Source organism: Hippoglossus stenolepis, chromosome 10, assembly GCF_022539355.2.
Source record: "Hippoglossus stenolepis isolate QCI-W04-F060 chromosome 10, HSTE1.2, whole genome shotgun sequence".
NCBI lineage: Eukaryota > Metazoa > Chordata > Actinopteri > Pleuronectiformes > Pleuronectidae > Hippoglossus > Hippoglossus stenolepis.
Genome location: NC_061492.1, coordinates 16841051 through 16985229, shown reverse-complemented (window position 1 = coordinate 16985229; position 144179 = coordinate 16841051). Strand labels below are relative to the sequence as shown.

Genomic DNA, 144179 nt, shown 5'->3' with positions numbered 1-144179 from the left:
CAGCCTTGAATGCAGGTCACCGCAGGTTACTGACAAAGCTCGGTGAAAGGGGGGTTTTGTTGTGTGCGTCTGAAAGAAGTGCACGCGATTAAAAATAGCCTGCCCTCCTGTCAATGCGTCGTCATTAAAAACAGCTGGGCCGGGCTCCTGTCTGCATTCAGCCACGTGAAAGTTGATTCTCCCTTTGTGCCGCTATCTTGTCACAACTCCCCTTTTACTGCCGCCCTTTGTTGGCGGCTTTGTGCGAGCGGCATCACGGAGGCAAAGTCAGCCTCATAAAAAGAGTTCATTTTGGATTCACGGGCCTCCGATGAACACTGGGAACTTTCCTTTTTGTGCCTCCATCCATAAATTGGTGCTCACTCACTGGTCGCTGTCAGTCCGGTGTCAAAAGATTCTTTATGGAGCATTTCCTACTTCTTCCCCTGGACACGTTTTGTCAATTCACCCATGTAGGTAATCAGCCTAATCGCACGCTGCTGATTTTGAGGCTGCCAGGAAACCAACCATCCAGCCACAATGGAATATGGATGATCTGCTAATTTAATTTATGCAAATAAGTAGGGTAAAAGTCGGTCAGTGTTTTTTTTTTAAATATTTTTTTTGCACTGACAGCAATAGATTTAGATTAATCAGCTTCAATCTCACCAGGTTGTCAGATGAGCTTGTGGGTCCATGAGAGTGTTTTCATTTCGCTGTCAGTTATGACACATTAGAGCTTTCATTGGCTTTAGGATGAGTCCTCTGAGTCTACAGGTAAAAGTAAACACGCAGGATCCCACCCATGGAGCAGCTGTCGGCCTCAATGAACCAGCTCTACCTGCGCAACCAGGCTTCAGGGGTTAATGGAGGAGGAGGAGGAGGCGGATGGTCACAGAGACGTGAGGCTTTCAGGAAGCCCTCCTTTACCCGGCCTGTCATTTTCAACCACCCCCTTTATTGTTCTAACCTCTCTCTCTCTCTCTCTCTCTCTCTCTCTCTCTCTCTCTCTCTCTCTCTCTCTCTCCCTTCTCCCTCTCCCCTGGGCCCTCTCTTCACTCCGTCCAACGCCTTTTCTGATGCCAAGAGAACACACATAAGCAAGCAGCAACATGCACCGTCACATCAACACACACACACACACACATAAAGACAGACACAGAACAATCACACACAATCAGAAAGTCTCTAAAGAGCTTTTCTTATCTTATCAGTATTGTCATCGCTCTATCATCCACAGCCAATCCTCTTGTCTGATTGAACACTGACTCCAAAAAAAGGAAGTAGAATTTATACTCAGGATGAGATTGGGAATAAGTTTATGCTTAAATAAATTAGAATAATAAGACGTTCCTGTCCTATACATTTTAGAATTTATGTATTTGTATGTCCCCATCTTGTTTGATAAAACTAACTAATGTCTTGTGAGTTGAAACAGGCCTAAACCACACAGTAAATACATGTATTCCTACTGTATTATTCATTTTATATACATATTTTTTCACTGTTGTTTTTTTTCCACTTTATTTTACTTAATTTTATTTAATCTTTTTTATTTATTGATTTCTTTTGTCTTTATGTGAAAAAATGCATAAAGGATTTTCTGTAAAACCTTCTGAGGCCGCCATGTACAGTCAGTTTACTGACATTACTAAATAATGTATGATTCAAAAAAAGTATTGTGGAAATTGCTATACTCAATTATAATGGGTAATAATATTTATATGTTCCTTACCAACTTCACTCCTAAGGAATATACATGCAACATAGATATAAAACCTAATAATTAACATAATAATTTCCCATAGTTCTGTTTTGCATGACTTTCTCTGTTGTCATACGAACACTGTTGTGCCTAATTTCATCATGATGGAATCAGATTGTGGCATGATGCTGTCATGACAATTAAGTGTATTGTATGTATGATATGATGCAAACATACTAAGGATCAGGATGGGACTCGAGCATCAAACGTGTGTCTGTGCTGATACCACACCCCGTATTTTTAATCCCTTGAAATTCTCTTTGAGACGTGATAATACATCACGGGGGCTTACAGCAGCTCTTGTAAGGCTGTTAACATTACTGTCTTATTGGTATGGGGCGTCCTAGAGAGTGTTACCAACTCATCATCTCATCCTGCTCGTTTTCTCCCTCACGTCTCTGCGGCTGCCGGCTCTTTTGTTCTGTCTTCTCTGTCTGCTCAGGCCTCCGCTGCTGCTGCTGCCGCCGCCGCTGTGCTGCTGATGGAAGGGATTGTCTGGTTTTATTAATATGACAGGTGAGCCTACCCAGCTGCTACCTGTGTGTGTGTGTGTGTGTGTGTGTGTGTGTGTGTGTGTGTGTGTGTGTGTGTGTGTGTGTGTGTGTGTGTGTGTGTGTGTGCGCGTGCGTGCCAAAAAGCAGCAGCTGTCTCATACACGCAATGCACACAGGGTCTCGCATGAACCCTCTCACACAAGCATTATTGTGGCGCATAGACTTGTATTTTATCGTCTCATTTGTTTTACAGGAGATTCTATGATGCAACGGGCATCCACGCACATGGTGGAAAGCAACAGCTGGCCAGATGTTCCCCACACTGCAGCCATATTTGTGCGTTATTACCCTCATATCTTACCGCTTTGTTTACTTCCTGGACTGCAAATCACCGATGCAATTTTCACTGCCCCCTCTGAGACGGCCATAACATCCCTGCTCTTGTATATACACTTTATGATTTGACTCATATGTTGGGGTTCAATACATTCATATTGACTCAGGTAATTGAACACGAGGGACTGAAGGCTGTAATCATAAAGGAGGCAGGAAGACAGGTGAGTGAAGAGACGTGTATTGGAACAGAAGCTCCTGGCAGTTTGGTTGATGTGTTTTTTTTTTGTGTTTTTTTGCTTTGAGTGGGTTTGTCTGTCATTGGGCTGCACTTCAGGCGTGACGCTGGCAGCACAGAGGTCTTCCACCTGAGCAGAGTGTGAGTGCTCCATTACCTGAGTGGACCAGCACCTCATCCCACAGGACTGTTTCTTTGTATGTATGCTTTTTTGTTTGTCGAGAACACACCGGCATATTTTCATATATCCACATTTACATCCAGTTACTCAAGCAACACCTGCTCTTTGTGTCGTGGTTTCAGGAGAGAACTGCCTTTAGCTGCTGCCTGATGAATGTTCTTTTTTAAAAGTCACTAAACTTGGAGATTTTTTTTTAAGCTTTTGGTGCATCAATCCCCATAACCTACATCAGTTCACAGAAACCATGAACTTGCATCTGAAAGTAGAAGACAGGTATATTTCATCTGCGTTCTCCGGGGAGTTATTCGACTACAGCTGTCTGATGGGCACAGACCCTGAGCAAATTCTGGCCCCAACAAATTTCAGAACTGGGTTGAATAACTGCCAGATCAGATGTTGTTTGACGTGCAGTTTGTTGAACCTGATTTATCACCAATTAATGATCTGGTTTCCGGACGCTGAAAGGATTTCTGGCATGCCATGTCCTTTTGATTCGCTCTATTTCAGTGTGAGGAGTTCAACCGTCGGATTTCACAATTCGCCTCACAGGGCTTAACAAAGTGCAGCATCCTCTGCTCGTTACCCTCAAGTGAAAAACCCTTTTTATTTTGGGAAAAAAAACACAGAAACTTCAGAGAGTGTCGCAAGTGAGTCACTTTATCGTCTCTTACTTTTTAATCTTAACAGAATTGCACAGATAAATGCCTGTCTGTCTTTTTTTAATCAATATTGAGGATACAGCCATCTTGTGTCAATAACCTTTTATTGTTACTGTCTCCGGACAAATCTGTGCTCATGTTCAGTGTGTGGTGCACACTGATGCTGGTTGATTAACCCGTTGCGGTGTCAGTGGAGAAGTCGGCAGCAGAAAAAGGTGACTTGTGAGTTTAAACAACAAATATGATCAATGCAACCGTGCAGTATCTGCCCAGACAAGAGACAGATGCTCACTCCTCACATTTAGTCCAGTATAAAGTCAATAGGTGAGTTTGCCATTTTGCATTGCTGCCTTAATGTTTATTTAGAATACTTATATATTATATATTGGCCCATATATACGAATTCTAAGATGTTGTTATCAAACCCTTATGATAAAGAAATGTAACTGAGGTTTGATATTTAACAGTTATTATAAATAAAAAGAAAACTCAAATGCACGTCTTTTCCTTTGTTTCTTCTGTAAAAAGTCAAATCAGCACATATGGACAAACATAAATGCTGATAATGATATGTCTGTGAAAGGCTCATAATGGCCAATGTATTGGTCAGGCTCTAAGTAGGACACTATGAGATAGATAGTTGTTCACACTGAGAATTCAGTAATGTATGTATATATCTATTTTAAACATAAATGTACAAGCCGAGGATCAACTTCAGTTTTTCACTTACAATTTGACATCTTGCTGGTCTGACCAGGGCAACACATAAAAAGCCTCAGATGTGACTCAGTAGAAGCAGCGGCAAACAGAACGGCCTTGATTGAAAAGAAGTGAGAGTGACACTGAATATGTTTCTGTTTATTCATGTGGGAAAATATGCTCAGTATGATATGAACCTACCAACATTGATGTGGCACGTTTTGACACCGACATACTGACCAACTTATAAAATGAACCCGTGTTGGAAAGTTTTCATAACATCCTTTTACGTGTAACCCCACAGTGAGTAGGGCGTAATGAATGAGTGAGTAATTTCAAACAACCAGACTGTTTCCTACACTGAATCATGCTGCCATTAAATCTCTCATAAAAGAAGACAGGCAACTTTGAAATACCTCTAAGTTGATTCTGTGATCTTGAATCACACGATGAGACAGATTTCATCTTTAGACTTTATTCACGGACATGCGACTTTGTAAACACTCCAGTTAATTAAACCTGTACTAATACAGTTCTAGTAAGAGCAGAGAGAATGTTGCTATGACAAATGTTTGAATTGCGGCCGTCTCCGCCGACCTCTAAAGGCAGCAGGTAGAATCAGCACAAAGGTCTCCTCCCACTCAAGGAGGCCGTTCCTCATGAACTGCATTTTCCATAGAGCGGAATATTTCGTCTTTGTAGGTGTGGGCCTGTCAAAAGACAAGGGGTTAATGCAGTGCATCGCTGCTTAAAGCACACTTTGCTCTTTTCAATTTTTTACCATTGTGCCTGGCGAGATCAAAAGGGCCCTTTCAACATGTCGCTGCGCTCAATGAGCTTTCATGTCTTACCTCATTACTGGAAAACTTTTTCTTTGATTGAGCTGAGGTCTGAGCGGAGTTTGGCCAGACAATGGGCGCTGGACGACTTTCACTGCGGCACAATGAGGAGGCAACAAAGATGTTGTCTCAAATCCCTCTCGAGAGTCTGGGCCCCCACGCTTCACTGTGGCCAACAGGCCTGTGAATTACAGTAAGACCCCTAAAAGTGAGGATTTGTAACTCCTCTGATCAGACTCAGCTCACGACCAGCGGAGGGTAAATCCCTACAGGGAACCGGCGGCAGAGCAGGGGATGAGATGAGCTCCTCCGAGTATGTCTCTGCCCATTTTAAACCCTCTCTGATAGACTCTGGGAGAACAGCTTAAATTCAACTTTAAAATCCTGTACATTTAAAAGGCTGTTACATTGTAATTTCTTTTGTGAGAACACCATACTTTTTCAATAACACATAACACTTTCCATTACAATGACAATTTTTTTATTTATACATTTTCTACAAAGTTCCAAAGTTTTTTTTTATACTTCTGACAAAGTCCTAACATTTCTTTGCAGGGCACTAATATTTCTTCCAGTCATTTTTCGGGAATAGAGCAAACAGAGCCCTGAGTGAATCCTTGAGCATACACACCCTTCTCTGACTCGGAGAATTAGCCTGCGAACGTCAGAGAGCCCAGACACAAGCTGTGTTTTACTGATCAGACACATGGTCTCTGTGGAAGCTACTTCTGACCTTCCTCCTTCTCCACGTTTCCACCTCTTCCTCTTACACACACACAGCATTTTTCTATCCTTTTCAATATATACAACAAAAAAAAAGACGGTGTATTTTTACTCTCTTTCTGTCTTTGTCTTCTGTCTCTCACTTTTACAACTTCATTTCCTCTCCCATGGATTTAAATAGTTTGTTTTGAAACATTTTTATCATCGTTCTAGACATAACTGCTTTACAGGCTCGGGTAATTGCAGACTGTGAAACCAAAAGGCCAACAAGAGACAATATACATATTTGAGCGATGGAGGAAAAAAAAGCTCTTCTCGTGACCAGGGGTAAGTAGAAAATTGAAAATGAAATAAACTGCACCTATTGTGAATTTTCCACCCTGATAATTTTCCTTTTCTTCACAGGAGCCGGCCAACGAGAGGCGAGCTTTTTGTTCTTGTTATCGCACGCTGTTCATTTGTCTCCCAGCCGGAAAGCCGTGTTAAGATAACGCCATCCTATCATCTGATTGTCTTATCAAAGTTGAGCGACACGGCGCCCCCACAGTCACTGTGAACAATCAGTCAGCCTGGATGAAAAGGTTAAGTGCCCCACGTACCCCCTGCTAAAGTTTGTGGTCAAAATACATCGAGGGCAGAAATAAGCAGTGTTTAGTACACACACAATTTATCCGACATTCATTTGTCAGGTGTCACCACACCGGGCTCACGTAGGCCAGGACTCGAGTTCCGTTTAATTTTCTTATGGCCTCCTCTCTGCATTTCAAGTGCAAGAGTGTGCAACCCTTATACAGCGTTTGACACCAGGGTCAGTGGAATTGCCCCACTTGAACTAAAAGACATTTAGTTTGGTTTGAAAGTGAAAACTCGAACACCATTAATTTGTTTGCTCTCCCACTAGTCATGACCACAGCAAATGCCATCACCTCAAAGAAGTGGTCGGCCGTCCTCACTTTTATTTGTTTGTTTCTTTGGAGGGTGTGAGAAGTTGTGGAGCGCGGCTGGAGCGGACGTTGGACTTGTGGGGGTGGTGGTGGTGGGGGCTCTCCTTTACGGGGAGAACGCTATAGGAGCTAGCAAACAAGTTAGCTAGTGAGAGAGAGAAGGGGTGGGGGCGGAGGTGGTGATGGCGTCGGGAGGGGTGGGGATTCATTTAGCCAGGCATAGCTGCTCTTGTTTGTGGTTGTCCCTGACAGCGTCGGCAACGCTGCTCCAAAGCACCTGTGTTTGCTCACTAGCTTTCCCCCAATCTGCTCGAAAAATGCTGCGAGCATGTCACATGGCGGCCAGATAGCCTGGGCACCATGGGAATACAAAAGCCGGGGCTTTTAGAACAGTTAATCATTAATGGAGGTCTCTCTTTTGTTCCCATTCAGCTCCGTGCTGACAGAGGCTTTGATATTACATATGGCAGACAGGTCAGACGCAGATATGGCCAAGTGCATCGACAGGAAAGTGCTCTCAGGTCGCTGGATGCAGGGTGATGGAGGTAGACGGGAAGCAGCAGTGGAAAAGTGTCCTTAAAGTGAAAGCCACGTGCATCTGTGGAGGACAGGGAGAACACACAGGTCAATTTTACACAATATCCAAAGTTTTTTTCAAGATAATAATTGTATCGCTGCTATAAAGTGTTTTTAAGTATCAATAAATGCTTGATTCTTAATAAATATGCTACATCACACAAGAAATCCTTTGATCCCAACCCCAAAAAGTGGACGACAAATTCGTGATTGCACCACAGTCCCTGATTGGCAGGATGGCAATGAGCGGAACAAGTCTTCCATGGAAAGAGAGGCCAATTCTCCAGCTCCACAATTAATTAACATGCCCTAATCTCAGTTTGCTCTCCATCTTCAACTGTCAATGAAAAGTCCAGGACTCATTTCACGCCTGTCAAAGTGGGCTTTAGAAGAGGAGGGGAAAAAGGCAATGCATGAACTTGCTTTCACAAAGCAGGGCTGAATCTATCTAAAAGGGGGGAGATTAGGTTTACACAGCCACATTCTTATTAAGCACTAAAAGGGTGAGAGACAAAACTCTTATCTCCCTTTTACCTCAGCATGCCAATGGTTCTTTATTGAAAGTTAGTCTCGACCCCACCCTAACCTCCCCCAGTGCTAATAATATTGTATGGGACTTGGAGAGGATAGTGGGACCACAAACATTTACGGCTGGAAATGCAGCACAAGAGCGGGCAAAGTGGCCACTCAACGCAGGATGCTCGGTGCACTGGGAGTCAATCATTAACGAGGCACTTTTAGCGATATCTGCTCCCTCTCTCGCACAGAGTAGAAGTCGAAAGATAAATGAAGGTTGTGTTTTCAGGGGAATGAGAACGGCTCCAACTTAGGTGCTTTAGCAAACATGCCAGCCCTCACGTAGGCTTCTTTTCAGACATTTGCTGCCAGTTCTCATGTGAGAGTTTCACTCCACACAATGTGTTCTCAAGCTGGCCAACAATGGGGAAGTGACTCAGGTTTGTGTTTGCGTCAATGTCAGAATGACACTTGCTGAATTCTATGGAAACCTCTTCACATCTCAACCTTTCCACCATCAAATAGGCTAGATTCTTATATTTGTTTTACGCTTCCTTGTTCTAAGTGGTTTATGCATAATTAAATGGTTTTCTCTATGAGAAAACATGCCCAGAAAAATAACTTAAACTCAAACTTAAAACCGCAATTTTAGGCATCATGGAGATATAAACAATTTTCTTTTCTTTTCAATGAACAGACTCTCACATTTCATATCCTCTTTGTCATGTGCGAGCGTCATGCAGCCACAAATCTTTCTTTTCCTTACATGCGGCTCAACTTCACTGCAGCGTGTTTATTTGCTAACCCTGGCCACCGATGATAAGGGCCATCGGCGTCCCCAAACTGTAGCTCGCAATCTCTCTTAGTGACAGCACGCCCATGTTTCCACCAACACATGTGCACTGTGCTGCCCACAATACGAGGAAAATAAAGAACAAAACATAGGTGGCAATAAATCCCCGTCTAGGCCATGAGGAAATAAATTAGGTTGAACAGAGTCAAAGGATGGGTTTAACAAGTGTATGCTTCAAACAAAAGTTCCTGTTTCAGGAGGGAAGGTGGATAGGTGATGGATGGCTTGGCAAACATAGCTGACATACCTGGCCAATGCCATGGGCCGGTCACAACCCAGGACTGAGAGGGACATTGTGTGAGTGTTTCAGTGTGTGTGTGTGTGTGTGTGTGTGTGTGTGTGTGTGCAGCTCTTCCGCAGTCATCCCTCTTCCCTCTGAGGCTTCAGCTCCCTCCTCTCCTCCACTCGGACCGTGGGGATCACTTCAGTGAGCAGAGCCCTGTTTGACAGAGACACAACCTCCATATAAATCCCGTCGTCCTATTTATTTGATGTGCAGTTCTACTAGGACGCCTTCGATCCGTCCTCAGGGAGCCCGCATCTCAAAACACTCAAATAGTCTGGGTGCGGCGATAAGCACGAGGCTGGAATTATACTCCCAAATTCCCAAATCCTTACAGAGCATTTGGTCCATTGCGTTTTAAGACACATGCACAGCACAAAACAAAACCAGATCATATACACAGGTAAATTACTGCCATCTCTGTTATATCACTTTTAATGTGTTATATTTAATATGTATCATATCTTAAAAAATATATAAATGTGGAAAAATGTAAATATATGAATAGAGAAATGCTCTTTTTTTCCTCCATGAGTTCAGTTTGTAGTGTCTGAGACGGGTCATTGCAGCGAGGTGGATGAGTGGGAGACCTTTACGGGGAACACCCAGGAATGTTTAGTTAACTCGCCCGTCGCATTCAAGCATGTGTGTCAAAGGTGTTTACAGGGTGTTGACATTCACACTCTAGCAGAGAGGTAATGTGAACGGTGCAGCCGTGTGCCTGTCTCCGCTGCAGGGGCCTGAAAACGTGCAACACAATTCATATGAAATAACAATGTTCCAGTATGAACACAATTTAAAACACGTATTTATTTTGTATGTAATGTATTACTTGTGCAACAATATAAAACTGTTATTGCAGGAAAGATTTCTTTAGCTAAGAAGCACAAAATAAATATGTCCTTTTAAAATCCATGTAATTATAAATCATTAAATACACAATATAAGGAGCATATTTATTTGTTTAAAAAATAATTCAGTTTCTATTTTTGTTGTATTTTTTTTCTTTGCTTTGTTTTTTTTTGATAAAGAATTCACTTGTTACCTTATAACTATTATAATAAATATATGTTTTTAAATATTTAAATGTAATTCTTTATTTCAATCCATTATATATTTCACATGTTTTGATCATTCATCAAAGCTTCAATTCATTTAATTCAATTCATCCAGGCTAAGATAATTAATTGTCTTCAAAATGTATAAATTTCCATAGTGACAAAGTGTTGGATCAATAATATTAACCAGCTAAAATTCCTTTAAAAAGTAGTTTGATGTTGTTGGTAATTAATTTATTTTCTTCCACAATTAAATAAAATCATACATTTAAAGATAATTATTGACCTTTTATACAAGCATTATACAAACACTTATTTATTGTCTTTATGACTTTCCCATATTAAACCTGTTGTTTTTGTGGTCATAAAACAAACAAAATAAAAGGGCTCTGATTGTAAATAAAATGACAGTAATATGTGGAATCACTGATTAGCTTGATAATGTGTGGTTTCATTTCCCTTTATGTGACGGCTTAGCCATAAAAACACAATTATCCAGCCATATATCGGCTCATTGTAACAAAGAACAAACACAAGATATGTAAATATAAACCTTTAATGGTTTCTCCCGACAAAGCACCACACGATCTTTCAACAAATTGTGGTTGTAAAGTCAGATTTTCAAAATGATATTGTTTGTTTTCTAACACACATAAAGGTTACAGTAATTTCATTTTATGAAGAACAGTGAAAAATAAAATTAGATGTGTTATATTTAAATACTGAAAAAAAGAAAAATACTAATCACACAATTTTATACTTAATCAAATTGAATAATGTAATAAATAAAGTAAAAGATTTATTGCTTGCAGCACATTTTTGCTGATTTATGTCAACTTAACAAAATACATATATGCCACTATTAATATTTAGTAATGCTATGTTGCAAACACCAGGAATCTTATCACAGTCACCCTGAGGTTATCCTTGTCTTCTGCAGTGGGTTGCTAAAGAGGCTACCAGTGCCTGCAAGTACAAGTCTGTCTGCCTGTCTCTCTGTCTGTCTGTCCGTCCATGTGACCACCCACCGAGAACCATGCAACAACGTGAACCGAGCAGCTCCAACTTCCTCCTGTCAGCTTCACATACTGACCTGCAGGTGACAGAAGACCTAACCTGTCACAGTGCCTGTACACATCCAGTCACTTTAAGTCCCATCACATGAAGATTTAGCAACTGAACCACACACAGCAGAGAGAGCCCACTGCAGGTATCACTCAGACCACCAATGTCTGCAGGTAATTGGAGTGTTGTAAGTTTCCTATGACTCACACATCTCCTTCCCTCCACCCATGAATGCTGGGAGGATTGCTGGTCGTATAGTGAACTTAGAGTTAGAGTCCTCTCGACTCATAAATTACACGGCCGCGGACAACCTTAAGCGGTGTTGAAATGCCTGGAACAGAGCTTTATTTCAGCGTTAGTGGAGCGTGACGCTGAGAGCACCACCCCACAAGCAGCCTGGCTCTCACAGGCACAAGTAGGACAGCTATTTATCTCGCCGTATACCTGAAGTCTGACGGTGGAGAAAAAAACCGCTGATGGTGCTCGAAAGGTGGATGTGAAAACAAGCACTTACTGTTTCTTTAATGACGTTTCCCTTTGAGGCATTGCTTCCGCAACAGGTTCATATAGCCTACCTTTCTGTGTGTGTGATTAGGGCCCTTGTGAATAAAGTCTCGTCTTAAATTTTAAAAATTCTGCCCCAAACAAAAGGGTTGTCCTTCCTGGGGCCTGTCTTGGCACAGCTACTGGCACTTTGAAATCTGATCTGACAGATTAAGAGCTTAGCTGATACAATAAACCACTGTGGAATCATCGTGGGTCGTGTTTTCACTGTGGTGGAAAAAGAACAGTTTTTCCTGTAGTTTCTTTGAGAGCAAAAGCCGCTTGTAACAGATTCGCCGCTCTCTTCAAACACATTGTGACTCTTAGGAAAATAAAGGCAACACATACACATATAGATATATGTTAGTGGTTATACAAATGTGACAGAGCGAAAACACACAATGATTCTTTTTCTTCACGACATCATATTGTGTAGAAATCATCCTCGGTCTGACCACCCAGGGGGTCCCTGACACCACAACCTTTACAGAGGGGGATGGGTGAGTGTGTGTGTTTGTGTTTAGGCAAGTGTCTGCTCCCATGCATGAATATGCTCCTTCATCTTATGTGTATTGATCCTCCCGTGACATCCCACCGTCCATGTTTGTTTGTTTGTTTGTTTGTTTGTTTATTTATTTCTTGCAGACACATTTACTATTGTTATTTTTATTCCCGGCAGACTTCAGCAGGGGAGCACGCTACTTCCATTTCCTGCCCCGCAGACAACATCACATCTATTGAGTGCGAATACGCATTCAGCAGAGAACTGGTCAATGTAAATGCAAACACAAACCAACAAACCAAAACAAAAGAGCACAATATGGATCCTTCTCTCGGGCCGGAGCCACTACACTCGCTCTGTTTGCCCTCTCCTCTGGCTGGAGCTGCCATTAGGTCATATAATGGCTGCATCTCATTTCTCTCTCAAGAGCCCTCAGAAGCTTTCTGACTTTGGCTGGAAAAGTACATCTTTGTCGGGATCTCCTCGCCATTTGTTTTTGTTGCAAACACACTTTTAAATTTCAATTTCTCACTTTCCAAGTCCAGCTCACTCTCATTTTCATTCTGTATGATGGAAACTGCTCTAAAATGGAAATTCTGTGTCAGCCCGGGCACAAGGAGGAGAAAAAAAAAACGCTTGGGTATCGTTATCGCACTGCGTGCTTGACTTGTGCTGCCTCCTCTACGGAGAGAAGAGGGGTCAGCCGTTATCCCCCCTCCCCGGCTGCCACCCTGCCTTTTATGGCAAAGTGGTGGCGATTCAACCCCTTAAACGAGTACACACGCTAAGGTGAACCGAGATACACGCGCGATAACCCGTGCAATTAGACAACACCGCCATGACAGGCACAATGTGCACAGATAAATGACCATACAGTATGGCCTACAATGGGAATTAAAAGTATAGGGCAGCTGGGCTCTTATCTGGCCGGGGAAGAAGAAACCAGGCAACAAAGGGAGGCCTAAGACTAAGAGGCTTGATGCATGGGAAAGCCATGGGCCGGCCATTGTGGCTGCCCTTCTGCTGAGCAAATAGTCCAAACTGTTCATTCCCCATCTCCCATTCTCTCGCCGGTACATTGTTTGTGTCCTTGCATTTCATTCTGACTGGGGAAGATTGCTCTCAGGGCCAGTGAGCAAACAGTCCAGAAAAGAGCCAGCTATCTCCTGCCGTTCCCAGGAGAACTAGCATTTTTATTTCAGCTCCAAGCTGTCAAAGGATTGGAGAGTTTATGTCAGGATCCTGAATTAATTGCTTTAAGCCTCGGGGCCGACGCCGGCATTTTTATCACCAAATGTTCGGTAAAATGTTTCCTAGCAAATTATGCACCCCCTCCCCGTCGCCACCCTCCACCCCGCCCCACGCACCATTGCCTTGTCTCAAGTCGCCAAACATTTGGTATTGGATACATACAGGATGAGTTTCTGCAACACGAATGATGTGTTTAGTTGTTGTGACAGCACAATGGTGTGAATAGTGATGGGCTATAGCGCGGCTGTCAAGGATTTGGTGAAATGAAGGCAAACAGCAAACTTTTGTGTGTTTGTGTGTTTATGTTTGCGGTTTTTTTCCCCCCCGTCCCTCTCCATGACGGTAGGTACACGAGCCAAGCTTGGCAGTGGAATGAGTAAGCTTACAGATGCCTCAATAAACCATAGCTGTTCAGACATTTGGTGGACCGAGCTTTAAATGCTCCAAACTGTCCCCTGAACTGCCAAAGTGACTTTAGAACCGTCTGTCATCCACATTACGCTCCTACGCCGCCGCTTTATTTGATAACTATACACATTATATTATACATTTTGGATTTACAAATCTATGCACTGTATGTCTGTGAGTCATATATTCAACCTAGCTCCATTTTAGAGGCAACTTTGGGATCTTGAACGACCAGTTTTAGCACAAACTTTGCACTAAATTTCCAAAAAAAGCGCTAAAGAAAGTCACACATTTGATACTGTTGATAACTTTTGGCTGCTCAGACACTTTTCGATCCAGTATCAATCCCAAATATCCCACTTTTGCTGTGCAGCGATTGCTTTTCTCTTTTTTTTTTTTAAGTAAGAAAATTGCTCTAGTCTTTTTAAATATCGCCCTGCTGGCATGTCTCTTAGATAAACAGGCCAAAAACAATACAGGCGCAGGCGGCCCAACAGTTCCAGTCCTCAGAGCCACACGTCAATAACCTGGAGCTGCCATCTGGACTTTGCTTTTTTTTGCATCTGACATTATAGTGGACCATTGTATTTGCATCTAAAAAGAATTAGTAATATTTCACCATAAGGCAGGGTACTGCGCTATTTGTATGAATAAGCCCTTTGACAAACTACCTGTCATTCACCCCTTGCTGACTCCAAGAATAAAATATGGTGGTGCTCTGATCTAAAAACTGATAGGGAGCTGTTCTCAAGAAAACACACGTTTCTCAACGTATGAAAAGTTTGCATATGAATGGAAGTCAATGGGAAATTTGCATCAAAGCATAAGCACAACTGTCTCTGACGCCGTGGCCACAGCTGATTTAACTGTAACCAAGGCCCTCACAACACGTGCACCTTTCCCACCACATTATCCTTCCGCTGGGCCACTTCAAGATAAGGGTATCCCAGCTCTCACCAATAAAGATGCCAGTTGACTCCTTAATCTGAAAGGATATTAAGTGACGAACGCCGTGATGCTTCTGTCAGCGTCAAGCAGGCGAGGGTTAAATAGTGTGTATCAAGGGACTACTCTGCAGTGGAGGGGGGGTAGGAAACATGGAGGCCTCATCCTTCACCGTAATCTGCTCGACAGCCCTATAGACACTCCCAGCTTTCCTCAATCCTTCAACTGAGCATCAGCCTCCCCATTATAAATAACACAGCCATTTATATGGGATTAAATTGGGGATTAATTTGATTCAAGTCAGGGTATGGGAATTCATTAGCGGGCTGAAAGTGGCGCTATACATGGGGAGAATTTAATTTGAATCCCCCAAGGGAAGAACTGTGGGGCGCTGAAATGGAGGTCTAACAGACAAGGGGGGATATTGTTCCACTCTTTAGATTTGGACACTGAGGTGGCACTTTATTGCTGTTGATGGGTTGTTATCAAATTGAGAGCGGCAATGCTATTAGGTGCGAGGGTCCTGAAATGCACCGACGGCTGCCGAACACAGAGAGAGAGGTGGGCTTATGCGAAAGGCTTACCCTCACATCTGGCCTCGTCTATCTGCACGGATCAAGGCGGGTTCCTGATGCTCGCATGGAAGTAAATACACGTCTTTTCACACAGATTTGGCTCGTACTCATACGGTATTAAAATGAGCACATTATTTGAATGTCAGTGATTCTCATGAATGTTGAAATGGCATATCTATCGCCGCCATTCCCGACAAGCTGCGCGGTGTAAAGTAAAGGCATTAAATTCAACTCGGCCGCAGATTACAGAATTCACCCCTGCAGAACACCGTCCTGGCATTCACTAAATTGGACAAGTCCCATTGTAAGATAGCCTATCACAGTGCACATTTCTGTATAGCGGAACATATGCAGGACAAAATATTCCGTAGTTTGTTATTCCGAGGACAGCGCCGGGGGCACCGGGCTTGTTTGCCTTTGCTGGGAGAGGAGATTGGATTGGGGGTTTAAATGAATCGCTGGCGCACCACGTTTATAGGTTTCATTAACTTTTAATGAGTTGGGTGTCCTTCGCCGTGATTGGCTGGCAACGCTTTGCCTTCACTTCCTGGAACTGCAGCCGAGGGGGAAGTGAGGAGATATTGCAGCATGTTGGCTTCTGCGTTATGTGCCATGTGCTGCTGAATGTGCCACAGCGGGTGGAAATGGGTGAGAAAAAGAGGAAAATATAATGTGGTACTGGTCCAAAGAGCAGAAGCCCCACAAAGATATCCATCAGCACTGGCAACTGCTGAATCTAAAAAACCTGAGGGTGTCGGGCCTCGAGGGGAATAAAGAAACCTTGGAAGATCAATCACAGCCAAGCAGGCGTCCCTTTAGCACAGCTGACTGACATATCGCTTTATGGTGGCTTTCCCAACAAGGTTTGATCTCAAGACGGCCATGAGACCCACTGGGAAATGCCTGAGGAATTACCAGAGAGGGGCTCAACACATGAGCGCGTATGCGTGCATGCACACAAATGTTTCCAAGCAATAACCTCATATTTCGAGCATCTTTAATCTCCATCCAATATAGTTTCTTTCTACCTGGTTGATCACACATATATTGTCTCTGGCGTGGAGTTTTTTTTCTTTCTTTCTTCTTCACGCTTTGAGAAGCTAATCTCCTCCTCCTCTTGAGTCTCACTTCAGCTGTCGCGACAAAACGAAAGCTTTGAATGTCATCTCCATTTTATCTCCGACGCTCTGACATGAGGAAAGTTCTTCACCAGACATTCACATCATCTCCATTATACCCTTGATTTTTGCCCCCTCAAATGAATCCCCATGCAAGTTAGTGCGGTAGGTTGAGGGGCCTCTTCCCCTACATTTGTATGATGACCGACCAGTGTTGCAATGCATTACAAGGATAAACACTGGACCATCCATCCACTTCCAGCCATATAAAAGCTGCAGGGTAGTGAGAGGCACCCCGTGCTGGCCTGAATAGATCGCCTTTAGGTCAGTGCACGTCCCACCAGCTGCTGCCTCACAGTGCTCAATGGGCATTGTTGATGGACCTCTCTCTCTCTCTCTCTCTCTCTCTCTCTCTCTCTCTCTCTCTCTCTCTCTCCCTCTCTCTCTCAGGACATGAAGGAGTCCTGCACTGGAATGTCACATAGTCGTGTCAGAAGAGTGCAGACACATCACAGTCATCGGCCGCATTCTCACCCTGTCCATCCTGCCATCCTTCTCTCACTTTCTGTCTCTCATGATCCCTCTCTCTCTATCACACACAGACACACACACACACACACACACACACACACACACACTTTTCCATCACAACATGTTCTAACTTGGCCCTCATATAGATTTTCAAAATAACAGCCACATCACTCAGTCAAGTAATGGCAGGAAGTTTATTTTTATGCTGAAAAGATTTGCCTCCTGTAAATTGTCTCTGAAATCCAAATGGCCCAAACAGAAAAGGGGAAAGTGCCAAATTTTTGTATGAACAGAAAGGAGAGGGAGGAAAAAGGAGCAGAGTATATGTATGTCTTTGGTACACATCTGTAAATCCCTGATTATACTTTGAAAGGATGTTTCAGGATCAGAGCAGAAGAACAGACCTCTCAACAAGTTAGTTTATGCTCTCTACTTTATATTCTTCAAAATACCGTTCCTTCATAACAAACAATAACCGTATATTTAAGGTATTAACTGTATTTTTTGGTCATATAAAATCATACAGGCATAATTTACACATGTGGGCCGCTTGCACAAGTCTTTATGAAAAGGCCGTTCCAATCTGAGAGTTCCTTGATAATTTCAAAGTCTGACAGGGTTGCAGTGTAATCACAGGTTTATTTAGAAAAATGTTTTGATTTCCTTTTGTAAAACAAAATTACAGATTTTGGCGGCAGGCTATAACCACAGTGTAAATGCATTTGATGCCTTTTAAAGATAAGAACAAGAGCTGAAATACAAGGTGACAGAACAGTTTGAATTGTATTCCTAAATTATGCAATAATTTCCCCAAATGTGCCAATTACATTTCTTTTTATATTTGTGTAATAGCTGGAAACACTGACAAAATGTGCAATAAGCAGAATGAAGTAATTGAAGTCTATTTATCATTTAACTTTAATATAAATGTTTAGCCATTACAACAGACACAATACTATAGATTTAATTACAAAGTAGCAATTCAGCTTAATTTAATCTTAATTGAAATTGAATAATAATTAACATTTTTGGATCATGTTTAGACAAACTTTAAAATTCTGTTTGGCTGTGCGTTCCTCCAAAATTCACAAGAGGCCTATTAGTATTGGAAAATAAAAGGGAATTATTCAAGCAGGCTGAAAACAGAGGTCTACTGAGGACAAAACAATTATTGATTTATTAACCAAGATAAACAGACATATTTTTATTTTGAATATGTTTTCTACTAAGTTGATTTCTTGAGTGAAAATAATAATATACCCTATTCTGCTTTTCCCCCCACACACACACTACCTTTCATATATTGTAATGTCAGCTAACAGCCAAGCAGGTTTATTCAGTGAGGAGAAAAGTGGAGACACGTACGGTGAGGACGGATGGATGGACGGGACGGGACGGGACGACGCAGCGTCACGCACCGGGACGAGGCCGCCTGCTGAGAAACCATGGGTGGCTTTTGAGTTTTGACTTTGTGCTCCCTTTAATATACTGAGGGTCGGCAGTTTGCCTTGCTAAGATATGGGATTAGGAGTATTTCCAGTGAAAGGGGAGTTAAGTCGGGCCAGTGTGGACGGTCCCTCCCCTGCAAAAGGCTGAGACAGAATTACAGCTTGTTGGACCGGTGTCCCGCTGTCGCCCTGGAGACACGGCTACTTGGGTGTTCCAGTGCGCGGGCTGCAGCGCATGCACGGAGCCTATAGGTGCTGCAGACACCCTGTTGTGTGTATACAACACCATGTGACACCGTGTAGAACAACATTACACCTGATTTAATAATATACAGCCATACATTCTGACGAGGAGAGCCATTATACTGTACCATCTTTAATACCAGGACCACTGCAGGAGGAGCCCACACTATTCTGCACTGACATCTAATAAACTGCTTCTAACACACATATACACACATATTTCTCTTATAATTTGTATTATTTGTATTATTGTGAATGGCCGTCATGCGTAAATCTGCAGCTAAATGTTGGCACTCGTATATTCAGCTGACGCCCATGGGTGGATGCGCAACGTGGCTTATAATGTACTGAGTCATTCATTGCAAATTGAGGCCCAAACTCGCCGAGGCATTACAATATATTGCTGTAGGGAAAATGTCTCACTTAGGAGGTCTGGTACAATTAGATGGGATTTAAAAGTCATGGGCAGAAGATGGGCCAAATCGCTTATTGGTAGGCTATGTCACAATACTGATGATTGATGAATGACTGTATTATTTTATATTGTGTCTGTTATATTAAGTTGTAAGCATGGATTGTTTTATCAGAATGATATTTCTTTAAGTGCAGATTTTCTGGTCACCCCACCTGCAGCCAAATCCACACGGGCTGCCGGCGGCGCGTCAGAGAGCTCATGCGTCTTTGTGCGCTCTGACTCCCAGGCCTTAATCAAGAAACATGCAAATGCGTCCACAAGAAATGCAGCGAAATCAGGTTAAAAAAAGAAAGGGATCAACAGGCCGCACCGTCCTTTATTCTGTTGCTATAACAACAGATGTGCCCGTCTATAGCCTATATGATGGCGCGGCGCATGGACAAACTACTACATCCTCCCCCTGATGGAAAATCCCGCTGCACCAAGTTGGGAGATGTGTGTGGAAGGTGCGGAGATGTGGCCCCGGCGAACTCGTGTCCGCCGGTACAGATTGAGGTTGGCTACCTTTGAACCGGCAAAGCTGCGAAAGGCCATTCCCATCTCAGTGCGCTGCGGAGAGGGCTCAGCTGGGGGGGTTACACCGCGTTCAGGGGATCGCAGGGAGAGCCGCATCTGGACACAGCGCTTTTATGTTGGACAATTGACTGAGCTCTCAATATGTTTAGGATTTAATATTATTTCATTATTCATTATTATTATTATTATTATTATTATTATTATTATTATTATTATTATTTGTATCATTTGTATTATTTGTATTATTTGTATTATTTGTATTATTATTATATTGTTGTTGTGTTAATAAGTTAAAGATATTTTTTATATATATTTGATAAATTAGGATTAAAAGATTAGCTATGAGCATATATCAGAGCTACCTCTAAATACATTTAAAATACACCTTATTGATTTCCTATTTCTAAACAAGAAACAGAAATAAAATGAATTGGCTATTATCCTAATTTATTAATATCCCCATGTGCTGTTTTTTGTTTCATGCAGCCTATATATATTTAATATATAAAATCCCCATGACGAAAAAAAATCTGAATCGATTAGTTTGCTGGTGTCATATAAGAGCAGCTGCAGCAAAGCTGGTTTTCATTGCAGCGTGTGCAGCAACGATGATATCGATCAGCCGCACACTGCAAAAAATATCCATCTAAACAAGCCATCGCAGAGTCTCATATTTCACTGAACAGGTGAAAGGGTCCGCGATAGTTTCCTCGCCTGCGATCAATGTGCATTCTCCAGATGTTACTACCGTGTCGTGGTGTGTTTTTGTGTTAAGTCATAAAACCAGCCACTGAGCACATCTGGAATTATCTCACCCCCAAAAAGAAAATGATTTAGGATCCTTTTAAAGTTATTTTGAAAATTATTTTTTTGCAGTGCAGCCGGATCCCACTTCCATCGCGCAGCAGCCTCGCAACCACACACAACCCGCAGGTCGGCTCCGATCGCCACCCTGTCGTGAAACCCAATCCGTTTCTCATGAATCCAGGATATCAGCCTCTGCCCGTCTTCTTCTCCCCTGCACCCCCACCCCCACCCCCTCACCCCCTCCTCCTCTCTCACATGCATGTCCCAGAACCAAAACCATCACACCCTCCAAAATATGAATTCAGTTTCCTTTAAAAAAGAAAAGAGAGAGGAAATACAGAAAATAAAAAAAGCTTCATACCTGTGCAAAATAGCCGGGTGCTTGTTGCTGGCACGCCACACAGGAGCCCATTGTAGAAGCTCGCCTTCTGCCTTCTGCAAAGGGCTCCAGACATCACGGCATTTATTTGAGCTCAAACTCTGTCACTGTTGACTTTAGCACAAAGCAAAGATTTCACTGCCCCGCTAGTTAAAAAAAAAATGATTATTTTACAGAGATATCGATCAGTGCGCTATAAAAAAAAAATCAGCTTAGCATTATATGTCTAAAATGAATAGAGCGAAATTTAATGTCTGTGTAAATTTACAGAGCCGCAGCGTCCTATTCAAAGTTTACACTTGTGCAATTTGGTTTGTGCGTGCGTGCTTGTGTGTGCGTGCATGCGTGCGTGTGTGTGTGTGTGTGTGTGTGTGTACTCTTCCTATATGTGGGCATAGCCTCCACTCTATTGTTTACTGGCTTTGTTTATTCGCAGATCATGCTGTTTAAAGTGCGATCTGTAAAGAGGGTCTGGAGAATAAACGCACACTTTTAGGCCCTACGTGTTCAGAAGGCGAAGGGTGTCATCATGGTGAGCAGCAGTAATGTACCCCCACACCCACCCCCACACACACACACACACACACACACACACACACACACACACACACACACACACACAAGACTCCCCTGCATGGCCTTGGATTTGAGCTCAGCAGGGATGAAGAGGCAGGAGGAGGAGGAGAAGAAGAAGAAGAAGAAGAGGAGGAGAGGGGGGGTCCTGCATTCTTTTGGAGGACAGCATCGCCTATCTTATCTAACAAGAGGGGAGGGTCCAGCTCCTTTAAAAATAGGGGGTGAGACAATGGAGCCCCCAGATTGTGGGGATGGAAGTTAGAGCAGCACATTGAGGCGCCTGTTCCCAAATCAGTCTCCTTTTCCAGCGCCCATTCTCCCGCGCCACGGGGAGGCTGTTTTATGTGACAATGACACTTAATCTTTAGTCACTGATCCAAAACTTCTGCAGCGTGTGCGTGTGTGCGTGTGTGTGTGTGTGACAGTTTCAATCATCCACTGTATGTGCGTGTGGGGGAATTTAAATGGCTGATTGAACACCCTCACACACTCCATGTAAGCTGCATATCAGCAACATTAAATTGTAGCCTGAGTGTGCGTGTATGTGCGCGAGTGTGTTAATTGCATGATGTCATCCTCTGCAGAAAACACTAATTTTTGTCTGCGAGCGTTTGCGTTTGCTCTCTTTTCTCCAAACTCATTTTTCTGCAGAAGTATATTCTCCATATTCGTCATGGCTGCAGTCTGAACAAAATATTACAAATCAGCGGATGCGCTGGATAAACTTTATAAAAATCCCAATTTATGTTTGGGATTAATGAGAGTGTGTTGCTTTTGTTTACATTTTCCCGGAAGACAAACCGAGAGCATTGTGCTCAGTGTTGTCCAACAAAGCTATTAATCCCTGCTCAAAATATGCGCCCCGCTATAACAACATACTGATGCCCAGAATTTAAAAAGAAAACAATCGTTATTATGCCACTAATTTCATCCACTAATTATTCAGCATGTTATAAACAGCTGGATACATAAACATGTCATAAACAGCTGGATCCTATTGCTGGATAACTATTTAAAACAATAAATAAATGACTGTCCTTGGTTGTATCTTCCTCTTCAGAAATATTAGTTTTTAATTGAGTAGAATGTTTCCATTTCATGTGTATCGGTTGTAAACGAATTAAAATGTATGTATATATCTAATGTGAAATATTTCTGCTGACGATTATGTTGTATTTTGTTATATTCATTTAACCTTGTTAAGTAACGCTCATCTTTAGTTCACCCTCAGCTGCTCTTAACAAAATGTATTCTTAGAGAAGTTAACCACTAGCTCAGTATAATAATAATAATAATAATAATAATAATAATAATAATAATAATAATAATAATAATAATAATAATAATAAAAGTCAAACAACATCATATTCAGGAAACAAAACCAATAACACTTTAATATAGATTCTGTTCTTGTCACTACAAGAATACACATATACAAGCCATAAATAGGAATTACACAAATGATTGAAGAAATCCTGCGAGGCATTTAAATTCATGTAGAACAATGCGCATGGAGGCAATTTTATTTTACAGCAAGTTTTATGTTTTGTCTTTGGGTCCATTCCTGAAGCCGACCGCTGAACAGATCTCGTCACATTATCATTATCATTTTAATCATTATCATCATTATTATAATCATTGTCAACTCCCTTATTCTGAAAGTAATTAGGCTACTGACAAACTCGACAACTAAAACGGTGGCAAACATCAAAAAATATCTGAAATACATATTGTACACAAACTCTATATTTTTTCTTTACAAATGTACAAATCGAAGGGAGAGAGAGAGTCCACGTGGAGGCTGTGGGGAGTTTATGAGGAGTTCATGATCGGCCTGGAGTAGACGCCCTGGTAGTACGTTGTGTCAGGTATGGATGAAGAATCCAGGCCGGCTTTCCCCGCCATGGAGCCCATGGAAAGAGCCCCGGCCATCGGGGAGCCGTAGCCGGAGTAATGCATCACCTGCTCGTAAGTCTTTAGGTCCATTTTGTGGTGCTGCTGCTCCGACGACATGAGGTTATTGATGGAGAAGGGGTGGTTGAAGGAGTAGTGGTGCTCCGGCTTCAGGTGCGCCTCGTGCGCCAGGACCGAGTGATGCTGGGACATGAGGTGCTGGCCCTGCGACACCGGGGAGGCGGTGGCGTGCTCCGGGCTCAGCGCCTGGCTCGTCTTCATGTCGGACAGGGACCGCTTGTGCTCGCCGGAGGAGGAGTTGGAGTGCGGGGACTCGTTGCCGTTGCAGCTCTCGGAGCTGGAGGAGCCGCCGTCCCCTCCCTTGCGACCCGAGTCCTTCGTGGTTATCTTCTTGTCGCACTTGAAGCGCTTCTGCCTCCTCAGGTAGCAGCCGTTCTCAAACATGTTCCCGGAGTCCGGGTGCAGAGTCCAAAAGGAGCCCTTCCCCGGTTTATCCGGCGACCTGGGCACTTTGAGGAAACAGTCATTGAAGGACAAAGAGTGGCGGATGGAGTTCTGCCAGCGCTGCTGGTTCTGTCGGTAAAAAGGGAACAGGTCCATTATCCACTGGTAGATCTCGGCCAGTGTCAGCATCTTACTGGGAGACTGCTGGATGGCCATGGTGATCAGTGAGATGTAGGAGTACGGCGGTTTGGCGTGCGTGTAGCTCCTGCGGTAGGTCTTAGGGTCTCTGGACCTGTTGATGTTCGACTGTCCGTAAATGGGGCTCATGGCGTTCATGGTGTTGTAGGATGTCAGGGCGTTCATGGACGAAGGCTGCGCCGTCATGGGGCTCATGCTGGGGCTCAGGGCTGCGCTCATGGCCGTCATGCCCGCTGGGCCCATGCCGTTCATGGCCCCGGTGCCCGGCGACATGCCGGTCATGGAGGGGCTCATGCCCGTGTTGACGTACGACATGTTCATGGAGTTGGCCGTCATGTTGGCACTGGTGCTCATGCCCGACATGCTCATGTAGGTGTTCATGGAGTTCATCCCCAGGCCGGTGTTCATGTTGCCAACCGAGGTGTAACACTGCCAGCGAGGGGAAAGAAGCAATCATCAGTTTCATCTGGCACAGGCAAATAAACACAACTTTACACCAGAGTCATATTTCCTTCAAGCCCCATAAAACCAGATTATTATCATTATTTATAGTGCAACAATAATTGAATGATTGATTTTGAATGCGCACTGGCAGATCAAGGCTGAAATGACCGTAAAGCCTTTTGAATGAATTGGTTTGAGAATCAAAACAAAGTTACACATGTGGAATAATCAGCTAATATTAGGTTAAATAATCCGCTAAATAATGTTGATGAAAATGTTGACACCTAACACGACTGTTCACACAGCAAATAGCGAGCACAAATATTTGAATCAATCTCCGTAAAAAAAAAACACACACACACACACACACGCTCAAATCGGATGTTTGTCGAGTGGAAACGCGACAAATGGAATAATCTGATTTAGTTAAAAAAAAATGGATTTATGAAATTATAATCCCGGCGAAAAGAGTATTTCCCCCCCTTGCCCTCCCTCCACCCCCCCCTCTACATGTCAAGCAACTTTGTTAGGATAGTGCGCCGCGTCGGAGATGGGGGAGGATTTGGAGGCGCCTCAAGTCAATATTTGATCACAAAGTTAATATTATCTCAGGGCTAATATTGAGTTGTATAAAATGGGATCGGCTTTAGACGGCGGGAGAGAGAGGGAAAAAATATATATTTAAGGTACCCACCTCGGGCTCTCCGTAGTAGCTGCTCCAGTCGGTGTGTTCGTGTCCTTCCATTTTAACCGCTCCAAGCATCATGGAGGAACGTTTTTTTCCCCACGAAGCGTCTCCCAGCTGAGGAAAAGCCCAAAAGTCTCCCTAATAGCAGGTGACTGGGGACCACTGGGCGTGTTTGGATCGTCGGCCGGCGTGTCCCGTCGTGGAGGACTGGCGCATGTGGTGTCTGCACGGAGCCAGCCGCTGAGATGCGTCTGTGCGGTGACTGGAGTTCAACTGACGCTCCGAGCTGCCTGCTAACGCTGTGATATAGCTCTGTGCGCACAGGCAAGCCTCCAATCCCTACTTCTACGCCTTGGGCCCTATTTGAATAATCTCCTCGCACCTAGATGCGAGACTCCTCAAGCTTCACCCCCCCTCTCCTCCGCCTCCTCCTCCTCCTCCTCCTCCTCCACCCACCCCACCTCCTCGCACAGCCACCCACCCACCGACAACCAACCCCAATTGTACACCTGCGCTGCCTGAAAGGAACAGTTTCATATGAAAAGCGTCATTATAAACTAATCTTGTTGTATTTTGGCTCGGGTTAAAAAAAAAAAAGAAAAAAGAGAAAAGGATAAAGAAAAAGAAGAGAGCCATAAAAGGAATGTGTGGCGCTCTTCCTTTGGAGCGCCTTTCATTACGCACATCCTCAATAAGCACAGCCTGCTCATTCCACTTCGTCTGAACTCAAATCATGATCCACTTTTATTGCGTTCAAGGAAATTATCGCCCTAAACCATATATATCTATTTTTACACCAGTAACATAAAAACATTAAATATTGTTACAGCGTTTCTGAAGTGAAATGCGCACATACACCTTTAATCAGAAATAGGCTATATTTGGGCAAATACAAACATCGATTAGGCAAATAATGTATTACTGTTTATTATTACACTGTCATGACTGTGCTGCTATAAATCCAGGCACGTTCGACTGTCTTTGGAGTCATACTAGGCCCAGATTTGCAAACGCTTGAGGAAATTGATCGCGGATGTGGGGCCTGCGTAAATGCATAGATGCAGTCCACCAGTGCTGCTCTGATCCATCCACATGCTTTTAATACTCATAGTTACATTATTAATAATATAGGGATACCCAGAGGTGAGTTATGATCTTCACTTTGCTCCAGATGTTTGAGATCTTCTGTCCTTCTCCTCTTGCTGCGCTCTACACGTGTTCCCACTGTTAAATCGTGCGTAATTTCCCCAAATATTGTCACTGATATTTGCGACCAGGTGGGACTTTGTTCTACTTTACCAAACCTGGATGACCGCATTAGTGTTTCTAAATGTTTTAATTAGTGTTGAATGTGCCAGACATAGCTTCAGAGCGCCCTCTCTCGGTTGTCGTCTCCAACTGGCTCTGCTGTCTGTGGCACAAAACGCAGCCCAAATTCTCGGAAATTAAACGCCTGTGAGATATTTTTTAAATTGATGGAATAAGCGGAGATTGCCTCTGAATATTTTTGACAAGAATGCAAATAATTCAAACCACAATAAAGCACGTTATTATGTGCTGAGCAGAATATAGAGGTTACACCTTAATGGTGTGAATTTAGAGTGTGCGTCAAAGAGCGGAGAGATGGAGTTCTGTCCATATTAGTTTTGTGACGCTCTTTAAATAATACATCTTTATTTATTTTGATCCAGTCACGCGGAATCCCACTGTTGAGTCTGCTCCACACACTGTCTGTACAGTAGTATTTGTATGACACAAACATCTAGGTGAGGCTGCAGTCCGGTGCCAGCCACGTGTCAGTGGTTGTACATCTATTTGACTGCATATTTACGCAAGAGCATAACTATCAGTATAGAGCCCCATTAGTAAAGGCGAGTAAACCTGTCGTGTTGACGAGGGACTAACAGACTCTGCTTAACTTGGAAATGAGATCATGAGAAAAAAAGCTGTGCGAGAGTGCGTGTGTGTTTGAGGATTGGGGATTGCACCGGTGGAGGCGGTCAAATCTGCGCTTTCTCCGCTGGACTCAGTCAACACCAATTTTATTCGAATCATTCAGAATTTAATAATGAATAAAAAAGACATTAGAAAATAAACATAACTAATTATATATTTTACGTGTAATCATAGATTCATATTTGTAGAGCTGTGTACGTATCAGGGATGCTGGGCATGTAGGCTTTTAAATATAAAAGGACAGCCATGAATAATGTATGAGAACTTCACATTTAGAAATAAGGAATATTTGAATAAAATCAATTGCATGCATTGCAAGCAAGGTGCGTATCAAGTGTGTGAACATGACCAAGAATCTCCCAAGTGGATGTTAAATGAAATCTTTACTGTTCCTAATTTATGACCAAATAGATATATGGGCTACAGTGTGTGTGTGTGTTTTCAAATACGTTCATGATATGTTTTATTCCAACAAACAGGCACAAACCCTCCGCTCTCTGAAATGGTCCTTGACCTGCTCGACATTATGTTCCTGAATGAGACATGTTGCTAATTCCACAGTTAATCATCAACCTGCCTCAGTCCTCTCACATGGGTGAAGGTCACATTTTGGATTTAGTCAAAAACAAAAAAAAACTCAAGCGTGGCTCCATTTGCTCTATCACCCTATTTTGTGTGTATTTCATGTACATGCTCTGTAGTAGTGTGCGTGTACTAATACACTCTGTGCTCCAGTTGCCATAGGTGAGGTGGGGAGTCTTGCAAAACCAATGACTGCCCTGATTATTACCTCTTCACATGGGGTGCTAGAAAGTTGGGCAACATCTCTTCTGGGCCACAGAGGGACATCAGTCAGTGTCAGTTTCACAATATCTCGCCTGGGTCACATTTTCTAAAGAGCTGAAACATGGCTCCTTTGTCGTTTCTGTTTGGCTTGTCATTAATGACAAATCATCGTCAAGTATGAGTAACAAAGAACGGTTATTTTCCACTTTTAAAATGTGCCCGTGATTCAATTGCTATTTACTTCTTTTCACATGAGATAACAGACACCAACACATTAAGTGTGTGAGCAGAGAAGAGGTTTAAGATGTCGGGAGCGTGGCCATCATGAGATGATATCTAAATTAGATAATTCATTTGCAGTTAAAACAGGCCACTTGTACAAATCATACACTATTTACATTTGCCTTATTGCAACAGACTTTCTTAAATGTGCAACAGCAGCAGCCACTGATTCTCCAAGGTCTAAACGTCAAACATCCAACTTCATTGAATTACACCCAGATTCAACTGTGCAGGCCGGTTACTGAAGGACCAAATAGTAAGGGTGCATTGCTGCAACTGTAATGAAATGCAAATAGACGCCAAATGAACAGCAGCAGCCTTTTAGGAAACAATGTTTTTAATAAAATAATGGGAAAAATGATTTATTTCATTATCTATTTAATGTGACTGAGGACCATGATCACATGTTACAGAGAACAAATAACATATAAATAAATTAAAACAAAACAATGGCACACAGCATGGCTGAATAAATGTTACTTAAACAACACTCCAACCAGAGTACAATTGACTTTTAGCTTGCCTGATGCGGGGATGTTTTGATAATTCTTTGGCAGATACCTTTCTCTGTAATTTTACAATACTTACAATCATACAATATATATATATATATATATATTTATCTCCCAGGTTAGCACTTGTTTCTATTCAGCCCTTTATAGCTTCCAATGACCTTCTAGATTCTGATGTTTTCACCTTTGGTTTTCACACAATAAGATCTTGTTTTTCCGAAAAGTGTTTCTCCATATAAAATTCTAGATCTCAATGCAAATTAAAATGATCTTGTGTTTTGATTAGAGTCGTATTATGGTGAAACATAAATATCTGGTCAAATTCAGGCTTTTATTGGTTTTTATATCTGTTTTTTTTAGTCTGAAGTGTGTGAGCTGAGAAATCTGTCTTTTTTCAAGACCTCATCACATTAACTGCAGCGTTGTGCTTGTAAATGTTTCTCGAGCACCAACGCAACATGTGCAACACAAACTGCCGCTGCATTCACTGTTGATCATTGTGTTCCCAGCTCATGCTTTCACAGCCCTGTGTGAACACGGGAAATGAGAACAGAACTGCATTTGCTTGTATTTAAAAGAATGAGTCACACGCTGGCACAATGTCTTCTTGTGAAGTTGACATATTAGCAGTGTGTGTGTCCTATACATCTCTGCTGACCATTTAGCCTCCATGATGATCAGTGTTACATTTCACACTTTCAGGCGTCACCCCTCACTGGTTATGATAGGGACAAAACGCCAAGTGTTGAAAGTTTAATGAGTCATTTAAAGAAGGGATAGCACAACGCCTGCATGAGCGAGGCCCCCTATAATGACACCAATACGACTATAGTTTTGTGCTGCAGATGCTGCCGAGGGTCTGGGTGCAAGGGGGATGGAGGCAGGTTTGTTCCCCTGCTCTGTGAGGAAGGCGGAACTCTTCGGACATTCCTTCAAACACCCAGGAGTTGTTGGCAAGAATGTGTTAACTTTAAGTTTCAACTTTCAAAGTAAGACCCCCTTTCTCCCTCTGAATTTGAAGATTCCCCTTTTTGTGCTTTTGTATCCATCTCAATGCTCCAAGTCACACACGCACACAAAGCACAGGGCAAAGGGTTAAGCATGTTATTCATCAAAATAAAATTAATAACTAGAGTAGTATTCCTCTTAGAAAGTGCTGGAAAAAAAACTGTTTGCTGCCAACTTGCCTGTGGTGACAGTAAACATTCCAGAGCCGGGCTGGAGTTTGGACTTGCCATTATCTGCCACAGCTGTGACAACGCCTGTTGGCCGCAGGTTTGTGGCTGGCCACGCTGTGTTTACCTGGAAATGAATCTGAAAAGCGGCTGGACTGGGAAGGCACACAACCCAGCTAAATAAAAGTGAGAGTGGCCATTGCAGCGAGAGGCAGTGGGAGGGAGTCCAAAGTTATTGCACTGGCCCCAGTGGGTCAGGGCGCAAACACAGGCGTAAACGCACTAAGGATATCCTCAAATATGCACCTTTTGATATTGAGAGGAATGTGGTGAGGGAATGCCATTCGATATGTTTTATGTTGACTGTATCCAGGCCGCTGCAGATCCAATATTCGTCCCTTGTCATGTTAAAGGAGCCTATGTTGACCGCTGCCCTTCATTTATCAAACAGGGTGACAGTTTATCTATTGGACCACAGGAGTGGAGGGAGGACGGTGGGATCCACAGCGATCAGATCAACAGATCAGATGACACCAAAGAATGTATGTGCCTTAAAGTAGAGGCTTTATTAAGTTTTAAATTCTGAAATAAAATGTATATCTCCTTTTCTTTTTCCATAAGGGGCTTTTAAATAACAAAGAACTTTATTACTTATCAATAAATCATTGGAAAAAAGCTTAATAGAACAATAATAACCACTGAGACCTTATGGCTTATTTGAAATTAAGACACAATTGAGGATTTATTAATGGATAACCAATATTTATAACAGCATTGATAACAAACTAAACTGAAAAACACTACATTACAATACATTTCATTTAGCTGACGCTTTTATCCAAAGCGACTTAGAATAAGTGCATTCAACCATTAGGGTACAAACCCAGAACAACAAGAATCAAGTAAGTAAATTTGCTTAAAAAAAGCACAACTAGAAAGTGTAGGTGCAATATAAGTGCAACACATTTTAATTATTTTTTTAATTTAATTATTTATTTATAAAAAAAAATGTTTTAACCAAGGTGTAGTCGGAGGAGATGTGTCTTTAGCTGATTAGAAGATGTCTAGACTTTCTGCTCTCCTGATGTAAATTGGGAGCTCGTTCCACCATTTAGGAGCCAGGGCAGCTGTGATTTTGTGAGGCAGCAGCAAGCCGATTGGCAACGTGAGGTTTCACAACCTGGCAACCCAAAATGTGTTCAATTTAATGACATAGGATGATCTGAAATAATTTTTTTTAATCATTCATAAAGCAGTAATGGCTTCAGCCTTTTAAAATGGCACTTTATATGAAAGTGTTGCTCAATTGTAAGCTGAATGAGAAGAAAAGAAATAACTATTTTAGATACCCCGACTCTGTCATGGTTCATCTCTTGTGCCACGGCCCCTTGTCACCGCTGTCTGAACTTTACAGCCAGCATGGACGGGTTGTGTATTAGAGCCTGAAGATTTAATATCACCAAATCAGCACATTGTTATTCATTAGTGGACCAACTGCAGAGTCAATACACATTTAATCACAGACTGGAGGCAATTAAAACAGGAGGGGGGCCAGTGGTGCTATGTTAATTAAAGTGCCAGGCTCCCATGGGAAGCTCCGTGTTGAAAATATCACTACAATCGAGCCCATGCCATAATCCACGATGAGCCATCGCCGTTTACTCTCGACCGCCATGCTGTCAGGTCCCTGTCAGCGCGGACAGGAGAACAAAGCAGGACTGATGATTAAAAATGTGTGTATCAGTGATGGTCGTCCTAATCCTAATTGGCTCAAACACGAGAGTGAAATACCAACATCCTTTCCACGTCAGTTAAGATAATTAATCAACTAGTTTGATCTCGTTTTGAATAGACACAAGGGTATGAAATATAGGTTTAATCAATCCAAATCTTCTTCTGATCATCACAATGGTCAATTTCCTCAAATGTGCTGGGAGAGCACGCACACACACACACACACACACACACACAACACACACACACACACACACACACACACACACACACACACACACACACACACACACACACATCTCAGTTCTACATCTGAGCGAGGCTTTCGGTCCATTTCCTTTTTCCATCAGTCTCTCAGTGAGCGAGCGAGTGAGGTTCATATCTGCTGCTGTCTTATCTGTATTCCGGGCTGATGGGGAAATTCAAGTTTGGGATTACCGCTGACTGCCGACCCAGACCCATCTCAGACAACCGGCCCTGCACGTCTATCATCATCACGCTTCAGAGCCCCGTGCAACTAAATCCCACACTCTCCTGAGCAGACTGCGGTCATGCGCCGTTTAAATCCCCCGCGTCTGATTCTATATCTAAGTATCTTTGTTTTTTGTATGCACGAGGATAGAAATTAAAAGCTGATAGAGGACTTTGCGTTTACAGGTCGAGAATATAGTGCGTCCTCTACCGTCACTCTCCTTCCTGTAAAGGCTGAGGGCCCATCCATATGCAGATGGCTAATTTGTAGTGTTTACACGGGAGCATGGAGGGGGCCGACAACTCATGAAGAGGGCTGAAAAGGAGCTACCTACACGTCACCCCAGGGGCCTGCTGGTAAAGCCTGCCCTACCAGAGCAACAACATAAGTGTCCAATCTGTGTTTGCTTACCCGTGGACGCCGGTGGCTGAGTCCTGGCCGGGGGCCCGTAAATTGTGCCCTTTTTTTACAGGCCCTGACAGCTAGCAGACTATTGGGAACAGGGGCCCAATGACACAGCCACTCAACAGATTAGCACCTCATCAGCCTCCTGCGGCTCCGAACAAATACGGCCCCTGCCTCTTTAAAGGGACAATGGGGCCACCGCAGCTAAACAGCACCCCGCCAAGACAGCCCCCCACCCTCCTCCAGCCACAAAACTTCCTGGTCTGCTCTTTCTCCGGGGGCCACAGCTGCATCAAGGGGTCCTTTCCCCAGTCTCCCCCCCGGGCCCACCCCGACCAGATGTGTGTATATCAGGTGAGCAAATATTGCCACTTGCCTGAGAGTTCAATGGCCAGTGCTTTCAGGAGGGTGCGTATTGCGCCTGCCTGCTTTGCAACAGGGGTGCATGTGGCTTCACACAGCAACGGGTGCACAGAGCGGGTCAGGGGAATTCTCCAGGCACAGCTGGAGTCAGCAAATCAAACACACCTATATGGCTCATCTGCATTTTCCCAGACTGGGAAACCGTTCCCAGCTTTCATTTCCTCCCTCCGCTTTTACAACAAAAGAGCGACTCGGTGTCACCGAGCAGCCACCACACACGCAGATTTGACCTTTTATTCCCCTGCAATTCAAAGTTTAGAACTCTGACTTAAAAACACATATAATATAAAGCATTATTAACAACAACAACTACACTGACACAACTAGAATGGTAGAGCAGATACCTAAATTTCACACACTCATAGATAAAATTAAATTAAATTTGGTTTTTTAATCAAGATCCATGAATTATTCTCTTGGAAATTGTTGAAAATGTCGAAAAAAGTCCGATCTCGCAACGTTAAACAAAGTCTGGGATCCGTCCCCTGATGCAGATCCACACCAAAGTTGTATGGTTTCTTTCCTGACCCATACCACATCCTTCCACCAAGTTTCGTGGGAATCAGTTGTGTTGTTTTTGTGTTATCTTGCTTACAAACCAACTATCAAACGGACAGGGGTGGAAACTCCCTACAAATGGACCCATAACTCCGATCACCATTAGGTTATATAAGCAGACATGCAGGGGCATTGAAAGCTGAGCTTGCCATCCACTCATGTGTCGTGTTTTGGACTCTTTGTCTCCAGTGCACACATTAGAGGTGTAAACGCCCTCTGAAGTTGGACTCATGTGTCATCCAGGTCATAATGTGGAAAACCCAGACAGGGAAAATACACGGTGTGCTGTGAGATTGTATTAGAGATTGGCGATAGCGTGTTTCTCGGTACTCGTGTCCTTTGTCAAGGACACAGGAAGAAAAAGTTAAACAGTGTGGGTTACAGTTGGTTACAGGCAGACGGCAGTGAACTGATAAAACATGGTCATGGTTTTTTGTTGTTTTAGTTTGGAACACATATCTTAAGAAATTGTTCGGCAGCACCATTGATTCCAGGCAAACATTCACTGTGAGCGTAGAATAATAGTCAATCAAATGAATCCCTGTTTACTGGTCAAGCCTGAGAGGCAGCATTGTGGAGGATGAAAGGCCACCAGCTGAATGCCACACCAACAAGCCACTCACAGAAAGGCCAGGCCCACGGCTACAGAGAACAGGATCAGCTTAGGTAAAGGCTACGGGCCTGCGGACGCCGCCAGCTGTGTATTGGGTCAGGAGAGGATGTTTCAGCGCGGACTGAGGACCACCTTGATCCCTGCTGGAAGTCAAACACAAGTGTGGGTAGCCGTGTCCTGGGAGGCCTCCTCCGCCGTCACAGTGAAATGACACTGGCCCAGAAAACAAACAAGATCTCTCTCCATCTCTCTCCCCCAAGCCCAGGCCAGCCTTGTCCGGCTGATGGGTTTTTTCTGTTGTTCTGTTTGTTTGCTTGTTTGGTCTGTAGCCCATGGATACCCAGCATGGAGCAGAGAGAGGAGAAGCGGAGGAATGGAGGACGCGGAGGAGAGAGGAGAGGTAAGGAGGTGGTGGTGGTGGTGGTGGTGGTGGACAAGCGTGCACGACACACAACAGACCTCCCCTTGAGGTGACGAGAGACCTGCCGAGAAGCCACCAGGCAAAGCTCCTCGACAAATATACACATGAGCTCAGGATCAGGGCAACAAAGACAGATCGCTGTCTCCGCTTCAAACAGATGTTATTTCTGACACACGTCCGATAGCTCAGTGTTAATACATGTAAATAACCTATCTGCCTCGACAACTGGTTCTAGAGCTCACCCTCTTATAGAAGAGAAAACCTTTGGTATTCAGGTATTTACACAGGTAATTTCCAAATGTGGTGAAGCACAACACATACTACATTATGATATTTCTTTTCATAAAGAGGGCAACAAATTATCTTTGTAACCAACCTTAAGATAATCAAATGTTGTGCCAAACACACTGAGCTCTCTTAGTCTTACAATTGCAGTGGGTGAACCTACAGTGAGTGACATCTTCTGGCAGCATGGAGAATTGCTTCCTTCATGGAACCAGCACGATGAGGAGTCCGGGCCCATGTGAGTATACATGTACATATATATACAATTCAGATTGTGTCTTTGGCTCAACCAACCAGCACAGGGCATCATTCAGTCCAGAGACCGTCCACTTGAGGTTGGCACATGAGAAAAAACACTTACTCATAAATACTTATCTGCCATTTCAAGCATATTTCAAGTAGTGTATTTAGTTATTATTATAACCTTTTTTAAATTTTTTATGACATTTAGTATTTTTGCACTTTTAGCTCAATGCAGCTGAACCAGTGGTGTTTTATTGTGTTATTGTTTCAGTGGATGTTTATCAGTGCATGTCTGTATCTTTTTATTTTAGTCGTCTTTTAATTGTCTGAAACTAAATTGGGTGCAGGATTAATAACCTTGTATTGTATTGCATTGTAAGAAATGTTTTTAAAAAGTTTAAAGGTCCCCTCTTGATATGTTTTATGTACTAAGGATTAAACACATCCCTATTTCTGTCTGACATAGATTTATCCTCCAATAAAAGGGTTTTACCTCCAACTACAGATGTTTGATGTTTCCAACTACATTGAAAAGTAAATTTTCAGTGTACGTGTAATGGAGGCTTGAAGTTTCCACATCACACAGAGTCGTATACTGGACCATGATCGAATCTAAACTAGCTGTGATGTCACTGAATCATCTTAAATAAGACAATCATAAACCTTTCTCTGTATATTTAGTTACAGGCCACATCGTTTACACTTCTGTCCATCCTCAGAGAGGGACCCCTCACTTGTTACTCTCGCTGAAGGTTCTGTGTTTTTTCTCTTTTAAAATGTTGGTGTGTCTTTTTGTCCCCCTAGTCCAGGCTTAAGGACAGAGGATGTCACACCTTTGTTTGTTAAGCTCTATGAGGCAGACTGTGATTTGTGAATAATGGCTGTACGAATAAAATCGGATTTGATTTGATTTGAAAGTGTCAAACTTATCATCTTTCTGCAAAAATGAAGATCAAACATGCAAATAAACTACAAATAAAAAATAAAACATTTCAGAGAGAGGAGGACTTTGAACAGTTCTCTCCACTAAAATGAAATATTGTCTTGCGTGAAATTACACAGCATTAAACATATATGATATACATAAATATGTTAAGTAAGGTTTAAACTACTTTTGGTATTAAACCTCCATCCCACCAGAGGAGGGAGACATTGCACCTCATTTCCTCAGCTCGGGACTTCCTGAATAAAAACCTCTTTTCCTATGGTGTCCTTAAACCTGACTAACACCAGTTACACTAAAATATTTTATGGAGGAAAGATTAGATCGGATTTAGCTGAATGTGTGAGGATTGACCCGATCAATTCTCCTTTAGTGCTGTTGTGTCTGTGCCCGTCCAGTCATAACTGTCTCTGGGGTTAATGGGGACATGTGGCGTGAGGACGGTCCACATCTTGAAATCATTCAGACTAACAGACACAGGAGAGCAGTATTAAATATCTTTAAAGGGGAACTTCAACTTCTCATCAGTGGCCGGTGGCAAGTACAATATGGCCATAGCTTGTTAACAGTGGTTTCTCTGTATCTGCAGTAAATACAGTGAAGGACTCAAGGAGGGCACACTTCAAAGATTTCACTAAATCAATGACAGCCATCTTTAAACTGTCCCTTCAGACAATAGGCCCATTCAGAAGTACAGTCCAGGAACGAGACCTTGTATTCATACGGCTGGAGCCCAACGCACGTTTGATACACAAAGGGATTCCATGATGGCATTTGTCACGGGCGATTTCAAAGTCGTTCCACAAAGCCCCAAATCACCGCCACCCTCTTTAACTATGTCATTACTCCCTTGTGGCGAGCGGCTGGCTCTGCAGACCGCTCGGTGTGGTGCAACAATCACATCCAGCTGCTGAGAATGGGATCTGACACGTGAAACCACTACACACACACACACACACACACACATCATTATGCAACATACAAGCCCGGGCTGCTTATGCATGCATGCTGGGGCAATGAAATTCACATTCTGGAGGAGCGTGAACAGGAAGACGGGAAGAAAACTTTCATTGTCAAGTAAAGACGTTTGGTTTTTTATTCCATTGGTATGAACTGAAATATACAAAACACTGACACCTGCCAATCCAGCGGCAACGAAGACAGGGAAAAAGGACAACAGGAAAGAGGAATGTACTCCCAAAACACGCCAATAAAGCAAACTATAAAACTGTAGCACTATAAACTCCCATGTGAACCGAACTGTACTCATACTGAACTTTCTAACATGTCTACTGTCTAGACAGGGGGCTGTCAAAATGGTCCAGACATCATAATAAACAAGACAATGGACACCAATATCCTGTTCCATGTGAAAACTTAGACTGGCTTGTGTGTGGCGATGCAACGTTTCAGACAAACACATACAGTACGTTCAGAAAGTATTCAGATCACTTCACTTATTTCCTTATTGATCACCTCAACCATGGAGGTTATGTTTTTGTCTGCATTTGTTTATTAGTTAACAGGATTATGCAAAATCTATGGAACCAATTTCCACAAAATCTAGTGGAGGGGTGGGACACGGCTCAAAGAGGAACCTATTCCATTTTGGTGCAGCTCTGGATCAACATGTGTTTGTTAACTTTCTTTAACATTGTGAGATTTTCCACATTTCCCTTGATTTCTCAGGAAGAATTCGTGGATCTTGATTAAATTGGTTTTATGCATTATGTAGTGTGTGAAATATGGTTCAGATCTAAACAAGGGGACTGTTATGCTGTATGCACTCTACTGAGTTATGTATTAAATGTACAGAGCTCTGCTTTGCTTTGGTATTGTGGGTGTTGAGAGTAGAATGATATGATGATGACATTTGAAATTTAAATAATGTTAGCATTCAAAATATTTATTTTGTTGCCTATTTTATTCTGTTGTCCACCTCATTCTGACTTAAAGCTGCTATAACAAGTGCATTTCTCAAGTATAATAAAGTTGATCTTATTTTATCATACCATATCTTATCTTATAGCTGCAACAAAAGAAAATGGGGGTTGATGGGATCTGCAAACTTTCTGGACACACTGTAGTTCAGAATTTAGGGTCACATTCAGAAATACTGCATGAGTACAGAGAGCGGTGGCACAGAAACATGATGCTCCAACATACTGTTGATTTGAACCTCATGTAGAACAGAGGCGTTGGCTCCATTTTACTTCAGGGTTATTAGTCCTGTAAAACTTAAAATCAACAATATTGATCAAGATAAATAGTTTGAAAACGAATAGCTTCTGTGAACATGATTGGTCAGGGTCAGGAAAGTTGATCAAACTTACACACTAAAAACAGATCTGGATGTAACGGTGAAAACACCTGATGGGATGTACACAGGGGCCAATGCTGTGTGAGCTGCATCAACTTTCTTTGACTCTTTGCACCTCGACTGGAAAGTCGTTTGCTCTCCCCGTAGCAGCGAATAGTGTTTCCTATTCATTTGCTATGCTCCGTGGTACGATAGTGCAAAAACCTACCACATTTACTAAATACATTAAAAAAACAGACAACATACAAATACATGTGATAGTTCCAGTTTCATGCCAAAGGACAGTCTCACCAACAGTTCGTACGGGAGAGCCAACTCGAGCGCGTTTGATTCTCAGGCTGTAAATCCCTTGTGAAAAGTGCCCTTTTCTCCTGGGGTAAGATCTCTCTCTGAACTCGTCTGTCACATACAGAACACAAGAGCCATGCCCTTACTCAAAATTCATCTAAATCGTATGTACACTCATTAAACGTTCACCTTGCATATTTTGGCTTGTGGAGAAAAAAATCCATGGAATGTTTTGATGTTGTGCAAAAAGGAGGAGAGAACATCTTTCTCTCCTTTTGTTTAATGCGTTTCTGTGGCCTGCGTCTCCACCTGCCTGCTTCGTGTAGCAGAGCATCGAGCTACGATTTGGGGGTTTTCCCAACTTTTAAAGCCTGCGGAGCGGAACTCTCCACCTGATTGGCTTCTCTCTGTTTCCACAACAAACAGTCCAGGAGGGGAAATCCGGCGCTCCCAAAAGCTTCATGCAAATAAAGTCCCTGTGACAATACTTCTCCTTTGCCACATGCTGTGTAGTAAGTCCCCCGAGCCCCTAGGGGTCTTCTTCCATGTCGTCCAGGTTGGGAGCCATGATGAAGTGTTTGGGGTAAAGGAGACTGTGCTCGTCTGAGTACTCCTCCCAGCGCGCGTCGTCGCTCTCGTGGGTGATGTAGCGTTCGCCTCGTCGCGTCTCAAACTCCCTGAGGTCCAGCCACGTCTGATAGTCCTGAGGAAACGAGACATGGACTTTTAAATGAAGTCAATATGTTGTTCGTGTTAGTGGGGTGGTGTTCCCGATATAAAGTGATTACAAATAAATAGTTAAGCAACTGAACCCCAGCTTTTAAGTTCCACTTTTAGCCAGACACACCTTATATTATATGTTGTTTTCAGAATTAATTTGTCTTTGGAGTTGCTCTGAGACCTTTTTTATTGGGAAAAAAATCTGTTGCAGACAACTTCAAATCGTTTCTTGTTATTAAAAATAAAGAGTGTGTCATTGTTCCTGTGAAACAAGACCCATGTTGGATATTCTGAGCCTTCACAGTGTCAGGGCGTTTATAAAGAGAACTGAGCAAATTGCTTAAATCTGACATTAATGGATTTTCTCACTCCTGTTGGTTTTATATATTTTTCTTCGAATTAAACTGGGGTAATTTGTTCGAAATTATTGAACAACATTTCCCATAATGCTGTGGGGAATGTGAGCAGGAAGTATAATGTTACAAAAGAGTCAGTGAGAAGATAAATAGATAGATAGATAGATAGATAGATAGATAGATAGATAGATAGATAGATAGATAGATAGATAGATAGATAGATAGATAGATGAATAGATAGATAGATAGATGATAGATAGATAGATTGATAGATTGATAGATAGATCTCAGCTGTCAGTAATACATTTAAAAATATGTCACCTGTAACCAGGGATGGCTGAGACACTTGTCCACGCTGTACCTCTTCCTCATCTTGACCTGGAGAAGATTGTTGATCAGATCTGTGGCTGTGAAGGGAAACAAGTAATGTTACTAAACTGATCTCACATGGTCTCATACTTGCAGCATTACAGCATTCAACAGACTCCCAAAGACGAAAAACTGTTCACAACAAGAGATAAATATCAGCAGTGAATGACAAGAACAAGAAGGGGGGTTACAGTAGCTGGGCTCACCACACATCAACAGTTATTTCCTCCTCTGTGTGGGAGGAGCTGCAGTTTGGGCAGTTGGGGAGAGTTTGGAAGTGAATCATTTCGACCGCAGACGAGAGGAGACAAGAGAAGACCGAGAAAACCAGACGTGTAGGTGGGGAGGACATTACCGAGGCTGCTGAGTGTCAGTCTGACACGAACATACAGGTGCAGCCAGGCCACCATGTTCTGACAAGAGTGAAGGACATGCTAACTGCTAGATTAGATCACGCACAGTCTAATATGGAGAAAACAGACAGATTACCCTCGGGGGAGATATCCTTCCAGGGCGTAGGCGGGTACATGAAGGCAGCGTTCTGGATCTGATCGTTAATGTCCTCGTCCTCGTTGAAAGGGAACGTCCCGCTCAAGCTGACGTACACGATGACCCCCACCGACCACATGTCTAAGGAGCGGTTGTAGCCTTTGCTGCGCAGCACCTCTGGGGCCAGGTAAGCCGGCGTGCCCACGACAGAGCGCCGGAACGACTTCTCGCCGATGATGCGGGCAAAGCCAAAGTCGCAAAGCTTCACCTGGTTGAAGACAGAAAACACAAGTTTATACACAAGTGGACAAAGCAGAAACACTGATGCATTTGTGTTTATTTATTTTCATCTTACCTGAGGAAAGGGCTCTGCAGAAGCCAGTAGTACATTCTCAGGCTTCAAGTCACAGTGAACAATGTTTTTGAAGTGCAGATGTCTCAAGGCCACCAGGATCTGTAGCCACCGAAAGTGAAAAAAACACAGATTGAGCTCCTGAGATCCAGATAACTATATGTCTAATTGGTCTAAAAGTTTTGTTTAGACCAGCGTCTGAATGTTTTCATGTATTCAGCGCGAGGTATAAACAGGGTTTATATATTCTGTTCAGTCGAATCTACGGTGCTGCCATGTGGAAAAATCACAGCACGCTAATGCCCTTAAATACTTCCATCCTGACCAGTACCTTCACACAAAGACACGTGACCTCGTCTCCTCATCCCATCTATATTCATGATCGCTGGCCTAAGCTCGTGCTGCGCGCATGTCTGCTCGTGGCCATGCACCAAAAACCACAGAGCGCCTGGCTCCCCCTGTCCTGACCCTGGCTCTGACAGAAGTCCTCCCGGCCACATCAGAGCCCGGCCCCGCCCCAGCTAATGCAGCTGTTGTTAATGGCCCCCCGCTCCTGTTTGGGACCTGGGATCCGCAGAGGCCCGGGGGCCCGCTGCTTCTTCTAATCAAACCCCCCAAAGCCACCGGCGTGCGGCAGGCTGTAATCCACAGAGCCAGGGAGGAGGCCGTGATGCCATGCAGACTGATCGCGTAAACAACCCAAACCCTGACACACACACACATGCACACACACACACACACACACACACAAATCAGCTCACCACAAGAATAAACAGGCCCTGGAGATGAGGCACAGACTCGCTCACAGTGGGCTAACACACCCCAAAAAGAGAGGGAAGCATACAGGGAGAGAGGAGAAGGGAAGCTACGATGGAAAATAAAGGGACAAAACACACAAATGAAAGCAGGAGTTGAAGAAATGGGTTATTAAAAAGTGTGGAAAGATAATAGTTGTAATTGGTTATCAGTTTATTTGACGATAACCAGCTGCGAGAGAGAATATGGTAACATTAAGTTACAGATCGTTCTAGTTAAGGTCAGCTTGTAACAGTTGGAATCTTAAGGGCACAGTCACACATACACAAATGTAGCAGTGCTGTCTCCCCCCCCCCATACGCTTCCAATCTGTGAGAGCGAGGAGGCTAAAAAACAATTTGCCTTCTGTGGCGAGGCAAATCGCAGTGTAGCTTATCGTGGAGTCCAACTTTGGTGAACTTTGACAAGCGATATTTGCTTCGCATACACGTATGTGTGACCGTGCCCTGATACAGACGGTCGAGAGGAGACAAAACGGCAGAAAGAGACGGAGCAAAATGTATTTTCCAGCAACACACACACCTGTGTGACCAGGAACTTGGTGACGCGTTCAGGCAGCTTGCTCTTCTCGCTGGACAGGATCATCTCCAGCATGTCGCCGTGCAGCTTCTCCATGACAACAAAGACCCGCTCTGGCGTCTCGAACATGCACTCCAGGTTGACGATACCTGGGTGGTGCAGATTCTGAGGAAAAGCAGACAATGACTTAGAGACGAGCTCCTGTTCAAACCTGCAGAGCTCACTATCCTTTATAAGGTGTTATTACTTCTTTTAACTCTAATAATAATTTCGGTTGTTTGGTGGAGTCTGGTCATTACCTGTAATATGGCCACCTCGTTCCTGAGCTGGCTCTCCTGCTTGGTGGGAAACCTCATCTTGTCGATGACTTTAATGGCCACATCTCTGCCGCTCTTTCTGTGTTTGCCTAAGATATTATGGGACATGGGGAAAATGGTTTAAATAGCCTAAAAATGTATTAAAAATGTACAGTAGATCTATTGTGTATAAAATTCAGGTGCAGAGACATACCTCCATACACGATGCCGAACTGGCCTGACCCCAGCACCTCATCAGAAAATATTTGGTACACCGAGGCGATGTCCTGCACAGAGAGGATTGCCGCTGTTACTAAATGATTGTGTTTTGTTTTTACTTGTGGGAAAAATGTGGTTAAACTTTCCATGCTGTCAATTTAAATCAGTATCGTCACATCATCTAAATCCTGGCAAAACCCCTGCTACTCTGCAAATATTTAACTTTCACTCGATGCAGAAGTGCAACCGAGACGAAAACCCCTCTGAACAAAAAACCTGAGGCTGCAGCTTCCCCATTTGTGCGGCACGAAAGCTTCCTCCGGAGGTTTTGGTTGAAACACATTAAGACATTCTGGAATACGATTTCTGATGTTACCGCAACAGCCACTTCTTTAACAGCAAATGGATGGATGTGTTGTGCATGTGCAGGGCCTGTTCTGGGAAACTGCAACAGTGATTTTAAGAAGTAGTAGCCCAACTCACCACATTCTCCTGGATCTGGCAGTTGGACACAGATATGCTGATGGACAACTCTTCTGAAAGAGAAGACACACGATGGTTCCACATTCAACAAGTGAAAAATGTCACTTAACCGAAGCATAAAGCCGCCGGTCGCTCCATCAGTCAGTGAAGTGATTGTTGTCAGATGCTCACATACTAGTGTTTTTCTCTTACATAACTTTACCCTCTTAGATCGCAGCTGCATGCAATACGTCACAACCCCTCGTAATGAAGCATTTTATTACACTATAAACTGGCTATTCAAAAATAATCTGAGATACTATGTGTGACTGGGTGTTGCAAGTATGCAGGAGCTCACTCTGCACAATGAATAGAAAGTCAGAGACGAGAGCAAGTGCAAAGTGATGAAGTTGTGATCATTCGGCTAATGTTACGCACAACATCATATTTCGTATTAGCTTTTATATCTGACTTGCCACTTATTGTGGAGATATGAAATATGATGTTGGGATCATTTGGCTCAAGGTAAACAGTAACTTCTGTGTATCTATATTACTTCTCTAGCCACTCAAGGCTCTTTACAGTACAACTTTGCCATTCAATCACTCACACACACACACACACACACACACACACACACACACACACACACACACACACACACACACACACACACACAAACAAACACAAACACATATACACACACGCACACACACACATACAGTGCATCTATGTGGAGCACTTTACATCACTCATACACTGCTGGTACAGCCATCAGGATCAGTTTGGGGTTCAGTATTGCCCAGGGACTCTTTGGCAAAATGGGGGAATGGGATCGAACTGCCAACCCTCTGGTTAGTGTTTGAACCGTTGTACCTCCTGAGCCACAGTTGCACCAAATAAATCAAACTGACATTTAAGTTCATATCTTTGGAGCATGGACAGTTTCATACAGAGTCATTTCTGAACACTCTCATGGTTTCAGAAGTGACCCAATGAATTGCTGTTCCACATCTTCCGATTTTTTTTGGCGACAGCCTCGTTTTCTAATGTGATGCCCACACTTAAACATCATTTGCTTCTAATGATCAGGTCTCTCATTTTCTATCTTATCGTCAATTTATAACCAAAGAGCCTCTAATAACATTCTACAGGCTCCTGTCTTTGCTGTTAGGGAACAAACCAGTGAGAAAAGCAACACCTCTGACCAGTGTGAGACTCAGATTCTGCACAGTCAGTGACAGTCATACAGTGACTTGCCTCATACCCACACTTATTTGGCCTGCAGACACTAATACAGGGCTTCCCCTTCCTCTCCAAAGTTCACCTGTTTTTTTTTTAATGCCACCTTAACCGAAGTTGTGTAAGCAGAGTTCTTCTATCTTTTGGGGGCGGATCTCTCACCTCTAACAAACACAACGAAGATAAGAGACACTACATTTGTTGTTGCCCTAGTCTGTACTTCAGCTTCATGTTTCATAAAACAAATTAAAGTTTTCATCATCTCCCTTTGAATATTTCAATATCTTGATTTTAGGTTGATCATTTGTAGCCATGAAGAAAAGACTATATGTAATATCAAAATTGTGGTCTTCCTTGGACCTATTATAAAAGTATCTGCACAATTAATATTGATTCTAAAAATATGTATTTTCATATAAATGAATAAATTCATAATTATAAATCATTGATTCCATTTCAACCACAACATCGGTGCTTTTTGCACTTGAGAGCTGTTTGTATATCAAACTTACTGTGATCTTTTCCCAGTCCGGCAGCACTGGCCACACTGGGCTGGGGGGTGACGGGCATCAGGGCCTGTCTGATGGCCTTCTCCCAGCCCTGGGCGACCTCCATGCCCACCCCCGAGGCAGCCAAAGCGGGGCTGTGGTAGTGGCTGCCGTTGTTCTCTCCCACGTAGTACACCATGGTGGCTGTGATGATCTCGAAGCAGTGAGGGTTGCTGCCCTGGGCCAGACTGCTGTAGTCTTTGGACTGCTCCACCTGGAGGATCTCGGACAGAGGGATTTCCTGTAAGGGAGAGGTCGAGAGGGGGTTACAACAAATCACATTATATTTTATTATTATAATTCTGAAATGAAAAAGATTCCGAAAAATAATTTCTTTCCTTCTTAATATAGATTTAGATGTCCCACTTTATCAACATGGGCGATAATGTGGGACAGCATGCTTTGGATAATCTGGGACAGTTATTAAAGTTCTCTAATTGAGGGAATATGCATTTAGGGACTTCCTGAAGTAAAAAAAAAAAAGACAAACTGAAGAGATGTAGCATATGGTCGGCAGTTTTTAGAGAGGATGGTAAATACAGTCTGTCCCTGTCTGTTTAAAAGGATAACTAGCCCATAATCAGCTGTCTAGGACAGACATGATCCAAAAAAGCAGAGAAGAGTCTGCAGCCATAACACCAAACATGTGCAGAAGACAATGGGCTGATCCATCATGATGGAGCTCTCACCTTTTGTTCCCTGCGTAGCCCCAATAAAAGAAATAATCTCTTATTGTTGCTTGCTGTTGATTGAATTTTAATTGACTTTAAAAAAAAAGTGATACACCTTTAATAGAACGTATTAGATGAATTGTATAGTTTCTTTATTCAAGATAGGGTCCTTTATGAAAAAATATTACTTTTACCTGTTAATATGAATGAAGAGAATCAAGAATAATATACATTTTCTTGTTAATTTTCTTGGTCAGGCAGAATTTTCGTTTTTGGCCCAAAGAACACTAAAAGCTGTGCCGTGTCTCCTGTGGGAATGAAAGCTCCTTTTTCTCTTCTGGTTTGGTTAGAAAACATCTTAAGGATTAAAGAAAGGTAAAATATGTTGATCGAATGTGTAACGCAGATATCCGAATAAGTCGTAGAAGAAAAAATTGCTAAAAAAGTCCCAGATTACCTGAATTCACCCCCCACTCATGCTTATTCACTAATGAACGAGTGCATTATACAGGTTGTGTTTGCTTGAAAAGAGAAATAACATGGAGGAGAAAACAGGAACAAAGACATTAAAACACTAAAATATCTAAATGGACAATCAGATAAATGGCTAAATATACATTGTATATAAGGGTAACTAAGGAAGGGTATGCTCACACATGAACAAACGGACAAACAGGTACAAACAGCTTGTGCTTGTACTTTAACACCAAAATATCGATAAAATATAAATAAATATTACACATAAATAAATAAACATTGAGGTGAAAGGAACATTCTAAAAAGTTAAAATTTAAATAAAAAAACTGATAAAATTATAAATCACATCCCCTCACTTCAGAAAGTTGGCTGGTTTCTTTGTACCTTAAATGGGCAAAGATAGTAAAATAAATTGTGATCATCTAATTTAACTAAATGAAAACTGCCTAATTCTACAGATGCAGTGCTCATCCTACACAATAACATGACAATAATAGAGGTATTAACACTCACACAGTCTCCACACTCAGTTGCTCAGATGTTGACTCTATAATCCGAGCTCTATCTGTCTCTCTTCCTCTTCACTACAGAGTGAACAGTTGCAGCACACTTTAAAAGTTCCCCCCCTTCCCCTTCAGGCTCACTGTCAAATCAAAGAGAGGAGGGAGGGTCGAAAATCAGAAAACACACAGAACTTCCAGCCAATGGGGTCTCCCTGAGGCACACGCTGTCCCCTCCGCGTGGCTCACCACAGGAGTATCAGATGAAGTGCTTGTGGTTAGCGGGGCCGGGTCACGTGAGCGGGGCCCTGCGGCGGCCGAAGCGCTCTGGTTCCCTGATTACAAGGCAGGGCCAGCCAGAGGCCCCATCTGAGCATGAGCCGCTGGCGCTACCGCTAGCCACTGAGACGAAAGACGCTGCAACTGCCATTCTTCTACTGGGTAGAGTGTGTGTGTGTGTGTTTTGATTGTGACAGCACTCAATCTGGCCGAGACAGAGAGAAGCCCCCTCACCCCATGAAAGGTTCTTCAGAGAAAGCCACAAGTACAGGGGTCTCATCTTCAAACGGGAAGCTGTTATGGCTTCCAAATGGTGAAAATGGCTGCCATGCCTGGCAAGCGAGCCACCGCACGACCACCACTAATCAGATTGGAGGTATAAAGCAAAGGGGAGGACAGTGGCCGCACGCTGATGAGCAGCAGGCAAGAAACTTCAGAGAAATGAAAGGAAAATCCCCGAGCCGGGGCGATTTCCCGGATACAGATGGGGCAGATGGAGAACCTGTGGTTTCTGAGAAGAAACCCCTGGAGGAAGCTTTTATCTACTGTACAGGAGATCATCTCACGTTATCTATCACAGACAGAAATCTGCCGCTCTGCAAGAGGCCTGCAAACCTTTCGAGCATTTACAGCGAACCTTCAATTAGCCTCCTGAAGGTCTTAAACAAGGCGGAGTGCCAAGTTGATAATAAAGAACCACATAAAGCTGCCTGTAAACACACCCGAGGAGTCGGTCCCTGCTGAGGTTTCCTCTCCGAGGCTTTGGTGGCAGAGGCTGCAGGGTGTGACAGAGTAATTGGGGGAGAGGGGTGAAGGGAGTCGAGCTGTTTTTCAGCCTTGTTTCACAACCAGTGTCAGAGAGAAGAAAAGAAGGACTGTAAGCGCAGCTGCTTACAAAACCACCACTTTTTAACACACACACACACACACACACACACAAAGTGAGCGTGCCGCCCCCTCGCTCTGGAAACTATCTTAACCGACACACACACATAACTCTGACCACAACTCAAAGAGGTATCACAGTCTCAAAACATACAGAGCGACATGAACAATAAAATGATTACACCCAACCCACCCACCCTACACACACACACACACACATACAAAGAACCAACCAACACACATGTGGAAGTCTTTACCTCGCAGTTCCCTCCCTCGCTCCTCAGTGTGTAATTACTGTGCTATTAAGCCCCTGCGGCAGTGTAATGACTGACTCCGGTGCTGGCACTGAGCGGGAAGTGTCACACACTCTCCACGACTGATTCTACACATCCAAATGGCATTTTTATTCACTCGCAGGCACGGTGAACTTAGAGATAAAGGCTGTGGCATAAGATGTATGGTTGAGAAAAAGATTCATTTCAATCACCCTTGGGTTTTGAATTTGAAGAAATCAATCCGTTTATTTTAAAAGATCGCGCGGCAAATGTACTATTTTGGTACCAAAAGTTTCAACTCCATCTCCTCAAAACCCCTGAATATATCCCATCTGACCTGATACACAAGAGCTAAACATAGTGAGTTATAGCGGCTGTATCTTTTGACTGCATGGAGGAAGAGCAGAAAAACCCCAAGGGGAGTTTCAGCGAGACAAACTGACCTTCAAACACACAGGAACCTGCTGCTGACACATTTATTTACAAACCTCTCATCAAAGTGGTGTCGGGCAGTATTTATATGAAAAACACAACCCATAGAGGACTTCAGTATCACTCAAGTTGCTTTCAGACATGCACGCACACTGGCCTGAAATGTCCCAGAGGGGCTGTATGCAAATGTCCGATTCAGCTACTCTGGACTTTTTCTGGAACGTTTCCTTCCAGCCCCCCGGTAAAATGTCTAAATGTCCAGAAAACAGTTTCCGGACATTTCCTGGAGGTCATGTCTGAAAACGGTTTATTTTCAATTTGAAGGAAGTTAAATCCGTGGCAAAGTTTCAGGTCTGTGGAGCTATATGAAGATTTTGGGGCTATTTTTTCACCACGGACTCAACACTGAATCTCCCTGCTCAACTTTCTGAAACTTTAACGAATGTTACTGTCTAGCTGCTTTTAGACATGCACTGAACTCAAAATAATCTCCTCACATTCTCCGGAGGGGCTAAATGGGAGAACACCAATGTCAGTGTGAGAGCCTCCGGACTTTCTCTGGAGTTTCTCCTGTCAGCCCTCTAGTAAAAAACCCTGGATAATGTCCGAATGAGCCCATGTGAGAAAACACCAAGAGATCCTCTGCATGAGTGAGTGGGTGCGTTGATGATGTTTTTAACACACAACATCCATCTTTGTCTGTGCCACAGACACAGACAAAGATGTCGACATAGAAAGACAATAAGATTCCAGAGCTGTTGGTGATAATGGCTGACACCAGTGTTGATGTGCTGTAAACAAAACCACATGATCTCGGCAGCAGAATTTACACGTCTTTTCCTCCCTCCTACATGCTGCATCACCCCTGAACGCTCTGGGGATTTCTCTGTTGTTGAAAATGTGTATGAGCGGAGAATCTCCTGCTGCGTTCTTCAAAAGTGAAAGGCAAACTCCGGAGAAGGTTAGTGCCCAATTGTGTGGACATTCTCCGGAGTTCACATCTGGAAACGGACACAGAGACACAGAGACGAGAGTTTCATTCTTACTTTGTAGAACTTGGCTCCAGTGTCGTTCTGGAAGAGACTCAGACTCTTGCTGTCCAGCCTCCAGTAGTGTCTCTTCCGCTGTTAAAGGGGAGGAAAACAAGCACCACGTTAAACTGCACAAAACACAGCCAATATTGCAGTAGTTACTATTTATTTAGTTTCTCAAGCAAAATACCTTCTGCGCTGAATTCAACACATGAATTCAACAGCTTTGGAGAGAGGGAGTTTTCCCCAGCATTAAGGCTAAGCACAGCCCATTTCAGACTGGGCTCCTCTGTAGAGCTTTGGGAGGTTATCAGTCTTACCAGGTTGTCCCTGCTCGTATAATGTACCATCCAGCCCTCCTTCACTACAGTGGTGCTCCGCCTCTTGGTGTGTTTGATGGACTGGACCACCCGCATGAGAGGGATGTTGGTGCTGGTGGAAGGACTACACACACACACACACACACACACACACACACACACACACACACACACAAAAGATAATAATTAGGGTTTTACGATTTTATTGGTTAATATCAGAATCAACAATTGATAACATTTTAACTGACCAGAAGCCTGTTAATGAATAGTTTTAAATAAGCTTTTCTAGGCAGCCAAGTTTTTCCTGACAGAAATCCTGCACAGAGAGTGATGCATGATTTTATGTTTGCAGCCGTGGTAACAAACAAACATAAAAACTCCACTGCTGGCCTAGAATAAACTCAGGCATTGGCCAGTTAGACCTGGTGGTTTAAAAAACACAACCACAAAGTCCCCGGTTTCAATTAGGACGGTGACCTTTCATGCAAGTCTTCCTCCCTCTCTCCCTGTTTTCGGTCACTCTGCACTGAAATATCCAAAACAAGTAATATAAAGAAAAGCTGAATTTGGGAAGGTGGCCTCGGCAGGGCTCAAACAGCCATGGATCTGTGTCTGAGGAGCGCAGTGGTCCCGAGCCGTTCGAACCGCTGGCACAAGCTTATCTCACCAGCGGATCAAATGGTTTATGAGTCAGAGACAGCCGAGGGGCAGAAGAGGATGGGGGGACGTCCCTGAATGGCAGACATTGTGGTGACTTGGGGGTTTCATTTCAACAGAGATTTATAGATATATATAAATAAATGTCACTTCTATAAATATCATGAGATGAATATGATGAGGTTGACTCTACGCAAGCATTGGCCCTAAAATGTCCGAGACGGTTTGAAACACCAGGTGGCGTTTTGAGCCAAGTTCAAACCATTACTTCTTTATTTTTTGGTCATAAATGTCAGCATTAATGTATTTCATCAAAAAACACTCTTATAATATAGTTAGACAGCTGAACAACACATTTGAGTGTGCAGTATTTCTTTACATCAGCATCTTCACACCTAATCGTCTTGATGGGCTCTTCATCCTTTTCTCTATCCAAGAAGGGAGAGTCCATGTCGAACATCTTCTCATCTGGTGTCGAGGGTTCCTCTGGGTCGTCCAGTCCTCTGCCGCCGTCCATGTCACTACTGTCCACCTCCATCGTGTCCATGGTCGTGTCTGAATCCGGGCCGGGGCTGGCCGGCTCTATGCACATGTACATGAAAAATGAAAATGTTTGAAATCACAAATATCTAAGGGATATAACACTGTCACTGTGAAACTAGATGAAATGATCACCTCCATTGAAGTCCACCTCTCCTAAACAGTCTCTTGGCACCTTCGAAGCACATCGTTTATGGCAGTTGAATTTGCAATCTGGTCATTGAAATAAAAAAAACAATGACAAATTACGATCACGGTAAAAAGCTGCCATGATGTTCTCAAATGATCTCTTTGAAACACACTCTTCATACCTTTACACTGCATGCCCTGGCGAAAGAGGCCCTTGAGCAGACGCTTGCAGTACTGGCAGATCGTCGGCCGAGTGTAGGTGTGTATGGCGAAGGTGTGCGGCACCTTGACCCGCCCCAGCACCATCTTCTCCATCCAGATGGGCCTGCCGCTCCAGGACAGGATCCGCTTCCCGGCCTCCTGATGGGACCTCTGCTGCTGAGGGTTGGAAGGATTTTAAAAGATTTTAAAAAGTGAAAGATGGAGGGACATCCAGAGGAATTAAAAACCATATGCTGGAAGGAAGCAAATGGAAAAATGGAACGAAGGACGGCCTCAACGGGAGTGTGGGAGAGATAGGGAACGACAGTGAATAATGAGATGGCGGTAGAAGAAGAGACAGAAGTCGGTGGAAAAAGCAAAACTGTCACACTGAGTTAGCATGACTTCGTCGTCGACACAGCCCTGGTGGTCCATACACTGTTATTAGATTTGTCATGTTTTACCACATATAAGCATTTACCACTGCTTTTATATGAATAAATTGAGTCGTCTGGGAGCTCCTGACAGAAACGGGGAGGAAGCGATCTTTCATTTTCGCCAGCGAGCGAGCAAATACACAAACGAGGACTTTTAATGTCATTAGCATAATCATATTTCCTCATGACCTTTCTGAGGGGACACGGACAAGAGGAGAATATTCCATTGTGGGCTTATCCTAAAACTGTTTCATAAGACCTCACTGAGGATCTCTCAGCGCTGAGCTATGCGTCGCTCAATTCAATTTTCTGAATCAGTGGCGTTCCACAACAGGGCCCAGGAGATACGAGGGAAAAAGAGCCAGATTTGCTAAGTTTAGAAACATCACGCACAGCGGCTACCTCACATTCTTGGCTCGTTCACCTGGCTTCCAGTCGGATTTAGGTTGATGTCAAAACTGCAGCCAGCTCAGTGTATGCACAGAGGATAAAAATAATCATCACAGTCGCCGACTCCTACATTCGGTGGATCAGCAGATACTGACGTCTTTCCAACTTTCTTTTTCTTCTTTGATTAGTTTGGGGTTCGCCCCTTTTGGGAATAACTCACTTAACTCACTCGTGACTCAACACATCTGGCTCCAGCACACCTGAGACACCAAGGAGAGCAACGGCAGCTGACGGCACATGGCGTCCCAGCAGATCTCCGGTTCGAAAAGAACTCTGGAGAGAGCTGAGTAGGCCGAGCTCGGAGCCGTGGTTCACAGGTCTGCTGGTGGAGGACTTCAGGAAGTTCAGCTGATAAGTACGAGTAATCCATAACCTCCCTATAGTCAGATAGTCTGTCGGCACGTAGGGAAGTGAGGAATACGAGGGACTAAATCATAGTCTCACCTCATCCAGGATGACGACGGCATTCTCAGCAGGTGGAGGCCGGGGGACAGAGAGGGACGGTACGGGCAGGGAGACATTGGACAGTCGCCTCTTCCTCACACCGGTGCAGTTATTTGGGATCTTAAAGGCACAGCGCTTGTGGTAGTTCAGCCCACATCCTTAAAAACAAAAACACAGAAGACATCAGTCACAAATAACAAGGATTTATTTGGAAAATTAGCTACAAGATGCATGAAAAGGCCTGTATACCACAATTTATGACTATGTGTGTTTGCACTGGTTGATGAATTAATGTTTTAAATTGAATTCACAGTCAGGGAGGTCTTCAAACGCTGCCGTGTGACAAGAACATGAAAGAGTTTGATCTGATCCAATAATGGCAAAAAATGAAAGCGAGCCGTCGTGCCATAACTCCACTGGGATCTGAATGTCAAGCATTTCACTGGCTGCAGTGCTTGGACTGAATCTTTCTTGTTTGCTTGTGTATCTCTCAGATACATTCTTGAGGTCAGAGATGTCATGTGTTTGTGCATCTGTGTGGCTACAATAGGAGCCAGGCTGGATTTCTAGTGAAAAGGTCTTAGAGAAGTCAAAGGCTCGGGTGAGAAACAGTTTGCTGTGTAGTGTTTGTCCAGGTGTGTGTGTGTGTGTGTGTGTGTGTGTGTGTGTGTGTGTGTGTGTGTGTGTGTGTGTGTGTGTGTGTGTGTGTGTGTGCGTGTGTGCTCCTGACCTTCACATTTGAGCCCCTGCCGCACCAGACCCCAGAGCATCTCCCCGCAGTAATCGCAGAAGGTGGGGGCCTTGTAGGAGTGGACAAAAAGGGCATGGGGTCGGATCTGGAAGTCTTCAACTGTCGCTTGAGCTAAAAAAATACAAAAAATACGACACACAAGATGTATAACTAAAAGTTGGCCGGAGCAAAAGAAATCTGGAAAATCATTTTGCAAAGGAAACTGAAGGATTAGAAGAGAAAAAATGAGAAGAGATGACAAAGGAAGCAAAAGAGCAGCAGTTTAACACATGTATATAACAACTATTTCATACCGTTTTTATTATTAAAGCAACACTGCAGACAATACAGTCTCACTGTATATGTATCTGTACTTGTGTTGGGGTAAAAACTTTAAAGGAAGTTTTCTTCACAAGAAAGCAAAGAAGAACCTGTCTGCCGGTGCTCTCTTGTAAATGCCGAGTCCACTTTGCTCCCCTAGAGGGCGTCACATCTTCACTGGCACGACTTCAATTTCATCATTGCTTGTATCAAAGTGACAGGGCACACCCATAGGAGAGCAGAGACCCACAGTGTGACCCTGTTATATCCATCTTTGTTATTTTGCACGTAATAATAAATCCAACAGAGCTGTGGCCATGTTTTTTTTCTTTCTGTTTCTCTTCCTCTCTTCAGGGTTTCTGCTGTTTGTGTCAAACAGACGCTCTGAGCTCACTGCTGGAAGCGAGGCTCGGTTAATCATGACTGTGAATCATCAAAGATGTGGAGATGAGTAAGATCAACTTGTGTGTTTGCACGTGTGTGTGTGGGGTGTGGGGGGGTGTGTGTGTGTGTCTCTTCTTTTGTGTTCCTCTGCAATCCTTTGACCAGTGACACAATAGTTAATCTTTACACTCAGGTTAAGCTGCAGAACTTGCTGCAGGAGTTAGTGCGGGTAACGGTGGTGTCACCTAACGTGTGTTAGTGATTCAACCGATCACTTTTTTTGTCTCCTTTGATGAGCGAGGACAACATTCTCAGCTGTTGTTTGCCCGTGATGAGATGCAGACATGCACAACAAAGTATTTGGCCAGTAATAAATTAAAAAGAGCATTTCCTTTGTCAGGAATCTACACATGCTCCATATAATATAAAGAGAAAACATGCTTGGAGAAAAAAAAGTCAGTCAGAGGGGGAAAAAGTCTTAGATGTCACAGGAATCCTCGCTGGCAGTTAAATTGAATCAATTCGATTTGTTCACTTGACAAACAAAATGCAACATTTCCACAGAAACGATAGGTCGAGGGCTAATTTTAGCGTCGCGGCCTGGGACCAATGTGATGGGAGATATTTTTTGCGCAGCATTAATGTAAGCGGGGATCGTCTGGCCACATTTTTCCACGGTGGGGTGATGCAGGCCGTTTTGATTTGAGAGAGGAAAGAGCACATAGGCAGGTCACATGTCACAGCTCCCTGGCACAGGCACATGAAAGGCAGCATTCATGAGCGTTTTCACACACGCCTGCAAAACAACTGGCTGCTTCTTAGCTGCCGCAGTGTTATGTATTGCCCGTCGTGCTTATTAGCATCAAACAACGGCGAACATAAGCTCAGCGCGTTGTTTTTCGCGGCCCTTCTCACGAGCGGAGAGGCTCACAATGATTTGCTTTGAGCCCGAGAGTTTACAAAGTTTCCATCTGACAAAAACATGTTTGCCATATTTACGACAAACCGACAGCATTATAAAACGGCAATTTCACACCGCCGCTGGTGGCGAATGAGGAGCCTGCGAGAGCCGGTGGGAACCTGAGGCAGCGAAAAACAGAACAAAAGGGACAATCGGTCAGGCCAAGCCTCAAACCTCATGGGCCTGAGATGGCCTGCGCTGCGTCCGCTGTGTCCAGGGCCGGCCCTTTACATCAGAGCTTGTTTACACTCCACGGGTCTACTACAATCACTTACTGCAGCAAAAAAAAAGCCCTCGCCTTTGAGCCCGCAGCCAAGAAAAAGCCACTTCTGCCTCCCTCCCACAGCAAGAGAGATATCCACATGGTCTCTCTCCCGCAGCCGCAGAATCCAACAGCAGGTTGGCCAGGGAGCGCAGAGGCGAGGGATGACAGGGGACAAATTGTGGGGCGGAAAGGGTTCATATTTTCTCTGAACCAAATGAAAGGCTTGGGGATGTGGATCACTCAGCTTGTGCTTCCCAAACAAAGATCAAGTGTCTGACATAGCAAAGCCCCTCTGAAGAGGAGGGACCACGTTTATGGAGTGTTGGGTGAAAAGGAAAGGAAAAAAACGGCTTGCATATGTAGCAAATCTTACATCTCCTTAGCGAGTATATCTCTATAGCTCCTCAGGTGTGGATTACACCTGCAGATGGATTAGAATGAGAAGACGATAGAGAGAGAGAGAGAGAGAGAGAGAGAGAGAGAGAGAGAGAGAGAGAGAGAGAGAGAGAGAGGAGCGACAAAGGAGCGTACGAGACAAACAGAAACAAAAAGGAGGAAGTTCTCCAGTCTTTCGTCTGCATTCCTCAGCCCTGAAGTATCCTCAGATCCTGAACCTATACAATCATCCCACATAATTCCCCACAAACAATAGTCTCACAGCTCAGGAGAGAGGAGGAGACGCTCGGCACAGGTGGCGTCAAGTGCTTCCTCGCGGAGGCAGATGGAGCAGGAGAGCAGATTAGAGCAGAACAGATACTCTAAAGCCGTTTGCTGCTCCCGGCCCCGCACAGGAAGCTGATTCAGTCATCGCAGGAAGTGACACAGAAAAACACCTGTGTAGATGTAACAGTGGTGGACAATCTTTTCATGCTCTGGCTGCACTGAGCCCGGCATTGAAAAAGAATAGAACAGAAAATGCGATATCATTTCCAGTTATTGAATTCAAGTTGAGGATATTCTGAACGTTTCTTACTGACTGATCATTTTGGTCTTTTGTCTGATATGATCAAAGTATTATTAACATGTGATGCGGATACAAATAAAGTCATGTCAGATTGAGTTAACTCATGTCTGAAGGGCTCAGTCTAACTGACATGTTTTTATTTATAATCATTGGAAATATTTAACTGTGTGGGGATAATTTTCCCCACACAGTTTTCCATCAGAGTTTTTCTTTTCCACTAAAATATCATTCTCTCTCAGAAAATCTCTCTGAAATAGCTGCAGTGCAAGAATAAGTTGAGTTTGAGTTTTGATAACATTTTGATACCTTGAAACAAGTACTTCCTTTAAATAGGTCGAAACGGAAGTTTTGCATAAGGTGCATGTTGCAGCTTTACTTGTGGAACTGCAACTTCTTCTTCTTCTTCTTCTTCTTCTTCTTCTTCTTCTTCTTCTTCTTCTTCTCCTTCTTCTTCATCTTCATCTTCATCTTCATCTTCATCTTCTCCTTCTCCTTCTCCTTCTTCTTCTTCTTCTTCTTCTCTTCTTCTTCTTCTTCTTCTTCGTTGCTCTAACAGTACTGGACAGTGGCTGTACAGCACAACTGCTGCTGGATCGGCGAAGAAGAAGTGATTTCCAGGAAAATAAAATTGCAGTTTTATCTGGGTAAAACGTTTAAGAGGTCATATGGAATCGCTACACAGAACTCTGCATTTTGGGTAGTATTGGAGGCCTTTACCTTGCTGGTATCAGTATCGGAAGGGACAGCATTTAACACTCTCCTGTCATGAATTAACGATTCGGTTGGATTTAAAAGGTATTATGGATTTATTTAGTGTGACAAACTCTCCATCCGTTTGTCAAAAGCTCTGATTTAAATCCAGAGTGAACACATGCAAAATGTTAAATGGTGTGTATTAATATAGTGTTTTCTAGTCTTATTGGCCATTCATAGAGCTTTACAGTACAGGTGACACACCCATTCAAACACATTCATGCTTTTCCTATCACACACCAATTACACACAGCCATCAGGGGCAATAAAGGGTTCGGTGTCTTGCCCAAGGACACCGAAGATGGCCGTAGTCGACCGATCGGATTGGTCATGAGCTTGGCTGCTGACAGGTTTTGATCCACACCTCTGCTCTGGGGCTGAGTACGTGTGCAGCATATATGATATACCACAGTAAAAAGGGAACCATCAATGTAACACCCGGGGTTTAAGCTGAAGTTACCTCGATAAGCTAAATCCTGCTTGGCAGTAAAGGCCTCAGACCTCTGATGGAAACTTTGATGAGGGAGACAGAAACCAAAACAAAAGAAAACACCAATTCATCACAAAATAAAAGCAGGTCAGTGAGTGAGTGTTGTGCTGAGTGATTCACCCGCAGGAATAACATTTCATTCAGGCATGGCAGTTTCAGCGAGTACAGACGACTCTGACAGTATCTGATCCACTGAGCTGCCCTTGAACGAGACAACACAGGCAGTGTTTAATGGAAGGTGTGTCAGCCATGACTACAAGTCCAGCTTCCTCCACTTTATTAGTTTAAGGCAATTGTTTGGATTTTAATAGCACTTGGTTTGTGACGGTCTGGTGGAATTTTTCTCATTTTTCTCCTGTTTGGGGAGTCAAAAGAAGCGTGACCTTACGTCTGTTGGTTTTGGACTTCAGACTGAAACAAACCCTGAGCCAACAGAGTCACTGCACTACATTTTGTATACAGTCTCTGCTGGTTTTTCAGCTGACATACGCAGTTATGAAGATAACTGAAGAAATGTTTTTTCCTCGTTGAAATATATGGGTTAAATAGGCTCTAAAGTCTCTCTTATATTTAAAAATTTGCAATTTTGATGTTTGCGACTGCTACAAAGCCGCTGCATTAAACATTAAATGTAAAAATTAAACATCCCCACCAAAGTCTGATCGTAACCTTTTATGATAAAAAGCAAAAAGTTACTTGGATTACTTATAATCACAGTAAAGCTGCTTTCAGACATGCACTGGACTCCACAGATCCTCCATACTTTCTCTGGAGAAGGTGTATTTATGAACGAAAATGTCAGAGTGTGACTAGTATAGTATAAAGTCTGTAGAAATCCAGGAGCAGTCGATGTGTGAACACATCAGGGAGCCCCCGCTGGATTCACCACGAGCGAGTGGGGGAGTTGATGACACGTCTAACACACGACAGACGATAAAATAAAATAAATAAAAAGACAACAAATATATCCGGATGAATAAGCGGTGACACAGACTTAGAAGACACAGACGAGGATGTCAAGAGAGGTTGTGGTGATTAGAGCTGATGACGGTGTCAGGGTGCTCCAGTGATCTACGCAGCAGAGTTAAAACGTGACTTCCTGTCTCTGTGTGCTGCAGCCGGGTGCTCCACCTCTCGTCTGAATAATGCGGAGGATTTAATGCTGTTATGAACACGTGTGTGCAGAAAACCTCCCGCTGTGTTGTGCATGTGTGAAAGGCAAACTCTGGGTAAACTGTGTAGCAAATTCTCCGTATTTTCATGTCTGAAAGAGGTACAAACTCTTGCTGTGTCCCAACCGTGAAGCAGGTGACCTTCGTGGGCAACATATAGACCACAAAGTCGGAAGCGAAATGAGACGATCTCCTTTGAGCCACTGCACAACTGCCAGCATAGCTAGCTCATTAGCTTTGTCACTGGCTTGCAATGCATCCTAGGATAGGTTGCCTCGAGAAGTATCCCCCATTTGGATCTTTTGTCACTCACAAATGAAAGGACACATTAGTCGACCGCATCTTGAGGATACCTTAGAAATGGGACACCCTACTCGCGCCACAATCCATCTTCAAATGCATTCTCTGAAGGTTGTGGCACTGAATTAAGACACAGCTTCTGATTAAATGATTAGAACCTATTGTTCATTCTGTATCTTTACCTTTATTTGCAAAAAGCGAAAGTCGAAAAGGTCTGTCGATACAATACTAAATAGCTTTTAATTTTGTGCCTCTTTTTGAGAGGCACGAGGCACTACTTGAATACACATTAACTTAAAGTTGCAGTGCGGTTTACGTACCAGAGAGCACCACCTCGATGAGGTCTCCTTCATGAATGTCTTCTGCAGAGGTCAGCCTCTGCAGGATGTTCTCGTCGTTCAGGTCGTGGCGGAACAGCAGGATCTTGTCGTACATGCCAAAGAAGCCACACTCGGGGAACTGTGGAGAAGTAGAGATATGAGTTATTAGATGTAGGCAGAGTGAAGATGCTGGTGAAACACTGAGCCTGATAAAAACGAAAATGATAGAGGTGATGTGTGCAATTTAAGATTAAAACAAACTGTAAATCTGATTAAGAAAGCTGACAGAGTTCGTCTGACTCATATTCACAATCTGTGCAACAGTAAACATCCAGAAAATACACACAAGCACACACACACCAGTTACATCATATCCAGTGGCTTACATCACAATCCGTATGAGGAGTATTTTGAAACCTCAGGAAGTGAGCTCCTGCTAAGACCTGCTTTCCTCTCTCAGACAGTCTACGGCATAAAGTTAGAGGAAATACCACGAAAACAACCCTTCACTGACAACTGATACTCAATTTCCCTTCCACCATCAATATTAGTGGCCCACATTTATTTTCATTCGTAAAAACCAGCTGCAAAGCATTATGAGCAAATCTTGAGTATTTTATTTCCCACTTTTCCATTAATACATTGATATCTTAATGCAAACCAGGAATAATCATGATAAAATGCTTGAACAATATTTTTCAGTAAAGTAATGCATTCGGTGTATGTTTTAATAAAGGTGCACACAGAAAAATCCACTTTTGGCCAATTCTGGCACTACCAAGGTCTTCGGCAACAGCATCTGTCGCCGTCATTGCAGAAGTCTGGGCCAAACCAAACCGAGACAAACCAGGTCATGAACTGGAGCCGAGCGCACTGACGTAAAGTCATGTGACAGAGGAAGGGGGCGGGGAGGAGGGTGGGAGAGTGAGGCGTGCAGGAGGAGGAGGAGGTAAACATCCTGTGAGGAGTAGAGGAGAATCAGCGCACAGGAAGTGCAGCGCCAGTCAATACTGAGTCACTTCCTGTACTGAGGGCAGCTCAGCCTCTTGGAGAGCAGTGTTCTTGTCATAAGCATAGAGCTACTAAAAATGATATGGACACATGCTGTACACAAAAAGTGTGTATATGCAAATATCAATTTTACAAATACACAAATTCAAGAAGAATGCCGTTTTGAACACCAGGGGAATCTTCTCCACACCATAACATCACTTTTTGCAAACCCGCCCGAGTGGAAAAAGCCGATCATCAGTAGATGGATGTCCTGAATGGTAGGAATTCAGGAATTGGGGCACTGTAATTTTACACCAAAGCCCGAGCGTCAGGATCAATGCCAAGCAGGCTGGTACTGGAAGATCTACCAGCTGTTTCCCCCTGAACACGGGTCACACACAATGGGCCACACAAGAACAATGCCACTGCGGCCCAGGAGCCCTGAGGTTGGCATGGTGTCTGTGCACGGGACGCAGAAGACACCTGCAGCCCTTTGACCACCAACAAACACACATACAGAGACAGTGAGAGATTGATGACTCAGGAAAACACAGGGTACACACTAGACGACTCAGTTCAATCTAGAAATAAACAATATATAGTTTGAACATCAGTATCTCAGAGTGGACATGATATACAACTGTTACATCACAAAGGATGTCATGTAAACTAGAATCCGATCCGATAAAAAAATGTATTGTACACAACCATAGACATCGGTCATATCATAGCTACACCAAGGGCTAACAGTAGGGCTGGGCTATCTGGCCAAACCTTATATCAAGACAAAACTTGATAAATGAATCAATAATAATAATAAATAATAAATCTGTCGATATTAATAATTATCATGATGAATGTCACATTATTATTTCTTATATGTTTATATATTCATATATATTCTTCTCGAAATGGCGTCGTTAAAGGGATAGTTAACTCAGAAATAAAAATTCACTTATTATCTACTCACCCCGACCAATCAGTCGGTAACCTGCACTATTATTTCTTAAAAACACACCCCTGAAAATTTCAAATTAAATAAATATATATCTTTAAATTCTATTCACCTCTTATCACATATCTCAAAACCAAAACGATCAACATTGCATCATTGCACTTAAGGCCTGTGGTGTGTTTTTGTGAGATATGAGACATATTTTGTGACAATGTTAATGCTACTTTATGTTAATGATTCTGACCTCCATCGTATAAAGAGAATTCAGCTGCTGCAGACACAAACAGGAGAAGGAAATAATTACACGGAAACAGTTTGTGAAGGAGAAAGTTCTGCTGAGCTCCGAGCACTCAACACCGAGGCACGTGGCTGAATGATGGAACGTTTCCAACTCGCCCACTGCTTCTGACACAGCTACATCCTAAATCCTGTCACCATCTGAGGTGATTGATGCGATGTGGCCTAAACCATCACCACCACCACAGGCAAGGGCCGGGGAGGGTGGGTGGGCGGGGGGGAAACATCCTTCCTGAGGCAGCTGCAGTGTCATGGTGGGGTTTTCCTCCACTCTCCTGACATGCCTGCTCTCCGACACACACACACACACACACACAAATTGGAGCCCAGGCCCACATCTTGCCAGCTGAAGTCACCTCCTGTTGGCACTTTGTGCAACACTTTCCAGTGAAGAGAACAGGTCCCATTCCAGAGCAGGAGCATCTGCAGGCCGGCACGTAACAACCCCGAGGCCAGAGGACACTACTTTTTTCCAAGGTCCGTTAAAGCAAGAGGAAGGTACAAGAACAATAGATGGGCTGGTTGGGGGCACATTTTAACAATATGTTGTTCAGTTCAAACGGATGAAAGTTATAATTGATGGCCAACCTGCGGGGGTATGAAGTAGAAATCCCCATATCAACACATCTCTCCACCCTGCGTGTAAAAACAAACCATTCACCTCCACCGTGCTCCCGTACACACATGCACACTCACACACACCCTCACACACACCCTCACCCGCACATGCTAGCGCGTTGGTCTCCAAAGCCCATAGTGACTAAGCATGTCTATTGTCATCTTCTAACGCAAATCCATTCAGAGGAGCAGCCGCGACCACACACGCACACCAAAGACCCCGGCCGCGGAGGAGCTGTGTGTGAGGTCCACAAGTCAGCCTGGAAAGACGAGTGGAAAGGGGCTTTGCTGTAGTAAGCTTTTGTTAAACGAACTAATCCTCCATTGATATGCTAAATCCTGTTAGATGGAAAGAGAGTGAGAGGCAGGAGAGGAGAGGAAAAGAAGGGAGATGATTTGGGTTGGGTGGGATAGGTCTGGTTTGAATGATCAAGTGCGCAGTTGATTGTAGCTGTTTTACAAAGCTCAAAATAATACATTGGAAAATGACTCATAACTCTGCCATTTGCATCTAATGATAAATGTGATGTAAAAAACGGGGGGAGGGGCTGCGGCTTGTTTTGAATGTTCCACTCAATTTCTTTGCTATCACTGTGAAATGATACGCCATTTCTTTAGACTTGAACGCAGCAGGAAATTGTCCAGTTGTCAGACGAGTTCACAACAACAGGAAAATATCCAGAGCATTCAGGTGAGGGGTGGGGCCTGGGTAAAACACGACGCATAGAAAAAAACGTGTTTTGGTTTACTGCAAATTGACACCAGCGTCGGCCCTTATCCCAAAAAGCTCTCGAATCTCGTTTTCTTTCCAAGTCGACATCTTCATCAGCGTCTTCTACGTTTGTGGCTCCTCTTTTTCCTCCTGACATATTTGTATTCTTTTTCTTTTTGTCCACTTGTGCGTCCGATATGTGTTGCAGTTAGCCTTTTTTCATCAGCTGCTGTGAATGAGCTGTTAAGTGCTCTGACATTTTAATAGGGGGCTGTCGGGTAAAGTTCAGGAAAATGTCTGGAGCAACTCATTCAGATATTTGCGTCCTCACATACTCTGTGTGGAGACTCTCAGTCACAGAGGACAACAAGAGCTTGCGTTGAAAAAGAACAGCGTGCACATGATTATGTGGTTTAGACATTTGAGTTTGATGTGTGTGATGTGTGGCGGAGGTGGCTGGCAGAAAGAGGAAGCGGCGGTGCGAGCGGTGCACCGGCTCTGAGTGATGACCATGTGATTACAGTGAGGAAAAGTATGCTGCCTGACCTCCGGCTTCCTCACACCTTTATGAGTCTGGCAGCAGGCCACACACATGTGGAGGACAGTGGCTATTGGTTTTAGTCTCTCTAAGGCCCCCCTCCTGATAAAGCCCAGTCTGCTCTGATTGGTCAGCTGGCCCACTCTGTTGTGATTGGTCAACCCCTTCCAGCACGTGTACAACAAAATTGGCCTCTGCTCTCGCCATACCTGGCTTTGTGAGGGGGCATGCCAGATGAACTAATACCGCTTTTCCATTTAGCACGTATACAAGGGTTTTTTAAATGTGGGTAAAGACAAAAAGGCGGTGCGTCATGGCGCTCTCTAAACTTGCTTTCTTGCCTTTCATCCATCACTGCCGATTGGAGCAGGAGTCGACATAAGCCTGTGTCTACTGCAGAGTTATTTGACCTGGGACTGAATGCAGTTTATATCCCATTGCAAACAAAAGCCAGATATTATAGGGTTTTAGTAGGTTTTTTTTAACAGTGGCAAAAGGGCTTTACTATGCAAATGTGGGGCATTGTGGTGTCACATGACATCATGATGATACGGAAGTATTGGCCCGACTATTGACGGGCCAATACTGCCTGTGTTTCAGGAGCTTCAGGATCAGCATTTTCTGTGGGGGACTCCTCTAACTGCAGACTTTGAGCTTTTTAACTTTGCTAAATTTTTACAAACACAAGAAACCTGTACAACAAACTAGAGTAAAGAAACACTGAAAAAGCATCACATGTCTCCTTTAAAGAAATGACTGAAACAATTAATAGATTATCAGAACAACTGCTCATTTCTCTGTCAAACCACTAAGTCATTAATAGGCTGATAATTTTAACCCTGTGCAAATGCATCTTTTTCTTCATATGTCCTCAGTCAGCAGTGCCACCAACAATGGACCTTTTCAATAACACTCCTCAAAGTGGATGCATTTCAAAATGTGTGTTGTGGTGTGTGTGTGGGGGAATAAAGAGTTTTTCCAAATTCTGTATTATTGTCATGTGACCATTGGCAAGTTGTCGTCATGTGACTTGTTTTTCACAATGTTCACTTGCTGGCTCACGCCATTTTTAAGTCTTGATCTGGAAATTATAATCAGATAGAGCCAGAATTGTATATATTTAAATAGATACTAGAGTTGTCACTATGCAATGTGATAGACTTATATTCGGAAAATCAAACAAATGTGTTCCATCACGTACTCCATATACGATTTAAGCATTTTGCTATTGCCCTGGCATTTCACTGCAGACAGTACACCAGGAGAAATAAACCTGAAATGCTGGAGTGGATGGAAAACTTAAGACGTGTTCTTGTCCATGCGCCAGTTCGAATCCAAAGTCCAGCTGGGAAACTGTGCAAGTGAATAAGCAACAGACTTACTCAGCAAATACTTCTGATGTGCCTTTGAGCAGGCACTCAGGCCAGCACTGAAGACTACTGTTATACAGACAAAAGCAGAGGCTGAGGGATTATCCAACCAACCTCCCTCAAGAGGTCTGAACCTAAATATTTTCATCAAGGTACAGGGCTCTTGTGAAACAGTCAGGAGGAAGGAGCCGCCGCTTCGTTTAGCTTGAGGTGGCAAGATAAAGACTATCATAAGATCAGAATGACACAAGGTGCTTTTATTCACCGGATAAATAAGTCCATTGACTAACAACCCTGCGATGATTTAATAGTGCTGAGACACAGATCACACTGCTGCCCCAGAGACCTACATCAGAAGACACAGGATGTGGACTTCTCTTCCTCTTATTCATCTGAAGAGAAGAAAGGGCCAATAAGAAGTGTGAAACAAATTACATATGTTATATTCAAACTCGGTTAATAACTCAGAGCAAGACTGGATGACATTCATGCAGAGCAGATTTAATAGATAACATGTGCTGCATCAACGTGCTCCTCAGTCACTCATGAAACCAGAGGTTCCACTGAGCTGCAGTGCGGCTTTCACAAATAGGAAAACAGTGTTTCGTGTCAAAACAATGGGGGAAACATTATTTGACTTTGAGGTGCACGTCGATGCCCACAACAGAGGAAAATCCACTTCAAGAACTCGTCAAACGAACGCATTGGAAAATCCAATTATGTGCTGCACGCGAACCTTGGGGGGGAGCTGTGTAATTACTTTGTTCAAGTCACATCAAACACAGTGTGGAAAACTGTGTTAATTTATTAAAGTCAACTTTGGAATGGTATTTGTTTTCATTACATATTATTAAAGTAATGTGCAGCAAAAGTTTTTTCCACGCAGCGCCGTTAGAGAAACACATGCGCAGCCAATCAAACGATTACTACATGTGGGCATCAGCGACGGCATGTTGGAAACTCTCTGGTTTTCGGTGGTGCTTTAACAGTTTCCACGTAATTTGGCTCGATGTGGAGTTGAAATGAAGCAAATTCAATAGAATGTATTGATTATCATTACAACCAAAATACATCCCATTCAATTCAAAGACATTATTATAATTTTTTCTATCAAGAAGAAGTGATGTTCCAACTGAAAAGGGGCTCAGCAGTGAGCATATATTCTTGCGTAATGTCTTCAGGCACTGACATAAACACAATGTTCACAACTTCTGCACTCAAGAATAAATGAATACATGACTAACTAGAATGGCAGTAGAGTGCATACCTCCACCACGGCCCAACATCCATCCATCCATCCATGATCTATACCGCAAATCCTTACCTATATACTGGAGCCAATCTCCTCTGACATTGGGTGAGAGGTTGGGAACCGGGCCAACATACAGTATAGAGACAAACAGCCATTCACCCTCATATTCACAGATATGATTAATTGAGAGTCTCCAGTTGACCTAACCCCAGTCTGCATGTCTTTGGACTGTAGGAGGAAGCTGGAGTACCCGGAGGAAACCGAGGAAATGAAGAGAACTGTTCATCTTATCAGCTTCACACTTGTCATGTGTAATGTTAAGTGCCCAAGGAAGTGCAGTGTCGAATTCAGTGCCATCTGGACAAAAGATATGTTCAGTATTAATTTCAATAAGCAGACAAGAAGTGCTCTATAGCAGCAACAGCTGGGACTCATCAGCATAAGTGACGTTGTTGATCACGACAACAGGCGTGTTCATAACAACCGGTTCCCCAGTTAGGGGTTCTGCGTACTGAGTCGATCTTCACTGAACTCGGACTAAACAGGTGAACAGCTCTTTGTGCAGCAGCGGGGCCGCAGCTTTCAGGGTTCTGTGGTATCCTGCAGTCGCTCTTTATTTGCTGCACTCTCAATTACTGCAGATCACGATTTACGGTTTCAGAAAGAAAAGCTGCAACCAGCAGCACCACAGGCCAAACAAACAGACCATTCCAAACAGGCAGACTCAGACCGGCCACTTCAATGCCACATCTGAAGCATGAAATAACTGTGCCGTTTCAATTCAGGGGGGTTTGGGAAACATGAAACTCGCATCATGGCTAAATAGAGTGAAACATTTTTTCCCGAAATGTTGCACTATTCCTTGAATATCTGTCCCAGACCTAGTGCATTTTGTGTCTAGCTCTAATTTAAACAAGATCATCCTAGAAATTAAGCTGAATAAAACTGTATTCAGCTGCAACAGGTGAACAGTTTACAAATCCCTTCACATTATAAAGAAGGTGACCACATTGATTACCACAGCAATATATTTTAGATCATTTTGCAGGGCGCCTTGCACTGCTCAGAGAGAGAGAGGCAGCGATACATGCTTTATGTCAGTGGTGCATTACATCAAACTATTTGCTCCTGCGTTTGCAGACACAGGCCAAGACAAACAGTCTACAGCTGGAAGAGGAAAGTCTGTGCAGCTCACTGACAAAGCACCACCCTCATGTGGGTTATATTTGAGCGAGTATCTTTGTACACATGCAGGATGAAGTATCCCATCACCCTTCACAAGACATTCATAATATGTGCTGCGCCTCATTCTCCTTAACTCAAGTCAGCTTCTTTTCCACCTCAGGAGGAAGACTCCACTAAAAGCAACAAACTAAAGCAGCAGAGAGGAAACTCATGTGGTCAGGAGTGCGGCGAGAGAAGCTGTGACTTTCTCACTCGACTCTGACTAACTCGTTTCCTTCCATGTGGCTGTACATGGCTCATTGCTCATTCATATGTTTTTTTTCTTCGACTGTATCATCGCAGAGCACATCAGTATGTTCGTCAGGAGTGTAAATCCAGCGTGAATGATGCTGATACTTGTCAGTGAGTGAAATGAATCTTTACTCCAAATCCGTCTGGAAACCTGTCAATTTCAGCATTCACGACACAGTGCAAAACCTTACTAAAGTCAATGTATGTAAATATTATCAGCACAATGTAGCTAAATTATAAAAAGTCAAATTACTCACAGTGCAGTAAAATGTTTACCTATTCTATTGGATTAATATTACAGCATTCATGTGTATGTTGCCTTTTACTGCTCGTAGTCGTTTAAGGTGGAGCTCATTTGAACAATTTTATTTACTGTTGTTGCATTTTACAGCTAATTCAAGAGGCTTTTTAAAGAGTTGATTTTCTCAACATACAAAGGAACAGTCCATTTTTCAGTTTATCACAAACATTCAACCTCAATACACCTGGAGATGGTTTACACTGACATCTGAAAAGTAAAGCTGTCAGACAAATGAAGTCAGTGGTGTAGTGCAGGGTGCACAACGTATACCCATCACCTCTGATACGCGTCATTCAGCAGAGTGCTGCTGCTGCAAGCCTATTTTTCTTATAGGACGCGCAGGACCCGCCTTACACTGCGTCTGATTGGCTAGTGCTTGATGCCTGGTTTAAGTATGAGGAGTGGTGATTGGTTCGTTAGAATAGGACTATCAGAGTAAGCTGTCAGACAAGGAGTGAAAAAGTACATTTCCCTCTGAGATGTAGTGGAGTAGAAGTAAAAAGTTGCATAAATGCCAATACCTATGTTAAGTACAAGTACCACAAATGTGTACTCACGTTCAGTAATTGAGTAAATAGTTACTGTCCATAACACAATGGAAACACACTTTCGAAACTTATTGTTATTATTATTATTATTATCATAGCCTCAGCTGTGACTCTTCCTGCCAACAAGCTGATTCTGCAGCTTCCTGTGAATAAGTGTCAACATCATGACAAAGCGACTTATTGTTTAACCAACACATGAGAGCTCTCAAGACAACGTTGCCTTTTTTTTAATGCATGTTTCACAAAAGTACGAACACCGAAGTCTGGCTGAGACGTAGTAAGATGAGAAACACAGGGGTCTGAGAAAATGCCAAGAATTTATATGCAATTAATTAACTTCTGACTGTAAGCGGAGAGCTCTGTGTGTTTGTGTGTTGTGTGTGTGTGTGTGTGTGTGTGTGTGTGTGTGTGTGCGCGCGTGTGTGTGTGTGTGTGTGTGTGTGTGTGTGTGTGTGTGTCTGTGTGACTGCAGCCTACGCGAACATGAGCGCATCTACAGTTCTGGTGCAGACAAAGTGGAATCACAACTCTAACCACTGAGCTCAGGTCCAGGGCCACGTCCAGACCACAGCGTATAAGCAGGAGACTCTACACTTGTCATCCTAAACCTCTTCAAATCATCAGGAGACTCTAACAAAGCTATACCACTTACCCAATTCACATCCACCACAATCGCTCAGGGTTTCCAGCCAAATGTCTCCGTGTTCCTACAAAACACGTCGCTGCGAAGCTCTCCAAAGAAAAGCCCTTAATTATTTCAACAGGCTTTTTGATTATTTGGATCCAGGGAAACAATACTCCTCTGTGGTAGTTTGGCCTCAAGTACAGTTGCGCTGAAGTGGAGTGGGAGGATAATTGTGGTGAGGTCACTTGTTGGTTACTTGCCACTGTATATCGCCAATGGAAGCCAGGTGGCTTGTGGCCTAATAGCTCTAATAATTTCTATTTTACACACATGACAGAAACTTACTCATCCTTCCTCGATGACGATGTGCTGCACACGTGTGGGTGTTTGCATGCATGCATCTGTGTATATACTATGAGTGTGTGAGTATTGCATGCAGTGTCCAGAGGCCAGGCAGAGGAGAGGAAGGCTGAGTCACAGGATCCAGAGCCTCTCAGGAAGAGAGCAGTGTGATCTAAGACATGCTTGCTTGGCCAGGCCCCCGCACGCCGCTGATGAGTTATAGCCCCGCTGCGATCCTCCGCCAGGGCCCTCCACCTCAGAGATACACTTCATCTCCCCCTCTCACAGGCCTGGAGTTGCGGGAGGACAAGCCACCAGATTCACTGCCACACAGGGCAAATAAACAAGTGACCCTCGGGGAATTTGTGCGAAATTGATGGTGACGGCCCTTTCTCTTATTCTGGTGAAGCAGGAGGTCTGAGGGTGGGCCGTAATCACACAGATGTAGGAACACGCTGCTGTTGCTCGACTGAAATGTTCATAATTGCTCTGCGTTGCATGTAATAAGTTGGGCAGCAACTACAGCCGCTTGAGGCTTTCTACTTCTTCATGATTAATAACAAGAACTTCCTTATACAGAGGTTCTTTTGTTGAAATACAATAGCACCTACATAATAAAAAATAGTTTAAACTAAACCCAGGGTCCGGCCAAATTCCAACACCCAGGCTGTCACCGTGTCTTCAACGCGGAGGCAGTTTCTCAGAGTGTTTAAACACACAGACAAGAGTAATTGCGAGTGCAGCGTAGGGAAAAGCCATTTGAACGCAGACACACACACTGACTGCACAGGCAGCACTGCTCCACCGACCACAGCAGATTGGAGAGCGGGAGCACAGAGAGAATATGGAAACAGGGAGCGGCTCTGAGGGGGAACTAACCGTAACGGCGGCAAGCTCGGCTGGAGGAAGACACACAGCGACAAAAGGGGTCATGCTGAGTGGCTGACTGTTTCGCTTGGGTTCAAAAAACAAATCAAACAAAGGCAGGATTATTACACGACTACTCCTCTTTCCAATTTGGCTGGTGGTGTTTTTCGTTAAGCTGCTTCTTATATGGCGTGGCCCTTTTGCACAAGGCTTCTTATTCTATCAACAACTTGTGGTATCAACATGTAATTGCACTTCCGCGCCCCCTGCCACCTTCCTATCAGTTTGACAGATCACCCGCTGCGCTGAAAAAACAGGAAAGGCAAACAGTGCTAAGAAAACAGCACAGAAGAAGACATTCTGCAACCGGCTCATTCTGCCGGGATCGATAATTCCACACATATACGACTGTGTAGCTGCAACACACACTACACGCTCTCCATCGCCGGACCCTGGAAGCACTTGTAGCTGTTGACAGATCTGCTGAGGTCATGATTATAACATCTGTTTGTACCGGGCGCATGGAATGAAGGGTTGTCCAGTTCAGAGAAGCAACATTAGTGATTAAAGGCAGGGTTGGTGAGTTGTTTCTGAAACTCTTTTTATCTTATTTGTTGTAATCCTCTTCACGTCCCAGTCAATCAACCATCAATGAATAAAGTCGCAGGACAGTCATAAACACGACCAATCATTTCATTGGACCGGACTCAATGATTGGCTGGCGAATCTGTTTGCAGAGGTGTCAAAAGTACACACATTCTTTACTAAAGTAGAAGTACAGATACTTGTGTTAAAAATGACTAAAGTAAAAATACAAGCACTGATTCAACCTCGAAGTAAAAAGTATATAAGTACAAGCTATGAAATGTACTCAAAGTATAAAGTTTCCCTCTAAAGGTCATTTCTAATGTGCAAAAAAAACTGAGACTCAAGTCATATTAATATAAATCAAGATCTATTTCACTTGAACCACTTTTACTTCCATTAAAAGGAAGATTTTTTGACATCACCTTGCTGTCTTACCAAATCAGAACATTCACCCAGGTGACACATTTCCATTCCGATAAAAACCGGTGTCTACTGCAGAGTCATTTGACCCAGGAGTGAATGCCCATTGTATTTATTCCCATTACAGACAAAAGCCAGATGTTAGTGGGTATTAGTGGTTCGTGGTAGTAGTTTGCTTAAGGGGCTCAAGGAAGGGTTCATATGGACATGTTCTTGTCATTAAGCCAAGTTTAAACCTCCTTCATTCAGCTTTTGTCATGGTTGAAGTCCTCCAAGTGTGCTGAGTTCGTCAGCAGAAGCAGTCAAGGTGGAACCAGGGGAAACTCAAGCCGTTAATGAGTAAATTAATAAGAGTAAAGAAATATCCTCTTTCAGCGATCCGTGTTGTGCCCATGGTTAGAAACTGACGGTGGTCTCTCAGGAAGTACTCGGAAATCCCCACATGTGGTTGGCTTCACAAGGACAAAGTCGCCAGAAATTACGGCTGCCTGCCACTTCAATATAATCACAATCAAAGCCCATTCACGTGGCATTAGCAGAGATTGGAGTGATGCGAGATTATCACCCGGCACTGGCTAAAGTCAAGTGTGCTGAAGGGCATTTCTGGTGCAACCTAGAAGCGCAGAAAATCCGAAGCAAAGCGGCTCTCGGCGGCAGGAGCGGCCCGCCTACTGATGGTTTTGGCATCGGACATCAGGAGTACAGCGGCCACAACCCCCCTCTGTGCCCCCGCACTAGGCCTGCCAATGGGGCCGTCGCAGCCTCCCCTGCCCCCTTCTTCTTCATCTCCACGAAGGGGACCACTCTTCTCCACTCTGTCATTCGCTGACTCTTGTGGCCGGGGCCCTGCGTTCTGCCTTGCCACTTTACATTTAAAGGAGAGCGAGGCGGCAGAAATGTGCACTGCAGATGGTAGAAATTACTTCGCTCACTTAACTTCAGAGACATTTTTTTTTCTTTTCTTTTCTTCTCTCGCTCTCTTTTTCTCTGTTTTCCACAAATTACTCCAAGGCTGGTGGAAATTGATAGATTCCTGCAAGTAGGTCTTCTGAGTTGAACATGGAGGACTTACTTTTCCCAATTGTGATATCAGAAAAGCAAACTTTGGATAACACCAGTATGCCTACAAATGAACACTGTAAACCATCTAAGCTTGAAAAAGGGGCTAAGGCTGTAACAGTGCGTATTCAGAACCAACACCAACAGTGAATATTTTGATTCGGGGGTGACCTGTTTTTTCTTGAGAGGGAGCTGAATGTGCTTTCCAGGAAACGTCTGGCTCCATGTATATCACACATAAAGCCCTGTGCTGTTGGGACGTCCTCTGGGGTGAAATATGGCTGCCAGCTCCATAGGAACATGCAGATGTGGACTTATACTGTTGAAGGGAGGGAGCGAGGGAGGGAAGGAGAGGGGGAGGGAGATGGCTGTGATTTATTTCCCGTGTGTTTCAGTCCGCTTTGGTCAATGTGAAGTGCAGTCCCTCCATTTTCCATCTGCACCCTTCTTTCTTGCTATTTTCTCTTCTCAGTTTCCTCTCCTTGTAGCTCTTTCATTCTCGCTCGCTCTCTTCGCCTATAGACACATTTTGAAATTTTGGATCACAACCTCGAATACTGAGAGATTAGAGTCAGTTATTGTTTCCATAATCACTAAAGTAAAGTTTTCTGGTTCAAATCACAATAACTTTGGCTGAAACAGCCTTCTTTCCTGTAACTCAGTCTAAATAATCTTGAAGAGGAATGTTGAGCCGATCTCATTTGCTCTGCCAAGTGTTACCTTGCATCATGCAAGTGATATTACTTAGAGGTTCAGAACAATCCAAATACCTCATAGCACTCTGGCATTTTACTGTATGTTTCGGACTCAAAACGTCCTTGGTCTCAGTAATCCCAGAGGCAGATGTACAGCCCTCACCCAGAGCTGGGAGTCACAGCACCCCTGACCAGAGGAACCTGTGGCTGAGGCAGCCGCCGTTCACAACATTTTCAGCTGTACTGACAATGCAGCAACATCCTTGAAGGACAAGTACTAAAAGTAACTAGTAATATTTGAGGTTTAACCCTCCAGTGGGCAGCCCCTAATCACGGGAGGTTGTAGTTTGCATGATCCTGTTTAAATGAATCTGAAATAACAACTACTCAGGTACTCAGTAGAGTTCATACCCATGCCAAGGCCCAACAGTTCCCTTAAATTCAATCACGAAGCACCAAATTGCACACACACATAGATATCAGTTTCCTAAGCATGGCAGATTGTTTTCATCAAGATCATTGAATTATTCTCTAAAAGATGTCCTATCTCACAATGTTCCTTGATCTGCCCCCTGATCCAGATCTGCATTGAAATTTAATAGGTTCCTCCCTGACCCAAACCACATCATTCAACTAGTTTCATGGTAATCCATCCTGTAGTTTTTGTGTAATCTTGCTTACAAAAAACCAAACGGACAGGAGTGAGAACAGAACGTCCTTGGCAGGGATAACTACAATAGTTAGTAAATTAATTATTGAGTAACTTAGTTAAGATAAATTATTTTTGTACCAAAGACCTAACTTCTCTCTTTTGCTTGCTCACATTAAAGGCTCTGGATGACATCATCACATTACCTCAACCTGTGTTGCAAAACGTGTTGAAAACGTACGGAGCTGTAACAGGAGATGAGCAGAGTTACACAGGCATATCTCAACAACTAAAAACATGTACAGCATTCAAATTACATTTGGAGTCTCAAGAAATATTTTGTTCATGTTTTTTTTGTACAAAATTTGATGAAAAACATGTCTGATTTTTGTCTTTTTTACTTTATAAAATAAATTATAATACAACAAACATCATGGTGAGTACAAGGCACTGGCAGAACCAGAGTTCAAAGGCTTCTTGTTTTTTTCTGTAGCCTGTCAGAAGAGCTTTACATTTCTCTCTTCCTTATAGCTACTATTAAATACTGACCCATTAACAGGGAAAATCTAACTGTTTAGATGGCCCAGTTGGCATTATAGCATCCATCAAATATGGCAAATGTTCAGTGCTACCAAAACAAGTGTTTAGCTTCAAAATATTTAAGTTTCCTAGCAGTCTAATCCCACCCCATCTCAAGCAACATCACATCATCCCCCAAAAATGCCTGGTTGAGGAGGAATGTTCTGTAGCTGGCCGCCTGTCCCGACTGACCGAGTTGCTAACTGGCACTCATTCTCAGGGAGTCGTGAACTTTTGTCCCGCCACTGCTCCCTCACTGGCTGCACGAGAGGACTTGGGCGACACCAAACAGGAAGTGTTCAACAAGTGGAAGCTTTGGATGTTTATCTCGCGCCCATTCATCAAGCCCCCAAAAAACCAGACAGAGAAGTCGAAACCCAGACCGGGGCTGTCCTTCTCGGAGCCACTGAGGAGCCGTCAGCGGGCCATCATGGGTTAGATCTGGGCTAGATGGTACCCGACTGGGAGGGTCTCTCCGCCACTGGCTGGCCCCTTTCATCCTTTCTCACAGTCCTCAAGGAGCCAAGCCAACAGTCAGCAACCTTGTGCCAAGTGGTGATATCAAAATATTCTTTAGTATTCAATAGATTTCAAGAGCTGTAACTATAGTAGCTGCTCTAAGAGACTAAGCCTATCAGGATCGGGCTGCCCTGGACTAAGGTGGACCTTTACCACAAATGTTGGTGAATGCGGTCCCAACCACTGCTATCAAAACAAACTTCAGATAAGTAAGGGGGAACAGAGGGAAAGCAAATCTATTCTGCGGTTGAGGCTTTAGCAGGAAGAGGAATGAGCTGTACAGAAATCTATACAATACACAGCTATTACAACGGGCTGCATGACTCCCCGTCAAACAATGAAACTGATTCAAAACTAAAGGGTTCAGGAAAGATATGAAATGTCAACCTTAAAGCCACGACACAATATATAAATAAAGAGAGCACACGCAAACATCTGGAAGTTTTACAGCTGCACAACTGAATCCAGAGTGCAGCTGCAGAAAAAGGCTGGTGTTCCCGGTCTGTGAAGTTATTTCTCTGCAAGTAAAAAAAGCATCTTTGACACAAAGGATCATTGAAAATTGGACATGAGTTGTTTTGGAAGATGTTGTTGATGTTGTGCAGCAAAAGATCTCACACATCTTATAGTGAAACCTAGGAACAGGTTTCAAAACAGAAGAATACAAACATACCAACAGCAGCAGCAGTGCAAGCAAAAAAAAGCTGACAACAGACTTTCTGTCCTTAAGCTATGGTCACAAGCTTTGAGAAGAAAGTGGAAAATGGAGATTGCAGATACAGGCAGGGTTGTTGTATTCTCTGAAATGAAATGTATACGTCTTAAACTGGAATCATGCTTCTGTACAAAAGGGTTACACACATACCTAAAGCAGCTATGTGCGTGGGCTCTGAGGTTACACCCATAGAAAGATGTATATAAAGATGGACGACATGCCTGCTCCCTAAAAGTGAAGCCAAAGCGTTTCAATCGACACCTGGTGGGCTGGCAGCAGTAAAAGTCATAAATCCTGCCTCCTCCATGTTAGTGGATGGGACATGGTCAAAGTGAATGGTCAGATAAACAGGTCAAAAAAACACGTCCTTTCTCAAAAATGTAATTTGTCATTACCTCCCCCAAGGAAGTTACGTCTTCATCTGCATTTGTTTGTTTGTAAGTTCGCAAGATAACACAAAATCTACTGCACAGATTACCACAAAATTTTAGTGTGGATCCGAATTAGGGGGCAGAAACAGGATTTTTTTTTTAACTTTCTTTTACATTCAACATTTCCGTTGATTTCTCATCGTATAATCATGGATCTTGATGAAAAAAACAGGCATGTTTAGGGGACTGATGTTTATGAGTGTGTGCATTTTGGTGCAGATCCATAAAAATCTGGTGAATTTAAATGTGGTTTCATAAGGGGACTGTTGGGCCTTGGCGTAGGTATGTGATCTCTAAGTGCCATTCTAGTTACTTATTTGATGCTATATAAAAAATGGGGTGAAACATCATGATCATCACTCACGAATGGCGAATTGGTGATTGCTACTTCAAAGACTCTGGCTCCTAATGCACAAGATGGCACCATTCATATCCGGAATATTATATCATTTCTAGATAGTGGAGTCATGTCGTCCATCTTTATATATATATATATACACTCTCTTCTAAAAATGGAACTACACATTGGGGCAAAGGCAGCGAAAAAGAGCTGTGATCAACCAGCATGGGCGGCCTGTGCTTTCTCCAAGTTTCTGATGCCGGTGGCGTTTGTAAAGACAACATCGAAGACGCCGAAGAAAAGACTCCACCTGTTTATTACTGCAGACCTTCAGTTTACCACGGTTGTTCTGTGTGAATCGATGAACTTACACACAGCAACTGTGAGGCAACAGTTTCTTAATCAGTAACAACACAAGGAAAAGTGGCCTTGATGTAACTCCAGTCCTGTGAGTATGTGTGAAGCCCAGCGTCTCTGTGTATCACAAAGTAAATGAAGGAATGTAAACACAGTCAGTGTGGGGAATACAGGCTACTTAGTGGACAATGCAGTCTGATCCTGTGCAGTACATTCATCCAGTGTTGGTAATATCAACAGCTGGAATCCAACGCCCCACTATACATTCAGACCTACACAGATGGAAGCTATAGAGGGACTCTTGTGTTTAGTTAAGCAGCTTCACTAATCCAATTGGTCAGTGAGGGGTGAAGGAGTGGCGGTTGATTGGCTGTGTATTGGGAAAAACCCCAAAGCCGAGACAGTGCACAGTGGACAAACTACCTTTCCATGTCGGTCCAAAAGCAGCTTGGGATTCCATGAAAAGAAATACGGGGAAAAGTAAATCTGGTTCACTGCTCTTGCTCTGCTGGCACAGTGACCCAGACCCTGATTATCAGCAGGAAGATGAACTTGGTCTGCCACTGTAATACAAGGCCGAGGGCCAGCAAGGTATCAGCATGATAACTAATATGATTTGCATACAAATAAATCCCGCTGTGAATTTTCACAACAGCTGACACAGCGGAAAAGACCTGACACTGAACGGGCAGTTGGGGACGAGCATCCATGTTTGTTGCATGGCTGAGCGGTGAGTCACTCAGCGGAGCAGGCCAGCTCTCAGCGGAGGAAACGGCAGCAGCATGAAGAGGGGAATACACTTCCAGCCAGACTCCATCTCCATGCAGATATTACCACATGTGGTCTAAAAGCCCTTTTCCGTTCTCGCCTCTGCTGCTGACAGACACCTGAGGTTCTGCTGACTGGAGACATCCTGGGACGACTGTCAACAGGGCTGAGCCGGGGTCAGGGATCCTCAGCTGGAAAAGCTGTCCGGCATGAGTGGACTTTGTGAAAGGATCACCGTTGTCACACATATTTCAGAACAAGACAGAGAGGCAGGGCACGGATTGGAGAGCGCAGAAGGCCTCACACTCATATTTTCCATTGATATCAAAGCCATATGGCTTGATTTCATGAAATAGCTGAGGCAGAACACTGCATTTGGCAGCGTTTAATAGAAGAAATGCACAATAATGTGGATGAACTGGCTGGATTTGTCCTGTGTTACTGATGTACAGTATATTATACATTATATGTGCAGGTGTTTACTGTAGATATAGCCCTTTCAAAGTTCCCATGACTGTGGGCCATAAATCAGACGGCTTCCTGTCATAATTTATTGGACTCTGAGGCCTCTTTAGATGAATGCATTCGATATGAAGTGATACACATTCAGAAAGTTGCGATATGTGATCCTGATCATTTTGTGGCAGATTGTCAACAACCCTCAGTGCTTTTCTTTAAAGTGTACCTTCCGCAGTAAGTTTTGGCTAAAGTGCTTCTTCCTGGAAATTCAAAAAATGCCTATATAACGCAGTGCTTGAAGCGGGGCTACGGCACACCTACCTACCACCCTTATCCCCCATACCCCATCCACACAGACATCATAAACACACACGCATACCAATTGCTAAAGGAGTTTCCTAATGGTCAAGACTTCGGCCGTCCCGAGCCGAGGGTCAGGAGAGGACGGGGGACGTCTCTGAATGGTGGTTTAGGGGTTTGATTTCAGTATCGATTTGAAAATGAGCGCGGCTTTGCAGATTCCCACTCCCAAGCAGCCACTGTTGGCGGGGGTGAGTGCCCACCTTTGATTAGAGGGTGTTAACTTTTTCAAATATATATTGATTTCATGATGAAGAGACGTCCCAAGTGGTTGACTCTACATAGGCATTGTTTTAGCAAGATTTAAACACAGGTGGTGGTATGAGCCATGTTCAACCCATAAATGTTGATTTCTTTTATAAATTTGGTAATAAATGTGGCATTAAAACCAGAATTAAAGTATTTCATCAAACAACAATCGTATAATTTAGTTCACAGCTCATAAAACACATTTATCTGTGCAGTATCTCTATAACAGTTGCCTTCAATTCAACTCTTTTCCTGTTACAGATTCTTGCGACTGTGCCAGTGTTACAGGATCCATGTAAATATGCAGTGATGAGATTTTCTGCTCTGCGGACCAGAACTGTTCATAACTAGCTAGTGAGAATCAGCAGACCTCGTAAAGAACAACAACATTACCGTGCTCCTCTGGAATGCCAACTTGGACAACATGGAACCAAAGGACACAGGCTGAACACAGACTGCTCCTTCAATATCCTCCACTTGCTGCTCTGCACAAGTTTATGCCTCATTCATTTTTTTTCCCTTTTCCTTATTCCTGCTTTCATCAACCTCGAGCAGCAAATGCAGCTCTGACCGGCCTAAATGTTCAGATCCTGGGGGGCTGATGAAAAGTGCTTTGTTTAATCACCCTCTTTTTTTTTATCCAGTCAATGATAATTACAGACACAAGTGGAGCAATCATCATTATTCACAAGAGTTTAAAACAGCGACGTGTGGATGCACACAGGAGCCATTTCATTATTCCAACAGGCTTTACACACCATTAATCCCACACAGCTATGAAGGGCAGGGCCGATCCATGGGCTCAAAATAACTGAGTCAGAGGTTTACAGCACCGGCATAAGTAGAGAAATATCTATCTATCTATCTATCTATCTATCTATCTATCTATCTATCTATCATCTGTCTGTCTGTCTGTCTGTCTGTCTGTCTGTCTGTCTATCTATCTATCTATCTGTCTATCTCTCTGTCTATCTCTCTGTCTATCTATCTATCTATCATCCAACCATCCTTTTATACCTATCTACTTACCTACCTAGCTACCTAGCTACCTAGCTAGCCACCCACCCATCAGACCTTACATCTGTGCTGTCATAGCTTCACAGTGCTTATCATTATATGGGGCGCCTTTAAATCAGAAAACAAAAATTTAAATGTTTTAGCCCTATTTTCACTTATAAACAGACACACACACACACTCAGACACAGGCCACACTCAGCACCAACCAGCAAGAGCATGCCAATTAAAGCTGGCGCCATTGATTTAGACTTAAAATATTCTCACACGGCCAAATACAAGATGGCAAATGATCTGGAATGACTCGGCCTGTACGTGTGGTTAAAGCCACTTCTTATACTGAGGTTGTACAACACATTATCATTGTTATGGAAAATGAAGCACTTCCAAAATCACACAGGAGGCCGAGCAAAAACCACAGAGTACTTCTGTGCATGTGAGCTTGTGTGCGAGCGCTTGCATTACGTTAAGTCCAGCAACATTACACCGCAATGTAAATAACTGCGGCTACTACATGGTGTCCTGAGGGGCATCAGTGCTGTTGTGTCTCTTGCGGTATTTGAGTCATGTTTGGGGCACGAGGCCCGGACGTCTGCTCTGGGAACAAACCTTAACCGATGAATAGGTTAGAGGACGCCAAAAAAAAAAAACGAGTGCATCGTCATGTTCTGCCTCTGTTACCGTCACAATCATCTCTACAAACTGATTCTGCAAGCGAAAACGCTGAATCTTAAGGTAAGGGACAATATTTTAGGGGCCGTAATTCTTCTGGTTTCTGTTTCTAGTTTGATCAACATGTTGGAGCCGGCTTTGGTTTCCTGTGAGTTAACAGCCAAATAAGTGGAACACATTGACTGAAATGTATCGGCTATTGGATTTTTAGGCAATACGATACTTCTACTTTTTTGTTAGAAAACACATCAATGTTTGCTATGGATACGCCCGGTGTTCACACTTCTCCTACTAGAGCCCCTAAAAAGGAGAAGTTTGGAAACGCTGCTGGCCTGGTTTTACTTTGAAAAGTCCAGGGTAGCATTTTAGTCTGGACGGCAAGAAACTGAGATGTTTTGAAACACTTGCATCTGCTTCCTGACCAGGCCTTTTCGGTCATGCTGTAGCCTTCGCTGATTCGTCAGGATCCTATCACATGACCCAGGCATTATATATGTGATAAAGAAACTAGTTGGACTGCAAACAGTATTGAGCGAGCTGAAATCCTGACCTTGTTATCTGTTGTCTACACCAGAAGCCCCACAGAAGAAACTTTGTGTTAAAAAACAAAGTAACTGTTGTAGAAAATGTGTCTTGTACAGTGCAACTCATAATAAAGGCGTCCTTACCTTCTGGTCCACTATGGAGCACACCAGGTCCTTCACGGCGGACAGCGACAGGTCACTGGCCTCCAGGTTGACCGTCTCTCTTGTCAGTCCGATCTGCAGCAGGAAGGACACCCCGTGGAAGGAGCTGCGGGAGTTGGTGGGGCTTGGGGCGCTGTGGCTGCCGTTGGACAGCCGCGTGTAGAGCGGTCCAGGCGACGAAGGCGGGTGGTGCGGTAGGAGAGAGTGGAGGTAGGCTCGAGGTAAGGACGGGGGAGAGGAGGCAGACATTGGGTTTCTTCCAATGGCGACGTGAACTGCTGAATAGTGGAGGATTCAGAGTGGGGATAAACTCTTGGTCGGGGGGAATCTTTGGTCCTCATCAGTCGCAGTGACTAAGCACTGGATGTTTGTTTTTTTATCAAAGTGACATAGTTTCTTTTAGAAACGAAGAGTGAAGTAACCTGTCCGCCCACCTAGGATCACACACCACACACTCATTAATGAAGTGGGAGGGTGATGGAGGAAATGTCTCGGGACCATCCGCGGGCGTGTGCAGTAAAATCACCGCCACAAGCTTCATACCCTGCAGTGGTGTTCCCTCTCCTTACTGAAGTCAGTAATCCACTCTGACCACAGGAAACCTGTCACCACAAACAAACACACACACAGGGACAAACACAGAGAGCTATTTTCACAAAGAAATAAACAATTCATCGTTCTGAATACAGTTGAGAAAGTGATGACTGGTGGAGCTCAGATGTATGAATGAATCAGCTCTTTCTCTTCGCAATGTGAACACTTGTGAAAAACAGCTTTCCAATTAAAGGGTGAAAGGTGGTTCTCAAATAGGGGTCCGTGGCACACTGCCATGGGTTCATGAAAAGTCTCAATTATAATTATCAAGATATATTCTGTGTTCTGTGTCATTGGCTGAAAACACAATTATAACCTCTCTCTTAAAGCACTTATAGGTTTAAATAGGTTTTGCTGTCCTGTGTTTTTGTTGTGTTGTTCTGTGTTGTGCTGTGTTTGCTGTGTTAGGTTGTCTTGTCTTATGCTGTGTTGTGCTGTGCTGTGTTAGGTTGTCTTGTCTTGTGCTGTGTTGTGTTGTTCTGTGTTGTGCTGTTCTGTGTTGTGCTGTGCTGTGTTGTGCTGTGTAGGTTGTGTTGTTCTGTGCTGTGTTGTGTTGTGCTGTGTTGTGTCGTGGCCTTGCATTGTTTTGATTGTGTGCAGGCCACCTCCAAGTGTTAGCTTTCAGCTAACCCATATTGCCTTTAAGTAAATGAGCCATGCTAAAGCAGCCACAGTTTAAACTTAAGTGTATTATCGAGCTCTTAGTGACTTTAATACACATGTCACAAGTATCACTGCCACACGACACATGCTCGTGCGTAAAACATGACAAGTAAAGCCCCACCGATGCGTAAAAGTTGACAAAGCGCATCTTTTCCTGTGTTTACACGAGGTCAAACTCCACAAACATCTGGAACCGAGGCTCCTCAACATCTGCACCCCTCCCACTTTCTATCGGGCTCCGCTGGCAGAACACAAGCCGAGTGGAGAATGCCAGCAAAACAAGTTATACAAGCGCCCAATGTGCACATTCACTGGGACACTAAGTAGAAGTCAACCCGTTAGAAAAAGCAAAGCAGCAAACGTCGAGTGGGAATGATCCAGAAATGATACTTTACCTTCACAGTGAGCGAAGGGCGCGTTTCTCTCCATTGTGAGCGGACTGAAGGAACTTTTTAACTCCATCAACTGAGCCTGAACTTTTATTATCCTGCACTTTCTTCTTCTTCTGGTAGTATTACGCACGAAAAAGCGCAGCGTCGTCGCCTACACGCAACAAACACCGACTTCACTTTGACGCACGGGCGCGCAGAGGAGAGCCGAGCCGTCCATTTATTTGTCTTTCTTATCTTTTTATTCCAGATTGTAAATTCATGCGCATCTTATTATCCTTCTTCCAGCTGTGACTACTCCCCCCTCTGCTCGACGAGGAGAAAGAGCCGCGGCCGTCGCTGGGGCTTGAAGTCTTTTTATTATCTCCGCATAACTGACTTTCCATGTGTGGGGAGGAAAACTTGAACTACAGTGCCTGTGAGGCAATGGCGCCTCCGATGGAGCTCGGACCAAATGCGCATGTGCTTTTCTTTTCCGTTATTTCAACTTGGTCATGCCAAGAAGAAAAAAAAACTATCCCACACACGACCCGGTTCAGTTTGAAACACACAGCTTTCCACAGTGGAGTCCAGGAGTGTGCAGGGGCCCTAAAGGGATCCAAACGTGGCCCCTTGGATGACAAGAAATGCACTGATTCACACATAAACAATAAATAAAGTAGGATTTGGATTTTAGATTTCACTCTACTGTGTCATCTATCATCCTGCAAACAGCTGGACTCTTTTTTTATATATTTTATTCATGAAATTCTAAGTTTTTAACAACACAAAAACACACAAGACACAGATAACAAAACAGAAAAACAAGCAATCTACCAAATCACAGAAAGAAAATACACCTTTGCATGTCAATCCATACCACATCCAAAATGTCCAGGAGTGGGTTCAACAAGGTTCTGGGCAAGACTCTTTCTTTACCCTGATGTTTAAATGAGTAAATTAGGTCAGTTGTCAGCTGTTGTGTCCAGAATATTGTCCTGTTCTGTGTAAGTGTAATGTTATACATATTCAAATAAATGAAGGGAAACACAGGAATATTTTTGCAAGGATGCTTGTGTGTTATCTAACTGCCCGCTCATGTTATTGACGACCTGACACACAGCAGATTACACAACACATTTTAGGAACAGGTCCATTGACGTGCTCGGTCGGCATGTGAGGTTTTGTAACTCGCCGATGACATTTAACACAATCTACCTAGAAGAAAGATGTAGAGGAGGAAAAAAAAAACAGAGATGCAGCGATTGTTCAAATAAAAGTTTATTGATGGATCAATACTGTGGAAATGTGGGGTCTATTTTCTTTGACCAGGACGTGAGGCCTCCGCAGATGTCCTTCACTGTGATACTGTCCACTTCAGATCCACTCATCTTCTCCAGAAGCTGCACCGCTTTCTGAGAGTCGTTACCCAGCTTACAGATCACATACACTGGGGGAGAAAACACACAGATCTGTCACAGTCTGGTCACATTGATGGGACTAATTCATAAAGTGAATTTGCTTTAGATTAAACTTGCAAACTGGAAGAGCACAGAGAGCAAACGCCATGGCTGATTAGCATCTTTAACACCACTTCTGCATATTGAGATCAGATACATACACCATGTACGTAGAAACCTCTGCAAACTGCTCACGTTAAACACAGGCTAGATTTGTTAACGTATGGTAACAGAATTAAAATCATCCCTAATAAAAAATATTAATTTTAAATGACAAAATCTGGATTATTATTTAGATCCACACAAAATTGCACCTGTTCACAGATATAAGCACCCTACACATGCCATAAAAACGATATTCCTGGATCTGCCCTCTGATCCGGATCTGACCAATATCTAAAGAGTTCCTCCCTGACCCATTCTGCACCCTGGACAGAATGCTGCACAAACAATTCAGTGTTTCATTTATGAGCAGAAAAAAGTTAAAAATAATAAAACCTGAGTTAACAAGATGTGAATATGAATAATAAGTAATCAAGACTGAAGTATTAAAGATGAAACTCCCCAAACCTAAATTTAGCTCATTGATAAAGAAAGCTCCACACAGTGCATCCAGAGCACCACCACCGAAATAACGTTTTGAATATTCATTTCTCTGAAGCAGGCCAGCTGCTCAGGTTGACCACTTGTTTTGGAAAAGAGGTCACCTAGCAACCTCATTACAACCTTCTACTGGGTGTCCAACATAAGCCTCTGGCCCGACAGTGTGAGACGACACAGGGGACAGTGAAAAAGACACAGACGTCTCTACGCGTCTGCTCATCTCAAACAGCATGTTTGGTGATTTGACATGTTACCTGGAGGCCGGCAGTCACCTGCCGTCTGCTGCTTCAACTGGCTGATTCTCTCCTGGAATAACTGCATATGTCCACTCTCTCTCTCCTCTAGACTGGAGAGTGGGATGTCTGACAGGAATATAAAGGGAAATAATCAAACAGAAAAAAAAAGTGATAAAACATTAGAGCCTGACCAATTTATCTGTTTGACAATATTAACCTCTCAGAGTCGGGTCGGTGACAATTAGCATCAGTCAGAATTTTGCCAATTTTGCACCGATGTATTCATCTCAAAGTTTTAGAGCATCACTGACTTTGGGGACGCTAACTTTAAAATAACCAATTGCAAATCCAGCTTGAGTGAAGAAATGTAACCGCCACCGGACCGGACTAATGGTTGTAACTATAAACCAGCACAAAAAGGACAATGACCAACATAAACCACACGTTCCTCTGAAATGACATGTTACAAAATGTAGCATCAAACCGCAGTTACTTTGCTTTGTCATAAAGGTTTGAGAATCTTGAAAATCAAATATATATATTACATTTTTTACTCCTTAATATAAATATCAGTCAGACTCTGATAAACATGAAGTAAAAGTACAGATTTATGACACAGGGAGAGAGTTTCTTGTATCTTCATCATCAAAAGGATACTGAGAGAGAAGGGCAAGTGGCAAATGTCCACCTCCACAAGAGGGCGCACGTCCAACAAAAGATGGGGCTCAGCGTTGTCCAATATCGATTGATAATCCTGGAATTATATCAAAACAGCACAACTTAGAGAGAGAGAGAGAGGGAGGGAGAGGTGTGGCTATATTTTTGGAAAAAGACATTGATTAATATCCACAGTTAAACGGGGAAACTAAAATTACTCGCAGCTAAATGTTGGATCTGTGGAGTAATACGAGCGTTTTAACTGCTTTTCCTTAAATCACAGGAAACAACACGGTTTCTGACTGGAGCCCCTTTGCCCAATCTCGATTACAGCCCAATCAATCATGATCCCCATCTCTGCGTTTAATGACTCAGCGGCTTTGAAAGTGCCAATTCTGCAGAAATATAAACAGACGCAATCCACCGCCGCTGCTCCTGGTGCCAAACGGAACATGTTTTTCTTTCCCATAGAAAATCTACAGGCACATTTTAAGTCATTTCCCATTTGGGGCTGGGTCAGCGCTGAGATGTAATCAGTTTATGAATGCAAATGAAAACTGAGAAAATTGTGAGTAATCATACAATAAACAGCACTAAATACAGGAAGTCACGCAATGGCTGACTGCTGCGTAGGATATACTCCCTACCTGTACAGTGATCCTCTGATTCCCGGAGAGGAGGTTGAGTTTGCGGCACTGAAACACAGGGAAAATGAGCAAATAAGAGAATTTTCTGATGATTAAGGGAAAATGACATGTGTCATATTCAGTTACATCAGTTTCATCTCTCATGACCAACCTTATCTGTGGCGGCCGACCCACAGAAGCTCTCATAGTCCACAAGCTTGGTCACGCTGGGCTTTTCTCCACACACTGCGCAGCCAGCCTGCTTGGGCCGCAGCTTGATGGACCTGAATCTGGCGTCTTGAGCGTCAAACATCACCAGCTTCTGGCCACAGGAAGCTGGAACGCCCAGTCAAAGATAAAGCCACTTTGTTTGGAGTATCACCGCGCAGCTTGATTCAGAGAATCAGCAGGCATGTGTCCCATTTGTGTATGAACACCATAGCAACACGTTGTATGAAAACAACACTGTACTGTTCTCCGGGCTGACGCATCAGAGCCAGGTGTTGGCGCGAGTATCACAATGCAGATCAGAAGGCCCCGACAGAGGGAGTCTATTCTCTGACGTAAGTCTCCATATAAGCATGTGAGCGCTGAAACCACAGAAGCTTCATGAGACAATGGCCCATGAGTAGTGAGCGGACGCCACAGGAGGGAAACTAAAATATTCCTGTTTTTGTTTTGTTTCATCAGCGCGGCATGAATCAGCACTTCTCATTACTGACTTGGATACAATGAAATCCCTTCTGGCAGTTGATGAGTGCTGATTCATCGCAATCACTGAACAAAATGGTCAAGGGTGGTTCTGCATGCAACGTGGGAGTGAGTGATGGAAAACCAAAGGATACAGCCTTGTCCAGAGGCGATCTTCACGACTTCTAAAGCCTGCAAGCAGCCCATTGTCCCTGGAACTTCAAGAAAAGTGGAAAACGTTACTATGAACTACAAAGACTGTGCCTTATATGACGTTAATGGCTTCTGGACAAGTAAGGCCTGGGCCACACTGGGTGCATGTGCAGTGTGTTCCGGCTGTGTAGCTGATCTGCTGCGTCTCCGGCACATCTGTTGTTCACACAGTCTGCTACATGACTAATGTGGAGCGGCTACATGAGGTTTCTGGTTTGCCTACTGTATTTCTTTGAATATAAGTACTCAACCAAATGCCAGGACTCGTGTTTACAGCCGTGCATCTCCTGGTCATGCAGTATAAATAAAAACTTTGTTAAAACAAGTGAATGGATTCAGTGAACAGAAACACTGGAGCGCTTTTACTTTGTGACAGGTACAGCAAGTGCTGCAAATATTTGTGACACATTGGACAGATAGACATTGACACTGTGGTGAAAGATCACTGTCACTGTTCAATTCGCTGTGAACCACACGTAGTACGTCCAACCTGATAACATGGGCGCCGAAATGACAAGCAAGATGTTCCGTGACGCACGTGCACCACTCACGCATCCAGTGCGTCCTGGGCATAAAACACTCACCCACTCCTAACACCCCTCCGTCGGAACAGTTGGTTACCGTCTCAGGGGGAGGGGGCAATGGGTACAGACATCTGTAGCAGGGGCCTCCACAGTAATTATATACTGTCAACTAGAAAGACACAGAAATTAATTTACAAATCAAAGAGTGTGGCCACTGTGAAGGCTCCCTGCCTCACCTGTCCCTCCATTCTCAGGGCGCTTGCTGACACCAGAGGTTTCCCACTGAGGACGCAGGCGTCATTCACCAGGTAGCGAGTGGGGACATTGTCTGAGCAATCGGCCACGATGTCATACATGACGTCAGCAAAGTCAAGGTGTCACCAGAGTTTGAAAATATACGAGATTAGTTCGTGGGTTTCTGCTAAATTCCAAAAGGAAATAATAAGCTTGAAATGGACATAGCGGATGGCAGCTGTAAGAAATATTCATGACAAAGAATTAGCCAGCAGCAGATCTGCGGAACAGATGTAGGTTGAGGACTTTGAGGCGGCAGGATACTGTTGGATGAGTTGCAAGGCGTTCTCCGACGAAAGCTGCAGGTGGTAGGGAATACACTCGACAGTGGAGTTCAACCTGCAGACAATAAGTCAGATTCACAGAAGTCGGTTATGATCGTCTATAATTGGCAGATTCAACACAAACAGATCAGTATTATATCAGTACTATTGACCTTTTTAAAAAAGCCCATATCAGGGCTGTGCTGGTGTTTCAGTTAAAGCAAGAACAGATCACAAAACAACAACATGTGAGCTTTGAATGGGACATGGGATCTGAGTCACATGACGGCCGCCTCGCTCCCCAACCCCCCTTTTAATCTGTGCTGTCCATCTCTCAGCTGTCAAAGAGGTGATGAAACTAATAAATGCTCTTGCACTGTGCACCCAGCTAAACTCATTAAGGAACAATGAACAATAAAAGAATGAATAGTTTGTAGTGTACGTGTAAGGCAGCACTGGACTTTTCTTTGCAAGTCAGTGAAATTACGCCCTCTTGTGGCAGTGTGTCGTCACTGTGTGGGTGCTAACCACAGTAGGCCGACTGTGTGGGAGAAAAGCTGCCTCTGAAATAACATGTTTACACAATATTTGCAGACTGGGGAGGAATACACAACCAAATATAATCTGTGGTGAGACTGGAGTGCGCCAGCATACATTACACAGCAACCCAAGGACATATAAATACACCAATTATCCTTGTTACTGAGCATTTACTTATGATATTTAATTTACTAATAATACTTAAAAATAATGTTTCAGGTCAGATTTGGCACAAGTGCGCAGGAATACATTATCTCAAACACTTTAAATCTACTAGAGGATTGATAAGATTGACCTCTATGTACTGTATATTGTACCACACTATGTGTAATTCGATGTAGGATCACTTTTTTGAAAAGTATGCACGGGTACCAGTCAGTACCTTCTCACTGCATTGGCAGCGGACAGAGCCTTGGCCTGGCCCTGGTTCTCCTCCCCGTGCAGCACCTGTCTGTGCAGGTTACTGAGCTCCACCTGGTCGTAGTCCAGCAGACCCAGGCGCCCTGCAGAGACACAGAGGAACAGGTCAGGGAGAAATGCTTCAGAAGAAATGACTCTGTCCCTAACCAGCAGTTGTAGAGAAAGTACTCAAACATTTTACTCAAGTAAAAGTACAAATAATAAAAAAATGTGCATGAAAAGTACCACATTAACTTTTCTACTTGAGTAAAAGAAAGTAAGTACTTGTGTTCAGATATACTTTAAGTAATAAAAGTAATTGCCCAGAGTAGCTTATTTCCTAATGCAACACTCAACTACATCATTAACTGGGTCTACCACATATTCTGTTCAATACAAGAATAACACAGACGTCATATTAATAAAGAATGCTGCAGATGTTGATACTAAAAATACTTCTAAAAGCATTTGACAAGTTTCTTCAACAGTGATGCTGCTGCTCTCTTTGAAGAAGGCTGATGATACCTGCCCACTCTGGTTGGATCAGTGGATCAATTCCCCTTTATTTATTGATTACTTTTAAACTATGTGAATATGTAACATAATGCATTATAACAATTTTGTGGAGTAGAAAGTACAGATATTTGCTGATATCTGTAGAGGATTCAAAGTGAAAAGTACCCAAAAATAAAACTACTTAAATAAAGCACAGGAAAAATGTTCTTAAGGAAAGTGAGGAAGTAAATGTACTTTGTTACATCCCACCACTGTTAACCAGCATGCTGTTATTAACATAACTGTACACAAACTCCTACAGTTATCCTCAGTTAGATAAACAGTACTAAGTGTCGTTTAACAGCCAAAGAAAAACTTAAATAAATATGTCATAAATTGAATACTCTTATCTCTGTAGTATGTTTTCAAAGTACACTAGATTGTATTCATTAAACAGCACTAAAATGAGTACTGGGATACACATCTCACAAACCTCTCCCCTCCCTATTTAATTTGCAAGCCCCTGGAACCAGAATGCTTATTTTAGATTCTGCTGATTCAAGACAAAACACTTGACATCTCAAGATTTAAATCACACTAAATGTATACATTTATTATAAAATGAAAATTACAGAAGGGCTAATGATTTAATCAGTTGGACACGATATCACAAGTAGACCACCTACCGATGCCTGCTGCTGCTAGGTACTGCGCCAGGGGGCAGCCGAGTCCTCCACAGCCAACAACCAGCACTGACGTCTTGGATAAGTTCAGCTGACCTGTGGACAGTCCAGACGTTCTCTGTTGTGATGAGTCACACCATAAAATAGAGCTGACTTGACAGAGTGTTTACTCGGCTGTATCCTAGAATGACACTGCATGTGGTCTTCCATACCTTGTACACCCAGCTCAGGCAGCAGGAGCTGTCTGCTGTACCGCATTATGTCCTCGTTGCTCAGGGAAGGTTTGGCTTTCAGTGGGGTGAGGGGCGTCACTTTGTCATGCAGCTCCAGTGCTGGGGTATGACTCTGAAATTACAACACGAGACAATTATTAGATAAAATAAAGGAGACTAGTTTGTTCAGGAGCTTTGGTCCATTTGGCATCAATCTACCTCTATAACATCACGAGCTTTGATTATTTCTCTCTTTACTTAGCTCTACAGCCAATACAGCTAACAGATTTTTGCTACATCATAAGGGATATGATGTCCTTACAAACTTCAAGATTTGATCAGGTAACTGCATCCCATTAATTCTGAAATATCCAGTGTATTTTGGACTTTGGAGTCTATTTTCTCTCCTTTATGATAATAAAGTATATTTTTATTTGTTAGATACAAATCACATCTATTTACTATTATAGCACATTAGAATAAGATTACATTAGCATTTTTTTTTCATTGAGTATTTATGTATCTTATTTTTGACATGATGTGACATGGGTGTTGTGTGATCACTCCTTCCTTTTAAAGAACTGGGCTCATTGTCCTCAGACGTCATTCATTATGACATGTGACGTCTTATTCCAAACACTTTAAAGGTTCAGTGTGGAGAATTTAGTGACATCTAGTGGTGAAGTTACATTTTGCAGCTGAATACCCTTCCCCTCAACCTTCTCTTCCAAACAGCAGTGCAGGCAGCATCGCCTGCAAAGAATTTATGCCACAGAGACATAAAAATGTTCCCACAGTTGATAATGATCTATTTTGTTGACATGGTTGAACATGTGCATATCCATCATTACTGGGGTCTTAGTTGAAGGTGGGGTTCTGAAGGAGAACAATAAATTAAGTTGCCTCTTCACACACGAGAGGGACGAATATTAGAGCATCACCAGCACTGCTCTCACTGAACTGCCACCTGTATGAGCATGTCAACATGAACTTCATATGATAACTAGCTAGCTAGAGTATCTATGTTCTACTACACATAGGAGAACCTGGGTCAAACGTGCTGTTTTGCTAACCTTATGTAGCATGTAGCATGTTGCTCTATTCAAGTGATAACACTAAGTTACTGCACTATTGCTTTATGACACAATTTAAACATGTAAACACTGTTAATTCAACACGTGTCTAAATAATGGCCATGTTGACACTTGTTGAAACTTCCATACCTTCTCCAGCTGAGCCAGTTTCTTCCTCAGAGCATCCAGTTCTCTCTCCTGCTCTCTGAGCTGAGCTTTCAAACAGCGCAGCTCCTCGCACATCACTGCTGCTGCTCAACACGAGCACGACACCACTGTTAGAAAACTGTCAACAACGTGTCACCAAGACAGACTTTCTATCTGCGATCAGAGTGTGGACATGTTGACGTGAGGAGCAGACCAGGCAACGTACTTCCGGGTTAGACCACGTGAAATCAGACCACGTGGTGGATGACGTAGAAGCGCTGTGATGGGGCTTAAACGGAAAATGTATTTAACAGGATATAAGCAAATAAATTTGATAAAATAAATTATTTCCATAAATAGAACTTAATGCCTTCCTCTATTGTGAAATTATTGTAGTTAATTTATTGTCATTTACTGTGTTTTTCTACGTTTTCTATCATCATCGTGATTGTTATCTGTCGTTACATCATATTTACCTCACACACAATTGATGTTGAAAACTTTTTCATTTGCTTGAAAATGACGTAATGTTGAATCAAGATTTAGTCGACTAACGAAAATAAAATAAAATAGACAAAAAATTATAAATAAGTATTTCCAGTATAAGAACCCTCACAATTATATATGGCAGATATTATTTAATAATTGACCTGAGTCCATAATGTAAGAAATTACCATATCACTAAGTAATTAATTACTTGTTTTATTATTTCTATATATAAAAAATATTCGATCAAATAAGTTATATCTTACTTAGTAATGGGGTATTTGATTATTTATTTATTTATTAGTCCGTAATTGTATAAAACATAAAATATCAACTAATATATTACTTGGTAATACGTTTTTTTTTAAACAACCTATTACTTGGTAAGAGGTTATTTAGTCAGTCAGTTAGTTAGTTAGTTAGTTAGTTAGTTAATTCTTTATGAGACAAATATATACATTCTTTTGTCAAATATTAAGGTCCCATTTAAAATGTTGTCCAATAATCAGAGGACACGATGAGTCTCATTGGATTATGTCCTTTGACCTACACTGTATGTTTGCTGGTGAAAACGAGCAATTATCTTATTTTGTATCACTATGTCAATATTGTCCCCCACACACACACACACACACACATACACCCACACACCCACACACACACACACAGAGAGCAGTATGGTGACGCTGTGGTGTAAAGAGCCTCAGGTCCTCCCTCCTGCTCTTCACATGACTGCAGCAGCTCTGTGAGCTCTCACACAGGAGGGAGAGGAATGTGCAGAGGAGCCACAGCAGCGATGGCCGAGCGGAGCCACGGTGCCTCCACAATGCACATATTCTACACTGTGTTCATCTGCTTCACACTCATCCACTGCTCCACTGCAATCCCCTGGACACAGGAAAAGGTAAGACTTACTCTCAACGTTTTACCAGGTTCAGTCACATTTGTACATTCAGTCAATCAGATAAGTGTCTGTGAAAGTGGAGCCATTTCTTTTTTAAACTTGCCACAGTCAGTGTTTTTTTTTACAAGGCTCATGTGATTGGTTGCTTGATAAACTCCTAATTATTAATTTGAATCGTTATTTGATAATGATATTATAGTATGCATCATACTATATCACGTATGTGTACTCAATTTCTTTAGCAATAGTATTGGGGAAATGTAAGGAATTTCAGTGTATATTTTGCCACTGTCTGTGCACGTTTCCTCTTAAGAGAAATATCACCTGTGCTTACTGTTATTTATTATAAAATAGGTAATTACATTTCTGAATCCATCTTTTACATTAATCAAATATGAATATTCATGATATCCCAGCAGTCGCCTGCTCAGATTCTTGGCACTGCTTGTGTAATCCTCCTGAGATGCACCTGGGGTACATGCCTGGCCACTCATGTTCCCTCATCTGTGTTTTCCTCCTCTTCTCTTTGCCTGGTTGCTATGGCAGCACCGTCCTCATCATTGATCCTCCAATTGCAGGTCTGAGGTATTTATAGACCTTTAAGTGGACCCCCCAATTTAACCCTCTCTGAGCTCAGTGAGCCCCTCAGTGATCTTTGGATCACATGACCACATAATTATACCTCGGGCACTGTGCTTGTGCCACTGTGTGATTACAGGACTCAGAGTCAGCCAGTAGTGGGGTCCAAGTTTTGCAAGTGAGTGTTTATTCTGTTGTAAATGAACAGACTAAGGGAATGTGCCCCAATAGGATAGTCACACCAAACGATAGGAGGAAGGACAAACGTGTATTACTGTTATTTCCCTTTAAAAGAAGCTTATTTAGCTGACATGCGTATCTTGAGCAGGGCTACAATGTGATGTCAGTTAATCAGTCACTTACTCAGTTCATTGTTGAAGTTATTCAGTATGTGCCAAACATTTAATATTTCCGTCTGATCGTATGTGATTACTTGCTGCTTTTCTCACTGTAAATTGAATATCATTGTGTTTTGGACTTAATGACACTACCTGTGTGTTCTGGAAATATGCTAGGTATAATTTCACTGGAATGGTAAAGACTAAATGATTAATTGAACATGTCAATAATCAGTTTAATCTAAATTATTCCTGGGAAATAAGTGAAAATGTCGAAACACTCAATGTTGAAGAAAGTGGAAAAAAATTTGATCCACCACCTGATCCAGATCCACACCAAAATGTAACTGGTTCTTCCTGTGACCCATTTCGCATCCTTCCACCCAGCTTCGTGGAAATCATTTTAGTTATTTTTGTGTAATCTTGCTTAAAAGCAAATAAACAGACAAACAAACCCATAACCAAACAGACAGGGTTTGTTTATCTGGATTGGATAATTCCACTATCTGTTTGTCATTTCCAACACTACTACCCAGAATTTCTGTTATCTGCGAGGCTGGAGTTGTGCACACACACACACACATACACAAACACACACACGCATGCATTGACAGTGCTCTGACATTCACAATCAGCTCTGAACCCCCACCCCCCGTTCTCCATCCTCCCTGTCAGTTCAGGTTGTTACCAGGACAACCGTGGTGCTTAGCAGCTGAACTTTGAGACCAAATGAAAACAGAGCCATGGGATCGAAGGATCAATATGTTTTTTTTTCTTAAACCTGTGATCACGTAATCATGAGCACACCAGACTGTCGCTCAGCTTGAAACATGAATCTGAATCCATATTGTGTTGCTTAAGATGCACAAATAGATTGATTTGCATTTGCAAGGGGCTGTGTCTTAGAGAAAAAGAGCCCCTCACTCTTCTGTGGATCCCTGATTCAGTAAAGCAGCCATTGTGCGTATTTGAAGCTACTCAATCAGCCTCAGTTCACACAACTTGAATTGGCTGTTGTGTCTCTCGCTGAGGAGATGTTACAGTGAATTCTAATTATTGCTTTTTTTTACATGAAAATACCATCTGGTTTATCTGCACATTGTTATAGTTGGTGTTATAGTGGCCAACTGTAAGTAATTCAGTTTTTAAATGGATATTCTCCTGAGATGTCACTATCAAATCCTAAATACTGAAATAAATCTTCCCCTGTTTGTGGTTTCCAGTTGTGAGTCACTAACATTAGTGATTATTCACACTATGTGTCATCCACATTGTTGCTCCATTTAAATCCATAACAGGAAGATTTCCACTGCCTTTAGTAACAAGTTGTTGAACTGAACGCTGATGGAAAATTGTTGTAAACATGATAATGTTTTTATATAACATTGTAGCAGTGATTAACGTGATCACACACCAGACTTTTACCTTAAAATAGTTCCTCTATATGCACCTGTATTTCCTCTTTAAATAATAATTGAAACCAATGCTTCTTCTCGTCCATGTCGTCTCATCTTGTTTATTTTTCTTCTGGTCCCGTTCAGCTCCATCACCGAGCAGTGACACTAACGGAGGATGAGACTCTCACGGCGGTGTCTCACACAGATCTGGAGCAGATGTGGCAGAGGGATCTGAGGCCGCTGCTGGTCACCAGGTACCCGGGCTCTTCGGGCAGCCAAGCTGTGCAGGAGGTGGGTTCATCATCTGTAGGAATTAGACCACAACCCTATGCAGTTTGTTGTGAAAGATATTTGATAGTAATTGGCAAGAAAAATGTCTTATTCTGTGGAGAACACCTAATTTTATTTCCAACATCATGGCAACTAAAGACATCAGATATCAGCTGATATCCTACTGTTTTTTTAAAACACATTTTATGTCTTATTGTTGTTTCAATAATCACAAAATTCTGTTTCATTACAAAACACTACAGATCTTAATACGATTCTTCCTTTTCACAGGTTATCTGCCACAGACAGACATCCGTTAATTGCTCATGTGGTGATCAGTGATGGAGTACTCTTTGCTAACTAGTAATACGTCCATGTGTGTGTGTTCATCTTTCTTCCAGCATATCAAAACCACCCTTGGTTCGCTGGGCGCCGGCTGGGAGGTCACAGAGGACAAGTTTAGGTCACAAACCCCCTACGGCCCTCTGCCCTTCACCAACCTGGTCGCCACCCTCAACCCGTCAGCCAAGCGCCGCCTGGTTCTGGCCTGTCACTATGACTCCAAGTACTACCCGCCACAGTGGCACGGGAGGGAGTTCCAGGGCGCCACCGACTCTGCCGTTCCCTGTGCCATGATGCTGGAGGTGGCACGAGCCCTGGATGAGGAACTGAAGACTCAGAAGGTGTAGTGGGCTAACAATTGACTTACATATACAACACACTACAATAAGTCAAACATCTTTTGCATAATGCATCCAGAGTGAATGAACATTCTTTTCAGTGACAGGCAGGACAGGTAGAGGTGTGTTTGTTTCTGTAGTCATAACTTGAATTGTGGCCATGAATCACAGCAAAGTCATACACACAAAGTCAACACAAGTAAGCTCTCGAATAACACGGCCAAACATGGCAGACATTATTAGAACTGGGTGAACATCCCTTTTCATCACGCAAACATAGGAAACAGCTTTCACTTTAAGCTGAGGAGTAAGAAGAAAGATCAGTGTTCGGTGTTGCAATGTCAGTATATATATCAGTGTTGCAATGAAAACAGAGTGGAATTTTGAAGATAAGACTGTTGTTATTCAATATTTTTCTGCTAGTTGACAAGTGTCAATACCAATCACACGATCGTTGTCTGTCTTTAAAAATAGGTCACAAATATATAGCTTAATTTTTACAAAAGTCAGTGAGCATTTAAAACCGCAGAATGGTAAATGTCCCTATGTTCTCAGAAGCAAATCCCTACCCCCTTAGCCAAAGCTGTCCCGTTCAGCACATTGATGTTTTGTTAGTTAGCATAATTCTTTTAAACGCAATGGAGGATTAAGCCACAGTTTAACAGGGTTGGGCTACTATGACAATACTTGTTAGGAGGATCACTTTTGAATTTAGGTTTTGACAAATCTCATGGAAAGACCAGTATTGACAAAGAAGAAATATATTAAGGATTTATATTTTCATGGCAGGAAAAAAAGACAAAATAATGCAGGTATTTGTAGGGAAATGGTGATTTCATATCACCAGCCTTATCCTTTAAGCATTTTCAATGTGTCATTCAATAAGAGATTATAGATTTTACTAAACAGGAACAAAAATTGCATGTTGATTTGTAGAAAAAGCTTAAAGAAAGTCATGGTTTAAACAAACCTCTGTAAATATCCACACTCAATCTTATCTTCAGTTGTAGCACAGTTATATTAAAATGACATGACAAAATGACTGCTTCTGTCTTATATTCGTAAACATTTATTTGCCACCAACAATATTTAGTAGTTGCATGTACAAGAGATGCAGAGGGAAAACACTTTGCATTCATGTAGCCTGCTGCCCTGAACTTTTCCCGTGTGACAGTTGAGAGTCTCGTCTATTGGGCAGACAGTGACAGAGTCTGTGACGTGGAGATCAGCCAAGGGACATGTTCATCGGCCTCAGCTGTCTGTCACGAAGCTCACTGAGGGAATAGGAATCCCTCTGAATGCAAACACATCGGAGGAGGAGGACACGGAATCGGTCACAGCTGATTCACCACATAGTAGACGTGGTTGAAATGACATTACAGAGGCATATGTGTAGCAAATCTTGAGAATGAAATCAATGTTTCACATAAAAACTACTTCTTTTAACCCTGCAGCTGTTTTTGTGTCGCTGTCATTTAAACGGCCACTAGAGGGCAGCAATGGAATGTATTATAAACTGAACTGGTACATTTACAAAACAAGCTTGGGGAGGGATGTAGGGTTAGTACCACAACCCCATAATCTCAATACCATGCAGAATGAAAAATATGAAAAAGTGTCTCGATTTAATTTAATTGTGCGTTCATTTTGGAGGGGCGAGGTTGTGGTTCCGCAGAATTGTAGTGCATACCTACAGGTTTTTTCACCACGACATTTCAATCTGTAGGAACTGGCAAAACTTTTGCTAAACTAAAGCTGAATTGGCAGTGACCATATGCCCCTAACCTCACCCCACCCCCGAATGTCAACCCAAAGTTATGCCTTTGAAAAAACAGACTTAAATTACATGTTTTGTTCTGTACAGGCTGTTTGGTAACACTTTAATTGTTATAGAAGGATATTGTCTACCTTAACCCTGTGCATATATATTTGATGACACTTTTGTGATTGTAACTAAATAAGGAGCAGCACAAAGGGCAAGATAATATTTCTGTTTTGTAAGGAGAAACATCTGATTCATTTTTTTTATTTCTACAAGAAACTAACTCTATTGAGAATGATGTCAGTTTCTTGAAATCTCAATAAAGCTGTGGTGACATACTTCTTTGGGGCATTGCTGTACAACCTTTTTTCTTTTTACCTCCCACTGTAGAGCTCCAGCCCCGACCTGACCCTGCAGCTGATCTTCTTCGATGGAGAGGAGGCCCTCTTCCACTGGACGCCCACAGACTCCCTCTACGGCTCTCGCCACCTCGCCCAGAAGATGGAGAGCACGCCACACCCGGCCGGGGCCACACACACCAACCAGCTGCACGGCATAGTACATATCACCTCTACTCATCCTTCTCTGTCTTAACACTTAATGACACTTAATATCATCCCTTTGCTCACCCTCATCAATATCAGTACAGTCTGCTTATGCCTGATCTCCTCACACACACACTCACACACACACACTCACACTCCTCACACCTCACCTCCTCACACTCACACTCACCTCACCTCACACTCACAGACACACACACACACACACACACACACATCATCTTTCATTGGTATGTACAGTATTTCTGTATCCTGGCTCTACCCAGATAGTGCTATTGTTTATCACAACATGGAGGAAATCCAGTGCGGACACACAGAGATAAAATCTGACAGTGTCGAGTGTGGATTTATCATCACGATGTCAGAAAAGGTTTCTCACCAGCATGGTTCACAATCCCCCCTCCCCCTCGACTCTCCTCCTCCAGGATCTGCTCATGCTGTTGGACCTGATCGGAGCTCCCAGCCCTCACTTTGGCAACCAGTTCCCCAGCACAACGCCCTGGCTCGCCAGACTGCAGAACATTGGTGAATGATCTCACATTCTACTATTGCTGCCTGGCACAATGAAGATGTGCCAGGCAGCCTCCATAAATCCGCCATGAGTCATTGTACTGTAATTACTAGTTATGAATTACCAGTCATATTACAGACAGTCGTCAGTGTGCGGAGGCCAATGTGCCAACTCTGCTGACAGTTCAAGTGTTGGAATTAGCCTGTAACTTTCCCATCCTCTCTGACTGCACTGACTCATTATATTTATTTTTATCAAAAAATGGTAACGGAGCATTAAAGGGCCTGACAGCTTCTTTCTAGATTCAAATGGTTGCCATAATCAGAATCTTTTTTTTATAAGTGTATTTAAACTTGACAGATTTTTGAATTAATGTTTTTATCATTGCTGTAGCTCTCATTGGTTTGAAGCGGATAATGTCACATATTATGTGCACTAGAATCCAGCTGATTTATAGTGTGTCCAATAAAAATCGGACAATACAAGCCTTATATCATATATATCATATGGTATGAGGATTTTTGTTAGCATTTTATATATTGAACAATGCAGAATAGATTTATATCTACACTTTTTAAACTTCAAGTTCTATGTTTGGTTTGGTATTTGTGTTTTATTTTTCATCATAAGCATTAAGTTTATGGTTCAATGGTAAAATGTAAAGACTCAATTACATTTCTTTTTCATAAGCGTTTAATAACAACAACTTAGGGATCGTTGCCAATTTTCTTTTCCAAATATAGAAATATATCAGCGGCTATATCAGATGAGAATTTATTCTTAAATCTAAATGTGCTGACTTTTGTGTGGGCTTGGATATGTTTCCAAACTGCTCAAACCAAACCAATAGTGGTTGTTTTCATGAAACTGAACTTACAGATACACATTTTCACTATTTGCCTCCTGTATCCTCAGAAACGCGTCTCCACTCCATGAACCAGCTGGTGGATCATCCTAACAGCGTGCAGTATTTCTGGCCTGACCGACCAGTCGGCCACATACAAGACGACCATATACCATTCCTGAACAGAGGTACACACACTCATTAACACAATTATTTAAAAATGCTTTCATATGACGTGTAAAATCTGTTGGGTTCTCATCCTGTGCTCCTCTTTCAGGCGTACGTGTCCTCCACCTCATCCCCTCACCATTCCCGTCCGTGTGGCACACGTTCGACGACAACGAACAGAACCTGGATCGCTCTGCCATTCAGAACCTCAACAAGATCATGCAGGTCTTTGTCCTGGAGTACCTCGACGCCAGACCAGCTGTCCCTTCCATCACTTCCATCACTTCAGCACCATCAGTACCTTCAAATCCACAGAATGCTCCATAAAAGCATAAAGTTTCTTTTGACGTTTGAATGCAGAAAAGATCCTCAGCTCGTATTTTACAGACATGGCATTAACTGCTCTTTAAATACCAGTACACGGCCGCCAACTGCATTCTCTAACACAGAGAATATGTTTGTATAAAAACTCCGGTATGATTTCAAAATCCATGTTAAAGTTGACATTTTCTTAGTATATTGTCTTTTCTTTTTCTAAATGGTTTCATTAGAGACTTTAAGATTTCACGGCTTTAGTCCCCAGCAGTGAGATGAGCACACAGGATCTTCTGTGTTTACCACACTGCTCTCTTTATATCACCCTAAACCCCTCATTTACCCTGTGAGCCGGCTTCTTAGTGCCAATGCTGAAGCCTAGGATCAGGCATGAGGGAAGGTAGTTAAAAATAAATGATAAATGTAGTCCTTACTTTTCCAATTTCTGAGGAAACAATTTGAAAATATGAAAGTATTGCCTAGCAAGTCCAAAGTCGCTCATGTGTGCTCTACCAGAATTGCAATGGGAACAGACTGGGAACACTTGCAATAGGTCAGTCACATGAATTTTACGTGTGAGAAATACTATGTGGCAACGCACATGTGTCACGAGGTGTGTCTCAGCTCCAGGGTATGTGACATCTCTTCTCCTCCCTCCTCTGCTCAGTGTTTGGATTGTAAACCTGTCAGTGGCAGGAAGTGGGTGTATTTGTATTATCACAACATATTAAGCACTTCATATCCTGTCATCTCTGATAGCGACAGGGATAACTTCCTGTGCTGATGTTTCACATGCCTGCCTTTGTTTATACGTCTCTGTATTAGCAGCGATCTTAAAGTGGTAGATCCCAGAATAATATACAATGCCAAATCTGGACTTCCTGTATTCCGAGGCTGAAAATAAATGTTGATTCAGAATACAAAGCAGATCATGTGGAGTTTTTGATCTTGAAGTCTTTGTTTGAATGTTAGTACACTGGGGGTAACGACGCTGATCCTGCTCTGATGCTTGGTCGTTATGATACAGAGAGGTGACCTTTGAGGAAGTGTGAATGTTTTCCTGTCATTTTAACCTCATAGCATTAAGCAAGAATGGCCAGTACAGTTACTTCTCTCTCAGCCTTGAAGCTTGGGCCCTCTCTTCCTAGCAGCAGACCAAACAATCCCTCCATCCCTCAGCCTCACCTCGACAACAACAATCCCATGATTCACTTAATCCTATCAGGGAGGACCTCCCCTGAATTCCACACCACCCACATCCCCTTCCACCCAGCCCCCTCCCATGAGAACTGAACGTGGGTCTGACTCCCCCGTTGGCTGCAATCAGAAATCGTTATGAAGCCTAGAAACAACGCACACCAACATACAGTATATCTCTGTCTTGAAGGAGACTAAAAGTATACGTACATGGTTCAACATGTTGTGTTCATGCTTCCTTTCACTGGTAGAATAATGTTAGTCGCCTGCTTTGAAGCATTTCATTTCTTTACTTTAATCTGCATTTTATACTTCCATACCTTTGTGCCGATCAAACTCTCACTCCATTTGTTCTTGTTTCTTTTGAGTACAGGTGTTGTGTTACCTAGCTTCAAACTTTACCTATCAGTCATCACCAGTGAGAATTGGCTCAGAGACTGTAAAGAAAACATCAGCTTGTCTAATTTTAGTTATTAAAAAATAGTCTAATTATCTTTAATCTAAGGCAAAGACCAACCAGCGTGTTTGAACAGGACTACATGTAATGGGCTTACACTCTATTGTGGCTTCCAGGACTTTTTGTCTGACAGCAAACTGATGCATTGCTCAGGAAGTTTAATAACAGCTGAGGTTTAATATGCAGCTGAATTACAGTGCAGCACATTCAGCTCCCAGCTGTGCGGTGGGGGAGTCATGTGGAAGGGCCCGGACTCTCCCATGAAAGGTGTGTTTCAGATTGGTGTTAAAAACACTGAGCCAGGGAAGGTTATTTGATGTCAGAAACCATAATGTAAAACCACTTAAAACCATCACCTCTATTAAGCAGCTTTTAATAAAGACATCCAGCTATGAAGCACTTGCGATTTCTTAAAGCCTTTTATTATAGGATCCAGGGTTTTCCAACTGAAGATATTTATATTTTGATCTTGATAGAGATTTTAACAGATATGCGTTTTCTTGCAGCTGCTCAACACCTGCAAATCCCTGGGTTGCCAACCATAGTCTGATACATGCTTTTATTTTCATAGCCTGCTTCACATATTTTTAGGGATAAAGAGGAGTTTATCTATAGTTTGTCTTTATATTTTATATGATGTCAAAGAGAGTTTAACTAGTTTTCTTCTATTTAAAACACGATAATCAAGTGTTGAACTTTCCAGTTTGTCCATTATGTTCTTTAATTAGATTTAGATTAAGACAATAGTTTGTTTTGCTGTGTCACATTTGAATTTTCTCTACTGAGGATCAACAAAGGTACATTTTGTTTGAGTTAGTTAGTAAGTTAGTTAGTTGGTTGGTTGGTTGGCTAGTTAGTTAGTTGGTTAGTAAATCTGTTAATGAGAATGAATACCGACAGAGGGCAGTGGTGAGTCACATTGAGTTCACTGGAAAGAAGAAAGTGGGAGAAACCAAATATAAACTGAGCTGCACACTGTTCAGTGAACACGCCTCCAGTTTCAAATGAGGGCGGTGAACACAGAGAAACTACCTACATCATACGCTGCATTCAGGTGCTGCATGTAAACCCTTGTATCCATGTTTCAGCATGGTAAATAAACACTATCAGGCGTTTGTGTATTTTTAAACATGAATATTTATAAAATGTGCATACGCTTTTATAAAACGAGTGCAGTGCTTGTTCTAAACATGCCTGTTTGTAATGTTTTGTTCCCCTGGACTGTGTTAATGCTCCGGAGCTACTTCAGAATTATTCCTTGTAATTAGTGACTCCTCCTCAAACAGTTCTACAATATACTGTCACTTTTTATTATTTGTGTGCTGGACGTTGTGTGCAGAGATGTTTATCAACCGTCTATGGTGCAGAGTGAAGTTAGAAGTCTTTGGGTTCATCCTACCTGGTTTATCTGCAATGAAGATTTTATAGTCAGTTTATTTCATAAAATTGAACTTCATTTGCTTTAATTCTGTTCACATGTGTGGCTTGTATATAAGTCTGAATGATTTCCTTTGTTATTTTCACAACATAGGAAAAGATGGTGAATATCCCTTGTACGTTTGAGGGTGTTTTGCACTAGTGAAGTTGCCAACCGCCAGTAGATGTTAACAGATGTTAGCAACCACCAGCAGATGTTAGGGACATATCTTCAGTTGTGTACCTGAGCGTTAACAGGTGTTTTGGGCCTTTTGATCACAGGACACCCCCTTCTCAGGCAGGCCCACCACAGGCTGATCATACCTGGGTGTGTGTCCCTAACACTTCAGTTGGGATCGCTGCAAAAAGTCACAACACATGCAAATACAGAAATGCGCTTTGAATAGCGATAACGACAACGGAAATGTTTCCAGGGGACCCAGACAAGTGAAATTAGGGAAGTCGGCTACTCGTTTTTTGGCTTTTGTATTTGCAGGTGTTTTCTTAATTTGCAGTACTTTGAGTTCTCTCGGCCACTGTACATTGACCTTATAAATCAGTCTGGGGTTTTTCTATTGGGTGTATTTGCATTGTATTTATTGATTATCTGTTTTTGCAGTGGCTGCTGGCTGTACAACAAAATACCCCTCGGGATGTAATAAGCATCTCTTGTGCTGGACTTTTCCCATAGCTGAGAAAGGCAAAGTTATCTCAACAAAGGTTGCCTGTGTCGTCACTTTGCAGGCAGTGGGGATTTCTCCCAGTGTTCCCGGCGGTACGTGAAGGCAGCAGTGATCCCGGGCCGGGCTGTGAGGAGCTGTGGGGGATTTGAGATCCTCCGGTCACATGTGTTCTCAGTCGTGCGGTGGCCGGACACAAACAGACCAGCAGCTCCCGGCAGCCCTGACGATGTGACAGCTCAGCTTTACTTCTCTTTAATCGAACTCTCGTCGCCACGTTGTTGTTTTGTTATTGTTTGGCCGCGGACGGTGTGTTGGAGAAACCATGGAGCCCATAACCAAGTGGACGCCGAAGCAAGTTGTCGAGTGGATGAGAGGTAAGAAGTGTGGAGCACTGTGTGTGTGTGTGTGTGTGTGTGTGTGTGTGTGTGTGTGTGTGTGTGTGTGTGTGTGTGTGTGTGTGTGTGTGTGTGTGTGCGTGTGTGTGTGTGTGTGTGTGTGTGTGTGTGTGTGTGTGTGTTGTTTTACTGTAACATGGCACAAACAGTGGCTCATTCCTGCGCACTGTCGGTCTTCTTCTCCTCTGAGTCGCTCCTCTCGGTTATCTCCGGCTAGTTTCGTAGAAACTGTGACAACATTCCTCCTCCTCCACTCAGCCTCATAACAATGGAACCGCATCTGCTGTTACTCTCACCGATGTTGAGCAGTTTCCCTCAACTGTGTTTCCTTTCCTTTAACACCACTGCTCGGCTGTGACGTTTGAATCATGCTTCCATGTTCACTTGATAAACAAACATCAGCTGAAAAAAGAAACTTGTTCGCCAATTTAAATAGATACTTCAATGGAAACACACAGATTAATTGTGTTTCTTCAACTTAAAATGATTAGATTTGCTAGTGTAAGTTCACTTTACTTTGAACTTAATTAATGCTTGAAGTTATTATATAATCAATGTTTGATTTACTGTCAAACACACTTTGTTCTCTGTCAAAACAGGCGACATGGTCCTGTCTCACTGCTTTTCCTCTCACTGATGTTGAGCTATTCACTGTGTTACCTGTCCTATACCACTGCTCAGCTGAGATGTTTATATCATGCTAACGTTTTGATTTGAGAGACAAGCATCAGCTGAACACTATATGCTGAAAAAATAAACTTTAAAATATACTTCTATTGATAACACACAGGTTAATTAGGTTTCTTCTACTTGAAATTATCAAATTTGTTTCAGTATAACTTGTTAACTTAATTCATTTTCGTGTTACCAATTGAAGTCATTTTTTAAGTTAATACACAATTTAGTTTTTTTCCCTGAAAATAAATGTTTGACTCACTGTCATATTTCTCTGTCAGAAACAAGCTACTTAATCCAGTCTCACTGATTTTACTCTCACTTACTGATGTTATGCAATTTTCCTTAGCTGAAGTATTAGCTGAACACAATACACTGAATAAGCAACTTATAACAATACTAAAATTGGTAACCCACAAATTAATTAAGTTTCTTCAACTTAAAATAACATTTTGTTCGTATAACTTGTTAACTTTGACTTTGACTTTACTTTTTTACAGTTAAGAATTGATTGATTCTTAAATACACTAACTTCTCTGTCAGAAACAGGCAACATATTTGCCAGCCTTACTTCACGTTATAGACTCTACTAGTATTAAAAATAGTGAGGAGTGACACTGTCATCAAAGTCATCAAGTACACTCAATCATTTCAATACTTATTTATAAATTAAGTAACACTGATGTCCAGTCCATACTGATTTGAACAATTATCGAAGTAATAGCTTACGTTGCCAACTCACTCCCTCTTAGGAAGTCCAGTTATCTTAAACAAAACACCTTTCAGTCAGATCCCTTTTTGGTGCTTTTTGAGTGTCTGACACATCCATAACAAACCATTCCCGTCAGGAATGCTCGCAATGGTAATGTCATCATTCCTCTCTTAACCCGAGTTCCGTCACAGCACAGGTATGTCTAGTGAGGGACAGCAAATGGTATGTGAAGTATGAAGTGGTTGCAGTGCTTCATTCCGAATGCAAACCAGTGAAGTGTGTCTTTATAATGATGCTAAAGGAGTAATGTGCTGTTTATGTGTCACAAAGCTGTTTGTCTTTGCTCTCCTGTCATTGACATTTTGACGACTCCCAAAACAAATTGTAGGTGCTTTCCTTTTTGTTTATCTCGTGAATTAAATTTCTGAGCTCTTTGGTCATCATTTGGATCTGTAGCAGTGTATGTAACTGCTGATTGAGACATGCCCTCCAGTGCTCATCTATAGCTGGGAGCTGAAGGGGATTGTGGAGGGGTTAGGTTCAATGTGCGTAGTGAGAAGAGCCCAACCAGGGCATGTGTGGTTCGAGGATTAGTTGTCTACACAGGCCCCATTGCTGTCAGACTACTGAAAATCTGACTCAGCGGTTGTCTGTGCAGCTCTCAACCACTGGATTTGCCCCCCCTTACAGACACACATGGTAGGAGTCAACTATCTGAAATGACAGCAGAACATTCATGGGAATGTTTCATAGATCCCTTTCACATACAAACCTGGTGCATGATTATGGACAACTTGGTCAACTTGCAGCTAACTATTCGTACCAAATGATCTGTTGCAGGGGAAGGTAGCAGTTCCTGTTGTCATTGTCACAATGTAACTTCATTTTGTTTTAGATTCAGGGAAGTGGATGATGCTGCTTTGCACGATTGTACCTGAAATTTAGATTTTCCTCATTGTGGTCCAGGATAGCTGAATAGTCACTTGCTTGGGTAGAGGTGCCGGCCATCTATAGGTGTACACTACAATTACTTTGCAAGCTATTTGACCTGCCTTTCAGCAGGAAGAGTCACACAACATATAAAGTTTCTGACTAAAACTCAAAATGCAACAGAGCTTTTTGACATTGTCTATTAAACCATCATCACAGGGATAGTGTTTTTATCCCTTAGTGTCAGTTTATGCTCAAACGGTATGTTTAGTTCGATTGGTACAACAACACTACAACTATTGAAGATACGATGACCTGGATGACTGAGATCTTCACAGATATACTTAAAGTTTTTGCTGTCAAAAACTGCAAAGTATGCAACTAAGAATGGGCCAGAAGTTACCAACAGTTTCTGCAGTACTCAGCCAAAACATGTGGCATGTAACCACAGTCTTTGTTTTGCCTGAAGAATAGCTTGTGTAATCCTTCCATGCCAAAGACAAGCAGCATCACACTGTGGTAAACCCTAGTTTAGAATAGGGTCATGGCCTCATGTTGACCTATTCACACCAATGGCAAACACGGGTGTTTCCAGAGTTGTTGTGCCTGTGTGTAAGAAGTAAGTGCCAGTAAGGACTTTGTTTGTAGACCTTTGCACTTTTTTTTGCCTCAGGTTGTTTTCCCGGGTAAGACAGGGACTTCTTGTGTATTGAGACAGTTGTTAATCACTTGCATTGTTCAAGCGGATCAAATGGTGGTTTGTGAATGTTTACTGCTGGTGAAAGGGTTTTTTGTTCCTACAATTTAAACACACTGTTGTATTTTGTTTTTGGGGGACTGAAGATACCCTGAAGCACAGAACCTTCACCACACGCTCTGGTCCTCCAGCTGGACCGGTGAGTGTCGTGTGATGGATGTGCCATATGTCATGTGTGGAGCTACGTGCCCCAGGGGAAGTATGCACTTTTCTAATGACAGTGTAGATGGTACAACATGATAGGTTTGCAGTAAATGAATTGAATTTTCAGTTTGGGGTTAAGTTTGAAGAGCTGTGACATTAATAGATTGACCTGCATACCCACGTTCACTAAGTCAAAAGTGTAAGTCACATGCTGCAAGTCATTTTCCAAATATAGTCCTGAACCCTTATGGGCAGTGCTTCAGCTGAGACGGACTGGCACTCACCGGGGAATGTTTAGCACCAACTCAGCCAAATAACTTCTCATTTACTAAACACACTTTGTTTTTGTCCTATACTCTTGTCCACCTTGTAATTACTGAGAGTCTGACTGCCAAGTTTTAACAAGGCATCCCAGACATGTAAACCCACGCAACTAATGTCTGACTAAATGGCTTTTATCCAGTTCTTTAACAAGCCCTGGCTTTGCAGTTCACTAGACATTGGATGTCCTCCAATATTTTCTATACTTGAACGCTGAATAATCAAATTTCAAACCCATGTATCTGGAGATGAATTAGGCATGTGAACTTAACTGATGGAGTTTATTTGGAGCACAAGGTCATGATTAAAGTCCTGCTGGTCTATTTGCCTGCATCCATCTCATACCACTTTAAGACCAAACTTCCCTGTTTAGCACACACATCCATACAAGGCCCGACTCCATTGGCTTATCGGTGATGTGTGGGGAGTTACAGTTGCAGATGTGTCTGTTGTATAGGCCCATAACTTGATGTCTGATATACATGGTCCAATGCAGGTTGTTATCCCATGTGTGCTTGATGTGATACGGTTGGAATATAAAAGAGTGGTAGCAATGGGGTATGTAGCTGTATCATGCCTCTCTAATAACACCAAGGTGCCGAGTCTGTAATTACATTGTCAGGCTACATCCATACTGATACATTTTTTGTTTTAAAATGGTGTTTTATAACTGAAACAATCTCCTTCCAATCGAGCTCCATACCAGTTATAATCCCTGTCCATTCTAACAAACTTGAAAATGTATATCACATGACCATTTACATATACAGGGTATGTGCGTGCATGTGTAAAACGGGAGGCAGTTGCATTTTAAAACTAAAACTCAGTGTGGATAAAGCGTCAGACAGTAGGGTTGGGCACCTTTTACATCTGAATGGATACAATACTGGTATCTTGAATTTGGTACTGGTGCCTAACTGTAACATTTTTGTATGTGTAACACTCTCATTTTCTGTTATGTTGTTGTTGTCACTACTGTAGTGCTTCCATATTGGCAAATGGTCCTGCTTTATCTTAAATATATATTGTGTCATGATTGTTTTTAGTGGTTGCTTACGTGTACTAGGGCTGTGCGAAATGACCAAAAAGGAGGTTTGCATCATATTGTCACATTCAACGCATTAGTCTTTCTCTATTCTCTGTTAGTTTCTAACCCTTTCAGGGATTCAATTTGTCACCATTTGATTTAACGTGAATCGGTACTGCTATAAAAGGGTTTTTGGTAGTTTTTCCTTACTCTTGTTGAGGGTTAAGGGCAGAGGATGTCGCACATTGTGAAGCCGAATGAGACAAATTGTGATTTGTGAATATGGGCTATACAAATAAAATTTGATTGATCCATGTAATTCTGTTGGTTCCTTTTTACAAGTTCAGAGGTCGGTACCCAGCCCTGTCAAGAGAGGTGACATACATGTGTTGAATATGATTTTGTCTTTGACCAAGTGGCCACTTGAAAAAATAATACCACTGACTCCACTCAGTCTAAATTACCTCACTGATGGGTACCTTCAACAGGCTTATCTCTAGAGAAGATAGTAAGGTGTGGGCAATGATGGCCCATGATTCTTATCTGGCTGAAACAGTGACTCCTTTAACTGGAGTGTGAACAGACGTAATGCAGACGCCTCACCCTTATTAAGGCATCCGCTGCTTCTGTTTTAGTGCTGGCTCTATCAGAGAAGTGGATGTCTATGTTTGGATAGTCTCCACAGGCATCATTAATCCAGTTTAGCAACCCTTATGCTGTAGAAGCCGTGTGTATATGCATCAGGGTGGACAGGTGTAAAAGTAATCCAGACATAGGATTTAGGAACTGTGGAAATCTGCTTGCCCCGTCCAGTGGCCTCATGTATACAAGGAAGTAGGGTTAGGTTAAGGTTAAATAATTATTCAAATGACAGGAATTCCTCCCTCAATGTTAAAACACCCTTCTTTGTCATTTACCAGTTACCAGTCACACAGCCATTCAGCCTTTAAAATGTACTTATTGTGTTGCACTGATGGGCAGATAACCGCATTACTTTTCCATAGAAAATGGCCTTTAGAGTTCAGGGGAAGTGCTGTAAGTGGATTCCCCCTGGGGAGGGATGACTGAAAGGGATTGCCGTGGTTTTGTTCCTGTTGGCCCCTCCGCAGCCTGTTTCTCACACGGACCGATGTCCCAGCCTCATAGCCTCAGGAGCTCCAGCATATGGGGACTTCTAGAAAAATCATCAATAGTTTATGTCATTGTTCTAGTGAGCAAGACAAACCAAGAGTTAATTTGTTTCACTGAGTGTTTTTTATGATAGGGTTAATCGCTGCTACCCATTTGAGCTTCAGGTGAGTTTGTTCGGCTTTGATATTGTGTTTGCACAGTACACAATAATGATCCTTCATGTGTGCAGCACTTTACAGGGGTTATTACTTTTATCAGGCAAACAATATCAGTTTGCATTGCCTGTGAACCCAACGGTTCTTCTCACTCTGCGAGTGGAGGAGACCGAATGCCACCTGGTACCCTTGCCAACCTGGGATAGACCAGTTTGCTTTTCATTCAAATCTAGAATATGCATTGCAAATCTCCCCCGATGATCTCAGCTTAGCAGGGCCTGTGAGCTATTTGGCCCTGCTCTGCTGTAAGAGCATTGCCCCGCGAAGTGCCATGCTTAAGCCGTGAGAGTAAAAGCTCCAGCCTGAGGTGGCACAGCGTGTAAAGTGTAAATACGGGTCACATGCTGACTGACTGACCTCTCGTGCAGGGATGTCAAATGCATGCACCTGCCCACACCCGCTGGTTTATGTGCTTGTGTGTCACAATTATGCCTGAAGACTCGTTGTCATAGTCATGTGATTTGAAAAGTTTCATCTTCTCAAATTGCTGCCACACCAGATCCGCGCTGCTGCACTGGTGAAGAGAACGAAGAAGGAAGCATAGGGCTATGTTGATATTGCCTATCAAAGCACTGCTAAGGCAGTTATGCGCAAATAACCACAGAACATGAGAGGAATGCAGCCTCCTGACGTTTTTTCCCTCCCAAACTGCTCGGCGACTGAGCAGTCAAAACAGGTCACACATGTCCTTTGTTGCATTTGGGGCCACCAGTTGCTTTTAACGGATTTAAAACGCTGAACCCAGTCGAATTGATGGTCTCCCCCCTCGCTGACCAAATACACACAAAGCTCTTTCATCCTGCCACCAGCTTACGCTGTAATGGAGTGCAGTGTCATTATGATTATGAAGTGATCTGTAGTTTTATGAACTGTTACCCACTTGTGGGTTTAGCCGGGCAGTTGGGTAGTTGCCAGATCAGAGCTTGCTCATAACATGTCCAGACTAGTCCTTATTTTTTCCAGTCGTCCACAGAGGCTGGCTGAATTCCTGTCTAGCTATTAACAGTTCTAAAATTGCTGTCCTGTGGTTAAACTTTAAAATAACTCTAACTTTCATTTTGCAGTCCATTCAACATTATATCATGTGTTCATATCACAAATCAACTAGATACAGGCTGTTATTGTTTGGAAAAGTCCTTGCTTATGATTTATCTTGCTGTGAAAGGTCTTTTAAACCCGTCAGCTCTCTTGTTGACTGGTTACATTAGAGAGTGTTGATAGACCTGTAGCATGTAATGGGCCAGTCTGTGTTTTCACACCATTGATGGTGCACGGATGAGCCCCCAGGTCCACCATGCAACCCGCTTCACGCACATTGAGTGGATGGTGGGATGAAAGTATTATGCTTTTAACCAGGAAACTAAAACACCTGCAAGATTAAAGGGAAGCTTCATACCTTCTTTGTGATTATTCGTATGTTTGGTTTTCCACAGAGCACAAAGGCACATACTATTACAGAAAGTTTGAAAACAAACTAATGGGTGAAACACTTGTACCAAGTTTCAGTTTGCATTTGTTCCCCTTTGAAAATCACTGATGGGTGTCCACAGAAAATTCCACAAACACATTGTAGTGAAGTCATGGAGAAACAGTTTTACATCCTGTTCATGAGGGATTCCACATCACCATCCTACCTTTTAAAGAAAAAAAAACATTTCCTGATCCTCTTCCAGCAGTCACGGCATCCAGCACACAGGCCACTTATTGACAGATCCACCCTGACATGCTTAAATTGGAATTCGTTGTGACATCTCTCAACTCACTGAACTTAAAATTATCTGCCAGAGGCCAAAACTTGACAAATCTCATGTCACATCTCAGCCACGTTGGACCCGAGGCTGAAAACACCAGCACGTTTCAAACAAAACATTTTTTTCCTCTCGATCTCTTCTCAATAGGTTGTACAAAGGACGTTGCAGGAAAACATAGGGTTTGAATTTGTTTAAGCAGGGAGTGGTAGATCCTGGACCTGACGAACAACCATGGGAGAATCGAATGATTCTCCCTTTTGTTTCCCTCCGTGCAGACACCTGGGAAAAGCCTCCCACCTGCTCTTCTGTTTGTATGTGACGCCCTTTCCAGTCAACAACACATTTATTATTCATAGGAACATGACTGTCCCTTCCTAATATGTCATGGCTGTGAGGGAGACCCACAGGTGCTGACAAGAATACAAACAAACCTCACCTGGCTGAAAAGGGGCAGTGTGGTTTTTTTGTGATTAGGGAGATTAGCGTGCGTGTGTGGTAAGAATATTTGATTAATTTAGAGCATGAAAACTGAATGTAAAAACTTCAGCAGAATAACCACAGTGCAACATGCAGTGTGTGAATGTTTGTCTGCATCATAGGTGCCCTGTCCTGGTGACACACTGTCGCTCACCGCTACCTTTCATTGAAGATGACTCACCCTCCCCCACCTGGAGGCTTCTTGCAGCAGGGAGAACAGGATCAGCCGCCTACAGCCTGCAGGCTGCTTAGTAATGTTTTACGTTGCATAATTTATTCAAGTGTTCGTTATATTTTCTCCTCGGTGTAGTAATATGAGAAATTAGTCATTAAGACATTTCAGGGAAAGCTGTTGATGACTTGTTGCTTTTTGTTTTGGAATGTAGTTTGTGTTTTTTGAAGAGGCGTGTAAGTGTGCATGTGTGTGTCTTTTTGTTTTTCTGGTCTTACGTACAGAGAGGACGGACAGACTAATGATGCTCTCAATCTTTTTGACCCCCTTCTCCTCCTCCTCCCCTGACCTGCCCACGAGCCAGCTATAAATTGCTGGATTGTTGTCACGCACTCCTCCTCCTTCATTTCATCATCCTCCAACTTTCCCCAACCTTTGCCGCCAACACCACCACCACCACCCCCCCACCCTCCTCCATGGCTCTGTGCGAGGGTAAAAACGCAGGTAGCACCCTCAGATTTGCGTGTGGACAGCCTAGGCTGAGGAAGGGACGTCCACTGTGCCAAGGTCACGGGTGGACCCACTGTCAGTTTTGATTGAGTAAATCCTCTGCACGGCTTGGCAGTAGACTCTTTCTTTCTGCTTTTTCAGCCTGGCTTTTTAACAAGATTTGAGCAGGGATTTACCCTCTTGGAGATTTGTGGCAATTAGCAGGTTCTTATCCAAAGATTATTATGGGGATCCACATTAGGACCAGAGAAAGTACTGCACTCAACCATATGAGCCACAGGGGCAATATGAAGCTATCTTTGATTTAAGTAAAGGCTGGGTCATGTTAGTCTGTTTCATAAATGCCAAGTCAACCATTGTCATCGAACATTAAAGTACATTGATGCACAATTTTTTAGAGTTGCAGTGTTACTTTGTCTACCAGCACAATATTCCCACGGCAAACTAAATGAGTGGGGCTCATTTCCTCTGCCAAACCTTGTTCATCTTTGTTGTGGTTTCCATAGGCAGCTATTATGGTGCTGGGTAAATGGGTCTGTAATCAGCATGCAGGGCCACCCTGATCATACATGTGATGGGCTGAAAACACTAAACAGAGTCCCCTGTTTTTTCACCACAACCTGTTTGTGTGTCAGTGGCTATGACTTTGAACCCAGGTTTAGTTTTGAAAGGGGTTGACACTTCTCAAAAGTGGTCATTTTCCTTTCTTGTCTTTCCTTGTCTTCTTCTGTCTCTGCCCTTTGTTCCTCCACTTTTTGCGTCTTTGCCTCCATCCCTGTCTGTTTTTCAGCAACTCCCTAATTATAGTTTTGTCTTTGGTAAATGATGCATAGGCTGTAGCAAAGCACGGGTCTTTTAGATGTCCTGTTGACACACAAACAGCGCTGCCTGTTATGCAACTCATCCCATCTTTAGGAGTGACTCTCATGGCCACACAGAGTGAATGTCGTCAGTGCTTTCTCGTTTAACATCTCCTGTGATTAAAAATGGAAAAGACAACAGCGTTTCCGATTCCAAAAGTGACAGTCTACATTGCATCTTGTGTTTTTCAAGACACGAAGACTGTGACTATCTTGGGATACTTGTCAACAGGCGGAACCACGACAATAATCACGGACATTGGAGGGGCCAGGAAAGACGTAAAAGAATGTGGTGGGTGGGGATGGAGGAACAGGACTGGGAAGAGAAGGAGGAGGTGGGGACTTATGAGACATTTTTAGGGCTTTGTTGCTTTCTTTCGAGGGTGTTTATGCTAGTGGCAACGAGCTGCAGTGTTGCTGGGCGGCGGACTGACTGGAGAGGGATGGGTGTTTACGTTGTTCTGAGAGGTTATTGCTCCAACCCTTGGCCCTGTCCAACCCTCAAGGCCGGGCCACACTATCTGTGCATACTGTCTAATCAGGAAAGACAGGGGTTCTATACAGCTTTATAAACCTGACCTCAGATATCCCTGTACCTATGTCCCTATACATAAACTAAATGTCTGTCTGTGTTTGCCCAACTGTATATGATTTATCTTCCATGCCTTTATCTTAAGCTACAACTGTTTTGGTTGCTTTCATTACTAATAGGCCTGCAGCAGTATGTTTCATCTCTAGCTCCATCTTGTTTCTGTTCCATCTTCCTATCAGCTTGTGACCAGAAGTCATCATGTATCATGCATGCGACACCAAAATACCTGTCGTAACCCCCTGTGCTCCTCTGCTCTGACCCACATCGCTTCCAGAAATCCCCTCTCACCTCACTCCTGTCAGTATTAGCTGAACCACTAGAAATAAGAGGAATTTTAGAAATCTGACTAGTTACCCAGCATTGTGCCTGGGGTTTGTGGGCTGCTTGAGGTGAGGATTAACTGAGCCCAGGGGGTGGTACTCCCAGCCACGCAAACTTTGACCCCCTCTTCTCTCATCAGTCATCGTCCATCACGCTGTAAGAGACAGAGCTGCCTTTGTCTGGCTGTGGAAGGACCGGCCTCAGCTGCTTTTTCTCACTTAAGAAACCCACTCGGGACATGTCACTGCCATTTTGTAGTTGTCTGTGTTTTAGATCAGTGTACATGAAGTGAACCAGTCTTTGTTTGCAGGAGGAAGCCATGATAAGATTAAAACAGGGGTCACACATGGTCACAGCCTGTTAAGCAGTCTGAAAAGGGATAGAACGCGACCAACTCACTAACTAACCCTAAAGACGAATTTACGGTCAACGTTAGATGTGTATACGAAAGCGGACGCAGCCCTCTGTCCGTAGTCTGCATTCATTTCATTTGTATTTATGCACGCTTCGTGAAAGCTTTGGGATGTAGATGAAACGCTGCAGTACCACATTAAATCGTGGGGGACAGTGTATCCAATAATTCAACCAAAATGACCAGAAGACATGAAGCAGAAATTTCGACAATGGCATCTATAGCTGCTTTTGGATATGCACTGGACTACGCAGTACCTCTGTATTTTCTCCAGAGGAGGTGCATGTGTGCAAATGACCGAGTGAGACGCTCCGTTTCTGCGATTTTATCCGCCTGGCCTCCTAGTGTAAAGTCTGTAGAAATCCAGGTGAAGTCGATGTGAGAACACAGCAGGAGATCCCCCGCTGGATTCACAACGAGGGAATGGGGGGGGTTGATGACAGTTCTAAAACACGACCGACGCAAAAATACAAAAAGAAAACAAATATCTTGCAGTGAAAAAGAAGACACAGACAAAGACCTCAAAAGAGTCTGTGGTCATAAGAGCCGAAAACTGAGTTAATACGTCACCTACTGCTTCTGCCTGCTGCACCCGGCTGTTCCATCTTTGGCCTTAATTATGCAGAGGATTTGATGCTGTTGTGAACGCGTCTGTGCAGAGATCCTCCAGCTGTGCATGTGTGAAAGGCAGACTACAGGTAAACACTGTAGCCAATTCTCTGGATTTTACCCGTAGGTCATGTCTGAAAATGGCTTATATGATGTTATTTCACAGGGATAGTTGCTTTTTCCTCTTTCTTAAAAGGTACATTATCCGAACCTCCTCTACCATCGCATTGCATGTTGTCAAAAACTCTCAACTTTGCGCTTCCATCTAGTGGACGTATTGCTTAAAAACCATGCTAACGTAAACAATGCAGGAAACGTACTCTTATGTCAAGGTAGCATAAATTAACCATAACCCTGTCCTGTAAGATGCAGCATCAGTAAAACTTGATTCAACAATAACCATGAAACTAGGTGAATTATAAGAAACAGACATTGTTTTTAACGAATGAAAGACGTACTGTAGACAGAAACCTGTGCGATTCTCTACTGTCCACAGATGAGAACACAACATGCTGATTGGCGAGATGTGGAGCGCCATTGTGTAACTCCTATCCCCAGTTCCCATTGGAAGGGCCTGTCCAGTGTGTGTACAGGCTTTGTTGTTGTCCTGTGAAGTCATGCATTAGAGGATAGCTTAGCAGTTGCCGAGAGGAGCTTTTTTCTTTCTTTCTAATTACAACACGGCCTGGTCCAGCCAGGGACCATTGTGCATGAGCGCTGTGAATTCCCACAATGGAGCTGCTCAGCAGAGAACAATGAGTCAAATTCCGCACCATTCCCCACAGGTTCAGAGGCCGGGCTAACAAATAAAGACAGCAGAGTTACAGTGGCTTTGCTATTCTACACCCAGTAGCTTTCCCACTGGCCACCCCAGTGGGGATATTGGTTTGTGTTTGTGTGTCCTTGTTTGTGTGTGTGTGTGTGTGTGTGTGCATGTTTCTGTGTGTGTGTTACAGGGTGGCTCAGCTCCCACTGGGAGCAAAGTAAGGGGTTGAAAGATGGGGGAGGTGAAGAGGCGGGAGCTTTTTTTTTGTTTTGTTCTTTCTGTAGGAGGCAAAAGACTGTTCACTCTTTTTCTAGTGTAATCAAACCCCTGAGAACGAAAAGTTGGCAACTAGAGGCGTGATTGAAGGAATTGTTGATCATTTTTGCAGATGACAACATTGAACTTGTGTAAAGTGTCATACCCAAACCTGTGTGCCGCGAACACTAAATTGGTCCTCATGTACTTTGCTGCATCAAATCTAAACCAAATCTGCAGTTTTTCTTCTTCTGGTGGGACGGGAAAATGTTGAGATGACAAAAATAGCTGAGACATTAGCAAACAGTTGCTGTTTTTTACGTGGCCAAAAATGTGTGCTTACACAGCCTTTACGTAGGCTGCGGAGCTCAAAGGCCTCCAACAGGGTCTAGTTCCACTTGTAGCATCCAGACTGGGAATTATCTGGGGTTCTTGCTTTCCCAGCTGTTCAGAAATACGACTGGGTCCAGGACTGTGCCTCCTACGTTCACTGAAACAGTTGTGTATGTAACTTATTCTACACATAATCACTGTTTACTGAATGGGAGAGGTTGGGTGGTAGGAAAGACCCCACAAGTGAACGGCAGGTGCCATACTGGGACACAAACTGACATTTGCAAAGCCCCTGCTTCTCTGTTTATTTATTGATCATCAATACTGAGCCAGATGCTCTCTTCTCTCTCATACTCAAGAAATCGCGTCATAATCAACTTGATTTTATGTAACTCCAGCATTTTGTTGCAGACAATGTATTTTCCGTATGCTCATTCTTAATTTTTGTTTAATGTGCTCTTTTTTACTCTTGTTTTTCTTTTTCTAAGAACCATTTAACCATTTAAATTTCCTCACATTTAATCCCAAGGAGACATCTTAAATCTTTCATCGAAGAAAGATATTAAGTTTACCGTGATATAAATCAGAGAAATAACAGCGAATCAGATGACATGATAAAAAATTACTTTTCTGCTCATTAAAATAACTGTATATCTAAAGGACTGTGCATCCCTTAAGTATAAATTATTAACTCTTAAGAATTGGTTAATTATGTTAATTGAAATGTTACATTAAGCTTTAAAGTGTAGTATTTGAATGCTTCCATAAAATCCGGTCCAGTTTGATTAAGTTTCTTTTCAAAATTAAATTTTGGGGTGGGAAATTGTCAATTTGTGTCTGTTCCTCTGCGTCGCAGTTACACCCACTTGCTCTGGTTTGAGGACATTTGCCAAGTGGTTCACAGAGGCCATTAAACTTCTCCAAAGTGTTTCATCCTGCGCAGGCTTTTCAAAAGCATTCACACGGTCTTCCCTGCTGACTCCCCCTCCCCTCAATTCACAATAACGTGACACTCTATCTCCTTTATTACTTTCCCTGCCCTTAATGAAAATTGATAGTCTCACACACATACACACGCACCCTAGAAGCCATTGATCAAGGCCCTGTAAATGTTTTATAAGCCCCACTGTAAGGACACCCCTCTTTTATTCAGAAGGTGTCGATGGTTGGGTCCACAGGGAGGGATGGCTGTAGTATGTTCCTGTGAGGGCCACTGAATTCAAGGCATTTAGTTTCTAGCGCACATTTAGCCTTATTCTCAATCACTGCTACCATCTAAAGTGGTAGATCTTTTTCACTGATGCACACAAACACACTTAGAATTGTTCCATCTCAAAGGAAATGCAGATCAGTTTGGACCCTGAAGTGATCTCAAGTTTCTAAACTCACCAAAGCCTGCACTACGATCAGGGACAGGAGCTGTGGGGATAACGCACTTTGCTAATGAATAAATTAAATTGAAAGCTGTCGTGAGCCAAGGAAAGACCCTTCATTCATCTATTAGTGGACGAGGATTCATTCCTCACTCGTTCACCCTGTTGTTTCATTCCACACTGTTTTTCCCATATCTAGTCTGCATGGTTTTACAACAGCCAAGCTAAGAAAAACACACAATGTAAGCCACAGCATGTTTTATTGTGAGCGGAACTGCACAATTCCCTTGTGCCCTTTTCCTCTTCTTCGCTTTAGTTAGCGTGGTGGCACCGTTCCACAGGAAATGCCTTTTTAACGCAGCAGGAAGGAGAAACTTTGTCCCTTCAGGATCCGAGTCTTTGTTTCCATCTAATCGCATTAAGTGACTAGCCTAGTGTTTGAATTTGGCTTGTGTTTGTGTCGGTGTGGGCTCAGACCAGTACTCGGTCCCTCTTACAATTCAGAGCGTACTCCTCTGCAGACTGCCGGCCCATCAGGGGTTAGGTTTAAAATTCCCAGCTCAGGAATTAGCATGCAGAGGAATGAGAAAAATCTTATCAGGCTAACTGGACTTGACTTGTATGGCGGCTAATGGTTAACAAGTCATGATGGATTTTTCCTTTTGATTCAGTGGAGATGAACTGAGCTCTCACATGTGTCTCCTTAAGGCCTGAAAATACTGCTGTAAGTGAACTTTGATGCCATAATGGAATTTTAATGGATCTGAAGGGAGTCCTTTGTAGGTAGTTTAAAATCTCTGGGCTACACAGTGCAGCATATCCAGATGTATAGTGTCATTGTTATGTGAATGTTTACTATTAGTGCAGCACAAAGGGCTCCAGGTTAGCCAGCTGCTTCACAATAACAGCCTTCCATCCTAGAAGTCTGATGGAGCAGGTTTTTACTGTTAAAGTGTCTGAGCTAAGCTAACTTAGAGCCAAATTTGCCTTAACAGGTCTGTGTTGTTGTGGTTTAATCAGATCTGTTTTTGCAGCGACCAAACCACCAACCAACCATCATTAGATTCTGATTAAAATATTGATTGAAGTATGTGCCATCGTGTTTCTCTCTTGTCCTGCCCACATCACACCAAAAATAACAGTGCCAAAATAAAACAAAAATGGAGAAATCTGTATTATGAAATAACCAAAACTGTTCAAACTTTGGCAGAAATGGGTGTGTTTGTGTCGTGTACTCTTACTCAGATTTGGCTTTATTTGTCACTTCCATAATACAAGTTACAGCATACACAGGAATGAAATGTCATACCCAACAGATCAGGGTGCAGGTCACATTTAAAAACTACATAAGACACATTAAGATACATTATTTAAGTAACATAAAAACATAAAAAGGAACAGTGTTTTAAACTTAGCAGGCAGTCAGTGGACATTTAAAGTGGAATGCAAAGTGTGCATATTTAGAAAATAGGTTCTCAGGGCCTTAAAAGCCAAATAACATATATTTTGTATTTTGCTAAAGGATACCTAAAAGTGGAATCTGCTATATCGTTTTAGTTTCAGTAATTCTGCATCATGTCAGCAAAACCTACATTGGTTTTCATGTTAAATGCTTATAACATCTTGAGTTGGTGTATGTCATGTGCACTTTTCTGTGTATACTCTGCACAGCTTGTTTGGTCAATATTCACTGCACACACACTCAATGCACACAGTGTCTCCTTCTTTCTGCGACACATGCACAGGCTCAGTGTCACAGAGGCATGAAGATATGAGGTGCCATTCACAAAAGTGGCTCAGTGACCAGAGAACACACCCAGCGTGTCTTCACTCACAACTACATGCTCTGCATTTTATATGGATGCTATTATCTGCCGTTAAGTTACATGTTGCTAAAAATGTCAAGCCTTGAATATCTCAACTGAAAACGTATCCGCCAAATCATACAGGAGAATATTATTTGTGGTGTGTGTGTGTGTGTGTGTGTGTGTGTCTGGTATGGTCAGAGAGAGGGAGTGTGCCGTGCAGCTGACAGGTCTTTCAGAGAAACAGGGCGCAGGGCCATGTAGCTGCAGCTGCCCCCTCTCTGTGCGCTCTTTGATGGGGGAGAAAGATGGCGTTCACTTCGGCGCACACACACACATTAACACACAAACACACACAAAGGCTCGTTCTTCGCTCAGTTGTCCCAACACTACTCGAGCGTCCACTGAGGGACACATTGCATGCATGGGGAGGGTGTCTTTGTGAGGTTGTTTATTGCAATGCATTGTACATTGTGCTCATTCTGCAGCATCAGAAGAGCTGTTTCTTTATTAATGGGAGTTACACACATCAAATAGTAGACACAAGCACGTTTATTGGACACACACGCATGCACACACACATGTAAATATAGCCCTCCATTGTTTAACCAGCCTAACAGTCTTAGTGGCCTCAACTGTTACTCTGATTATAATGTGTTTGTCTAGCGAGGAGCAGAGATAGAGGACCCACCTGTTCCTTATTTAAACTGCTCACGCACACACAGTGTAGGGACACATGCTAATTACACTGACGGATACAGTTGATCTTATCTGATCTGTTAGCATTGTTTTTATAGGGGCAAAGCTCTTCTGAAAGTGACCGTTGAACAAGCCTTTCAAAATATGAAACTTTTTTTTTTGTCTCATTAGTGTTTGTCGTTTTCATTGTGTGTTATCAGGATTGGACGACAGCCTGCAGCAATACGTGAGCAACTTTGAGCGGGAGAAGATCAGTGGGGAGCAGCTACTAAAGATCACACATCAAGACCTGGAGGAGCTCGGCGTGGCCAGGATCGGACACCAGGAGCTGGTGCTGGAGGCTGTGGATCTTCTATGTGCTCTGGTCAGTACATCTGCTGCTGACATGTTTGTAGGACGTGATTCTACTGTATCTACCGGAAGGTTTAGTAACAAACAATGGGCTCTTTTGGTCATCACCCCTCCCCCCACATTATTTCTGCCCGTGTCCATATTCACTTAAGTCTCAGCCTGTATAGTTTCTGGTTCGGCAGCCAGTGGAGGCAGCGATGCATAAGGGCTCATCATTTCCCACACAGCTCAGCAGGGTGTGGAGGCACCACAACACACGAAGCGGCCTGAGGACTTTAGGGAACAGCAGTGTCACATAGAGACATCGGGTCAGAGGGGCTTGGGCTCGAATCATCAGGTTGAAGCTATGGGAGATTATTAGAGGCAGTAAATGGTGGCTATCGTGTAGCAACAAGTGACAGCTTGCCCTCTCCTCACACTCTACATTCCATGTACATTCTAAAGATATGTTTAGAATTTAGAAAAAAAAATGTTTTTCAGGCTCAATTCTCTGGAGCAAAATCACAGAAATGTCAGTCGGTTTCATTCCTGTCGCTGCAACCTTCTGCTCCCCTGAGCCACCTTTCTCGGTTCATTCAAAGGTCCCTGTTTGGCTCTCATTAGTCACTGTTGTAGAGAACCACCTGACCCGGTGTCCATCATCACAGCCTCCAGAAGAACTGCCAACAGAAATTCCTCTGCCTTCAACTAGTGAGCACGAAAAGAACGATGAAAACCATCCACGCTCCAACTTGAAGGAGAACCAGGTTTTCAAGCAGATGGGATCGATTTGGAGTTTTATCACTTCCTGTGCCATAAAAGTCCCAGATTGTGGTCGCAGTGTCAGCGTTTCTCTTTTTGCATTTGCTTAAAATGCTTTACATTTATCGTTTGGGGCGGTTATTTTTACCCTGAAGAAATGTGAAAGGAAAATCCTTTGTTTCTCACATTAGACTTTATGTTCCATTGATGCTGATCTGAAAGTGGTAGTTGACAAATGTTTGAATCAACTTATTTTATTGATTTAATTTGATTCGGTCTGCTTGGATACTGAGTAAAGCAGATACATATTTGATATATCTCTTATTTCTCCCATTGTTGGGCCAAGGTTATCAGCCTGTCCACTACCGGTTTATAGTATCTTCCATACCTATAACCATTGGATTTGACACATGGAAGCACTTTGTGCATGAATGTGTGCCTTCTTTTGTTTTGATAGATTTATTCCTCATTGATATAATGTACATCCTGTGGACCATAACCTCTTTTACCAGCACAGTAATCAAGCCCAGATTCTTGTTCACCCTTTGCATCAACACAGTGAAATCTTCAGTCATTTTCCTCTGGAGCCGCTTCATAAAAAGTGCTTCCTCAGCTTGGTTTTATTATTTGAAGTAAGGTCCTTTCCTTGCATGTGAACTTGAATCTCCATCCAAAATGTGCTGCTGCTTTCTAATACATTGTGTACATTTGTACTGTAGTATAATGCAATATATTAAGAGAGCATTTGGCATATTGCGCCATCATCCTCTCTCTTTTTCTTGGAACTTACAGCCAGGAATGCTGGACTCTTAGCGACCTTTCACCTCTGGTTGCATTAGTGAGGAGATTTTTTTTTTCCGTCCGTTAGAGGTTTCCTTATTAAGAACGAGGTCTCAACCTTTCTCAGGCCCCCTGGGAGGAAGTGAGGCCCCCCGATCCAATTAGCTTTAACTGTGGCAAGGTCACTGCTACCAACTGGACCACAGGCCACAACCACCATAAAAACTACCACCACCCTTTTTTGTTTACTGTTAGTTCAGGCACTTCCTGTTATGTTTTTTTTTTTGTGGAAATGTGTAAAATTAGGAACGTCCTGTTAGCAGTTTTCCAAATTGAATCATTGTGACCAATGGCCTTAGATACAGCCCCAAAGCCCTTTTGAATGCATTTATACTCATGCTTCTTTTATAACTCTTTTACATCTAAATTCGTGGGGTTTTTGTGAGTTATCCCACTTAAAAACCCGCGTCTGTGCAGAGAACCTCCCACTGGGTTGTGCATGTGTGAAAGGCAAACTCTGGCTAAACTCATTTTAACCCTCAGGTCATGTCTAAAAACGGCTAAAATGTTACACCGGAAAAGGTGCAGGGTCAGCGTCTTAACTGCCAAAAAAAGGGGTGTTACCTTTCCATCACTGCTGATCTGAGCCAGAGCTGATAAAAAAACCCGTATCTACTGCACAGTCATTTGTCGCAGGAACGAATGCCGACTGTATCCATTTCCATTGCAGGCAAAAAACAGATGTTTGTGGGGTTTTTGACCAGTGGAAAAGCTTAAGCTATCAAGAGCAAACTACTGACTTGGGACTAAGAAAGAACATGTTAATTAATTTGACTGTAACGCCGTGATGACTTCTGCAGAGTCAATGTTGAAACCCAACACTTCTGTATTTGCTCTCAGACCCCAGTGACCCTCTCAAACACAAACACCTCATGACAGTCACACACACATTAGCTGTGTCCAACAGTGACTGAACACACAGTATATGACAGATCATCTGGTCGCAGAGCAGCTGTAAATGTATTTTATTATTGCCTAGGGTCGAATGTAACGCAACACTCAACCTTTAATGGCACATTTTAGCAGATGCACATATAAACACACTCTTTGTCCAGACTACAGACATTTATATATTTTATAGTCAAGTCCGATCCATGTAATGCCTGTGGCTAGGGCAGGAAGTGCTGTGCTGTGATACCCAGTATCCATTTCTCCTGGGGACACTTATATCAGTATATGGTCCCTTCAAAGAGCTTACACACAGAAAAAACATCCCTTCCGTCTTGATTCTAGATTAAATCAGAGTCTATAAAAAGGCTCTGAAAGAATGTAAATGTGGCTTGAAACGTCGTTGAGAATGAAAAATTGTGTTTGATTGGAACCACAGATTTCCTTGCTCAGGCGTGGTTTTCAGCTCAGCCGGCAGTGCGTGACAAAGGCTCGAGCTGGACATCTGCGCGCCCGCCAGAGCTGTTGTGACTGCTGTGTGATTGGCCTGCTAATGAAAAAGCCAGGAGAGAGGTTTTGATCTGGAAAGTCCTCGCACTGCCTATTTGGGCTCAAAGTTTTCACTTGTGAACTGTGTGCATGGCTGAATGAGAAACCAAACCATCAAATGACTTTCCATATATTCTTTGATCAACTTTGCTTCTCTTTAATGGTGTTTCAACATGCTATTTCATGTCATGTGTGGCAGGAGTCAAGTTGCCTACAGCTACTGTTTAACTAGTCCAGTAATGCCAGTGGTTCCTTGGGGACTGAAGTAAGTGAAATGATTTGTATGTTTTTTTGAGCACACGTTGGCAAGAGGCAGTGGAATAAACAGAGACGCTAACCACTTGCAGATCTCCCCTGGTGTTTGCCAACACATGCTTTTTTTTTTTACTCCTTGCAAAGCAGATTTAGCTACTGGAACATCACATCACACGTACAGCAGCACTGCTGGCGGGCTTTGCAACACCATGTAAACTGATATTCACCAGGACAAGAGCCTGGCCACCCCTCTCTGTTTTACCTTTAACCAACAAATCACTACAGGGCCATTTATTTAATGAAAACATCAATAAGTGGTCATGCTCGGCCTCCGACGGTCACGTCATCCTCCAAGAAAAGCCCTGCATTAGTCCAGTTCATAGCTGGACTCTGCTGTTCTCAGTGACCCTCGAAGACACAGAGCTGTGCTGCTTGTTGCATGTGAATAACCTATAAAGTGCAGGAATGCAGAAGCAGGAAACAACCCAGGCTCAAGAATGCAAACTTTGCTCCCCTTCACAGGAATCAGGTGATGGCACGTGCCCTTCCTTGTAAGGGAGGACTGAGGGTCAATTCATGTCTTTGCTCGTTCTCAGAGTCAAGTGCATTTAAATCACACCTGTCAAATTTATTGTGCAGGAAACCACACTTATAGAAACTACCTCCCAGGTCTGGACTGTGAAGGATGAGTCCTTTTGATGTTGACTTTGATTGGATTGATTGCATGCTTTTATTTATAATGTGTATTCGTTTACCGTTTCAGAACTATGGAGTTGAAACGGACAACTTGAAGAATCTGGTTGTGAGGATGAGAGCTGCCACCACCAGTCTGCACATGGCCACGTCTGATAGAAGGAAAAGCCCCGCGTATGAAGGCAGCACCTCTCACAAGCCACCCAACGACTTCCTCACCTCTGTGGTGGAGCTGATCGGCGCCGCAAAGAGCCTCCTGGCTTGGCTCGACAGGTACTAAAACTATCACCAGCACCTTACACTGTGTATCAGATCAGGTATGACAACAGGTTGACATCTGATCACTGCTTAAACTGGCTGCAACCCAAAGAGTTTTGCATAAACACATGATTTGACAACACTGTGTGTGAGGTGTGGCTGATTCCAGACTGACGGGCGGGTGAAATTAATATCTTTGTTTGGATGTGATGTCTGTATCCCCTCTGCTCTCCTGGTGACCCGCTCCAAAACACATAACACTGTAAAAGCAGAGCATATTAAGCAGGTTGCCAGGATTGAGTTTTAGTGTTAGCGGGCTGAAGTTAAGCTTCTCTTTTTGTGGCAGGCTTTGCTCGTGTAGGTTCAGTGAAATCATGATAGAACAGAGAGCAGTACATCAGTCTTTAGAAGTGCTGTGAATTAGTTTCCAGATCACATAAATTCACATTTGTACTTTTTTTTTCTTAATAAGAAGATGAATTAGAAATGTTGTAGTAAATGTTCCATTTTTTAATCATGGATTTTTCTCGTACATAAGTATGTGTCAATGTCAACAAATTTTATATCAAATGCTAATATATTTTTATGGTGGCATTTTTGCAGCATCCCATTTACTAATTGGGGATAATATTGACTGCACATTGGCAGATAAAGGCTTTAAAATGAAATTTCGGCATCGACCCAATATGATTATTTCTGCCAATATGACAGGCAGATATGATGATAATTTAATTATGAGCATGCAAATTGAACCATTGACTAAATAATTTTCTTATTTTGCCTAATGAATATGCAATTTTGAAAGAAATGTAAGTCTGCATCTGCCAATTGGCCATCAGGCTCAGAGTAGACATAATAATATGAATTTCACGACAGTAGAGACCTATTATTCTCTGTAGTAAAAGGAAAAAAATGTGCATATATCGGGTTCCGCAATCCAACAAAACAAGTTGGCTTATTGGATATTGGCAAAAATCTAATATGGTGCATTCTTTTTAATAAACAAACCTTCATACACTTGGTGTCGCAGCTGACGGTCTCTGCTCAGATCGTCAGAACATAGAAATAGTTCTACCAGAGCAGTTTCCAATATTTAATCAGCATGTTTTTAACTTTTTATTTTCACCAAGTAAGCAACAAGTTACGGTTAACAGGCGAGTTTCACTTTCTTCACTGGTCCTTTGCCTCTGGATGGAGTGTCATCCACACGTCAGCCCTGCTGCTCTGTGTTGTGTTGCTAAAGCTTTAACTCAGATCTGATCTAATATGATGAGGCCCACTGACATATTTCAGGGACTGCATGGAGGTTTGGGGCCTGATGTTTGCAGAGCTATTTTTTTAGATGGTGACGTTCTTGAGTTACAACCTAGTCTGTCTGTGGTCAGTCACCCATACACAGTGAGCACAGCAAGGTGCATCTGCTGTGAAGCTTAATGTTATAGCTGACTTCATGTTACTACACAGTCAAGTATCCAGTTTCAGTTTTTAGTGTTTTACAACTGGAAGACTTCAGAGATATCAAACGTTGTTTTTCTGTGCATTGTTTTTTAAATTGTGCTGTCATGCAGTGTGAGTGAGATCAAATTTCAACACAACTCCTCCGTCCATCACTGGTTCCTAACGTTCTCCCTTTCCTTCTTTGTCTGCTTGCAGGACGCCTCTTACAGGGATCAGTGACTTCACAGCCACCAAGAACAAGATCATTCAGCTGTGCCTGGAGCTCACCACCACAGTTCAACAGGTCTGCACACTAGTTAGCTCAACAACACACATGTAGACAGCCTCGGGGAAACATACACACAAAGCCACACACACATAAAATAGCTTTTTTCCACTGAGCACATACCAGCTCAGGGGCACAGACGTGCAGGATAAAGTGCAGGAGAAGAGAGTTGTGGGAAATGTGGTCTGGCAGCGATGGCAGAAGCCTGAAACCAGCAGTCTCGAGCACATTATTGCAAATGCTGATGTTTTTCTTGGTTGTGTTTTCCTCCTCGTGCTGGCTAATAAGGACGACCCCCTTAGTGCTGGGGCGTTTAATGGTAAATGTTGCTTTTGTGTTTCCAGCTTCATAAAAGCCACCGGTGCTCTTTTAGCGGTGCTTGACAACATTCCCCAGGCTGCGGTACTCCCTCAGCCATGTGGTTCCTGTTTTTGCTTCTCCAAGATGCTCTCAGTGGGAGACCAAACCGTATGAAAGCACTTCCTGCGTGGAGGTTTAACGCATGTATGGAGGAGGTGGTCCATCTGACTGCCAGATAGGCAGCTAACAGTGAAAGCGGAGCAGCAGCAAACATCCACATCCATATATTTCAGACTCTCTGCAGAGAATTGCCCTAACGTTGCATCATGGGTGTTTCTTCCGACAGTTTTATCCAACCAGCCGTGGTTGTTCATACAGTTTCTTTAAACAAAGGCAGCTGGTGAGCTTCCCTTTAGTTGGTATATACAATCTCTCCTCCCCAAAGGCTTTGTCTCATAAGCAACTCATTTTACACTGCCAGTGAAAGTGGCTGCTGAGACCACAGGTGTCATTTTTTTAGAGGGTTATTACATCAAAATAAATTCCTTTCCCAGAGTGCCTGTTTCCCCGCCAGAGTCTGGGATTTCACCACCTCTGGTGATTTACTATGGGTGTCTCGGTCATGGTCATCCAGTCGAGTGGGGGTATACATTTCCCACACTGCCACGTGAAGAAGTGGGGAGGTTATGGTGTGGAATAAACTACCGATAGGTGCTGAAAGAGCTTTGGAGCGATTAGTTTCCTCCAGCAGCTGGAGGGGAGATGTAGTTTGCTCCCTTATTCCCTAACTCGTAGAATTGTGTAGAGCTGCGGAAACACTGATGAGAGATGCTTTCAAACTAATACCGTCATTTAAGCATCTGAACTTTTGCTCAAAATTGCAAGATTCTGGACCTTTTCTGGATTCAGACCATTTGGTCTCCCTTTGTTTTTCAACAACACACGGGCAGGCATCTGAGCCACTTGTTCATAAAGTAGGTTGCACAGGAGACTGCCACAGTGATTAGTTTAATGATGGGGGAGGACTGCATGAGGTTCGCCCGACTCGTTCATGAACTTCAGACCAAAATTGGGGCTTTTCAGATGGCACAATTTATGTGTTCTGCTTGAATGAAGCCTGTGTGTACGCACACAATGGGACGCAGCCATAAAACCGTGGAAGCATCACCCATCTTGGCTGACCTGTCTGCATGGAGGTCATTATCTTTCAAAGAACGCATTTTTCATCGATTCCCCTGTGTGTCCACTCTTCCTACTCCTGAATTATTGGATGAGATGTGTAGTTTCTCACTAATATGTCGGCCAAACACATTTAACAACCTATCCATCATATATTGATACCATATGACTAACAGGCCATTTCCAAAGTATTGCACTGCTTTATTTCTCTCTGGTGTAAAGGCAGCATCTCCCCAGATTCCAGCACTGCGCGACCATGCAAATCGCTCTGGTGACAGATCAAAAGCCCAGGGAGCAGTGCACAGAGAGTCATCTGAGCCACACCGGCTGTGGGATCAAGTTCATGACGTGCTGGATCAGTACACCCAGGGAATTGTCCCTCAGCCTCTCTCAGTGCTTAGTTACGATCTGGCTCCTGTCTACTAGAAGGACTTTGGTTTTTAGCATAGATGTGGGATTATTTTGGATATCACGAACAGGATTATCTGCAATATTGTTTTTCACATGATTCGATGGTAGCGTGAAACAAGAGAAAGGTTCCTCAAATGTTAAAGCTTGATGGGAGATGTGCCAAGTCGTGTCTGCAGCACATAACAACGCCGTTTTTGTTTCACAACCTCTAAACATTAAAATGTGTATTTTTAGCTCATCCCTCTTGGCTCAGTTTGAAGTGTAGTCATCCAAACATGGGCCAGTGTCTAAAAAGGAAATATGCACTTGCATGTTTACACACACACGTAGCTAAATTCTCTCTGAAACCACCATATGTTCTTGGCTGAAAATATTATATGGAAACATAACTTTGGGACCAATGTTCAGTATGTAAAAAGAAACCTATTATGACTCGTGCTCGATGTTTATTTGGGTTTTAACTTTCCCCCCAAGTGAAGGAAATATAGAAAAGCTACATGTGTATTACTTTACCAAAAGTCCTTCAAGCATGCGCCCAATCATAAATCCAAAGATAATACTTAGGAAGCATAGGATGTACTTTGCTATGGACAGATGCAAATCTCGTCAATGCAAACAAACCAACAGTAATGACAGTATGCCAAGTGCATGTGAAAACAGACTCTCGCCTTTAGCCCAGTGGAATGTGCAAGCTATGGAAATATGGAAAAACTTGCTCGACCCCCCCCAATGGCTGTCTGCACAATGGATTTACAAAGAGCAACAGAGCAGGCTTTGTACCTGGCACATGCCCATGCACGTCCCTAATACTGCGAGGGCCACAGCACCCGTTTTCTCTTTATTTTGCCTCGACAAAAGGCTTGTGGCTTGCGAGGGCTCTACGGAAATAAGCGAGTGTTCTCCGTGCTCTCTGGTTTTTGACAGAAGCGTTTCTCCTGTGTTTTGATGGATGGTTTCCCTTGGGGCATTCCCACCCCCATCCCCACCCGCACCAAAAAACACACAGTGGACTACCCGTTCCTAACCAGGGGCCCTTTCAGCACCAACAACACAGTTGTCAGGGGAGGCTGTTGCCTCAGCTGTGTCCAGTCCAGCTGCAGTCTGTGAGTCCTGTGTCCGGCACGGTGGTCAGTTTCCCAGCCGACCTTGCACATTTTGTCACCCTAAACAACCAAGATCACAGCTACTCGGCATTGTCAGACTTAGGAGACCCCTGCCCCCCATTTCACGCTCACTGTCCTCAAAGATGGAAAAAATTCCTTTAAAAAAGAGGCCTGTCCCCCTAAATTCTTCCATAAAAACAAAGCTTTATTTTGCATCAGGGCGTTCTGAACTTCAATACATGTTTTCCCTCACTATGTCTTCTGCACAATACTATATGAGTGTTCATATAGTTTACTGAACCACACTGGGCATTATGCAATTACAGCATCCCCAGAATTAAGGCGAAAGAGGTCATTTGACACTAAAAGCTGTTTATTTGTGGCTGTTCTCCATTTTTCTCGGTTCTATGTCTGGAATGCTGATTACATTGTGTTTACTCAACCCCTATACTTCTCTCTCCCGGTCTATCTAGCCATTAAATAACCTCTTCCCTGTTGTTTACTGCTCCCTCATCTGATCTGTCATCACTGTCTTCTGTGCTACAGGACTGCAGTGTTTACGAGATGGAGGAGAAGATCCTGGAAGTTGTGAGTATACTCTATCTCTTCTGCTTTGTTTGCCAAATATATAAACTAAAGGAGACCTGGAAGGGCCTATTTAGGGGGTAAAGGGTCTTTTTTGATTGTTTGGATAAACGTCCTTTTAGATTGTGATTGTGTGCCATGCTCTCAGTAGCAAGGTCAGTTTTCTGAGTGAATGGAGCAGACAGGTCTATAGGATTGCCAGTGGAGGAGGCGGCACTAATACGCCCCGGCCATCAATCAGCGTTTCCTGCTGCTGACACTCTCCAGACTCCTTGGTCTAACACTGAGCTTCCTCTAGCACTGTGTCTCTCTCTCTCTCTCAGACAACCCAAGTGAAGTCAGCTGTAGAGATGACGATCTCTTTGTACCATTTTGCATTGTCTCGCTCTCATCTTTGTTCTCGTCTTTTTTGTTCCTAGACTGTGCTGCATCTTATTTTCCTCCAATTCTGGTATATAAAATGTGAAATGTGTTCAAAACAAAACACACGCGCCAAAGAACAGATCCCTCTACTGAGGACAAATCACAATTTTTGTTCTAACAGCAGCAAAGGACGAAGCAGACAGAAGGGATTTCAGTGCTCTGTGTGCACTGATGCCCTATTGGTCCTTTATAGCCCATTAAACCTTTTTCTAAACATAAGATCTTTATGTCACGAGATTCACGCGTTGCAGCGTAACCTGACTTGTTCTAACCTGTGGAGCACACGATACCCTTTGCAAACCACAGTGCACCATTATGGGATTCAACACGCCACTTATAATCAAAGATTATCAGTCTTGTGCTTCTTATTTTACTCATGGGAGCGTTTTGTTTTTCGCCTTCTCCTCCACAGTCGAAGGTCTTGAACAGCATCTGCGATCAGACTGTGAGAACCACCTCTGACCCCCTGATGAGCCAGTCGGCCTGCTTGGAAGAAGTCCTGCTGACCAATATCAAACCGGGCGAGGGTTTGGTAAGGAATGCTTGGATATTTTTCCTTCTATCCCTAATCATGCTGTCTGCGTCTTGGCTTTGCAGGCCAGGAATGCCTGCAATGTGTGTCAAATTGTGACCCCCCACATCTCTGTCATACAGTTGTCTCCCTCTGGGAATATTGTATTTTAACCTCAAAGTTGAGTTATGTTGTCTTGTGTTTTTTGTTTTTTTAATCATAGGGGATGTACATCAAGTCTACCTACGATGGGTTACATGTCATCACAGGAACCACAGAACATGTAAGTTTAACAATTTGCCCCTATCTGGGGCTGAATATATTTTGTAATTGCAAATACATAGGGAGGTTAAGCAATAACTGATTTAGCTGCTCTCAGACCTGCACTTAGCTCCAGAGGGGCTGTATGTCAGAACACAAATGGCCGAGTAAGAAGCTGAGTAAGAAGCTCTGTGAGAAAACAGCAGGAGATTCTACGGAGAATTTACGAGTGGGAGCGTTCATGATATTTCTAACACGCTACAGATGCAAAAGTGAATAAAAACCCAAAAGAAAACAAAAATCTCTGGTAGAGAAAAGGGTGTGATACATAAAGAAGATGTCACCTCAGCAAGAAAACAAGATTCAAAGCAGAATTAACTCCAAAGCAGAATTAATACAGGACGTCCTGCCTCTGCCTGCTCCGCCTCCCCACACCTGCTCTTGAGATTTCTGTGTTGTTGTGAACAAGTCTTACTGCAGAATCTCCTGCTGCATTCTTCATATGTAAAAGGACCCTCTTTTTGGTTCTGAGAATAAAAAACATATGATTTTCTTAGAATTTCTTGCATCTTACTCTCAAGAACAAGCTACTGATATTAGTTTGGGGGGGGTGAAGTGCTCTCATCCTCCTCCGACTTCCTCTCCATTCTCCTCCTCCTGTACTGAGGGCCCATTGATTTACTGTATCCAGAGGAGTTAGGAACCACTCATTTGTTTATGCATTCCAGTAACGACAAAATATCACAAACAGCATCCACAAAAATAAATCCCACCCCCACACACACACACACGGAGACAACCAGTTGGTGACTAATGCAGCAGCATGACTGCCACGGTCGAGTCCTCACACCTCCGGTCGTTAATTGTGAATCAGGACCTGAATCATCACAGATAATGACGAGTTAATCCCGTTTGACATCCCTGTGACACGAAAGACAATTGAACTGATAAACATCAGCAGACAGTGTTTGCGCTTTCTCACGAGTTTGAACTTTACAGTGTTTGTTCATCAGTTATTTGCTGTTTGAAAAAAAAGGAGATCCTTCTAGTAAGGATTTGGTAATAAGTTTTGTGTTGGCAGTAGGTTCCTTGTTGTATGAACGTTGTCTGTAAGGCTTTGACCTCATAAGTGTATGCTTGTTGTTTAGTCGCCTGCAGACCTGACCAGGAAGATCCACGCCGGTGATGAGGTGATCCAGGTCCACCAGCAGACAGTGGTGAGCACCTTCAATTTTATTGATACTGTATCTTCTGCACATATCTGACCATAAGTAGTGGTTAATACAGCACACACACAATAAAGGCAGTCCTGATGTTTTCCTGAAATATTCCAGAGGGGCTGTATGTGAGAATGCAAAACTCTGAGTCAGTTGCTCCCGATTCTTTTTAAACTTTTCCGGCCAGCTCCCCAGTAAAATGTCCATGACCCCATGTGAAAATACAGCAGCAAAATTCACAGCGAGCGAGTTGGCGTGTTGATGAAGTTTCTAACACTCAACGGAGGCAAAACTGAAGAAAACCCCCCAGAAAGAATACAAATATCTCAGGATGACAAAAAAAAGGCTCAAAATTTGAGATATTTTGACATTTCCGGTTGTTCTGATTGCGTCTGACTTGGACAATGTCCTGCTGCGTTTTTCATATGTGAAAATGGCTGCGTTGGTAATGGAGGATACACACCTACAATATAACTAAACCTTACTGTGTATATGTCTCTGTGTGTTCACATCATGTCAACCAGGTGGGCTGGCAGCTGAAAAACCTGGTCGTCAAACTGAGGGAGGACCCTAAAGGTGTGGCGCTCCTCCTCAAGAAGAGGCCCACTGGCACGACAGGTTTTACCCCGGCCCCACTTAAGAACATGCGCTGGAAGCCGCCAGTACCTCAGGTATAAACACACACACACACACACACACACACACACACACACACACACACACACACACACACACACACACACACACACACACACACACACACACACACACACACACGTCAAAGCACAGGTGGTGGTGGTCAGGTCACTAGAGTCCTGAGTTTGTGGCGGCGGCTGCAGTTGTTCAGTTGCACTCACCACAAACTCAACTTCTACGAAGCTCCACAGCGAGAACAGGAAAAGAAGACAGCAAGACTCATACCTGGTTCTCTTTCAAAACTTCAGTCACTTCAGGCTCAAAACACCTTCACACCGAGTCTCCTCTGTGACTCCAGACACACACACACACACACACACACACACACACACACACACACACACACACGTTAACAAAAGCCTTTTTTCATTGTCAACAAATTATCCGATTTTTAGGGAGTTGGTTCCTGAAACAACAAGTTCAGACTTGTGTCGTGGAGCCACCTTGAAAGGGCTGCTGGCTTAATTGTATTTCAGGTTTTTGAAAACAGCCTAAACGTCTTTTGTTCAAAGAAGGGTTAGGGATAGCTGATTAACATTGTGCTAATAAGGTTATGCGACTGTAATTCAATTTTCCTGTCTTCCTCATGTGAACACATTAGGCTTGGCTCCGCTTTTAACCACGTCTGGGCACCTGAGTCCCGTTTGACAGACAGAGACGGAGACAATAAGCCTGTTGTAAGCTCAGACTACCAGAATTCAGCCCCTGACATTATCTTATCACGTTTTTGTTTTACAGCCTGAGAAGGCAAGACGAGAGGATATCAGATAAGAGTAGGTTTCTCAAAACAACAAAGAGCCTCCCAACACAAAGGTGGCCAATGTCAACATGTCCACCAGCATCTTGTTTTAACAAGTAGTCCGAGGTATCACAGTTAACCATCTCGGCTATCTGTGAAAATAAGACTGCAGGAGGCAAAACAGTGATACATCACACACAGTGATTCAAGAAAGAATGGCACTGCCTTTGTAATGTTATACAGTTTGTGCACATGGCAGCTATGCGAAGAAAACAAAGGATGAATGAATCATGAGATCCAACAGCAGATGTTAAGTTTGTCATTAATCTATCACTTCTACAGCTCTGTTCTATCAGTGTATCATTTTTGCTCTGATGAGACTGGAGGAGACTAAGTGTGGTACATCAAGTCAAGGGCGCGATGTTGTTGAGTGTTGGGAAACATAACTGTGGTAAATGAATACAGTTTTAAGTACACGTCTCACAGGCTATTCTGGACTTCACTTACAATCTTTCCGTACCTCAACCAAGAAGATTTATGCTCGGGGAGACGCACAAGCACTTTAACCATCTCGCCACATCTGGCGGACTTCAATCTTTTTATTCTGTTTCATAAAAGAAACTGTTCTGTCGCTGATCATTAATTGTGTGTGTTATTGAACGTGTTGACTGATTCATTGTTTTTTTATTTTCCAGAATAATTCCTCCCTGATCAGAGCTCAGTCTCCCTGCGGCTCAGCCAACGGATCGACCAAAAAAGAGAAGCCAGCCATCATGGACTTATACATCCCCCCTCCCCCTCAAATGCCATACACCCCACGGTGAGACATCCCATTTCCTTGGCTTCAAATAGTAGCTCGGCTTCTGCACACGTAAGCAGTTGTATCGTTGTAAAATGCAGAATTTAACCAATCAGCCAATTCGACCCAATCAGCAAGCAGTTGTTGTTGTTTCCAAACATCTCCGTTTCTATCCATCCAGAATAAAAAGCAGCCCCGGAGCTTTCAAACCCAAACGGGACCAGCAGCTTTACGTTTCAGCGGCTCTAAAACTCCGGAGTAGTGTGGACGCCAGACGTATCCGTATTAGAGTTGATGCGTTTTTTAAATTAAAACATAGAACTAAGTTTTATTCATCAAGTGGAGTTAAAATATACGCTATGAAACAACTTAAAGTACTCATAGCCAGAGGGACGGTGGCCAGATTCCAGCCCGCAGTAAGCGATGCAGTAACGCCCTCACTCAACCTTTGGGACCGTTATCGCCTTGCTTCTTCTTTTTCTGCCTCCTACTCTACTTTCTGTTCTACTCATCCTCAGCCCACTCCTCCCACCAGTCCCACCAGTCCCACCACAAACCTTACACAACAACTGCTTCATCCTCAACTACAGGAAAAAGACAGAGCGTGCCTGCTTTGCTTAAAATGCTAACAGGGCTTAATCTTGAAAAAGAAGTGCAGAAGCCTTGTCATATTTATTTAACTGGAATAACACTGAGGCTAGTAACATAATATTATTTGCTTTCAAATCTTCCTAATCGTGGTATTCTGGATTGGCATGTTGTGCCGTGACTAATCAACAAGCGGTTTGTTTCTCCCCTGCAGAGAGATGAGAACAGAAGCCTTCTCCAGCATCAGTAAGAGACCAAAGGGCGCTGAGTCACCAAACTCCTTCCTGGACCAGGAGAGCAGAAGACGCTGCACCATCGCAGACTACGACAAGCTTAGCGTCGGCTGTCCCATCGAGGCCAACGTGATACAGCCCAGGATGAGGGAGAACAAGCCTTCACGTGGTCAGTACATTCTCACCAGGGTATCTCATGAATATTCTACTCATGGAAATGATAATACATTTTTAAAATGACATAAAATGATAAATATTGATTACTCTGGCCTGTAGGAAAGCCCCGACCTCTGTCTATGCCAGTGGATACTAGTGTTGGAGTGGTTGATCCCTACGCCAAGCCCTGGGCACAAGGAAGGAAAGGTATGTACACACACATGCTTTCCCTATTGAGTTGAATCTTTGTAATTCCAAGTCTTACCATGAATAACAACACCTCGATAACAGTGACAAAACTAGAAGGGTGCTCGGAGAGTGCATCCCTCCCCCAAGGCCGATTTGCCAGATGTGTCTGATCACAATACAATATGTTGATTATCTGGATCCGCACCAAATTTCGTCTGTTCATACATATTAGCAATGCCGTTTTTTTCTCATCAAGATCTCTGCATTATTTATTGAGATGTGAATTTGCAAAAATGTTGAAAAGTTAAAAAAGGTCACCCAATGTTTAAGAAAGGGACAAAAATTCCTGGATCCCCCTCCTCGATTCCACTCCAGAATTAATTGGATTCTTTCTTGGCCCTTTATTATGTTTATTATCTGGACCCATGAGTGTGGATATTTCTTCTTTATTGCTGTTCATTAAACAAACTGTCTCTCTGCTCCAGGTGAAGAACTCCTGTATCGATACCTGAGCAACGAGAGGATCCCCACCATAGTAGAGGAGGTCCCCTCAGTGTCTCCGCCCTACAGGCCTGCGGGGGAGCGACACCTTGTCCGGGTGGACCATATCCGGGGCAGCCGCTACTACTCCAACACAGACCTGCACAACAGCGCCACCATCCCCTACCAGGAGGACATCAAGAAGGCCCCCGTAGCCCCCACCTCCAAGCGCACAACAGCAGAACGCTCACTACTGGTCAGTTGGATCACGCGGCTTAAGCTATTGACTCACTGATGATGCGCTTCCTGTCCGGGGCTTCCTGTTCCTGTCTTGTTCTTCCTCAGTGCCTTTTTTTTTTTTTTTTACGTCCAGCTGTGTTTTTCGGCAGCTTCAGGCTTTCTCACACTCCTCTACACCCAACCTCCATACTTCCCTGGTGTTACTACTACTACCAACTACTACTCCTCAACCCAACTTTGCTTTTGTAGTACTCACTACATTACGTCATCACCCCCTTTAACACTGCCCACAGCCCTCCTCGCCTCTGACCCCCCCGGTCCCGTCTCTGCCTCAAGAGGATTCACTCTGTTCAGGTTTAGGACACGTTGGCCTTGTGTTGCCGTCTCTGGACTCCTCTGTACATACTGTCATGTTTCAGTTGAAATGCTCTCTGGTACCATTATTTAACATTTCAGCCAACTATCACTTCATCTATTTGCTGAGTTTGATTTTATTTGCATAACTAAGTTATAAGATTAAAAATAAGTGGACATATTTTGTTAGTAAAACTGTGCTTTTACAATACATGTTCTATTTTTTTCTTTTTTAAATTCACACTTTTGTGATCCGTTACATTACCCTCTGCCAACGGTTGCCTCTTGTAAGCTATGCATATACTTCAGAAGAATTTCTAAAAGTCCCTACAGTCGACAATGCTGCTTCAGTTTGTAAAAGGATCTTTATATTTTGTCATCAGTGGATATATGTGCAGGTTTTAAAGCTATGCACCCTGCAATCGCCCACCTGAAGGGGCCTATACATGCAGCTGGTTGACGGTAATAACTAGTCTTTTAAAGCAAACCAATTTTTGAGGACACACAGGTCAAATTTCCTCGTATTGGCCGATGCTATGAAAAGACCACACATCCCAAGAGACAGAATGACAGTATTATTTAAGAGAAATACAGGGAAGACGTGTCTGATGTTGCTTTATCTGCCTTTTTGTAAGATTTGAATAGCGTTTATTAAAAATTTCCAGTTACTTCAGTGAATCCTTTTGTATTGTCTTCATTTTACCATTGCGTGTGGAGTCACTGTAACAATTATGTAGCATGTTGGGCTAATGATTTCCTCTCTGAAAATGACAATGCTGATGTTATTTCAGTTTTAATTGATGGGCAGCTTTAGTTACTGACTTCCACTCTCGGGGCTGAATGCAGGGGCAGGCTCTCTCTGACCTACCCTGACCTTTGAGGCTGCTTCTGCTTTTTTTTAAGCGTTCACTGAAACAGGATAGCTGACGTCAAGATGCCTCTTTTCGATGCATCTCAGATGGTGATGGTTATGTAACAACTCCCCTCTTTGATGAACTTTAAATTCCAGCTGGACGACCATATGGTCAAAGCCGGTTTTCCTTCAGGAAACCTTATTCCTGAACATATGTTGCCTTTTAAAATATTTAAACGTAAGGTTAGGATTACTCCTGCCTGACAGCTTTTCCCCATTTCCATTGATTTGAGGAGTTGGCCTGGGAGGGATCAGCACCTTCTCATCGCGGAGCTGAGGATCTAGATTGCTGTCGAGCGCGAGCGCGTCTCTCTGCATGATTTCCCTGATGGAGATGGGCCTCTTCTCTTATCTCTCCTCCTCCTCCTTCTTCTTCTTCTTCTTCCTCTTCTTCGTCCTCATGTCTCACTCTGACCAAGCTCGCCAAGTGTTAGTCGCCTGCGGTCTTTACTAATTTGCACTTTCTGAAAGCCTGTGGTCTGCTTAAGTACTACCTGCACTCTATTTAACCCACTGCTAAGTTCGCTAACAGCTATCATGTCATGCCTGCACATCACAAATGCTCACACAGGAATGAAATGCTGATTTATTAGTGGACTGTGCATGTAAAATGATTACTTGTTAAATTAACACAAAATCACAGACGGAGATGTGTGAATGTGATGAATGTTTGTTCTCCGCTTATTTACTTTCTGTGATGAAGATGAAGAGTTTTTGCAGTAAAGCGTCACATGATATTAAATTTGTCTAAAATGTGGTTGCCTGCCAGGAGACGCTGCACTTTTACAGTTATCATTAAAGTCAAAGCAAAAAAAAGACCAAACACGACGAGCAGGATCGAGACCAACAAGCGTTAACACACAGATCTTTATGTATCACAGGGACCTGACTGGTACGCTAGCAGCGACTTCCTCAACCGGTGAGTCCCTCTCCCGCCCCCCCTCCCTCCCTCCTCCTCACCCACACACACACACACACACACACACACACACACACACACACACACACACACACACACACACACACACACACACACACACACTCATACACACAGTCTATAGGTCAGATGACAAACATAAGAGCAGGGTGGGTCTAATGTTTACAACGAGCCACAGGGTGCAGGGCGAGTGGGTGGGCTGCTTTTTATGATCAGGGAAAATATGCCATAGAAAACCTGGCTGCAGTTCATACAGGGCAGAGAGAGACGGAAACAGATGGTGACAGCTGTAAGGTGAAAACAGCAGAGTAGCCACGCAACTGTGAAGCTATAGAAGTAATCTGTTGATCAGTGTTTGGTGTTGTAAAGAAGAAGCCATTCAATTTTTTCTTCACTCTAAATTTGCAAGACAGGGCATTGTCAACATTTACATTGAATTCATTTATTTCCGTTTAGAAAAATTCATGGATCTTCTTGAAAGAAATTCAGGCCTGTTTAAGGGACTGATATTTATGAGTGTGTACAATTTAGTGCAGATCCACCTAAAATTCTGGATGTAGTGAACTAAATGTGGTTGGATAAGGGGACTGTTTGGCCTTGGCGGAGCTGTGAGCTCTGCTGAGTGACCTTCTTGTTAGGAACTGCAGCAATATGAACTAGAAAATTAAAGAAAGTGTTGCTCTGCTTCAGAATACAGAAACAATTATATCCTACAAAATGTCCCCATCTAATTACAACAAAGAACAGATAAAAATGTCTGTTGCCATTTTAAAAATAATATTTTCAATTGTATTTTTTTTATCAGGGGAAATACTTGAAGTGCTGGAAATTTAGAAATCTACATTTTATCAAACCACCGCAAACAGAATTTAAAGTTTAGATGGGTAGATAAATTTGATGGGTTTTGTTTAGTCATCAATACTTCTAGTGTTTGACCATCTTTCACCATCCACCCCCTCACGACACCTTCACATTCTGGGGGAATCTTCAGATATGTCACTACTATGACTAATCCTGATTCTTCTGCGCTCGCAAATATAAATAACTTCCACCCCACTGCAATCTATGACAACATGCAAGGGATCGACGTTCCGTCCGTGGAACAGATGCATCTCCTCTGCTTCTTGGATGTAGGGCCTGAGGAGGTGTGACTCCCCACATTAACACTGTGATCAATGACTAAACGCCTCGCACAATACCAACCCACCACCCTCCCTGGCATGTTCTATTCTCAGAGGCGCACGCGAGCGCGTCACATCCGTTTTTTTTCCGATCAAAACCTATTACTCACATTCTAATTCATAGAAAGATGCTATGGTGAATCTCACAGATAAGCAGTTGACTCATCGTTGGTGAGCATGTGACACTCACGGAGGAAATGGAATTTGATCGACGGTGGATTTAATCAAGTGTCAAATTAATTTTCCCTCGGTGATCTGTAAAACCAAACCAGATTCCTTGTGACAGAGCGTAAAATGTGCATCCAATTCATTTCTGTGCCATATATCAAAACGTAGGAGCTTTTCAGCTCGGTCGGAAGGCAGAACGTACACAAGTGTTTGAAGTTGCAAAAAACACGATCAGCATCTCCTTCAGCAGACTAGTAATTTAACAGAGGAGACAAAGACGTGAAGATTTATGGATGACAGGAGGAGGAGAAAAATGTGAGCAATCGAGAGGCAGGAAAAACTATCCAGAGACAATTTCATACCCTGAAATTGCAGGGTGAGGCCCCGGCTGAGGTAAATGCAGTATTTTGAGCATTGGGAACAAGCTTCCTGTCTTCCCATGCTGCTGCCGGGGGGGCTGGTTGCCAAAAGTATTATCAGAACCACTGGCGACTAAATGCCAACCCTTTAACAGTAAGTCGCCACGGGATCTGTTTTGTTCAGGCCAAATTAAAGTGAGTCAGATCGGAACGTAGATAAAGATAATAAACGGTTGCGAATGAGTTTGAAAGCGGTGAGTTATGTGTCGGAAACAAATTCCGAGAGACGCCTTTGTCTGATCTAAAGAAGTGTAGAAGACGACATGACTGTAAAACTATTTAAGTGGGTTGTTCCAAGCCATTAATTTGTCGACTTCTGTGTTTCTACAGGTATAATCAGCCACATATTCGATCCTGGTCCTTCTCTCAGGCAGTAAGTAACTGTCAGATCCCACTGACATGAACATGAAGTGTTTGCATTCAGTCTGTGACGGCATCTGCATACACGCGTGCACTGTGAGGAATGCCACACTGGCCTCAATCATGTATCTCTCTCAGCACACACACACACACACACACACACACACACACACACACACACACACACACACACACACACACACATCATATTGTTTTTCTTTAACCTCGCTTTAATTTTTTATATTTGCTCACTGTTTTCAGTTTATCATCAAAAAGCTCAACCACCACGACCAGTTTTAGGCCCAGTTTTACCTTGTGTTAAAGCAACACTATGTAACTTTTGACTGAGCAACAGCGCCCCCTGTAGTCGCATGTGATATTTAATTCTGTTGGGCTCCATGTCCGAGTGATTAGGTGGGTTTCGTGTAGAGAACCACTCACTGAACATTGGATATTTCCCATGATCCCCGGCTTCCGAAAGCAGAAGAGCTCCCTGCTGTAACAAATACACCAAACTCTGTTTAGAATTCTTCATATTTTAAGTTTCTTCGCTGATTATTGGAGATAAACTCTGGTTTTTAATGACTTTTAACTCTTTTTAACTGATCTATAGTTCGTCATTACTCTTGAACCTGCTGGACCTGATTTTTACAGTTTAAGCTGCGACTATCGCACCTGATCAGAAAAGTTAAACAGAGCAGGAGCAGACGTTCAGGGTGAGGAGGGGGAATGACAGAGGAACCATTCTCTCTATACCAAGTCAGTGTATTATCAAACTAATTCTGTAGCTGCTACTTTCAGCTGCTCCCCCGAGTTGTGAAATCGTTGTTCCGACTTTTCTGTTTTCACGTGTTTCAGCATGTGGAAAAAACACTGTAATCAAAATGTATTGTCTTTATGTGTTTAGAGAGTTTAAACAAGATTCTGACACGTCTCTCCAATGTCTGCATGATAACAAAGAACAAAGAATAAGGATCAGATGTTACAGGCACCTAATTAATTCAAAACATATTTTAATCATAAAAGCATCTGTATTGGCTAACAGTGGTGTAAGGTGCCTGTAAGAGATGCAACAGTGAGTCATTCGACAAGTTCCCAGTAAAAGTGAGTATTTAGAGCTGATTGTAAAATTATGTTCATTGGTTTATAAGTGATCAGCAACTCGTGAACCAAAATGTTTGCTCTAACTTGAGATGGCGCTCATGTGAATTTTCCCTCCAAGGAACTGATTTTCCGACTATAGAGCTTCCTTCCTGGCTGAAGGCTGTTTTGTTACCTCTGCAACTTTCATAAACATTGCAACATTGGGTGTTTTTCAACATATTTGCACTGTAAGTACTAGACAATCAGGATTGTTTTGGCCTTGGTGGAGATGTGTTCTCTACTGGCTCCCATTCCAGTTTCCTCATTGAATGTGCTGCGAGCGGGAAATTGATCCAGCACTTATTAGCTATGGCAGATGTGGAAATGGAATGACCACAGGGGTAAACCAAAGGGCTGCTTTCCTGTCTTTACATACAGACCGTACACTACAGTCCCATAAGCCTGTGTCAATCTTTCAGACCATGCAGGGTCAGATGGATTGAGCGCATAGTCAACTGTGGCAAGTGAACCAATCCCACTGGTTCAGATTTATGGTCCAGTGGTGACTTGTTGTTGTGGCACCAAACAAGAAAACCTTGACCTTGATGTCAGCGCGACAGTAATGCAGCGAAGGGAGTATTTTATTGCTTTTGTTTTATTGCACAGGAGAGAGCTAATTCCTTTCAATTCAGATCCTCATTTCCTGATATTCAAAACTGCATTTAGAGATTTAATGATGACGTGGCAAAATCTAACGTGAGGTGATGACCAGCAGCAACAGGGCAGTTACCACCAACAGCGGAGGGAGGGCGGGAGGCTCTGTCAAACTGAGCGAGCTCGAATGTGATATCATCCTGCACCCTTCCCCCTTTACTCTTTGAGAGATTCCCCTGCTAAATAATAGCCACTCTGTTTGCCCCCCCCCAACTCCCTCCTCTTCCTCACA

General features: G+C 43.0%; 5 protein-coding genes across 6 annotated transcripts; 2 read left to right on the top strand and 3 right to left on the bottom strand.

The window, feature by feature from the left end:
- Nucleotides 1-22889: 22889 nt before the first annotated feature.
- Nucleotides 22890-25508, bottom strand: foxa2 (forkhead box A2). The gene is made up of 2 exons (XM_035168242.1): nucleotides 25217-25508; nucleotides 22890-24507 (listed from the first exon to the last, which is right to left on the bottom strand). The coding sequence occupies exons 1-2, from the start codon at nucleotides 25286-25288 to the stop codon at nucleotides 23335-23337; spliced, it is 1245 nt and encodes a 414-aa protein (XP_035024133.1). The 5' UTR covers nucleotides 25289-25508; the 3' UTR covers nucleotides 22890-23334.
- An 11583-nt stretch (nucleotides 25509-37091) lies between these two features.
- On the bottom strand, nucleotides 37092-82920 carry prkd3 (protein kinase D3). Of its 2 annotated transcripts, none has more exons than XM_035168630.2 (19): nucleotides 82510-82920; nucleotides 80840-81459; nucleotides 59403-59541; nucleotides 53473-53604; nucleotides 52743-52900; nucleotides 51393-51585; nucleotides 51217-51294; nucleotides 50937-51123; nucleotides 49885-50008; nucleotides 49580-49657; nucleotides 44979-45255; nucleotides 43246-43298; nucleotides 42758-42830; nucleotides 42547-42653; nucleotides 42251-42412; nucleotides 40916-41014; nucleotides 40561-40828; nucleotides 40024-40109; nucleotides 37092-39329 (listed from the first exon to the last, which is right to left on the bottom strand). In XM_035168630.2, exons 2-19 carry the CDS (start codon nucleotides 81104-81106, stop codon nucleotides 39156-39158), a joined length of 2655 nt encoding a protein of 884 aa, XP_035024521.1. In that variant the 5' UTR covers nucleotides 81107-81459; nucleotides 82510-82920; the 3' UTR covers nucleotides 37092-39155. The 2 variants fall into 2 exon arrangements, with proteins under 2 accessions (XP_035024521.1, XP_047197697.1); XM_047341741.1 differs by having other exon boundaries at nucleotides 51393-51588; nucleotides 82510-82919.
- Nucleotides 82921-83745: 825 nt separating this feature from the next.
- On the bottom strand, nucleotides 83746-91844 carry mocs3 (molybdenum cofactor synthesis 3). The gene is made up of 13 exons (XM_035169040.2): nucleotides 91601-91844; nucleotides 90378-90510; nucleotides 90169-90261; nucleotides 88971-89091; nucleotides 88050-88124; nucleotides 87728-87845; nucleotides 87552-87660; nucleotides 86910-86972; nucleotides 86237-86400; nucleotides 86086-86133; nucleotides 85439-85535; nucleotides 84800-84907; nucleotides 83746-83932 (listed from the first exon to the last, which is right to left on the bottom strand). Exons 1-13 carry the CDS (start codon nucleotides 91691-91693, stop codon nucleotides 83775-83777), a joined length of 1380 nt encoding a protein of 459 aa, XP_035024931.2. The 5' UTR covers nucleotides 91694-91844; the 3' UTR covers nucleotides 83746-83774.
- Nucleotides 91845-92790: 946 nt separating this feature from the next.
- Nucleotides 92791-101342, top strand: qpct (glutaminyl-peptide cyclotransferase). The gene is made up of 7 exons (XM_035167228.2): nucleotides 92791-92988; nucleotides 95447-95593; nucleotides 95974-96255; nucleotides 98405-98572; nucleotides 99003-99102; nucleotides 100004-100120; nucleotides 100210-101342. The coding sequence occupies exons 1-7, from the start codon at nucleotides 92857-92859 to the stop codon at nucleotides 100425-100427; spliced, it is 1164 nt and encodes a 387-aa protein (XP_035023119.1). The 5' UTR covers nucleotides 92791-92856; the 3' UTR covers nucleotides 100428-101342.
- Nucleotides 101343-104279: 2937 nt separating this feature from the next.
- Nucleotides 104280-138850, top strand: LOC118116253 (connector enhancer of kinase suppressor of ras 3-like). The gene is made up of 13 exons (XM_035167740.2): nucleotides 104280-104542; nucleotides 121611-121774; nucleotides 125798-126000; nucleotides 127639-127726; nucleotides 131248-131289; nucleotides 132122-132241; nucleotides 132444-132503; nucleotides 133630-133698; nucleotides 134223-134369; nucleotides 135829-135953; nucleotides 136735-136922; nucleotides 137030-137116; nucleotides 137584-138850. The coding sequence occupies exons 1-13, from the start codon at nucleotides 104491-104493 to the stop codon at nucleotides 137871-137873; spliced, it is 1635 nt and encodes a 544-aa protein (XP_035023631.2). The 5' UTR covers nucleotides 104280-104490; the 3' UTR covers nucleotides 137874-138850.
- Nucleotides 138851-144179: the final 5329 nt, after the last annotated feature.

Excerpts from the sequence above, each read along its gene's own strand:
- foxa2 (XM_035168242.1), bottom strand. The coding sequence starts at position 25,288 with ATGATGCTTGGAGCGGTTAAAATGGAAGGACACGAACACACCGACTGG. Across the intron at positions 24,508-25,216 it reads GCTACTACGGAGAGCCCGAG|TGTTACACCTCGGTTGGCAA; the intron begins GTGGGTACCTTA and ends CCTCGCTGGCAG.
- prkd3 (XM_047341741.1), bottom strand. The coding sequence starts at position 81,106 with ATGTCTGCCTCCTCTCCCCCGTCCTTACCTCGAGCCTACCTCCACTCT. Across the intron at positions 51,295-51,392 it reads CCAGGGCATGCAGTGTAAAG|ATTGCAAATTCAACTGCCAT; the intron begins GTATGAAGAGTG and ends TTCAATGACCAG. Across the intron at positions 49,658-49,884 it reads ATACGAGCAGGGACAACCTG|CGGAAGAGACACTACTGGAG; the intron begins GTAAGACTGATA and ends CCCCTTTAACAG.
- mocs3 (XM_035169040.2), bottom strand. The coding sequence starts at position 91,693 with ATGTGCGAGGAGCTGCGCTGTTTGAAAGCTCAGCTCAGAGAGCAGGAG. Across the intron at positions 89,092-90,168 it reads CCTAGCAGCAGCAGGCATCG|GGCGCCTGGGTCTGCTGGAC; the intron begins GTAGGTGGTCTA and ends GTGTCTCTGCAG. Across the intron at positions 85,536-86,085 it reads ATCAGAGGATCACTGTACAG|GATTATCAATCGATATTGGA; the intron begins GTAGGGAGTATA and ends ATATAATTCCAG.
- qpct (XM_035167228.2), top strand. The coding sequence starts at position 92,857 with ATGTGCAGAGGAGCCACAGCAGCGATGGCCGAGCGGAGCCACGGTGCC. Across the intron at positions 92,989-95,446 it reads TCCCCTGGACACAGGAAAAG|CTCCATCACCGAGCAGTGAC; the intron begins GTAAGACTTACT and ends GGTCCCGTTCAG. Across the intron at positions 98,573-99,002 it reads CCAACCAGCTGCACGGCATA|GATCTGCTCATGCTGTTGGA; the intron begins GTACATATCACC and ends CTCCTCCTCCAG.
- LOC118116253 (XM_035167740.2), top strand. The coding sequence starts at position 104,491 with ATGGAGCCCATAACCAAGTGGACGCCGAAGCAAGTTGTCGAGTGGATG. Across the intron at positions 127,727-131,247 it reads TCACCACCACAGTTCAACAG|GACTGCAGTGTTTACGAGAT; the intron begins GTCTGCACACTA and ends TCTGTGCTACAG. Across the intron at positions 135,954-136,734 it reads CAAATGCCATACACCCCACG|AGAGATGAGAACAGAAGCCT; the intron begins GTGAGACATCCC and ends TCTCCCCTGCAG.